Source organism: Cydia amplana, chromosome Z (assembly GCF_948474715.1).
Source record: "Cydia amplana chromosome Z, ilCydAmpl1.1, whole genome shotgun sequence".
In the NCBI taxonomy this organism is placed as follows: domain Eukaryota; kingdom Metazoa; phylum Arthropoda; class Insecta; order Lepidoptera; family Tortricidae; genus Cydia; species Cydia amplana.
In genome coordinates, this window is record NC_086096.1 from 33,498,884 (window position 1) to 33,643,062 (window position 144,179).

Genomic DNA, 144,179 nt, shown 5'->3' on the forward strand with positions numbered 1-144,179 from the left:
CAGTTAAATTAGATGTAAATACCTTTTTAGTTAATCGTTAATATGATATATTAGTAGCAGTAAAACACTTTATTGTACAAAAAGACACATAAAACATGAAAAAACACACATCCTTCGTATATGGTAGAATATATTTTTCACACTTATAAGTAAAAACCAAAACCGATACGCGATTGGGATACGCTCTTTTTGTATGGGATAAAAAAAATTCTCCTGGGTCACCAAGAAAAATCGACATATTAAAATAATTCAGTTCGTTTTTAAGTTCTAGTCAGATTGACTTTTTGGTTATTTGAGATAAATTACAATAACGCTTAGATTTGAAAAACATGATTTTCTATTTTGTTGCGATCGACCCGGGTAATAAAAATACGGCGAATTTGTACTTTTGTTTGTTGTCGTTGTAAAATGTATTAAAAAATAATGTAGGCTCCCCTGACAATTGAAATTCAAAATTATCCAGAAAAAGCGGCCAAGTGCGAGTCGGACTCGCCCATGAAGGGTTCCGTATTTAGGGGATTTATGACGTATTAAAAAAAAAACTACTTACTAGATCTTGTTCAAACCAATTTTCGGTGGAAGTTTGCATGGTAATGTACATCATATATTTTTTTTAGTTTTATCATTCTCTTATTTTAGAAGTTACAGGGGGGGGGGGACACACATTTTACCACTTTGGAAGTGTCTCTCGCGCAAACTATTCAGTTTAGAAAAAAAATATGTTAGAAACCTCAATATCATTTTTGAAGACCTATCCATAGATACCCCACACGTATGGGTTTGATGAAAAAAAATTTTTTGAGTTTCAGTTGTTCTAAGTATGGGGAACCGCAAAAAAAATTTTTTTTTTCTATTTTTGTGTGAAAATATAATGCGGTTCACAGAATACATCTACTTACCAACTTTCAACAGTATAGTTCTTATAGTTTCGGAAAAAAGTGGCTGTGACATACGGACGGACAGACGGACAGACAGACAGACAGACATGACGAATCTATAAGGGTTCCGTATTTTGCCATTTGGCTACGGAACCCTAAAAATGAGTGTTTCAAAAAGGCACCCTGTATTCCTTACATAACTAAATAATCTCTTATTCAATAAAACATATAATTACTAAACACTGTGATTTATTTCAAATAAATGCAAATCGATCGGATAAAAGATATTAATACCTACCTATACAACAATGAATACGAGTACAGTCAGCTGCAATAATATGTTACACACCGAAGGCCGTTTTGCGGTAGATCATGTTAGATCTTATTTGTAGAGCCATAAGAGCGTGTCACATATTTTTGCGGCCGTCGAAGAGTAACATATTATTGCAGGTGACTGTACCTATGAAAAATTCGAGGGTTAAAAAGTATTTCAACCAAAGCATTTATAATAATAACGACTATGGACGCCTGCAACCCCAGGGGTATTGTAACCCCATAACAATAAGGTTGAAATTTGCATTTAGTGACCGCAAAGTCAGGTGAGCGTAATCAAGTAAATCTGTTTTCATCATATTTTATCAAAAATAATCTCTTTTCTGTTCTTGTGCTATTTTCTTATTATCAATACTCTTAACTTATATGCTATATACGCTGCTGCTTCTATGCTGTTAACGTCTTCCAAAACAACAATAAATATGCAGGTTTATGAATTAATTATTTTATTGTTTGCTATTATGAACAAGTAACAACGCCATCTGTTTCAATTTTTTCCGAATTTAAGTTTCTGGCCGACCGCAGCGACCGCGTATAATGGTAGTTAACTTCTGTAACGTTAGATGGTGCTAAAAGGTCACACAAACTTCACGTGGGGCGCGAAGCGTTTCCATGTGTGCGTGTTAGCGGGGAGGGAAGAACTAGCGGGCGTGGTTTACGAAGCGCCAGACGCGGCTGCAGTAGGCCCTTAATATTATGTATAAATTATTAAATTGTGTAAACATATTTTCTGTAATGTCAATATCCAGGGTGTAAAATGGGAACTACGTTTTTATGGGGAAGCGGTCGCGTTCACTACTATGTTAACCTTTTGGACGCCAATGACCGATATATCCGCACCGTAGGTTCAACGCCAAATACCAATTAATCGGTCACAGAGCAACATAGACCTACGTTCATATGCATGAAGTTCAATTTCAGTTTTGACACTTCGGTGACGTGGCGTCTGCGTGACAGCTTTTGTGTTTGACTCGGCGTCGAAAAGGTTAACTACGTACCACATCTCTACGTCCGCCGGATCAGACCACAGCAGGTCGCAGAAGGCCCCCTTGTGCGGGATCTGCTGGTTCCTGTCTATGCAGCGGATCTCGTCGATCATCGATATCTCCGGGGACAGTCCGCCGTGCACGCAGAGCACTGTCTCGTCTATTAGCTGTAACATAGTCATATCTAACGTAAGTAATGGCCTCCTAGCCTAGTCGTTAGTGACCCTGCCTTATATTGTCGTCTAGTATGTACCCAAAACGCATGTCTTATTGAGTTTACTGTGGGGTGGGTCGATTTGTGTAAGTTTTCCCATTTTTTTTATAAGGCGGAGCGGGAATAATGCTGCGGGCCTTAGTATCCTTAGAGCCGAGTAGCCGGGAACACCTAACATTCTTTTAATGACCCTGTTTCGGTACTTTCGGCTGGCGGGTAAAAAAAAATAGGGACAGTTTATGCCACGGGTTCAGTTGGTATACTTTTGTATGTAGTTCGGCGTTCTCCAAACTTTTTGAGTTCTCAAAAAGGTGCTCACAAATATCTGAACACGCCTCTATTGTCAAGAGGTTAGTGCGTGTTAGATATTTTTGAGCATTTCGGCCGCTCCAATATACTTGATGGCGAATGTACATTAAACTTACCGCTGCCACCGTCAGTAGATCAAACACCCTACAACAGTCCTTCCAAGCATTCACATTGCCATATTTATTCAAACATTCATCGTAAAATCCGTACACTTTAGTTATTTGTGAGGTTTCATGGTTGCCCCTTAGCAACACGATTCTGAAATTAGATAAAGACGTAATGGTTCAACATATTCATCATCATTCGCCACCGCATCTTTGCATACTATGATAGTTGCAGATGTATTTAGAGGAGGTAGTATACAGCCTACATCAACTACGTATCTGTATAGACACATGGCCGATCGGCATTTCTTGCCACATCGATCATAGATGTGTCTTGACTCTTGGGGTGGTCCAGCAGCTCTGCGAATTCGTTCTGCTTAAGTTGGTCCAACCAGAGCTTGTCATTAGAATTATAAAGTTCATTCAATATTTTAAGCACCCCATTTTTAGTGTACTGCACAAACTTTGTTCGCGGTACACTTGTGATGAAATCTAATGTAGGCTTCGGTCAAGTTCAGTCACACGGACGCGGATCCGCTGTGTGAGCGAGACAGCGCTATACACCTGATTTTACAGTACATTATTTCGGGATGATTTTATATTTATTCCACCCAGAATGAGGAGCTCCGCAAACCAGCCAAATTTTATCCAAATATAATGAAATCAATAATCAACAAAAAAAATTGGCTCTAATGTGCAAAGACACCAAAGTACAACTCACCTATCTGGATACCTGGCTTTCAGAGCCATGAGCAAGGTCAGTGTTTCAAGACTATAATATCCGCGGTCCACATAGTCCCCCATGAATATGTACTTCGTCTGCGGCACTTGACCACCTATGTTGAATAGTTCTTCCAAGTCATAAAACTGAAATGCAGGAAAAATAATGTCAGATAATGAGGATATACAATGAGATGCTCGTTTGTTTAGTGTCACTATTTCACTTTTCTAAATAATAATCACTGAAATTATCTTTCTTCTAGATTACAAAAAAAAATTAAAATCCATGCGTGTGAAGTTGTGGGCAACAGGTAGTAGTGAAATAAGTTTACGTAATTTTTAGATACAACTTACAGGAGATTATATGAAAGACAAAAACTATCTGGTTTAATGTAAATAAAATAAACTCTGTCTAAGCTGTCTACCAACTTGAACAGAACAAAGTGAGGGAATGTCATTATAAATATATTTTTTCATATAAATTTGACATTAATGATGATATAACCACCATTTGTCATTGCAAAAGGCATGCAGAGTCCGACTCTAACCACATTCTGCGCTTATTCTTAATTTCTTGAATATTTTTAATCAATACTTTTCATTTTCATAATATAGTGCAGAAGCACACAAAAGTTTTGTATAATTATCATTCTTTACATGTTGAGATATTCTAATTTAGTTAGAATAAGCAGTTTGGGCACACCTGATCTATGATCATCTTTAAATAAAGTTGCTGGTACTCAACTTTTAAGTTTAAGTTTTTATACTTTACTGTGACTGCAGTTGTGAACCTATATTATAACTGTTTTATGTTTACCTGTCCATGTATGTCCCCACACACCGTAACAGGCGTCTGCACCGGCTGAACATTAGGCTCTTCAAGTAACAAATCACACACAATATTGCACAACTCCCGTAGGTCGTCTTCAGGCAGGTATTTACACCGCTTTGCGATCTCGATCCACTTATCCACGTCAGTCATCTTAGATATATTGTAAAGATACAATTGCGAGTTTAGTCCGTTCCCAGGATCTTGCTTACAGACCAGAACAAAGCTCGATGGCAAACTTGAACAAAAAAAGTAAACTTCTCAAGACTTCGAGATTAGGTAGAGGAGGATTGTTATTGTCGGCTATGAAGAAATGCAGCAGATTTAATCGTTTTTGTATGTGCAGTGGTTCGTATATTAGTAGAATGACTACAACAAGCCAAAGTGTCTTAACGCGAAACTAGGGTAGGGTGTAACAATGACAGTTCATATGCCATGCAGCCGTCAAAAGGACGTCACCTTCCTGCACAGATATAGAAAATATATACAAATGGGCGATTTCAATGTACCGCACCTATACTTGGTCAACCAGATCTTGACAGTAGAAAAAGGCGGCAAATTTGAAAAATGTAGGCGCGAAGGGATATAGTCTCATAGAAAATTTGAATTTCGCGCCTTTTTTTACTGACAAGATTTGGTTGACCAGCTATATATGTAAAGGCCCCAGTACACAATGGGCCATCGCCGGCCACTATCTATCTATCTATCTCATTCTACCGCATGGCTGCGTCCCTTGGAATGGCCGGCGATGGCCCATTGTGTACTGGGGCCTTAAGAGTGAGAAAGATATATAGCTGGTCAACCAAATCTTGTCAGTAAAAAAAGGCGCGAAATTCAAATTTTCTGACATGATTTGCTTGACTAGCTATACATTTCCTTTTAAAGCCTCAACAGACTACCGCACCACACCGCAACCATTGAGCAGCGGTCTAGGAATACCGCGTAGAGTCTGTGCGGTAAGAGAAGAGTCGTGGAATGTATGGCGTCCAATACATTTCACGACTCTTCTCTTTCCGAGTTCGACTCGCAGATTATTCCCACTAGTTACCACCAAAATTTTGTTAGAGTTAAATACTAATACTAGTGGCTGTGAGCTGTAGACCTCGCGAGCATAGCTTATTGGGACCGTGCACGATGACAGCGCCACACAGCGGTTTGATCAATCAACAATACAAAGATTTTAATTTATTAAAATAAAATGCAAAAAGGTATGTCTTACTGGGGATCGAACCCAGACTTTTTGTGTGCAATCAAAAAAAGCGATTGTTTACAAAACGCGCCATGATAGTTCTTAGCTAAGCTGACGAAATTCGGCTACTCATTCTCGAGTACAAACTAAATATCTAAATACCGCCTAAACCAGCAATACAATTTTTCTGCATTTTTTGCCATTTACTATGTAAATATGTCTCAAAAAGAAAATACTCTTATGATATCGAGAACATCCGGACATACAAAAGCAAAATGCCCGAGTCAAAACGTAGACCTTCGCTACGCTTCGGTCAAAAAAACAGAAATTATACTATTTATACTGTTTTTGAAGTGAAAACTTCTTTAGCGGCGCTGTGCACTTTTTGTGATGGGGTAAAAATGTTAAACTCGTAACAGGTGTCACGTAACCGTAAGGCGTAAGACGTAACCCTCTCATTCTACCGCGCGGCGAAAATGTATGCCTGAGCCTACTGTTTTGTTTTTATTCACCAAAGAACTTTAGTCATAACGTATCATAATCAGGTCAATTATTTAAAACTGGACTTTTATATTAAGCAATAAAGTTCAATGTTCTAATCTTGTATGGGCTCAAATACGAGGATCTCACAGTCTAGTGCTGCAGACATTTTGGACTAGTCATTGAGTTTTCACTTCTGTCGGCACTCCCGGAGTGCAACCCGTTGTTTTTTAGGGTTCCGTACCCAAAGGGTTAAAACGGGACCCTATTACTAAGACTCCGCTGTCCGTCCGTCCGTCCGTCTGTCACCAGGCTGTATCTCACGAACCGTGATAGCTAGACAGTTGAAATTTTCACAGATGATGTATTTCTGTTGCCGCTATCAAACACTAAAAACAGAATAAAATAAAGATTTAAGTGGGGCTCCCATACAACAAACGTGATTTTTGACAGAAGTTAAGCAACGTCGGGCGGGGTCTTGGAGGATATAATCAAACGGAGACGCCATGTCTGTAATTTTCTGTACAAATCAGTCTGCCGATTTTTGCGGGGGAGGGGAACGTCAAATGTATGCGTAACGTAAAAATAGCCATGTCAGATAAACGTCAGTCCATACATTGTGTATGACTGTTGGCCGCCTATTTTCGACAGAGGGGAAAGCCTGTCAATGGCTACTCCGTTTAGTTGTATCCTCCAAGGGCGGGGTCAGTACTTGGATCGGTGACCGTTTTTTTTGCTTGTTTTGCTCTATTTTTTGTTGATGGTGCGGAACCCTCCGTGCGCGAGTCCGACTCGCACTTGTTTATTAGTATTTAACTCTAACAAAATTTTGGTGGTAACTACTGGGAATAAAAATTTCCAGTAGTTACCAGTGGTAAAAGGTGGGAAAAAAAATTCCCAGTAGTTACCACTAGTAACAACTTGGTGGTAACTAGTGGGAATAACCGACTCGCACATGGCCGGTTTTTTAATCCTTCGGTCACATGAACCTAGTATTAAACTGGATTGGGCATGAGTGGTGGGGATAACTGACAGAACGGGATAGTCTTATGTATCTTTCAGTAGGAGTAGCAGCGAAAGCGCTATTATTGTTTGTCCTTGTCAGTCTCACATTTTTTTATCCCCCACCATAAATTAGTATGGATTATGGTGGGCAGCAAATAAATTCGACCAATCATAGTCTATGTTTTGTCCCTCACGGAGGCACGCCTAGACCACTTCTATAGGATGCTAATACCTTCTATGTTCGGTCATGTTGATATACAGCCCGCTCCACACTCGTGCGCGAAGCCGAGTGTGGAGCCCGCGATTTCACGCACATCGTCTGCAGGCGGCTTAATACTCGAACGAGCGAGATTCCAAAATTAAATTAAAACAGACCACAAGCGTAACGAGCGACACATCAAAATTAAATTTTTCTTTGCAAGGTGAATTTTGTTCCTTTCCTTATATTTTTGAAAACAATGTTATACAGTGTGTAAGTCAAATACGGGCAATAAATTAAACCAGATATAGAATTTACCCGTCTTATCATTAATTAAGATGTTTTTTTAAGTTACACTTAATTATGACCCCGTGATTAATTTTTTCCACATGTACCGAGCAGCAATGTACTGTAAACATTAAGAAACAAGATGATAATGACATTACGAGATACGAGCTTTTCATAGTAACTGCCAACAAGCGTTGACAGTTACTTTAAAAAGCTCGTATCCCGTAACGTGTGTGGTGTATTACATTGCGGGCCGAATTATTTTGTATGGTTATAATTTTCAATGCATTTCTAAGTAAAATCTATCTCAATATACTTTTTAGGTCCTATGCTAACCACCGTTTAAATATTCGCCCGTATTGGATTTACACACTGTATAATAGGCACGGGTAGCTCACACTGGTGCATTCTTGACTCTTTTGTCGAACCAAGCTAACTCTGCATGGCATTTGCAATGATCAAGGGTGGAAAGTAGCAAACCAAAAATTTAATTAAAATTACTATGGAAATGAATTGACGTTTATGACACTCCCTCACTTTGTTCTATTCAAACACGGACTCCAATGCTTGCGGAAGTTTTACAACATGTGCAATTGTACAAGCTGCTTACTCCACGTGCAAGCACAATTATACGAAGCATTTGTGGCTTTCCATAGAAAAGGTTTTCATCGGTTTTTTTAATACGAGTGCAACGACCACAGCCGTCTCTTCGCAATCCATGTTGATGACTGCGTAGAAAAAAGTCGTGTTGCTGTCGCTCTCGTGCGCGCATCACGGCGAGGAGGCGATTAATTTGTTGTAAGAGACAAATAAGTCGCCTAGCGACTAAGTTGCCCGTGCACGCATACCCTTACCCCCAGGTTAATAAATAAAATATGCCTGTTTTACACAAGAGTTTAATTATCATGAAATGAAAAAACATGCAAGTACATTTTTTAAATGTTACATTTTGTTATCTTTAATGGTGCCATTGGTATGCTGCTGTGGATGGGTTATACATAATAATAATTATCATTGTAACTATGTACTAAAACACTTAAAACTAAAAGCTGTTTAGGTGCCTGAATATGTTCCGATTCAAAATAGGACGGATCAATTAGTTCTCTCCAGTATTTTAAATAAAAAAATGCACTAGCAAGCTCTTGTTTACAAATGTGTCTGAAAAGAAAATAAACGTGAAATAAAACTTCATAACACTAATTAAAAAAAAATGAAACAACAACAGGATGTGTTTTACATTACATGCGTAATACTATATATATTAGATTATCCCTAATGCGGCTGCATCCTTATAATATATGCCTTAGGTATCTTGTATAGGATCCGGCCCCGTGGTGTTTCAAACAAATAAAAAAGATTTAGTAATGACAGTCTAGCGATGCTTTCTCGAACTGTTTGTATTACCGCATGACAGTGTTTGCCGAAACGTTAATGCAATTGAAAATGTTGGCCATTAACCATTATAAACTGAACCGTAAACTGTAATCGTCCGTTACGGTTAAAAGGTTCAATTTATAATGGTTAATGGCCAACATTTTCAATTGCATTAACGTTTCGGTCAACACTGCCGCATAATACGTATTTTTCCAAGTCAACTATAGAGTAATGTTTTTTTATTCGATTATAACGAGATAATAATCTTGTACCTATTTTGGTATATTCTATGACGATTTTAACAAATAATATTAAAATCTAGAGTCAGTTCTCTTCGTGCCTCCACAGGACCGAATACTATAGGTAGTCCTAAAAAGTCTGAAATTGCCAAGGTATCATTAAATCACAGAATGCTATTTTTGAGATATAGTGACTAGCCATAAATTTATTTAACGATAATAAGTATCTATTGTCGATGGCTCCGAGAGTTTTTCATATGTATCGTAAATAAGTAGTCACTACCAACAGCTTTATATGACACCAATCGCAATTTATAACAATTGTTTCGTCGACCAACAAAGATAATACTTAAAACTTACAGGATTACTCTATCTAAAATATTTTCTAACAAAACGATTTGTTGTTTATTATGTAGAATAAACAAAGCGTAAATTAACAATACGATGTTCATGAAGCTTCCGAATTTTTTAAATACATATTTTAGATATAAAAAACACTTAAACCGTCAGAGAGTACCAAAGTCATCACAGATTTGGAGAATTTCGTTCGCATCAGCACGTCTCGAGAAATCAATGATTTAAAATCTCGTAAGGCCTGTTTTACCATAGAATTCATATTCATTCATATTAAATTAAGTAATAGAGTAGCATTTGTTTTGTTACGGTGTGTTAGCAGTGACCGGTTATTATAGAACAGTAACCCAGGGCAGGGACGAACGGTGAAACACTAAATTTTGCAGGCCAAAGGAAATGAAACACCAAACTTTTGAACTTAATGTCCATTGAGACATTGTCTGTCGCGTATGGTAGGCTGGGCCTTGGGGAGAATAGCTGAAAAAGTCAAGAAAGAGGATCCGCATTTAAGTGCTCAAACAGATATTTAATATTTGATTGTCAACCTTTTTAACAACAATTAAAGTAGGTACCTCACGCTGTCAAGCTTCTTTCTTAACATTGCACCTTTATGCATTATGAATATACCTTTCAAAAATTGTCCTAAATTTTAAAATCATATAAATATGTACAATCGTTATGTAAAGAAGGTCAAATGGTCGCATGTTACGTATTCCAATACGGTCATACATATAATTACAAAATCCTGTATGTACCATTTAAAATACAACTTGAAAAGCTGCCAGTACTTTGTGGCTAAATTACAAATGCAACATTACTTTGGCAAATATAATATTAAATATTAACGACTTACTATTCATACGAGGCACTTAGTTACACATAAAATAATATTTTTCAACATGTTATATGGATACCATCATCAAAGTACTGGCAAGTCTATATGATCGGAGGGTGCAAACAATCATAGTAAGGTGTAATAAATATAATCTTTTATATACTTTAAATAAAAGAAATATTCCCTACCCCTTATCACCCCGATTATTAGTGTGAAACAAGAGAGACAGGCGCGTATTTTGATATCCAAAAAGACCCTGTACTATGCTTAAACTACGTCTCAACAAAACTTGCTTATAGGTATAATTGCTAACTAAGGACATGCAGTACAAAAACTAACAATACGTGGAGTTGATCTACAACATCAAATTTATAAACATTCAGGATATTTGGAGTTCAAACAATTCAATGTTATTAGGAAGATGTGTTATACAGAATCATAGGTTGCGTATTTCTACATGAATATGTATTTTGTGTAAAGCGATGTATGCATAATATTTATCATTTGGCTGGGTGCTATCATTAGACTTATGCTTCCGTTACAGTAGTAAGCCACATACAGTAGGTACCGGCCAATAATATATATCACCTTTGTGTTTTTTTGTATGAGGATGTCTAGAGTAAACAATATAGGTTGGTTTATAGATTGAATATATGATGAATACTGCAATGAAATACTGTGAATTACAATAGTAGACTCAGCATATTACTAAAAAAAGCTTTAATTAAAAAATAATTTGGCTATATATGTATTTATAAAAAAAAACACCTCTATGAAAAAACCATTACACGAGACCATTTTTTTTCATCTATCGCACAAAGGAGTACCTACTACTACATACGTACGCGGGTCATACTGAAAGTTTCCGGATTCTGATATATGAAAAAACTTATTTTTTCTAAGTGGCCAGCCCAGGAATTTTCAGTATGACATAAGTATACAAATATAAAAAAAGTTCTACCGTAGATGGAGGTGATATTATTGGCCGGTTTGTACCATTATTTTCTTAACAAAACATTACTAAAAATTTAAAATAATGCCATTATAAAGTGTGATTTTGTGTTTTAAATTTATTTACTCCTGTACAAAATTTATTGTCTCTATTAGCCATTTTATCGATCATATACTTATACGGCATGAAAAAACATGTATTCCATATATTTCGAATAAGAATATCATTCCATTGTCGCCATGAAGCTAACAACTGAAATGAGAATACAATGCAATAAGATGGCAGTAGCCTAATACTATCGTGTATTAGCGATATGTGTAAGGTCGAACCTAACCAATTTCCTTGTCTTATAAAAATGTACCTATTGATAGGAGGAGATCTTGACACCTCAGTAATTTTCAATATCTAGAGTGAGAACAAGAAAACTTATCAATAAATCGTTTTCCTTAACTAATTTCAGAAGCAAAACAAGCATATCTTAACAAACAAAAGCTAGACGATAAGCGGCCGAAGCCATGACGGCCATCCGGCTACGTCAAAACAAGTTCGATAAAAAAAAAAACAATCTTTTTAGACGCACAATCACACGATTTTCGGAACACTTTGTGGTAAAATAACTCGCACAGATCAATTGATTAGTATAATGAGGTACACCGGTAGTTTTCTTACGATTTAAGGACCAAATGTTGAGAATTGACGCGTTCATGTGTGTTCAACGAATAGAAGCGACGCTGGAACAAGGATCACACCTGAGCTTAAAATTTAGCAGTACATATTTATAATTTAAAAAAAATGCATCATGCATGGGACGCTTTTTCAGATTTGTGTATAACGTTAAACCTCCGTTTTACTGCTTATTTCCTTAAATCGAAATATAAATCGCATATCAAAAGCTTCTTGATTCTATGTTAGGTAAATTAATTGTGATCCTTTTACTGGGTTTTATTGAATGTAACTTTGTCTATTATTTTTATGTTTCAAGTGTTATTGCAGTTATTTACCGTTTTAGACAAATAAAACAGAAGTACAATGTGTTAATTAATTAATTATGAATGGTATTTGAAACCTGATCCATAAAATGTACGATTGACAATTAAACCTATCATTTCAGTCACTGGAAATTATGAGTACTGCTCAGATCATTTTAAAAACAGGATAAATAACCGATCAGTCCACGTTGCCAGCGCCGCTTCTAAAGAGTTTATTCTCGTATTATACCGCATAAAAGAGTCCGATTTAAGCGTTACACTTACTGTATTACGTTTACGCTTGCTAAGGATTTACTGCATTATGAAATTTTTTTCCAAAATGCTCTAAATTGTTGGTATCGCTGCGTAAAGGTGCGTCCAGACCTGGCGAATGCGCCGCTAATCCGCCATTCGCAGTTCACTTGCTGCACAAATTGCGCACTACATATCACAGCATCATTCGCGGAGCGTTCGGCGGACCTGGACCCACATTTAGGCCCCTTCTATACGGAAAGTCATTTGTTTTGGAGTTTTACTTGAAGTGTCCGAGTGTGAATGCGTCCATGACTTTGGGCGTGTGCTCGTCGACCCCGATCATGTCGAGGACTCCCTCGTGGCTCCCGTCGGTTGTCGCGACGCGGTGCGACGCTAGCGACATCACGATTAGCCTAGAAACCAAAGTTAGCTTGCTTAGCTTACGTCACAGACAAGACATCCTCTAGACTGAGCATAGTAACGCTACCCCCTCTGCCACTTATACGGTAGTTTTACTCCATCTTCGAGTCAATCCCGTGCCGTGATTGGTCCGTGCCTTTGAACGGACCAATCACGGCACGGGACTCGCTCACCTCGTCCCCCCGCACCCCCGTATTTTTGGCAGCATCGGTTTCATGAAATAATTGCTCTAAACTCCGTCTAGAGGATTCCTAGACTATGGCTTACGTATAAAGAAGATTGTTAGGTTTATGGTAAAGTAATATGTACTATTAAAATCCACGTACGCAAAAGTCAATAATAATAATTGGGCGTTTTTTTTTGTTGTCCCCTACACTTTTTTTTCAAATTTGGGATTTTTTTATGATATTTCTACTCAGAATCACGAGCTCTTAATATCCTAATAGGAGAAAAAGTGTCCTAAGGTTTTTATTTCCATTACGTCACCATTTTTCATAGACTTTGTATGGCGGTCGCGGAATGGAAAGATCGAAAAATGTATGATAATTTTGGGACACTTTTTTTCTCTTATTAGGATAGAAAGAGCACGTGATTCTGAGTAGAAATAACATAAAAAATCCCAAATTTGAAAAAAAAAAGTGTAGGGGACAACAAAAACGCCCAATTATACCACTGTATAATAATTACAATTACACCACCGTTCACACTTAACTGACAATTCTTGAACCTTATTGCAAAGACGTAAGGTCCATTAAAGGTGAGTTGAGTGTTGCTTTTAATATCCTCAAACCATACTGAGGACCGGGGTCGTAGAACTTCTCATTCACACTGGCCCCGTAGCCAACATGCCAATCGCTAACGCTCCGTAGCGAACGATACGCATCTGTCACTGTCACACTAATATGGAAGAGTGATAGAGAGTCACAAAGCGATTCGATGGCGAAGCGATAGCGATATTGTCACCTTGGCTAGGCCGCCAGGATTGGTCGTAGGTAGAGCGAGAGATAGTGATATAACCCCGGTCAGATTGGTTTGCGGCTAGGCTTACTTGGCTTTCGCCTCGATCGTCGCCCTATAACGCATCAGCGCCCTCACGGGGCAGTGGTCGGGAACCTCCTTGCTAGCGGCCGGCGGCGGCCCGAACCTGCCCCCCGCGCCCCGCCCGCCCCGCTGCTCCTGATCCAGCTCCATGTACCGCGTGGTCCGGTCCACCATGTTGATGAACACGTCATACTTGTTCTTCTTTTTGACGGCCCACTCTATGGGCGCGTCTAGTTGAACACGGCCGAGGTTGGCTTTCTGTTGGCGGTAAGTTTGAAATTATAGTTTGTAGCTTTCTAGTAGAGCCCGAAGGCTTATCCTATTGTCTATTGTTCAGTAAAACCGCACGTGCTACTTACCTGCAAAAAAGGGTCCCAATTATTCTATTTGGCACCTGAGCGCGGGCTAGTCCAACGCTCAAAAAACCAGTGTAGGTGCGCTCTCCGATAACGCGCCTTTGTTACGCATCTCGATGACACATTTTAGACTGGTTCTGTAGCGTTCGACTCGCCGGCACTCAATAACCGAAGTACCGATTTTTTATGCAGGTGGTTGTGGCACGTGGCACGAGCGGTTTTTCTTAACAATAGACAATAGGATTAGCCTTCGGGGTCTATTAGAAAGCTACAAACTATACGCACAGATCTTTTATAGAGCCAATGTTACGCAAGACAAAAGTCCTAATATAAAAAGGATAGAGACAGTTAGATTTATAGGGAAAAGAAGTTTAGTTAATAAGATCTTGTTTGTACAAGTGTGCGGCCTCGGTGTATCCTGCCGTTTAATTACGTCAGAACATGGCTTTATCCCTTTCGCAGGGAATTAAATCATAAACTATAATAATTTACCCTGAGATTGTACTCCGCCTGGTCGATAGATGCCGATTTCTTGTCGATATTCACGATTTGCACGCCCTCGTCTGTGAACACAGCGAGCTTCACGATGTCCTCGCGCTTCAGGATTTGAAGAGCCAGTATGATAGCTGTAAAACATAAACGATATTATCTGCATTGTACATAGTTGTTTAGAAATGTAGATGTGCCCCAGCACTGAGGGCTACCTGATTCTGAACTGCTATGGGAAAACGGTCTTAAGAGAATAATGACGATAGGCATTTACAGATTTTGGAATAAATGTACAGTCGACGTCAAAGAGATCTTTACGACTAACGTTACAAAAAATTATTTACACGACTTTATTGTCATAGCATTTAGGTCGTGTAAACATTTTTTTGTTACTTTGGCTGTAAATTTCTCTTTGACGTCGACTGTACAATCACCGACAAGATCGTCAATTACCAATGACGCGTGTAAGTGACTCGGTGAATAAACTCCATCGCTTAGGGCACTAGAATAACCAAACATTAAAGAAAATGTTTTTCATTCTGTGCTATTTTTTTTTTTTCAATTTACCACCAACCGCTGTTTATTTAATAAAGTTCGAAACGACACGTTGCCAACTTGCCCCAAACATTCTGCCAAGAGTAAATACTAAACAACTAAAATAGTACATTATTGTCGAGGTTCGGAAGTAGCTACTTGCAGGCTGAGGATTCGTTTTAAACGGACGACCTTGGGAGTCCGTTTAATTGAATCCGAAGCCAGCAAGTAGCCTTCCAGCCGAGTCATATATAGTGCTTTTCTCAAAAATGGTGCAAGAAATAGAAATATTTTACAGAATTTACAGAAGCAACGTTCTAATTTTCCATTAATTTTCACAGAAAAAAATACAACCATTAAAAAAATTAGCTTGCCGCCTTTAAAAAAAAGTGTATTTTTCTGCTGAAACTACGCCAACCTATTTGAGACACTAAATAGTCGCGGTACCAACATTAAGCCTGTAACAGACTATCGCACCGCACCGCGACCTTGGAGCGTCGCACCCATAAGTGAGAGCGAGAAAGAGATATCTGTTTCTCGCTCTCACTTATGGGTGCGACGCTCCAAGGTCGCGGTGCGGTGCGATAGTCTGTTATAGGCTTTATAATAATAAGTGCTGATCATCTGTTTGGCTGTTTAAGGGACCTATGCCTTCATTTGATATGGCCATTTGAAGTTTTAAAAAGTTTGGAACTCGTTAAATAATGGAATTTGTATGCGACATTGCAGTCCCGAAATCGAGACTGCAATGTTTTTAACCTTTTAATTTTTTGAATGACCATAAACTACGCACTTCGCGACCAATTTTTTAACCGGCAACGTCGAGTTTGCCGTCCATTTTTGAGAAAAGAATGTTACCGGCGTGTCCCGGCGTGACGTGTTTATTATAGAAGCACTCGGCGAGCAGGTGTTTCTTGCACTTGTTCTCGGCGTCGCCGTCGCCGGCGGCGGTGACGGGCGCCGGCGCCGGCGCGGCCTTGGTCGGGGTGGCGGTGGCGGTCGTCTTGCGACCCTTCTTGGGCAGCACGAAGTTCTTACAAAAGTGGCGGCCTGGGGGTAAACATTGAGGATTATAGGTGAACCAGGATCTATTTAGGGTGCGCCATGTTGCGGAATTTCACTGGAACTATTTTTTTCATACTACACTGAATTGTCACTCTATACATGAGAATAACAGCGCCCTCTTGACAATTATCATATATTACTGGTCAGGCTATACATACATATACATACATAGTAATAATAAGAGGAACCATTTCATGGTTACACTTTCATGTACACATGTCACATTTGATTTCGTATTTTGACGCATTTCATTGATATGATTTAAAATTTGCCTTTCCAGAAGTTTCAGAAGTAGAAAAAATACGAGCATTCCTAATGGATGGACTCTATATGGAGTGCTCCACTTAATAACCTAGTTATGCCCGATATTGGGAAAAAAAAGTTGCAATCACACACCTTTGGTAGGAATCATTAATAAGAGACGTACAACAGTGAATATAATTTTAAATATCTGGGAGACCGAGCTTTGCTCGGAAAACATATAAAATCTCAAAAATAAGCGTTTTCCCAGAGATAAGACCTAGCTAGATCGATTTTTCGCCCCCGAAAACCCCCATATACCAAATTTCATCGAAATCGTTAGAGCCGTTTCCGAGATGCCCGAAATATATATAAATAAATAAATATGCAAGAATTGCTAACTTCTAGAAAGTTCATCTGTTTACTGTCAGACACATGTTATACATTTTCTTGCTAATTTATAGCGTTACCGAGTTTAGCGAAGTGTTGCTTACCTTTAAACATGTGCGGTCTCATGTCCATAGTGATAAGGTAGCGCGCTCCAGTCTTGGGCGTGAGCGACCAGGTCATATCCACCAGATTCGTTAGCGCGTTCAGCACGGCTTGGTTCGGAGGCTGGTCGATGCCTGCAAAGTTATTAGGTATTACAAAACTGTAGTTTAAAGATGAACAATACTCCCGTCCGTCCGTCCTAGTAGCGTAGCTAGACAGTTGAAATTTTCACAGATGAAAGTTTTCACAGTTGATTTCTGTTGCCGCTATAACAACAAATACTAAAAACAGAATAAAATAAAGATTTAAGTGGGGCTCCCATACAACAAACGTGATTTTTGACCGAAGTTAAGCAACGTCGGGCGGGGTCAGTACTTGGATGGGTGACCGTTTTTTTGCTTGTTTTGCTCTATTTTTTGTTGATGGTGCGGAACCCTCCGTGCGCGAGTCCGACTCGCACTTGGCCGGTTTTTTTTTTACAATTAACGCCTATTTCTAGGCAAAGTATTATTATATATCAATTAACTTAACGATGTTTCGATATTTCATGCTCTAAAAACAAATCTCACCCCGGCCATCGGAAATCCATGGCACTGGCACCCTTTCAATAGTGGCTTGAAAAAGATTCGACGTAATAGGGATGATGACACATGTTGAATTTTATAACAAAATCTAGTAAAATAGATAGCAAACGAGCAATTTATCACAATAATGTGGATATTAAAATAAAATATCAAAAATTTACATAAATACAGGACCTGAAAGTTTAAAAATTTAAGTTTTTTTTTTTAACTTCCAAAAACGATAAAAGTAAGGGTACCATTCGATTCCTTACATTTCATCCAAAAAAATATTGTATAGCAACTATATACATAAACGCAATATTTCACCGACAAAAACGCAATTTTCTTGTTTTGTCCATACTACAAGATGGGCTCCCAGAGACCTTGACGTCACGTTTCCTTGTCATTTTGTATAGGGCGTTTCGCGAGTGAAGTGCGACTGTCGGCCTTTGACTACAATTTCTGACTTTTGTGTTACTTTAATGCAATGGGTCCCATATAGACATTTGATCCTAAAAACAAACCCGATCGATTGATACCATAAAGGAAAATTAGTCATGTAGCCTATTCTTGCAAGTGGTACAGACTGTCCATGCTGACTTCGAAGAAACAGTAAGAATTGGCATGAAAACTTGCGTGTTCCGACTCTATAATAAAATCCGGTCAAGTGTGTGTTGGACCACGCCTATTCTAATTAGAATTCACTTTTAAGTTTAGAAAATTAGCCGAACGTGATTCGAAAGTGATATTTTGTACAATTCGGCGCGGCTGAAAGGTTAGGCAGTTTTTTTTAAATCATAATTTGTTTTTATGCCAAATACTTTCGAAACCATAACTTCAGTTGGACACTACAGACAACACAAACCTTTCTTGTGGCATTATATAGTCCAATTAAAAAGCAAGAATGTTTATGTTACTTACCCCAATGCTTGACCTCCTTCGGGTGACGGCGGGTGACTGACCACTCCCAGAGCCCGGTTTTACTGTCGAATATCTGTCGGGCCCGGCGGCGCCTCTCTTTCTCCACGGACACTTTGGCTTTCTCGTGTTTCAGCGGTCTGTAATAAGCATGTACTAAATTATCTGGACACTTACCCTCTTATTCATTAAACTTAGCCACCTCTGTTAAATTTTGTACCTTTTTAACATACACAAATCTTAAAACGACAGATATGGACAAACGATTATCAAGGGCTTGTTATACTTGACAAGCGTTTTGATAGACGTCATTAGTCCATGAAAATTAACTTGTAGCTGTATTCTGTCTATAATATCTTAGGAAAATCGCATTTTAACTTATTTAAATAAAGTTATTACATGCATACATTAAAATTCCATTGAATTATTATTATGAACTTGAAATTAAAATTGAGGGGCCATCTAATCAAACCAAGTTCAGATATTGGCGCCAAATAAATAGAAACAACTATTTGGCTGATAACTGTCAAGTGGAACCCATTAAAGACTAAATTATTTTTCTCAAAAATGGACGGCAAAGTCGACGTTGCCGATTAAAAAATAGGTCGCGAAGTGCGTAGTTTATGGTCATTCAAAAAATCAAAAAGTTAAAAACATTGCATTCGATTTCGGGACTGCAATGTTGCAAAAGTAATGCCCATATCAAATGAAGGCATAGGTCCATTAAACAGCCAAACAGATGATCAGCACTTATTATTATAATGTTAGTACCGCGACTATTTAGGTGTCTCAAATACGTTGGCGTATTTTCAGCAGAAAAATACACTTCCTTTTTTTTAAAAGGCGGCAAGTAAATTTTTTTAATTAATGGTTTTACTTTTTTCTGTGAAAATTAGAACATTGCTTCTGTAAAATATTTCTATTTCTTGCACCATTTTTGAGAAAAGCACTATATATAACTCGGCTGGAAGGCTACTTGCTGGCTTCGGATTCAATTAAACGGACTCCCAAGGTCGTCCGTTTAAAACGAATCCTCAGCCTGCAAGTAGCTACTTCCGAACCTCGACAATAATGTACTATTACGTCTTAGAATTGGGACGGCTTTATTAGACTATCAAACCAACCTGCTCTTTCTTTTATAATTATTGAGCGTGATGTACACCTCGATGGGCGTGACTTTGGACTTCTTGATGACGTCACTGTTGCTGAGCAACGACACCAGGATCGCGGTGGTGGGCGAGTCGCCCGTGAGGAAGCCCATGTTGTGCACGCGCTGCACGTTGTATAGCAGATCGCTGAGCTCCATGTGGGGAAGCACTACGTCCCACACCTGAGGAGATATATGTACAGACGTAGAGCATAATTGTTTTCCATCGTATTTTCTCGGAAACGTTCGTATTTGTCAGAGCGGTTTCGCACTACGTCCGATCCGAATCCGTGAAAATATGGTCCGAAGTAGCCGTAGAACTATTTCTATGGTAATTTACGCACTAGATACGTCTGATTTCTTTCCGAAATCGGATGACAGAGTGCGTAGATTACCATAGAAATAGTTCTACGGCTACTTCGGACCATATTTTCACGGATTCGGATCGGACGTAGTGCGAACCCGCTCTCATGCTACTTCAGCCAACCTCAGTACTTTTTGTACCGAGACACGTTCGTACGTTTCCGTGAAAAAACGATGGAAAATAATTATGCAGTACATCTGTAATATGGTTATGGACAGGGGGAGTTCATAAACTCAATTTTCGATACTTTTTCCATTACTAGTGATTGCTCCAATGTTTGTTTGTAAGTGTATATGTTACCGTAAAAACCCGTAGTTAATACGAGTTTTACCTATTTTCCTTTCCGTATCGTCTCAGTGAAAACGCGTTTTTGTAAGTATTATGTTGGAGACAATGACAAAGTTTACAGAAAGCATCTTATATAGATAATTATTATATTATTTTAGATATTTATCTAAAAAATATTGGAAAACAATTTTCATTGTAAAGTTGCGTAGTAGACAGTTTTGTCCATAGACCAAATGTTAATGTGTGCGTGGCCTATTTTTAAGTAAGCATACCATTACTGTGCTGTTGTACTGCATAATAGGAGACATAGAGCCATTGAAATAAAAATAAATGCTACAAGCATTACTGACATACCATGGAGACAAGCTTTTATTGCCGTCTCTATTTTTATTTACAAATATCAAGGGGATTCTAAAAACTTAAGGTTACATGGTTCTATCTTCGCATTGTCATTTTCAGGATCCACTATCAGAGTCTAATATACATTGCAATATTTGTTTGTTGCTACACACAGCCCGCAAAACAAGTGAAGCTAAAGAAAAATATAATCTATTCAATAAAATTTGATTTCGTTAAGTAGAAAAAAAGAACGTACATCCTGTGAAGTCAGCAAGTGTCCGGGTATGTGGTCAAGCGTGAACCGATGTTGTTCGACCATCGCGGCCGCCGCGACCGGATCCTCACAGTGCCTCAAGTCCTCCACCTATTACAAGACAATATTATTTTTTAGCAAAATATGTATAGTGTTGTGAATAACGTTCATTTCGAAGCTTAAAGACTCGAACCCTTAACACTCTCGAGGCTTAACGCCTCAAAGGCGGCAAAGACGATTTCTTACATCCATACGCGTAAAATAAATAAATACAATTATATTCTATTCTAAAGTCTTGAATAACCCGAGGCATTGTGGCGACATGTGCCTCGTTCTATGTGGACCCGTATACGCATTAATTATATTAAATCCTTATTTAATAACATTTGAGAATGTTTACCTTTTGTATGTACTCGAGCACAGTCTTTGTCTGTTCGTCGTCGGCGGCCAGTTGCTTCGCTTTTTTCAAACCATAGATCGCATATTTGATGACAGCGTCGCGGGCTGAAATATGATTTTTCATAAAAAAAACATATTTCACAAAATAAGGCCACATTAAAATATAGGCACAATTTCACAATATTACCAAGCAACACTGTCCTGTCCCATCTGAAGTATCAAATAAACATTCGTGCGCTTTGACTAGATCACCTTAATCAGAGGTTGAAACGTATTAAACTTTGCGATATCCAACTGTTTCTGTCATAGACCATTGAAAAGAGTTACGTATCAACAGAAAGTTCAAGGTATTATTTAAATCACAAATAAAATAAAAACTCGATTTACCGATAACATCGATTAACAGTGTGTTCTCTCCCCAACTTGTCAAAAGCCGCACCCAAAATTCCGGGTCCTAAATCACAATAGAGAAATCTACTCGCCTTTATCGTTTTCGTCGACCTTAACATGGCTTTTCCTGAGGAGGGTGTTGTGAGAGCGGCCGTGGCGAGCCTTCACTCTGGTGAGCTCGTTTGCTAGTTCCATGGTGTCTTTGGAAGTGTACCACGACCTGACGATCTTGCACCAGCCTTGGCCATTTCCTGTGTAAATTTTTTTTTATAATACAGACGTTACGACGACGATGAGATGTTATGTAAATAATTTATGTTAATATGTACTTATTATAATTTGACATGCATGCTCTCAAAATGTTCATGCATGAACTGTAACACCCTATAACCTATGATGGACAAATAAATAATTTTGTATTTTGTTATATGGGTGGATCAACTATTTCTTGTTGTTATTCTGTCTGGTCAGCCAAGAGACAACAGTAGTATAGTTTGTTAGAAGACATTGTACACCACCTTCTTCTGACACGTTTGGTAGACGAGCCTCAATGGAAAGGGTTTATAAGTACCTATCACAAAAAAGTGGGTTTGGTGGTTTTAAAGAGTGACCCAGGAGAACGTAACCATGGCAACGAGTGACAAGAAAAAGTTGATTTACCCATATATTGATAGCGTGTTACTTGATAATTTCAGGGTATTGGGGATAAATTAACCAAAACTAGCTAAAATAACGTAGTAAGTTTCCGGTCATTATGTTTAAGACAGCTACATGATCCTTTAGGATAAAGATACAAATATGCAGTCATTTTCCAAAGACAATTTATAAGTGGGTAGGATCCATAGAACTCAATTCTTAACACACTATCTTGATCACCTTATTTTGACTCTAAAAGGAAAAGTATAATTTTTGACTCTACGTTGCTTACAATTGCCCTGCCAATGTAATTTTAATAAACTATTTACCTGTTTTCTGGAAGACTGGCTAAACGAAGCGGAAGACAGGCAAAGATGGAGAAAGTTGGAGGAGGCCTACACTCTTAAAGGGGTCCAAATTAAATAAATAAATAGTAAATACACACATAAACTTAACAGTATCTACTAGCTATAAGAAACTTACTAACCAATACGCAGAAACTTCTAATGTAAAAATGGGAAATTTGGAAATAAAGGCTTTTTTATTATTTACCTGTTTTTAATAGCCTTGTGTATTTGCAGAAAAGCATCATCTGTTCAGGAGTGTTGCAAATTTGTCCGACAGCTTTGTAAGTAGCGGCTTTGACATCTGCGCTTCCAAGCAATAGGCACTTTGTGAGAGCAAAAGCAATGGTTTCAAATCTTGTGTACCACCCATCTTTGTAAGCCTGTGTAGAGAATGTAATTATGAGAAAAGTCTGACAGTCACATGGTATTAATACTAATCAATTGTCAACGTAATATCTTCATGCACTAACAGACGGGCGTACATAACCGCGACCTTGGTACAGTCCGAGGTCTGTTCCATGGAGTGGAAGATGGTTCACCGTACGTCCATCAAAGACGCAGCTACGAGTGAAAGAGGAGCTGACCGGACCAAGGTCGTGGTCTGGTAAGCCACACGGGTTAAATTACTTTGATTCCGTGAAACCCTATCCTAAAATTTATTCTAAAACACCTAATTATGTACCTACTAACAATAAAACACTCATTGACAACTGTCCTAGGCCTTATTGAGTTGCAATAAGGCTTAGGATTGGTCAGTGTCCAAACCAGTATTGAACATTTATAAATTATAACACCACGTTGCACTTTAATTCTGACCAGCTGGGACAAACTGTAACAGAGGGCCTACCGCAAACGTCAGAAAATTTAAAATTGACTGCCTCTCTATTGCTCTTGCATATTCAAGCAACAGAGAGGCAGATAACGTTTTTCGATTTTATGACATTGGCAGTAGACACTCAGTCTCTAGAAAAATTGTTGTGTGCAGTTTCAGAATAAATAGTAATTTTAAGTAATGTGTCATAGTCATCAAATGTATTTGGCCATTAGCTCAAATTAAAATATAAAATGTATAAGTTTGACAAGTTACCTTTAAAATTACATCCACAACTTCGAGATTATTGACTCCATTAGCAAGTGCCTCATCAATTGTTTTCAAGTTGTCAGCCTGAAAGTATTTTTGTGATGTCCAGCAACCCGGATAGTACTTGGGGATTTCATTTCCCGTATGAAGGAACCTTGTCAGCTGATTGCGGAGTTTCGAATCAAGTGTAGGTGTCGGTGTTGTCATTGTAGCCTGTAATTTTAAAACCTTTTAGTGTATAAAACATAAAAATATACAAACACACAATATATAACGCTCATTTGTTTCTTGCATAGATAATGTAAGTTTTCATTAGCATTTTTAATCCTTTAACCGCCAGAGTCTGATATATAAGACATTACATATCCAGCTCATTTTGCCAGTCTAGTCTGATAAATAAGACAAAGATCTGAATTGGTTTTTACAGCACATTTATAACTCCTGTAACTATGCCAACCTTACTCTGCATGGTACAATTACTGTCGGTGGCAACACGAGCGCGCTCGATCAAACATTGCTGGCAGTTAAAAGGTTACTACATTTAAACATAACATAAATTTGCATAATCACATATTGTTCTATATTGGACATACTTATATCATAAATAAGTGTTATAATTGTCAGTTATAAGGTAAAAGTAATACAAAAAACTGACCAAAATATTATTACTAAGTTTTAAAAAATACCATGTGTGTTCAGCTGCATTCACTATTGTTGTAAATATTGATAATGAACACTCGTCTAGACACAATAGAACTTGTATCCTAGTTTAATTATTATTCCAGTACAGCTTATTCTTTACAGGCGTACTAATTAATGCAAGTAATTTTATCAACCTAATAATCACATCTAATAAAAGACCGTCACAAAACATTAGCCACTGGAACGTCGAAAGTGGGTATTTTATAGAACGATATGAAATACGGGTTATCTATCACAGCAGTCTGGTGCGCTGTAGCGCGGCAGAGCTAAGCTAACACTAGAGGTTAACGCACGAGAAAACTATTAATTTTTTTGCCCGAATTCAAGCGAAACATGTGCCACAATAAGATTGAGGATGTGGCTACAAAAAACTGACAATGGACGCTGCTTTCCATAACCATCAAAGTGACGATTTTGGACATCGTATTACCTTTAATAAAATAAACCTGATTAGCTTAATAATATAAATTGTCAACTTACCTAAATTCGTCTGGCAAAGTTCTTGTAAATCAATTTATCTCGAGAACTCAGCTCAGCGGTGAATAGGGTCTTAGTTCTCTTTCGTTCAGTTCGTGTTCGTGATACTTTCTTTTTTTTAATTTTTAATATTTTTTCCCTTTATATTGCCATTACAAAAAAATGTTTTACACGGTAGCGTTTTTTTTAGTTTGTATAGAAAACATTCAATTAATTTATTATATATTATATTATAATTCCCACTTATGTCTAGAGGGAGCAAGTGATATTGCTATCTCATTCTACCGCATGGCTGCGTCCCTAGAGTGGCCGGCGATGGCCCAATGTGTACTGGGGCCTTAATAATCGAAATTACTTGCAATGAATTTATCATTTGGAGAGGACACAATAAAGCGTTAAGGTCCCTGTACACAATGGGCCAGCGCCGGCCACTCCAAGGGACGTACATTTTTGCGTTAGAGGGAGCAAGTGATATTGCTATCTCATTCTACCGCATGGCTGCGTCCCTTGGAGTGGCCGGCGCTAGCCCATTGTGTACCGGGGCCTTTTTATTTATGATTAAATAAACCATGCATTTATGTAATCAGCAGTTTTAATAATGACTTAAACAGGCCAAGAGCTTCGACTGACATTGACATTCGATTGGCTTGACCATAGAGTATAGAATAGATAGACACAAACCATCACAAGACCAAAATTCAAAACATCAACAAAAACATATGAACATCAACATGTCAGTGCAATAGTTTTGGCAGAAATTCTTGCAATATAATTTATAATAATACTTTAATTCCATTACAAATCCCAAAATCTTATAATGCTGCATAATGATCATAGCATTGCAGATGCTGATTATTTTCCGTGAATCCATTTTGGCCCTTTTGAATGGATGGCTGCCTCCGTTTTTCAATCAACTGGTTAGGAAGTTGAGTGATAACGGGCTGCATGTGAAAGAAGAAATCGATGACCAGGTTTATGCAGACCACGATGACGAATGTGGAGTGGTGTTCTTCCCGCCGGTGTACGCTCAACGGTATGCAGCAGTCTGCGATTGCCTTATGGATGAACAGTGGTTTGGCAGGTTAGAAAAGGCAAGTTCTGTTTTATTTTATTTTTTTATCGACCGTAATTTACTATTAAAAATAATTGTTCATTGTTTTTTTTTCTTATGAATTTCCATGGACATTATTGAGTGGGCAGAAAAGTTACCTCCGTGTCCCAACCACCTACGTCATCAACACAATATCGAATCATTTGATGGAATACGGATAATATAATATTTCTAAAGATCAAAAATGTCTGGCAGTTGCTTATTGAAACTTTGAAGTGCAATATGACAATCAGTTATATTCCTTAAGTACTTTTCTGTCCAATAAACGCTTGTACTGTCTAATAACACTTAAATTTTAACCTTGACTTTATATTTCAGGTCTTAAATATAGGGAAGCACTATGACATACATTTCTTGAGATATCTAACTGAAGTGGCGGGAGTAACACAAATACTTGGTCTAGATACAGTACACTCTCTGAACTGTACCTGTGATTTTCGTGATTTATCATTAAATTATTTAGAAAGATGGGAAAAATCATTGCAAATTACTGTAAGTCTCTTTGAGTTCTTCTTTGGTTATTTAGAAAACCAGATATGAATTAACTCTATTTTTAATTTTAACCATTCACAGTTGACATTGATAAATGCCCAAAATACCACTTTTCTGAATCAGACTTCTATAAAAAAATACTTATATTCTTAAATTAAGCCCTATATATCAGTCATTAAAAAACCAGGAAAACTATACTCATCCTTCTCTTTTGGGCGCTAGTGTAAGACAAAAATAGTATGATTCTCTCTGTCTATGTTTGAAATGAGACAATCCTTTGACAAACTATAAATCCTGGGTTTTTTTACCTGCTAGCCACTATCTTTGCTGGATCAAGTCTAGCAGTTGATTGCCAAATGTAAAATATGAGATTGCTAGTGCTAGGCAACCAACATTTGTGTGTGGTGAAATAGAACACAACTAAAACCCAGCAACTCTTTATAATAATTTCAGCTACTCCAAGGAAATGCGGCTGACCCAGACTACCGGCTTATTGGCTGTGATGCAGTCATTGCTATTGAGATGATACAAAAACTGTTGCCGCATGATCTAGACAGGCTCATTCACAATGTGTTTGGGTTTGTCAAGCCTTGGGTTGTCCTGTTTACTACGCCTAACGCGGATTTTAATAGTCTTATGAAGAATTTGGACAAGAATGGACTGAGACAGTCGGATCATTACTTTGAATGGACCAGAGACCAGCTGCATGATTGGTAATTGGTTTTTCTTGATCCTAACTATTTGGTAGAATCTGCAACCAAAAGAAGTATAGGACATCCTTACACAAATTTACTCAGCCTCACTGTAAGCTCAAGATTGCTTGTGTTGTCACAAATACACGGACAAAAAAATATATAATATACAAATACTTATGCACATATAGAATACACACTTGATTCAGGAACAAATATCTGGGCTCATCACACAAATAAATATTATTGAGGTTCAAAGTTCAAACCCAGGACTGTCAGTTTCTGGCAGGGTTACTACTGTCTAGGCCAGACCAGCTGTCGAAAAGTATGCTCATCAGTTTCAAGATTTATGAAGATTGTTCAACCTTTTATCTATCTATCTAATAACTTTAAACGAGCAATTCTTGTTTATTTATTTATTTATTTATATATATATTTCGGGGATCTCGGAATCGGCTCTAACGATTTCGATGAAGTTTACTATATGGGGGTTTTCGGGGCGAAAAATCGATCTAGCTATTGTAGCTAGGTCTTATCTCTGGGAAAATGCGCATTTTTGAGTTTTTATATGTTTTCCGAAGATTATTAAATGTCACTGAACATTTCAGGTGCAGCAACATTGTAATGAGATACCCAGAATACATGGTCATGTCAAGAGGCATTGGCCCTGGGCCTCCTGGCACCTCTCACTATGGCTGCTTTAGTCAACTTGTGCTCTTCATATCAAAACATTATTATAAGAAGAAGGAACTCAATGTTAACAGCTTGGTGATGGTTTCAAGTGAGTATTAATATTTAGTAAAATCTGATACTATAAACAATGTGTACAAAAAATATGTTACTCTTCGAAGACCGCAAAAACATGTGACACGCTCTTATGGCTCTACAATTAAGATCGTGTCAGATATTTTTACGGCCTGCGTTGTGTATCATATTATTGCAGGTGACTGTATATCTGAATAAAAAACTCTGTGTTCATGATCTCTATCTAATTGTTTGATCATGAGCTGGCTTAGCAAGAGGTTAATGCAACTGCGAATGAATATTGGTGGCAAGCAATAATGTTCAGTACCTAGGTAGTAATTTATGTGATGGAAACATTTCAAAGACCTGCTTTTTGCATCCGTAATACCCAATTTTCCCTGGCTCCCAAGGGAGCCAGCTTCTGGAGAGTGGTAGTACATTGGATTTTATCAAAGAGAATTTAGTATAGAGGCAGATAGTCAAAGTAAATTTTGTACCCACAGTAAATTTACTGCCATCTTTCGACATGTGATTAAAACTTTTAGTACCTACGCCATTTGACTTTGATCCTTGTTCTTTCACTGATATGACTGTGTTAAGTTTGTTAAATGTCAAAAAGTGTCGCCATCTACACGAGCATAGGCCAAAGGTATGGCGCCATCGCTCGGAAAGAAGTATGCATTAAATGCATTAATTAGCCTTTGCGATTGCTCGGAATTAAATGAATTAGCCTTTGCGATTCCACACATCCTTTAACTAGCTGTTGCCCGCGACTTCGTACCCGTGGATTAGTATATTTTCCCCATACAAACTTTGGACCCCCATTTCACCCCTTTAGGGGATGAATTTTGAAAAATCCTTTCTTAATGGACTCCTAGACCTTATAAGGAACCTACTTGCTAAATTTGGACTTTCTAGTCCCAGCGGTTTGGGCTGTGTGTTGATTTAAGTCCGTCAGTCAGGTCTTTCACGTTTATATATATAGATAAAACGCAATATTTAGTTTAATGAACATCTTTAGATCTCCCAGAGCCTGAACAAGTAAGCAAGATTGGCTGGATATCACCCAAAAATGCGAATAGTTCGTGTAGCACGTTCCATGGACTACTCGAGTTAGTATGAACACAAACAACTGAACTAATAGTCGTCTAAAGCATAAGAAACTATATACCAGCTTCATTGACGCGTGGTATATGATGTGTAACACCAGAATCTAGTAAATAAAGAACACTGACAGCCCCATACAACGCCGCGAGCAGTGGCGGATTTGCCCTAAGGCTTAGCGGCAAGATATTAGGGGCGGCAGTCTATATGATGGGTGCTGAGAAAGCGGCGGCTAGTAGTTAATATAGGGCCTGGGGCCTAGGGCGGCCAAGGCTGCAAATCCGCCACTAGCTGCACAATCATCAGTGACGTAGATGACATTAAATATAATGTATTACATTTTAGTTACTTGCGTACGTAAAGTGCCACTCTGCTGCCGTTTATAATTTCAACACGTAAAATTGGACTTTTTGTCACAAAAGTAGATTTCAAGCATAAGGCTGCGTTTTGACCAGAGATGTGTAAGGATGCGTTGCGAGGGATGTGTTTTTAAGAACATTTTAAGCTCTTAGGAAATGTTTACATTTTTATATTGTTTGTCCTCATATGATTAGTTGATTTATCTTTACGATATGCGAAAGCCCGATGTTTAGTAAACATTAAATTACGCCTTTCTGAATATCTTTGTAGAAGTCTTTCTCTAAAGAAAGGACGCTTTGCACGGGGAATTTCGTACATTGACCCGCTGTTCACATCTCTATCGCATGCGCATAATTTGTATTGCTGTCCCGCTCGCACATTGTTATCGACTGCCAGCATCATGGGCTCCCGCCCAGCAATATAATTATGCGCGTGCAATAGAGAATATAGAGATAGGAATTTAAAGGGATGAAGATTTCACTTGCGAATGCGAAATTTTAAACTACACTTGGTCAACCAGATCTTGACAGTAGAAAAATGCGGCAAATTTGAAAAATGTAGGCGCGAAGGGATATCGTCCCATAGAAAATTTGAATTTCGCGCCTCTTTTTACTGACAAGATTTGGTTGACCAGCTATATATGATCATAAGCAAAATTCTGGGCCCATTTATAATGGAGAGTCCATTTTTCTACTTCTCGTAGGTTATTTTTAACCCCTCGTTTCCCAGGACCTCTCAAATCCATACAATTCCGACTCATATTGGAGCCACTGGGAACTGAGAGGTTAATTGTCCTAATCACATTGGCAATAGCGATATCTTAGTTGTTAGAGTAGTTCTTATGCATTCCTGCTTGTATATTACTTGTACTTATGCATTACTTCCTACAATATTGTTTTATCTACCGTTTAACAACACACATTGCATATTACTTACTTGCAACTGTATAATTGAAAATCAGAGGCTCATTGTAAAATAAACCTTATGTACTTCTCGACAGAGCTGAAACTTCAGAGTTTAGCTCCAGCCAATACTCGTCTGATACTGAGCCATCAAGTTTCACATCTTTGACTATTCAGACTATAGACAGGAGTGTCCAATGCAACGTTGAAGTAGAATTTGGCAAGAAATTTGTTATGTTCGACGATAACGAAATGTATCAGATTAAGATGCCTCGTAAGAGATCGGACGGAGAAGTTTATGAGATTGGAGATGTTACGAGCAGGTACATATTGCTTTTTTAATATTTTCTATGCCAAGGGTATCAGAATATAAGAGATACGGTTTTTGTGTGGACGCGTCTGTATTTCAGCCACAGACAATCCATCCTCCAGATTGAGCATAGTAGCGCTACCCCCTCTGCCACAAATATACGGTAGTTTTACTCCATTTCCGAGTCAAAGTGTCATTTTGTGACGTCCGTGTCTTTGAACGGACCAATCACGGCACGGGACTCGTTCACCTCGTTTCCCGCACCCCAGTATTTTTCGCAGCATCGGTTTCATGAAATAATTGCTCTAAACTCCGTCTAGAGGATTCCTAGTCTATGATTTCAGCACTAGGTTAAGGAAGATTAACTAAGAACTATTTGAAACCATATAATGTATTTTCTGTATTGTATATAAATATACGCTTGTTGTAAGCCTAGCCTCCAAAATATGTTGCCGGCGATAGCATATTTCATTTATCCCGCTATCTTTGCACCAGTCTGTCAAGGAGTTACAAATAGTAGACGAAAGGATGTAAAATCAAATATTCATAAAACTTAGCAAATCTACGTTAAATTTTGTCCCTTTCTAACGAAAACAAATGTCAAAATGACGTATGAAGAATTGAATACTATTATAACGTTACTTATCCTGCAAATAAAGTTCTCGTTTATTTCGTATCGCACATAAAACCATCTTCAACCTAGCGTTTTCCCGGCATAGCGCCAGGGTCCGCTTTCCTACTGTCTTTTTCACTTTGCTTCCATGTCCGTTATCACGACGTCCAGCCAGCGCTTCTTAGGCCTAACACCATTGATATAGAATGCCTAACACATAAAACCATAACATAACATAAAGAAAAATACAATCACTAAAAGAACTAAGGAATACAAGCCTATGCTATGACTTTGTAAAATTAAAACTAAACTAACCTACAATAACTACCTACTCGAACAACCCACCCCGCATCGCTCCCAGCGAAAAGGTCATCACGATACCACAGAATAAATAATAGTACTAAGTACAGAAGACGCACTCTCTAACACAGTGGTTCCTAATCTTTTCAGTCCGGTCACCCCTATGACTAACTAGGGAACCTGATTTTACCCCTCCTCCCAATGGTAATAAAAAAATATAACGTCTACGTTTGTTGTATTGTTATATTAGGTTAGCTTATTACCCCCGTAAAATACCAGTTTTACCCCCATGGGGGTAATTTCCCCCACTGCTTTAACAAAACAACGCGTCTGTTACGATCAGCACAGATATGGCCGCTAGGTGGCGACAGCGCCACGCGCGGCTTATGGCTTTCCCCAAAATTGGGGCCGAACGGATGTACTTTTAGCTACCTGTAGCAAAGCGACGGAATCGCGGAGTGAGACACGCCTGACGATACTTATTCTTACCTATTATTCTATTTTATATTTCGTATTAAGTGATTGTACTGTAATATTTCAGGTTAAATAACACCATGCATTACGTAAAGCAGTTCTCGAAAACAACACAGTATTTAATAGAAAAAAACGAATACAACAATATGGATTGGATGGACGAAATCCTACAGCTGACGGATCAATTGTCATGCAAAATAAATCAACGTTTTGGGGATGAATGTCACGTGTGGAACAACGTAAATTGGGGCGATAATGTTCCATATTGGAACCAGTATTATAAGGTTGTGGGAGTGTATAACTTTCCGTATGAGGTAATCGTCAGTTCAACTTAAGTTTAGAAATAAATGAAAAGTGGAAAAATTCACTGTCTTAGGCGGGACTTGAACCCACGACCACTGGATCACTCACTAGTACACTGCACTGCCATCTGAGCTACCAAGACAGCCCAATACAGCGAATATTTACATCATATATGAGGCAAAGGGAGAATCGTCCGTAGACGTTTCTGCTTGATACAATAGTATTTTATGCAACCGTTGTTTAAGAGGGGTCAAAAAAGGCGAGTGGCGTGAGTAACAATTTGAGGCGAAGCCGAAAATTGTTAATAAAGACGCCACGAGTATTTTTTGACTCAGTTAAACAACGTTGCATACAATACTTTTTCTACGACCAAGCACATACTTTGAAATGCAATGAAATAATAATAAAAATGGATGATGATGATTGTTTAATTTCCTAATATGATAGGTTGTTCAGTGCGTGGGAACGAAAATTTTATTATTTTTGCGCTACGATGCACGGTTTAGGAGATACAGCCCTATAAATATATTTTATTGTTTTTTTTTTTTCATTTTTTTATTATTATTATTTTTTTAATATTGATTAGGGGTTTCTTACAGAGGAATGAACATTTTATTATTTTTGCGCTACGACGCACGGTTTAGGAGATACAACCCATAAACATTTTTTTTTCTTTTTTTTAATTCTTTTTTAGTTTTTTGTGTTTTTTAAATATTACTTACGGGTTTCAAAGGGGAACGAAAATTAGATTATTTTTGCGCTACGACGCACGGTTTAGGAGATACAGCATTATAAAGTTTTTTTTTGTTTTTCTTTTTATTTCTTTTTTGTTTTTTTTTTTTAATATTAATTAGGGGTTTCTTACAGAGGAATGAACATTTTATTATTTTTGCGCTACGACGCACGGTTTAGGAGATACAACCCATAAACATTTTTCTTTTTTTTTTTTTTTAGTTTTTTGTGTTTTTTAAATATTACTTACGAGCTTCAAAGGGGAACGAAAATTTGATTATTTTTGCGCTACGACGCACGGTTTAGGAGATACAGCATTATAAAGTTTTTTTTTGTTTTTTTTTATTTCTTTTTTGTTATTTTTTTTTAAATATTAATTAGGGGTTTCTTACAGAGGAATGAACATTTTATTATTTTTGCGCTACGACGCACGGTTTAGGAGATACAGCATTATAAAGTTTTTTTTTTATTTCTCTTTTGTGTTCTTTTTTTAATATTAATTAGGGGCTTCTTACAGAGGAATGAACATTTTAATATTTTTGCGCTACGACGCACGGTTTAGGAGATACAAGCCATAAACATTTTTCTTTCTTTTTTTTTTAATTTTTTTTTAGTTTTTTGTGTTTTTTAAATATTACGTATGAGTTTCAAAGGGGAACGAAAATTTGATTATTTTTGCGCTACGACGCACGGTTTAGGAGATACAGCCCTATAAAGATGAAAACTGATGATGATGATGATGATTAACCAAAACATGTCTATGGTTCACTCATCTGTCAGAAATGACAATTAAAATTAGGTTGGCAACAATGTATTCCATACAATATTTTTTAAGTGGTGATTACACGAAGTATCGTAAAAGTGCCAAAAAGATACTGCGTGTATGCACAAATACTTTTTTGGGGAATAGACTAAAGACTTGTCTTGACAACTATAAGAGAGGGGTTTAAAGGTGTGTGCACGAACCTTTAAATGACAAATAAAAGTACGGGAGTAGAAAAAATTGATTTAACTTATATTGTCTAGCTAGCCTATAGGCCGGGAACATAGATGGACAAAAGAATGGCTCCGAGCTCCGCCGTTTTGCGAAAAAGTTTTAAAGTTAGCTTATGAGCCCATCAACGTGCACACTAGCGCCACTGCTAAATAATCGTTTTTATTTAAATTTAACGAAACATATTTAAAAAAAAATGGGGCCGCTACGTACTGTATCTTGTATTAAAGTACCTTTTAAATACATTAAACTATTAGTTTCTATGTTGCTGGATTCGTCAATCCATGCGTCCAAAGTTAAAACGGCCGTTTTTGTTTTGAGTTTATAGATTGACGAATCCAGCAACATAGAAACTAGTTTGATGTATTCAAAAGGTACTTTAATACAAGATACAGTACGTAGCGGCCTCCTTTTTTTTAAAAATATGTTTTGTTAAATTGAAATAATCACGATTATTTAGCAGTGGCGCTAGTGTGCACGTTGATGGGCTCTTAAACTACCTGCTTACTACTTTAGACTACCTACCCTATTTCTCGGGCCGTATTTTCCGCTTACCCTGCCTCTCCCTTCTATTTATCCAATCCTAGAAATAGTGTAGTATGAAAAGGTAATGTACCCATTTGCATTTAATGCATATTCCAGGGGAGACCCGAGGAAGATGTGATCCTCGAGGTGTTATCTGAAGAGATCAACAAGTGTTTTGATAAGCACGTTCGGGGCAGCAAACTAGGGATACCCGTGGAGGCGTTGATGAACGCTGTCAAACATATCACGGATGACGTTGAAAAAGTTATGTAAGTATTCGTTTCCTATTTAACATGTCACAAAAACAGTTTTTGTAAAGAGTCACCGTTTTTTAAGCCATATGTTAAGCAACTTTACGGTATTTAGATTGTATTTGTGTTATTTTTAGTATGCTCATGGAGGACAGCGGATACGAGTTGGAAGGTAAATCCGTGGTGTACACTGGCGACTATGTCTCGGAGGCCAACTATGAGGCGGATTTCGACTCCAGCTTTGATGTAAAATACGATTTTATTTTTTAAATGCAGCCCACAGACGACATCCTCTAGACTGAGCATAGTAACGCTACCCCCTCTGCCACTTATACGGTAATTTTACTCCATCTTCTAGTCAATCCCGTGCCGTGATTGGTCCGTGTCTTTGAACGGACCAATCACGGCACGGGATTCGCTCACCTCGTCGCCCCGCACCCCCGTATTTTTGGCAGCATCGGTTTCATGAAATAATTGCTCTAAACTCAGTCTAGAGGATTCCTAGTCTATGATGCAGCCTATATGGCACAGATCAACTTATTAGACGGAGTGTGCGCGAGGTCACCATACATAAGCGCTCCGTCAGTATCGGCCCTATGACAGTTTAGTTTTATATGGAGTAGCTGTCACGTAAAATGATTGTAGACATTCAACGATATTAAACTTTCGTGAGACATATTTGAAACTGTTTATACGACAACGGTTTCACTCACTTGAATTTTTAGTCGCTATTGGCGACATGTTATTGGCGAGCACTCGATCCTGAGGATGGACCCCCGTAGGGCCCGAAACATGTCGCCAATAGCGACTAAAAATTCAAGTGAGTGAAACCGTTGTCGTATAAACAATTGTAGACATTGTTTGGAAGTTTAGCACATTGGTTAATTTAGGAATGTAACATTCAAGTAATAAAAATACTATGTTTTTTTTTAAATTATTTTTTAAAACCAACAAAAAGAGACCCAAGGAACTGTCATAGGGACTATCATTCGTCGCGGTAGGTATAAGATAACACTTGCTTGTGTAAAATTTTCTGGTCACTCGTTACCATGATTTACGGGACATCTCTTAAAACCCTGATTTAAATTAACTAAAAAAAAATCTTTTGCAATTAGTGAGTTTTGGTTTACACCTGAATATATGAGATGACTCATTGTGGAAAGAGCTTATAACTGCTATAAAAATATATGTTTAGTTACTTTAAATACCATAAGACCAGTGTTAAGTGACCCAGGTGACAGTAACAGTGGCAACGAGTGACAAGAAACAGTTAGTTCACCCACTTAATGATAATATTTTAACTCAATCAATGGTGCGTAAAAGAATAGTTTGTTTTACCAACTGTTGTTTATTAAATAAGCATTTTGATTAAAACGCCGTAGGATATTGTAATGTGATTTTATATTCATCAGAACCCTTCTGTTTTTTTTTGTTTTGCATTAATTTATATGTAGGCAACATTTTTTTCAGTCCGATTCCGTATCCAATGGAAGCTCTAGCGGACTCGATTATAATGGTTCGTAATTTTTTTTATTGGCACGTCACATTTGACTCTGTGTTTTATGCTGTATAGCAGATCCGTTAACAGTTAACACATTCACTGCCAACGACCCGCTAGGCGGGTTCTACGTTCGTAGGCGTGATTCGCTCCAAACTGGAAAAATGAGTTGTCAGCCACAAGCGGAGCGAAGTGTAGCCCAATATCCAGGGAGGATAATGGGGACTACGTTTGTATGGAGAACCGGTCTTTCACTATCTTAAGCCTAGTATTTCGTATCGTCTATCTCTCTCTTCCGTATATCTCTCTTCCGCTGAGTCATGTGTAGGCATTTATGTTAGTGTAGATTTTAGTAACATGGCCGCAAAGTCCAAATTCCTTTGACCACGCAGGCCGCTTGCTCAACCCGACCATTGGCCGCAAAATCAAGATGCTGCGTCTGATGTTGCCCCAAGAAGATGACTATAAGCGGGCTTTAGGCAAAGTCATATGTAGGCTGAAGAAGATCGCGTTGAGTTCTGTGCCATACATGCAGGGCCCGGCTCGATCCAAATGGCTTCGATCGAAACTTCTCGAACTGTTCACGATGACGGAGAAATCGATTTTGAGAAGGAAACTGCGGAAAAACGAGATCGTTCCGTTAAAAGGTTTGCATTATGGTGGTAAGTCTTACGTTATGCGGTATAAGTATTGTAAGCGTTACGCACCGCTGAACAGTTATTGATTACCTAGAACTTTTTCTAGCATCGACGAGGGATTGACAAAATGAACTCTTACTCAGGTAACGATCAGTGATGTTCCTTAATTGACCGAAGCGTAGCGAAGGTCTACGTTTTGACTCGGGCATTTTGCTTTTGTATGTCCGGATGTTCTCCTCTACAGGTCGCAATTCTTAACCGATTTTCGTGAAATTTTGTGACCGAATTCTATGACTAAATAATTTTTTTTTGTCGATCCGGTTTTTGGAAATTTTTCATAAAGGCGGAGTCGTGATAGCTCCCGCCTAAACAAATAGTCGTATCGGTATCATAAGAGTTTTTTTTTTTGAGATATGTTTATAGATTAAATGGCCAAAAATTCAGAAAATTTGTATCGCTGGTTTTGGCGGTATTTAGATATTTAGTTTTTACTTGAGAATGAGTAGCTAAATTTCGTCAGCTTTAGTAAGAACTATAATGGCGTATTTTGCAAACGTTCGCTTTTTTTGTTTGCATCGGGAGGTCCCTGGTTCAATCCCCAGTAATTGTATAACTGCTACATAACTTTTTGTATTTTTTTTAATACTTAAATTTCGTATAGTTTTTTTTTTTTGAAAAAATGAAAAATTTCGTATTTTTTATTTATCAAGCGCGGGTTAAGCGTATTCGTTTAATTTTTGTTTGTAGCTTTATGTAGTTTTTAATTTTTTGTTTATATTACATGTACTATACCTATATTTTAATAAATATTTTTGCCATACATTTATTCAGTTTTAAGCTCTGCTCGCGAGGTCTACAGCTCACAGAGCCACTAGTATGTATATGTATACAATAAGTATACCTACTAACTAGTTCCGTTACATATAAACTGACAGACAACGTGGATTAAACTGTTTAACCCTTTATCAGGCTGACGGCATTTCAAACATTCGATTGTCATTTTTGAACTGGCAGCCTGGTACCAGAGAATTGGAAGGAAATATGGTTCAACATCTATTGTATTCATAATTTCATATATTTCAGACACGGGGGATGAAATAAACAGCCAATTGTCTAGAATTAAAGCAGAAGATGATACAGCGTAAGAAACTATAATTTTCGTGTTATTTGTAGGGGGTATTTTTTTTGTATTATTACCGTAGAATAAATAGGCCCACTGATTATCAGTCTGCCGGACAATATCAGTCTGTCAGTTGTTCGGAACTGTCAACTTTTGGTTCTTACTGATAGGCTGATATCGTCCGGCGGGCATATAATCAGTGGGCCGTCAGTGAAGAGGGGTAAACTGCCTCTTCAATGAATGAATGTTTATTCAGTCAATAAACCTATTACAATTAAAAAATACCAATACATATTACAATTAATATAAAAGATAAATAAGAAACAGATAAAATAAAATAAAAAGGAATAAATAACCACTAAAAACGACTATAATTTAGAAACGTGTTTTATGTAATTTTGTGTAAATTCAATACCGCCCGTAAATTCAACCAGATATAAAATTTCTTCGTGTAATCATTAATTAAGTTTTTTTAAGTACCTAAATCAGTACCTAAATACACTGAATTATTACTACATGACACATGACATTACGACTTACGAGACGATGAGATACGGCCTTTTTATAGTAACTGCAAACAAGCGTTGAGAGTTACTACTTTAAAAATCTCGTATTTCGTAACTTGTGGGTTGCTTTACATTGCGGGCTGAATTATTTTGTATGGTTATTATTTATTAATATTTTAATTGTAATTCTAAGCATAATTTAGCTCAATAGGTCCTTTGCTAACCACCGTTTAAATATTCGCCCGTATTGAATTTACACACTGTATTCATTAAACTCTCATATTTGTACGACGGTAAATAATTAAAAAAAAAGCGGCCAAGTGCGAGTCGGACTCGCCCATGAAGGGTTCCGTATTTAGGCGATTTATGACGTATAAAAAAAAACTACTTACTAGATCTCGTTCAAACCAATTTTTGGTGGAAGTTTACATGGTAATGTACATCATATATTTTTTTTAGTTTTATCATTCTCTTATTTTAGAAGTTACAGGGGGGGGGACACACATTTTACCACTTTGGAAGCGTCTCTCGCGCAAACTATTCAGTTTAGAAAAAATTGATATTAGAAACCTCAATATCATTTTTGAAGACCTATCCATAGATACCCCACACGTATGGGTTTGATGAAAAAAAATTTTTTGAGTTTCAGTTCGAAGTATGGGGAACCCCAAAAATTTATTGTTTTTTTTCTATTTTTGTGTGAAAATCTTAATGCGGTTCACAGAATACATCTACTTACCAAGTTTCAACAGTATAGTTCTTATAGTTTCGGAGAAAAGTGGCTGTGACATACGGACGGACAGACAGACGGACAGACGGACAGACGGACAGACGGACAGACAGACAGACAGACAGACAGACAGACAGACATGACGAATCTATAAGGGTTCCGTTTTTTGCCATTTGGCTACGGAACCCTAAAAATTGTTGTCAACTATTGTTTTTTCCAGGATAAGATTAGTGGAAAAGTATGAGGCTATATTGCGGATGTCAGCAGGTATTTTATTTCTCTATGTTATAAAACTTTGTAGGTATAGTTGGTCAAACCAAATTTGTCAGTAAATAAGAACAAAAAAAAAAACTATACTCATCCTTTTCTTTTGGGTGCTAGTAGAGTCTGTGCGGAAAGAGAAGAGTCGTGGAATGTATGGGGCCCAATATATTTCACGACTCTTCTCTTTCCGCACAGACTCTACCAGTGTTAGAGAAAGATAGTATGATTCTCTCTATGTTGAAAATGAAACAGTCCTTTGACAAACTACATATGTTATTTACTGATGTTCCGTTATTTTTGTCGCGTCACGTCCTAATGGCACCATTGGTACCATCTAAGTGTAAGGCGTGAGTGGACGCTCGAAGCGGAGCGTTCGGCGGGGCGTGCAGCGTGGCGTCGGGCTCACAAGGGATTTGAGCAGCGTGCACTAAGGCCGCTCCTATACGTTTGCATTTGTTTGACATGCACGCCGCACGCCCCGCCCCGCTGCACGCTCAACATGAGCGTCCCCTCAGGCCTTACACTAACACGATTGCTAGGGGCTTATGAAGGAACGTATGTTTTAGATAACTCTGACAAAGTGATTTACGAACACGGCAGTAACAAGTCTTCTCCTTCTAAGGTTACCGACGGTTCAAGTGAGTCAATGTCGATGATTATAATATTTTTTAACCCCTGACGCACAAAGAGGGGTGTTTGACGCCAATGTTTGTCTGTCTGTGGGATCGTAGCTCTCCAACAAATGGACCGATTTCGATATAGTTTTAACGTGTAAGCGAGTTTCCTTGTGGTGATTCTTAGCTTTGATAAAAATTGATCCAGCAGTTTGAATAGTATCAGCTGTTTTCCCAAATGTTGTACAGATGTAGCGCATAATTGTTTTCCATCGTATTTTCTCGGAAACTTTCGTATTTTTCATGATAGTTTAGTCAATGTCAGTACTTTGTGTACCGAGACTGGCTGAAATAGCAAGACACGTTCGTAAAAGGGAGAAAAGGAAAATAATTATGCTATACATCTGTATGGCATTTTAGACATAAAATTGATTTTAAGGCGTAGTGCGTAGGGGGTTTCACTTTTAAATTTATTAGTGATGTTTACATCCGTCACTAGTGTTTGTAGGTATGTCCTAGAGTATTTTGAGATTTTTTTTTAATTCTACGAAAACGACTCGAGTGCACGAAAGAATCGGGGCCTTGAACAAGTTTAAAAGAACTCGAGTTTCGAGTTAATTATAAAAGTCTGAATATCTGAGTCGAGTCCTAAAGCAAAATACTTCAAGGACTAGTCTAACTTAACCAATAATAGCCGCCACATACGTCGACTTTTCAGTGATAGACATTATTTTTATTTACGATTTGTTTTTTTTTTAGAAAATAGTAGCAGTGTTGACTTACATGACAAATTTCCTGCTGCCGAGACTAATGATTTAAGTTTGTTACCTAACGAAGAATTGACACGTTACACGTTAGATGACCAACACATTGATGGTCTACAAGATCGGGAAGAAAAAGATACGAGTCTGTATGAAGATGAAACAAAAGAAATAAAAATTAGAAAATACGGTAATAAAATTTCGCCAAAACAATCTAAGGACAAGAAATCGCGCAAAGATAATAAAGGGAAAAGCAAAACCAAATCTAAGAAAAGGAAACAAACTAGCTCAAACAGCAGTATTTGTAAAAAGAAAACGAAACACAGTGCGACTCGAATAGAAGTGAATCGAAGTCTGGTACATACATCTTGTAACAAAGTTCTGGACAGGAGAAATGATAGTGCCAGACATAAACCTGGGAAAGTTATGAACAAAATGACATACAATAATACATTAGTTTGTATCGATACGATGAAGAGGAAAATGGGGCCTACTTTGGTTCTCACGGTTCCGCCCAAACCTGTAAGCTTTAAACCTATACGTTTCATAGTGATTTTTTTAGATTATTTAAAGTATTTTGTCCATATTCGAAATTCAGTATGTTAGCTAAGATTTTCTTTCTCCCAGCATATTGATGTGGCTTATGATTTGTGATATCTACATTTCACTATCAAATATAATACTGATTATTATTTTAGATTCCAGGCAGCATACTTGAATTATGTCACCCTCATTTACATGACAAAAGAGCTGAGCCCTTTCAAAAAACCATCAACTCCTGGGATGACACAGCCGATTCACCTGTGGCCCCTGTGGCGGCCACTGAACACAGTCAAACGGTAGACATTTTGAGCCAAAGCGAAACGGTAATGGTGGCTTTGCAAAGAATGATTGGTACTGACCCAGATGTGTATACAGAAATACACGAGCATGAATTAGAGCTGGCAGAGTTGAACAGTTTGTTGAATGATACCACATACTTTGCTCATACCGAGAAGAATCCGTCTAAAGTTGCGGTGTATGGTATGGTATAGATACGTATGGCTCCACACCATAGACTAGGAATCCTCTAGACTGAGTTTAGAGCAATTATTTCATGAAACCGATGCTGCCAAAAATACGGGGGTGCGGGGGGACGAGGTGAGCGAATCCCGTGCCGTGATTGGTCCGTTCAAAGACACGGACCAATCACGGCACGGGATTGACTCGAAGATGGAGTAAAACTACCGTATGAGTGGCAGAGGGGGTAGCGTTACTATGCTCAGTCTAGAGGATGTGTTGTCTGTGCTCCACACCAATCGGTACATACGTAACTGTATGTCAATGGAACTCAATTATATAAACATATGGATCGATTGGTGGGGTAGCGCGAGTTTGTTATTATTAAGCAACACACTTTAACTATTTGAGAAGTGTGTTTTGAAAAGGGCTTATTCCAACTTTCTTATGAATAGTCACTAATAATAAAGGTACTTTAAACGTTTAGATCCACCTGGAATAGGCGCATTCACTCAAAAGTCTACCAGCGCACAGCAAGAAATTACCCCTTTTCCTTGCATATTGAAGACTCCGGTTGTAGAAATCGTGACGCAAGACGGCCAGGAATTGATCGCTTTACAACGTACCATTGGTACCGACCCAGAAGTTGATACCGAAGAGAACGAGCAAGAATTAGGGAATTCGAAATTAACAACTTCTCTTACTAATATGGCATCGTTCGAGAAGTTTCCTGTCGGAGTAGGGAACGCGACATCACAGGAATTCTTTTTATATGGTATAGTTATTTTATAGTTTTCAAGAAGATGGTATAAAAAGTGAAAAATTCCTTGCTTTTACCTTTTTTATGGTCTTTTAGTTTCTATAGAACATATATTTTTTTAGATTTAAACGAACCAACAACATCGAAAGGGATTCGTCATGTAAGCATGGACGTGCAATGTGGCACAGGGCGTCAGATATCTGCGACGACTTCATTCACGTGTCCCTTGAACTTTAAAAATGACTGCGTAACCTCAACGCACGACATATTAAAAGCTTGTGAACCAATGGCGCCTCCTTGGATGAAATCTGTTGGTATCAAAATAAAAGACTCAAATCATGAAATCAATGATACATCCAAAGAAACAGAAACTGATTGTAGTTCTTTCACAATAGTTGGTGATGAGTTCATAAATACACTACCCAAAAACTCTGCGCTAATTGAAACTCGGCACCCTAACTTACTAATGGAAAAAACTCTTGACTATACCAAGAAAACGATACCTAATATGCTATCTAGAAACATCAAGAGCCCTAGGCCATATGGCCGGCCGAAATGGAATGAAATTAAAAAGAAAGATTCTAATCACGTAGTGTCTCGGATTTTACATGTACCAAAAGGGGTACGGTCCAAACTGAGCTGTGGGGGTGTCCACGTCCATAGTTACAAAAGTTTGGAGGTATCTGAAGACGTAGTTTACCAAGGCGAGTGGCAAAGACACAGGCCATATCGTAATCCTAAAAAACTTAACCAACCTTCTACGGATAAATTAAAGTTTCCCCGTAAAGCGAGTGTCCCGCCAATACTCCAGAAGCCGATAGTTCAAAAAACCGTCGTTACGCCTATAATAATCCGAAATACTAAAGCGAGCAAGATGAAGGAAGTTGTGACTAAGATGCACATACAAGCTAAATTAGTTCCTGCAAAGCAGCAAGTACCTAAAAACAGGACCGTAATTCGGCGGGTGCCAAAGGTATCTTAGTTTTACTTTTTAGCAGGTTTTTGGTACTTTTTACGTAACGGATAGATTTATTGTTGTTTTTGTTTTATTCAGCAGAGCGACAAGTCAGTTAGGTGCTCGTATTTATTAATTTATTTTATTACAGGTTACATCCAAATCGAATGTTAGGTAAGTTAAATTTAGGTATATAATATTGCTCATTCATATTCTGCTGAAAGTACTACCGATTAAAAATGTTATCTCCCTTGTGTTCTCCAGTTATTCAAAACCAATAAAGGTAAAATCAAATAAGATAATCGAGCCTCCGCGGAATACTAGATATGCATCAAAGCCTACTATAATAAAAGAAAATACCATTGCGATCACACAGAAGAGAAAAGTGTACATTCCTCCCTATTTGGAGAAAATGGCAAAAAAGCAGCAGGTCCAAAAAAAACCCAGCAAGATAGAGGCTAAATCAGATAGTCTGTCAAATCAGTTAAATGTGAAGAACGAACAGATTACGTCGATATCATCGGAATCGAAAGTTGAAGATCTATTATCGCCGTTGTTAAAAGTCTCCATTAAACCTGCAAAGGATGTAAATTACGTTGTGTATCGGAATGAAATGGAGAACTCTAATTGCAGAACTGCAATAGAAAATATGCCTGTTACGGCCAGACCTAGTAGTCAGGAAGATGTTTTAAGGCGCAAACTCAGCAATCTCAGCAACAACGACTCTGCATACTCATCTACCAACAGCGCCCCCATCGCGTTAAAGCCAGTAATTGCAAATATCCATCTTTTTCAATCAAGTAGGAAAACTACGGCGGTAAAATCAACAATAAAGTCTAGCATAAAACGCGAAGGGACAGATAGCAAAATGGTTTCCAGAATGAAGAAACTAGCCAAATTAATGTTTTTGAAAAAATCACACACTAATGTTGCAAACCACTTGCCAAAAGTCTCTACCATATCACAAAACTCATCGAAAATGTCTCTAAAAGTTGATTTATTGTTAGACGAGACGGGCAATAATACTGCATCTAGTGAAGAGTCAAAGTCCAGTGTCACAGAAACGACATTTTTTGAAAGTTCTAATAGCAAAATTGAGTCATGTCAGAATGACAAACCGGGCTCAAAAACTACTTTAGTACTTGATTGTAGTGAATCAAATACACGAGACTTGAAGGCGGAATCGGGTTTCGACTTTAGTGAAGCAAAATTTGATACTCAAGAATCTTCCAATAAAAGCTCTCCCAGAATTTTAGACAACGATGTGCGGTCGAAAGCGATGGACAATACTAGTGAAACCGAAACCGATAGCTCTAATGATATTTTAGTTGAAATGAGGAAATTGTTAGAAGAATGCTTGAACTTTAAAGATACATCGGGAGTGACTATAAATACAGTTTCTGAGGATGCCGATCTAAACTCTTGTGATTTTTACAATGTTACTCCTATTGGATCTGAGACGAATGAGACTAGCAGTAGTTTTCACCGAACTTATGGCGTTGGGTCGACAGTAAGCCTGACGCAGAGTTTTACAGATTTCTCGTATAAGTCGCTGCCGTCAGAGTCGAGAGCGCGTTATACGTTTTCTGAGAGCGTTATAGACGAAAGTTGGTACAACATCGCTGATTCCAGGCCAGGAAGCGAAGTTCAATCTGAAAATAAGGATGCTATTAGCATAACCCAGGTAATTTGACCGTTTAAAATTGTTTTCTCAAATTTGCAGTGCAATGTTGACATGACTTACTTCAAATTAGGTCCGGAAATACCACGTATCCGGTGCAATGAGTGAAGATGGTATGTAAAGGAATTTCATACAGCCTTACACACCTATGCCTGTAAAGCAACCTTCTTTTGTTTTTAACAACAGCCGCGGCCCGCGATACCTTCATACTCGTACCCGGGGCCCGGCGGGCTAGTCAACACTCTGCTTTCTCGTAGCAGCGCTAAATTACATTTTTAGACTCGAAAGTACGAACATAGTTATGCGACCTGGCTCTAAATCTAGTTGTATATTTTCAGAAACCGAAAACTGATCTTGCGTTGAGCTCTTTCTCCGTGAACGCTCAACCGAGTCCTTTAGCGTTGGGGCAACAGCCAGACTACGTTAACCTCGTCGACTCCGAGACTGGGAGTTGTGCGCAGGCGGCTAGGCGAGCTGTGAGTACTTTTTTAGTTGGCAAAGGCCTTATCGTCGAGAGGCACCGAGACACGCTACATACTGCTCCCTTCACGTCTCGCGCTTCTCAGATTGGATTGGAGCGGTGTCGATCGAGACTCGGCGAGAGGCTCTCGACGAGTGTGTACAGCCGGCATTAAATGTTTGCAGCTTGTAGTACAATTGGAAGCCACTATATAACAGTTTTCCTTGAAACAGTCCTTTGGCGGCCAAATCTTACCATTTACTTACAAACACAAATTAGCGTTAAAATTTTGAAAAAATATACTACGTGCGCTATGTGTATGTGCTTGTATTGTTTCTCCTGTTCGTTAAGGAACCAACTTGATGCCAGACTCATACATGAGCGTTTTCCAAAAAAGTGTACATTTCATTCATGTCTTCAAAATATTGACTTCTTGGGCTAATTTACTCAGAATCATTTGTACATTCACGCCTCATACATAAAAAAATGTGTCCAAAAATTTCCTTTCCTGATCGTCACATTCTTGAATGATTTTTTTTTATTTGTATGAACGTGACGCACTGGAAAACATTTTTTTCATACAAAATTTCGGGACACATTTTTTCATGTATGAGGCGTGAATGTACAAATGATTCTGAGTAAAATGAGCCCAAGAAGTCAATATTTTGAAGACATGAATGAAATGTACACTTTTTTGGAAAACGCTCACATATCTTTTAGTTAGCTGTATAATGCTTCGAGTGGCAGGTTTATATTAGGTACTTAGACCCATTATGTTATAAGTGTTGTCATACATCCGGAGTGTGCAATATATATTATAGGTATAATAATAAGGTTTTAGAAGTCAGTTCCATACACTACAGTGCAAAAGTTTTTAATTTTTCTAATTGCATTTCATTTGCAACACTTTTATAGAATAAGGAACAGATCATAAGTAGATGTTAGTAAAATATGTAACACGGCAATGTTCTATTCACACGTGTTAACTGCAACTACAATTTTGTGACAGACCTCTGAAGAAGTGTTTGTGTCCGGCCGTTCGTCCGAGAGTTACGTGTCTTGCGCGGTGGAGGAAGACGCTTCAATTCCGAGCTGGTTGTATGACATCAGTCGGCAGGCATCGGGTAGCTTCTCGGTTAGTTACTGTAGTAAATCAAACACCGAGCTCAGATGACAACTGGTTTATTAAAATAATAACGGGTAGATATACTTCTTATTGAACTACCTACAACATCTTTCCCTTAAAAATAATAAGCATGCAAACTAAACTTATGTATATATATAACTAAAGTAAACTTAAGAAGAATAACACACCTACTCATTCCTCTCCTGTGTTTCAAAAGAGAAAAGAAAAAAAAGAAACAAAGAGAAGAGATAATAAATGAAAGAAGCGTACATAATACATACCTATGCACTATATACTTATTTAAGTTATTTAAATGAGTACAAGTAAATTGGCATACCTAAAACAAACTATTGATATCAATACCCATTTTACGAGCTCTGTTACGAGTCAGTGTAGGCTCGTTTGGCTGAGTAGCCTGGGTAGTAGCGCTGGTACACGGGTTCGGAGCCTGCTCGACCGCAGGTGCACACTTTACATCGAGCGGACTCGAACCCTGTCCCGGCGGCTGCGTGGTCGGCGGTGGCGGTGGCCCAACCGGCTCGCACTTAATTAAATGTCTGCGATTACGACGGTATTCCATACCTCTCCGATTTTTTATTATGTATGACCGAGGAGTACTACATGTTTTTACAATTTTCCCTCTCATTTTATTAGTCACACTAGTGTGGTCCATTATTATTACGTCATCGCCTACATTCAATTTTGCAAGATGCCTACAACTTTTGTCATAGTTTGTTTTTGTTTTATTTTGTTGATTAACTAGTGCCTTATGACACCGCAAGTTCATATTTACCGGTTCTAACAAACTATGATGAACGGGCAGCCTGCAATTTAACCTTCGACCCATTAACAATTGCGCGGGAGAACCTATGTTTCCACGCGGCGTATTTCTGTAACTTAACAAATCTAGATAAAAGTCTGTACCACTATTTATTGATTTTGTTAGAATCTTTTTTATACTTTGAACGGCTCTTTCGCTCTTCCCGTTGGATTGAGCGTAGTGGGGTGAAGATGTTATATGCTCAAATCCCCATTGACCTTTGAAACGATTAAAATCACGACTTGTAAATGTAGTAGCGTTATCTGTGATTACTGTTTGCGGTATCCCATATCTAGCAAAATTCTCTTTCATAACAGTAATTACAGATAACGATGTCATGTTTTTCAACTGAGCCACCTCAATGTAGCCCGAGAAATAATCAACCATAATTAGAAAGTATTGCTTTCTATACTCAAATATATCCATTCCTACTTTACACCACGGCAATTCTGGAATAGGTACTGGTAACATAGGTTCCCTAGCGGGAGCATTCTGACACTCCTGGCAGGCCTCACAGCGCCGCACATACAACTCAATGTCGCGCGTGATGCCCGGCCAGAACAATACCTCTCGCGCGCGGCTCTTGCAGCGGTCAATGCCCTGATGACCGTCATGAATGATTTTTAGCATTTGTTCTCTTAACGCGGCAGGGATGAGAACAAGCTTGTTTTTAAAAATAATATCTGTAATTATTTGTAACTCGTCTTTATATGACCAATAGCATTTTAATTTTTCAATAACATCACGTTTGTTCTGTGGCCAACCCTTATTTATATACTCTTTTAACTGACACAAGGTCTCATGTTTTTCAGTTTCATCCCTTATGAGTTTAAGTTTAGATTGTGACATCTGTATGCTGTCCAGTAATTGATTCACTTGGTAGACAACACATCTACTTATTGAGTCATCATATAAATCTGGAAGAGGCGCGCGCGATAAGGTATCGGGTATATACATATATTTACCAGGTTTATAGCTAACCTTTAAGTCGTAGCCTTGCAAACGTAACAACATTCGCTGTAAGCGTACTGGGATAGTGTCTAATGTTTTCTTAAAAATACTTTCTAGTGGTTTATGGTCTGTTTCTACAACAACATTCTTTTGACCATAAATGTACTGATGGTACTTCTCACACGCGAACACAATAGCAAGCATCTCTTTTTCTATTTGCGCATACCTCCTTTGTGTGTCGGTGAGCGTGCGCGACGCATACTCGACCGGCCGCCCGCCCTGGAGGACCGTGGCGCCCAGCGCCACCGAGCTCGCGTCTACAGACACCACCACGGGCTGCGACGCGTCGAACAGCGTCAACACCGGTGCATTACACACTAAATCTTTTAATTTAACAAACGCCGCGTCGTGCACGGAGTCCCAACACCATACGGATTCCTTTTTAAGCAATCTGGTTAATGGAAAAGTATGTTCCGAATAATTGGGGATAAATTTAGACAAAAAATTAATTGCACCTAAAAATCGCTCAAGTGATTTTTTATCCTCAGGTGCAGGCATATCTTTTATGGCCCTAATCTTCTCGGGATCGGGCCTCATACCGTTTTTATTGAATACGTGGCCTAAGTACGTTACTTCCTCTACACATAACTTACACTTATCCTTATTAAATTTTAAATTTATTTCCGTTGCCCTTTTTAATAGTTTATTTAACCTTTCGTCATGTTCTTCCTTCGTGCGGCCCCAACAAATAATATCGTCAATAAACGAGTCAACCCCATCTAAATTTTCTAACAGCTGTTTAATCTTAGCATGAAATACTTCCGAAGCACAATTTATCCCATATGGCAAACGAAGGTACTGGTATCTGCCAAATGGCGTGCCAAACGTGCATAAGTCCGCGCTCTCTTCATCCAACTGTACAGCCCAAAACCCCGAACTGGCATCTAAAACTGAAAAGTACCGGGCCCCGTGAAGTTTAGCAGCTATTTCGTTAATAGTCGGCAATTGGAAGTGAGCGCGTTGCACGGCGCAGTTGAGCGGGCGGGGATCAAGGCAGATACGAAGTGACCCATTTTTCTTAGCCACGATAACTAACGCATTTACCCATCGCGTAGGATGACTCACTTTACGTATAACTCCTAACTGTACCATTCTATCCAGCTCTTGCCGCAATTTATCATGTAAACCTATCGGTACTTTCCGTGTCGCACTAATAACCGGCTGAACAGTCTCATCCACCACTATGTGGTATCGCCCTGGAAGACATCCTAGCCCTTCAAATAAATTACTGTATTTAGATACGTCTACAGAATGGACACGTCTAATTAACCCTAGCTCGGTACAACTGTCACGCCCCTGTACGCTTTCAGCATGCTCGTCATCAGCTAATGCAAATTTTAATTTATACACTCGGTTTTTGTAATATCAATCCATCATAGCAACACCTTTAATAGGAATAACATGGCGGGAATAAGAAAACAATCTCGTGCTCGGCTCATATTCAATATTTTTTGGGTCACAGCCTAATTGCAAATACCTTTGATAAGATATCATATTTATATCGGCACCACTATCAAGTTTAAAATTTTCCTCGCCATACTCACTTCTTAGTGTCTCATACCAGTCCTTCGCCGACGAGCTCACCGACGAAACATTAGCAATCACCGGCACAAAAAACGACTCGCACTCATCACCCGATTCGTCGTCACAAACCGCAATGTCGTACACCTTTTTATTATTTATCGATTTACTCACACACATTCGCGCAAAATGCCCATAGCCCTGACACATGAAACACTGCACTCCATTAGCCGGACACTTGCCGGGGTCACAGGTCTGGCCGCACCCCGGACACGGCGCGCGCTGGTGGGCCGGCGACGCCGCGCCGCCGCCCCCGGGCCGGGCGCCCCGGGCGCCGCGACTCGGCCTCCAGCGCCCGCCGGCGCCGCCGCGGGCCCCGCGGCCGGCCCTGCCGCCACGGAGCTGCACGGCGTCCACTTGCGAGGGACCCGCGCTTATTTTGAGCGCGTCCAGACTCCGGGAACCGTCACTCGACACCTCATCCGCTTGGCAAATTTTTATCGCCTTATCGAGTGTCAAATCGTCCGTACGAAGCAGCCGGTCTCTCACGATAGTGCTCCTTATGCCGCAGACGATACGGTCGCGAATCAAATCCTGTTCTAATGTGGAAAATGTACAGTTTTTTGCTAATAACCTAAGTGCCGTTACGTATTGGCTTATAGTTTCTCCATCTTCTTGGCTGCGAGTAAAAAACTTGTATCTCGCTAAAGTTATGTTCGGTTTCAGACCAAAATATCCATCGAACTTTGTTTGAAGGATTTTTATATCATCGCGATCCGTCTCTTTGTCGAACTCGAATGTTTGATATGCATTGAACCCCTCGGGTCCAATTAAGTTGATAAGTAAACTGGCCTGAGTCGCGGAGTCTTCTTTAACCACTCCGGACGCCTTAAGAAATAAATTGAATTGTATCTTCCAACTTTGCCACGCGTCAGCCCGGCTGACGGGGCTCCCGTCGGTGTTGAGCTCGGGAGGCGGTCTCGCGTGTTCCATTTTAATAACACTTTAACACCAACACAATAACTTCTAATATTTTCACTAATAGCCACCAATAACTGTACAAAAACTATTTATTTTTTCACCGCTGCCACCATGTAGTAAATCAAACACCGAGCTCAGATGACAACTGGTTTATTAAAATAATAACGGGTAGATATACTTCTTATTGAACTACCTACAACAAATAATTATCCCAGAGCCGGGGGTCTACCACGAACATCGAAAATCGTAAGTTGGTTGGTTGGTTGGTCGTTCGTATATGCAAGAGCATTAGAGATACATATTACGAAATTTGGTTTTCGATGTTAGCGGTAGGCCCCCGGGTTTTTTCGTCTACATGTCAATTCACTAGTTGTCGAGGCAGCAACTTTCGTCATAGGAAATAGGTACTCAAGTATCAGTAAACACTAACGAATAACTAGTAAAAAATATAGATATTCTATTAGGCTTGATATTTTATGGCTATGACATGGCCATTATCTGGCAGGCCATCGCTTATACTTGGCAGTAGTGCAACGTACAACAATAATTGACCGAAGCGTAGCGAAGGTCTACGTTTTGACTCAGGCATTTTGCTTTTGTATGTCCGGATGTTCTCCTCTACAGGTCGCAATTCTTAACCGATTCTTGTGAAATTTTGTGACCAGATTCTATGAGTAATTAATTTTTTTTTATCGATCCTGTTTTTGAAATTTTTCAAAAATGGAGGAGTTGTGATACCTCGCGCTTAAACAAATAGTCGTATCGATATCATAAGAGTATTTTCTTTTTGAGACATATTTACATAGTAATGGCAAAAAATGCAGAAAAATTGTATTGCTGGTTTAAGCGGTATTTAGATATTTAGTTTGTACTCGAGAATGAGTAGCCGAATTTCGTCAGCTTAGCTAAGAATTATCATGGCGCGTTTTGTAAACAATCGCTTTTTTTGTTTGCACACAGAAAGTCTAGGTTCGATCCCCAGTAAAACATAATTTTTTGTATTTTTTTTTCACTTAAACTTCGTATTTTTTTTTATAAATTAAAATCTTTGAATTGTTGATTGATCAAGCCGCTGTGTGGCGCTGTCATCGTGCACGGTCCCAATAAGCTATGCTCGCGAGGTCTACAGCTCACAGAGCCACTAGTATTTACGTTGGATTCGAATGCCTGGAAGTGCCATGTTGACCGGCTATGCAATAGATTGAGTAGTGGAGTTTTTGCGTTACGAAAGTTGAAACCCCTTGTTTCGTACGTTTTATTAAAATCGGTTTACTATGCTCACTTCCACTCGCTAATGACGTATGGTATACTCACTTCGAGTGTTTATTACCTATGCAAAAACAGGCAATACGAACACCTTTTTGTGACGCACAAAATAATGACACTACATATCTTTGTTTAAACGCGTTGCGGTACCTACCTATCTGGTATAAACATTAGAACTACGGGTCGATTACGGACAGTTTCACGTCGCATGGCACTTGCAGCCAAAAAGCCGCGAGTCATCAGTCCGACCTATTATGAGCGATTACCTGCAGAAATAAGAACGTAAACATCCGATGCAACATTCATTGGTAAACGATAAACGATTCGATTGATAAACTTTTTACTGGACAACCTATTATATTCAAATATCTGGGAGACCGAGCTTTGCTCGAAAAAGATAGAAAAACTCAAAAATGCGTCTTTTCTCAGAGATAAGACCTAGCTACATCGATTTTTCGTTTTAGAAAAACCCGTTCCGTTCCGTTCCCGAGATATAGGTACTAGATTGCTCTTTTAAAGGTAATAGATAAGTGAATTTTATGACATAACTGTATAATTTATAATAGCACCTATTTTTGACATTGTGTTTATTATTGTTTGTTATTATTTGACGATACTTTTCAGGTGATTTTTTTTCATATTATGAATTTATTTGCATTATTTTGCTATTATTTAAAGAAATGTATTTCTGTCGATCACAATATAGATTCTTATAAATTGACATCAATGTAATTTGTACTGTAATCATATGTTGTGAAATAAATAAATCTAATGTACCTAATCTAATATAGGTACCGTCAAACGGGGTGAATAGGGTCAACTTTATACTATCAGTAGAGTACAGGTTTTTTTAAATGTATGAATGCAGTTTTTCTTCTTATTAAAATCGATGACATGGTTCCTACGAACAGATCTTCGTATGTCTTATAGTTTCAGACTTTCCCATACTGACCGATTTAAATGAGACACCCTGTATAGATTTTTTTTAATTATTCCGTATTCTCCCCGCCGTCCCTATTCACCCCGTTTAACGGTATTCTATATTTAACACTAGTCGGACCGGCCCGCCGTCCTACCCGAAGTTGTCTCCGAACTGGACTTGGACGTGAATGGCAACGAGCTGACGATACACGGCGCGGGCGCGGGTGACGGCTGCGGAATCCACAGCGACCAATCGCAGGACAGCTCGGGTCAGGGGACCTCGTTCAGCTCTACTGCAAGCTCGACAGTTCATAGCGAGGTAAGACTAAACCGCTCTAAAGAACTGTTCAATTAATTGAAAGGTGCATCTAGCCGGCAATGAGATGACGATTAACGACGCGAGGGCGGGTGACGGCTGGGGTATCCAAATTATTTAAAAAAGACTAAAGGAGTTTTTTTTATTAACGCTTAAATGAACGCCTTTAAAAGACAGCTAATGAAATTGGTTCGCGGGACTGGTTGAGTGTCAACTGTCAACCAATAAATGACTGGAATGTAAATGAGCCTATAGTACAACTAAAACATTGTTGGACTGTTGGTTAAGGTGTACAACAAAGCGCTACTTTATAATCAAGATTTCGACTATCCATTGTCATAATTGTGATGTGAAAAAAAACATTAAAGCAGTCGGTCGGTCGCGAGATTTGAACTCGGCTATGCATACATTTTTAGTGACTATTAAATTATACTTTTCTTTCCAGTCCATCGTGGTTGACCCGGCATCGTTCCTGGCAGACTATTCACCACCGGGTGAACGATCACATTCCCCGGCCATAGCTCCACTAGAGGAATCGATTGAAACTTTAGACATCGCAGCGTCCGGTGAGTTTTTATTTATTTCTTGGCATCTGTCTAATCGGCGTAGCGGCGAGAATACAATTGGCGAGCGATTATCTTAACGCACACGAAACGTATGTCGATTGCCGTTCACACTACCGGTTAGAATTAAAAAAAAAATCACACGCCTGCAAAAAAACCTTGCTTGTTGCTCCTGCTTCTCCTTAATCGTCTGCGGTACTGCGTTTGACTACTCTTACTACTTTTACTAATTTTACTCGTACTACATGTCTGTAGTGTGTAGTGTGTGTGTGTGTCTACACGTGTGTCGTCGTGTGTGTAGTGTTTGGTTGGCTATTTAATTCCAATATTTGGTATGACAGGACTTTTTAGGCTTTGGCTGGTTTTCCAGCAATATTGTTCTTTACAGACTGATCCCAAAAGTAAAATGTGGTGAATATCCGTACTAGCTTACGTTTTTACAAATTTATTAGAATGAAACAGGATTTGAACCTACTATCTTGGATTTTAAAATCGCACGTCTTAGTTATTATTACTCCACCACAGGTAATTACAAAACCGAACCTTCTTACAAATAGATACATCAATCATTAATATCCATCAAGTAGTTAAGTTACTCTTGAACTTTAGGGGCAAATCCATACTTACCACCCAGATAAATCAGATAAATACGCGTCTAAAACCTAACTTCGTGTTTTTCATAACTTTTTCTACTCCCGTACTTTATTTGTCATTTAAAGGGTCGGGCACACACCTTTAAAACCCTACCTTATAGTTGTCAAGACAAGTCTTTAGTCTATTCCCCAAAAAAGCATTTGTGCATACACGCATTATCTTTTTGGCACTTTTTCGATACTTCGTGTAATGACCACTTCAAAAATATTGAATGAAATACAGTGTTGCCAACCTTATTTTAAATGTCATCTCTGACAAATAAGTGAACCATAGACATGTTTTAATTTCATTCATTCTTTTTTCTACTCCCATACTTTTATTTGTCATTTAAAGAGTCGTGCACACACCTTTAAAACCCTACCTTATAGTTGTCAAGACAAGTCTTTAGTCTATTCCCCAAAAAAGAATTTGTGCATACACGCAGTATCTTTTGGCGATTTTACGATACTTCGTGTAATGACCACTTCAAAAATATTGAATGAAATACAGTGTTGCCAACCTTATTTTAAATGTCATCTCTGACAAATAAGTGAACCATAGACATGTTTTTTTTTTAATTTCATTCATTCATTCATTCTTTTCCCGCCCGTACCCTCCATTTTTGCTACTTCTTGAATTAAAAATTATTAATTACATTTACAATTTTATTTCAAAGTAAGTGCTTGGTCGTAGAAAAAGTATTGTATGCAACGTTGTTTAACTGAGTCAAAAAATACTAGTGGCGTCTTTATTAACAATTTTCGGCTTCGCCTCAAATTGTTACTCACGCCACTCGCCTTTTTTGACCTCTCTTAAACAACGGTTGCATAAAATACTATATAACAACTGTATAATACACGCCGTCGCCTCTTTTCAATCTATTTTATCAGGAAAGAGGCTTTCACTTTAAATGTAAATAAATAAACAAATTCAGTATAAATAATAATTGTTCTCTTTCCGCACCCAGAAAACCAAAACCGGCCTCTAAACAGAAATCGTATCCCACGGACCATACACAGGGCGAGCTTGCCGGCCAGCGACGCCGACATCAGCTCGATTGACACGGACGCCCCCTCCGATTAGAACGACATTATCGTTTACTTTTCAAGCATCGGATTATTCCAACTTTGTAACCCTGCAATACGTATTTTATCTTAAAAATACAGCGATTCACCAAAGCGGACGAATGAAATGAAAAATACGAATAACACCCAATTATTTTTTTCGTGCCTTTCCGATATATTAACGTTTAAGTTCATTAGGGCCACCGCACACTAGCGGTTTTTGAGCGTCGGCGTCTAGTCAGCGTTATGGAAAATGGCATCGCTGCGCAGTTGCGTCGAGTAGCAGCCATAGAGGTGACTTGACCACGACGCTCAGGAGACGCTATTTAGTGAGGGCGGCCCTTAATGTCTCACCGCAAACCTGGTGTGGGACATTGTTCATTTGGCTAGTTTATTAATACATACTCTACTTTCATGCACACAGTTAACACACAAATACTTCTGATATTTATTCTATTAATTTACGCCCATTTGGGAAATCGACGTGTATTTTTGTATTTTAATTCGTACTTGTCTGTCAGATAACTATACATATACAGATTGTGATGTTTACTACAATATATTTGAAGTTCCAAATAAATTTAAGTACTTATTACATTACTTTTTATTTTACATATTTAATCCTAAACTCAATAGCATGGTACGAGGGTTGGTCCTAAACTAGCTAGCAGCGCGGCCTCTACTCATGCGATTAGAATAATATTTATACCATTATGAGGGATCTCTCAATATTGAGGTGGTGTAAAATCATTTTAAGAAAACGTTTTTTTTGCTTAGAAGTGTAGTAATGGAGATCAGGGCCCTGTTTATCAAAAGCTTGTAACTTGTAATACAAGTGGAAGTCCCTTTCTAACAAAAGCTGTAAAAAAGTGATATCCGCTTGTATTACAAGTTACAAGCTTTTGATAAACAGGGCACAGTTCTTGGTAAATGGTAAATAAATAGTATTGAGGGATAATCTGTGGAAAATTAAATAGCAAGTTAAATAAAAGCTTGTAAAATGAACACACATGATCGAGGAAATTGTCTTTTTTTTGCATTTATTCATATTGTACAATCTTATAATATGATTCATTCTGCAAAATTTTACAGGCGAGCAAGAATTCATATATAAAACAGTAGCTCTTTCATATTGTACATAACCATTTTTACCAGTATAGTGAAAACATGCGTATAGTTTAGTTTTAGGATAATAAATTACTTAAATACTAATTTTAAGTTTGGTTCTTTATTAATACAATATCAATAGGATTGCACTATCCTGTAAAGTTATTGGAATGTACCAAAAAACATACTATGGTGCTCTCTTTGCCGATGAACTTTCTATGCTAAATACGTAATAAATGTATCATTTCAATATAAAACATGATCATCGTGAAGCGATACATAGATACAAGGCAGGCATGATAATACTGGGCTAACACTTATCTCAGTTCGCTGAGTACAACGCGGAGTCTAGCGGGTGCGCATGCGCAAGGACCGAGTCGGGAACGGAGCGCGCGAATCTATTCCACATAGAAATCGTCTGGAGTCGGCCAAAAGAGCAATTATTAAACGAATTTCGAACGAGTCTATCTATTATTATCGATTAGGTATAATTACTGCTGTTGACCTATTATGTAGAAAAGTATTAAGTTCTTTAACATTAATTTTATAGTTCGTTTTATTCTTCTATGGATGGGTTATAAAAATGAATGACAATAAACATCTTAAGTGAAGCATATCTTTAGGTAAGTATTGCATTTTTTCACAGTGTTAACTTACATGTGCAATACTGTCATAGATTCGCGGGCATAATATTTGGCGAAGATTTATCTAATAAAAATATTATTATATCGTTTGTTTCCTTTGAGTCGACAGTATAGTACAAACCATGGGATCGTATAGTTTTGCACAATCACAGATAAGTATATAAACGTCTCAGTTTGCGCGTCCTCAGTTCGAAGTCCCGCATATTTCGTATTTACCGAATGATATAAAAAACGTATAAGAAAAATTTAAACGCCACTTATCTGTAGTAGTTTTAAGGTAACTATTACATCGAACATTTCCATTATTTTAAGGCAGTGAAACACCCAACTCAAATCCAAGAACCGTTGGGGACGAGATTACCTAGCTAACATTAAGATTAACTAGTAACGTATCACTAGACATTTTCACAGGCGACCTCTACATAACGGTCGCTTTTTTACAATATTTACATGTCTTATAACACTAAGTCGGTGGCCGACGCGACGCCGCAGCGAGGGGTGCGCGGCACCAAGATGCGCCTCTAACTATCACTATACTAGAGACCGCTATCAAACTGGCGAAAACGATTTAATTTTGTTAAAGGAACTTACAGATTCGATTGTAATATTATTTATTGATTAATAAAACCTATCCGAGGTAATTTGTTATGAAAGAGGATGTTGTTAGAGGTCCCCAGTGGGTGAGGGGAGTCGCGGCGCGGTAAGGCAGCGGTAAGGCGGCGCGGGGCGCGGCGCTGCGCTCGCGCCGCTCGCTGCGCGTCGGCGCGGACTAAGCGGCGCGCCAACGTACGACCAATGTCACGCTAGACCACTGGATCATCGAAAGTCCATCGGCCCTATAAACTTAATAATGGCTTCAAATTAATTTACATCTATACAATAACAATGTAAATATATTAGTGAATGTAGGTATCACGATAAATAATAAATCTACATAGAAGAAATCTAACATTTCGAGATCAGAAATTTACAACATTTATGAAACACGAATTTTTTCTATCGCTTCGTTGAGGTCAACGATTTGTCTTAATTTAAATACAAACACGTTTTGAAAAGGCGTACATTTCTTATATTATATAAGGGCATCTTGTACTACTCTCATGTTTAACAATAATCACAATTATATGTTCGTTTACGTTTTCTTACATTATCCTGTGGACAAACATGTCTCGCAATAGGTACTGATGATCTATCAATTATTATTAAAAGCTCACAGAAAAAATCCGCATCACATTACAGAGTAGATACTTTGTACTAATAATCAATTATAACTGACGTAAAATATATAAAAAAGAAACACACTTAAAAGCTAAACACCCGCTTACCCCCTCGACTCATACAACAACCGTCAAACATTATGAGACGAGTAATATCTGCCCGGCCGGGATACCGCCACGTCTGCTAGAGTGTGTCGGGCCGCTATATCCCCACTATGTGCCACAACACAACATAACTTGACACTAAATAAATATGAATGTATACTATTTACCTTATTTGCACTTGCCACATTTAATAAAAAACGCATATAATATTACGATCATTCAAACTTAAATTTATTCGATCACATCATTTTATAACACGAATTTGAATCTCACTTTATGTAGGTTTATGCATATGCATATGCACCTAGGTCTATGTTGCTCTGTGGTCTATGATCGATTAATACGTCTTTGGCGTTGGACCTGCGGTGCGTATATATCGATCATTGGCGTCCAAAAGGTTAAATATTCTGGTATACAAATAAGAACGAATAGAACCTATTAATTCCCGCTGTTTGGTATCGAATGATCCAAGGGCCCGTCGCGCTCTCGAGCAGACGCCGCCGCTATAAATTAACAACTTCTCTACGCAGTCACACAGGTCTAATAATATTATGTTTTTCCTCTTTATCACAGAAAACCATTTATATACAATTTTGTCGTACTAAAATGTCGTAACCTACAGCGAGTCGCGAGAAATGCTTCATAATTAATCGTCCACGGATATGAGATATTGTGAGATGCTATGTATAATTTTATACTAGTTCCATAATTGTAATATATTACTGTATGTGTACGACATTTTTATTGCTTTACGAAATATTACTGTTTAGTGTTGAAGTCGTATAAGTAATCATTTGAGGAGCTACAGCGCTCACACGTTAGTGCCAAGATAATGGAGTATTTTTAACAAGGGAAGGGATTCTTGGACCTAACGCGTGAAGTGACATGAGTTGATACCTTATCACAATTAGTGCTACATGAACACAGGTGAAAGCTTCCCTTTTGTCAGTATTTTGTCGAGGTCACTTGTATACGCATTACTAAACATCGCGAAACACATTGAACTTGGGATAACCGTTTGGATCAATTTAATACATATACACTTTAATTAGGTACAATGAAGTAGGATTTAAGCATATGGTTATCACTTGTGTGACTCGACAAAAGACCCGTACAGTACAGGGGGTGGTTACATTACACGCTCCAACCATTGCTGACAGATGTAAAAAATTGTATGGTGTTGAATATTGATTAGTTATTATTCCGTTCATACGTTTATATTAATACCTCTCTCTAATTTATATCTTCTAGGTATCTCTATGTTAGAGCGTCTGCATCGCGGGGGCATGATTCATATGAAATATTTATATGACTGATATCATATTTGTAATATTATCAGCAAATTTTGGATTTTTATATATTATATACACGCTGAACTACCAATATCACTTTTAGTATGGGAGTATGCTCAATTGTTATCAGTCCAAGAGCTTGAAATATTTAAGTAGATATTTTAAAGACTCCAATTTGTGTAACAAAGTACCTACATTAATCCTCCATGTCCAATTGTTTACGTCGATATAAATCATTTCTGATTAAATAAGTAAAACCAAATATATTTCCATATATGAATATCTAGTTTCAAATTTTTTATTCTAACAGTGGTTGGATAAAAAATTTCGTTGCGTTTTTTTAATCTGTCATTTAGCGCGAAGTAAAATATAGCTGGTCAAGCAAATCTTGTCAGTAAAAAAAGTCGCGAAATTCAAATTTTCTATGAGACGATATCCCTTCGCGCCTACATTTTTCAAATATTCCGCCTTTTTCTACTGACAAGATCTGCTTGACCAAGTATAATTTCGCGGTTGGGCACGTTTATGACCACGTCATCGTCGCCCTTGACGATGCCTAATAAGCGGACTGTTTACGGTTATCACACTTATCACCCCTCCGAGCTAATTCCTAAGTACTAATAGTTATTGACGATACAAGTGCGGAAAAGAGGAAATTCGAAACGAGTGGCCATAAATTGAAACACGACCGAAGGGAGTGTTTTAAATCGACACGAGTTGCGAATTACCTATTCGCACGTGTATCGTACAACGTTTACAGTACAGTCACCAGCATAAATATATGAACAGTCATATATTTATGCCCACAGGGGCAGCCGTGCAAAAATATCTGATGCTCCATTGGAGCCATAAGTATATGACGACACTACCTCTGTAAAAATATGTGATGCTTTGTGGCCGGCAAAAATATCGTTAGTCTGTATCCGCATAAATATCGGATCGGGTCGCTTTAAAAATATTTGATTACTCATATAAATCAAAATTATGTGATTACTCTCATCTGGCATAAATATCTCTCCACTGTGAAAGCAAATACATCGGATGGACGACGGACCGCCTATTATACAGGGTGACATTTGAGTCGTGATCAGTAATATGTTTTTCTAACTCCATAAACAACGAGCAATTTAATGCCCCTACTCTTACTAAAAACAGACAAGATATTTTTTATTTTTTGTTTATTTTTTGTCAGCAGCAGCGAAAGCGCTATTATTGTTTGTCCTTGTCACAGTCTCACAAGTTGACTTCTTCGTCATTCTTTTTTATGTAAGAAGGAGGTTTATTACACATCTTCTATTAAAAGTATACCTGATTTTTTATTGTCACAATTTAAAATTGCAAATGGAATACGTGAGACAGACATATGCAATGACAAGTCTGCACTCTTTTCGTGAATTGTCAAATCACTTCATACAATTTAAGGCTCTATGCTATCCAGCTATGGTTCGTTTTTGCCGATTGATGACATATTTCATAATTTCGTGTCATATATATAGGCGGTCCGTCTGCCATCCCATGTATTTGCATTCCCAGTGGAGAGATATTTATACCAGATGAGAGTAATCACATAATTTTGATTTTTATGAGTCGTCAAATATTTTTTCACCTCAGCAGCTCGAACAAGGGTACTTTGCTACTTAAAAACAGTGAGCAAAATCGCATTTTGCTCACTGAGTGAGACAAGATGAGCAAAATGCAATTGTTTTTAAGTAGCAAAGTACCCTTGTTCGAGCTGCTGAGGTGAAAACTTAATTGTTGGTATATCTTAAGAAAACATGAGTGAATAGGTAAGTGATGAAGAAGGAATACATTTTTCGGGTTCTCTAATATGTTCTCACTGCTGAGGTGAAAAGTTTTGTGAACTACACGAGATCAAAGTTATTTACATCTCGTGCGCTTTTGAGTCCCTTACTACGCTTAAGATTCTAAATTAGATTCACTCGCTACGCTCGTGAATCTATTATAGAATCTTTCGCTTGCACGGGACTCAAAATAAGCACTGGAAGAAATATCAAACTTTGATCTCTTGTTGTACAAATAACTATTAAGCCACCCGATCCGATATTTATGCGGATACAGACTAACGATGTTTTTGCCGGCCACAAAGCATCACATATTTTTACCGAGGTAGTGTCGTCATATACTTATGCCTCCAATGGAGCATCAGATGTTTTTACACGGCTGCCCACAGTCATATATTTATGCTGGTGACTGTACATATGGCACTTTATCAGTATAAATGACAATATGGCGGACGAATGTTTGAAATGTCACCGTATTTAAGAATTATTTCGCTTAAAATTTAGTTTTTTCCTCACAAGTGTGATGAAAAACATCGTGTGTGCCACGGGCGGTACCTACAAAAATTACGAACTCGTGTTAATTAATTGGGCTCCACAAGGACCTCGATTAAAGGAGGCAACAGGAGATCCTCGCACCGGCAGCTTTCTCGCGTAAAGGCTCGCTATCGCGATACAGCGCGGGAATGCTGCCTGCGTGATGGGCACCTTGCCGAGAGGCCAAATGTTGGAGGGTAGTTTTTAGTTAGGTTTAGTTATATTAGTTTTATTTTATAAGTAGTTATAATCATTTATTGTAATTAACACTTGTTTGTAAATTCTTGTTTACCGCCCTTAAACACAATATATTTACTACTCGTAGGTATATCTAAATGCTATACTAGCAATGTCACTATTTATTCTAGGTATTTCTGGCATTCCTAAGAAAATAATATTTCTTTCATTATAACGACCGGTAGCCATATCTCGAGTACCCTATTGTAACGCACTAGAACAAGCCGGTACGTAAGTACCTATATTATATGAAACGGATTATTTAGTCACTTAGTTTTGTGGCCTGTTTACACATTGATTAATGTTTAGTGTGAGTTCATACATTTGCCACTAAGCGCAAGTAGCAAATGTATGAACTCGCACTAAACAAATCAATGTGTAAACAAGCCTTTATCCATAATTCATTTTGATCTGTCATCAATGGCAGGGACGTACTTAGCTTCCAAATATATTCTATGATTAATATTAGTCGTGTTATATGCGACGATAAGGCAATAGCATAATATTATACGGAACGCGTACTTTCTATGTTTATTGCTTATGACATGTTCTTTCGAGGTGAAAGGATCGGCTTGGAGGTATTTAATTCTCACTAATAAATATCTCACACAGACTTTTGCCATTATTTGTCCGCTCATCCATGTTTGTATGGCGTACGATTATTACAAACATTTGAGATGTTTACTTATTAAAATCTTAACTAATTAAATTATTTGCTAGCCAATAGACTAATTATACACTCAATGAGTTTGCACTTTTTGCAAGAAAGTATAACAATTTTGATGAACAGCCACTAGTAAAGTAACAATGCCTACACGGCGTAGACTAGGTGTCACTTCTGCGAATCGTCGGTAGATATTAGTATTATATTCTCACTTTTATTTCGCTATATCCGCAATTCACGTTGTTTTATAGATGTACAAAGAGGAAATGGTATTATAATGGTATGTTTCTAAAATGTTGGTATTTAATAGCGTCTGAACTTTAAAGCATTCGAGATTAACTGTCAACTTTACTGCACTTGCCGGTTTGCTCATTGTCCGATTGCTGTTCATGGCATTATTTACATTTCGTAGTCGCCATGTTTTACACGGAGGGTTCAGGCTTCAGGATAACAATTAATGGATATTATTATTAAGACAGCGTAAGGTATAAATTTTTTTTTACTAAACGTTTATCCCCTGGACTCTTCCTACACTTAGGTGGAATAAAAACCTTAAATGCTAAAGTAATTTAAAATCCTAGTAAAAACAGTCAAGCCGGCATCAATACTAGACGTCACGCACGGCACGGGTCTCAACAACCGGCAGAATTGGCTAAACGATTGTAAATACTCATTCATTTAAATTGTAGATCATTAACGAATGATTACAACATGCAATAAAGTGATTAGTTTACAATTAAATAGTTCTATATCGTAAATTGTTAGTGAGCCAATCTGACCCAGATTGTAAAGAAATGGTGACGCAGATTTCCTTCAGTAGCTGGTGTTATCGCTGCTAATTAAAAATACGCCACGGGTTCCCCTCATCTGGCATAATATTGTTTGTCAGAAATACATTTCGCATAACATGTATCGCAGAAACACTTTTAGTCGAATGATAATTTTGCATAACTATTACTTGGCATTACTATTTACTACGCATACAATACATTTTGCAGCATATCATTAAGCAGAAAATTACTGTTGCCGACTTTCATTTAGAATAATTTTATGTACCATAACCATCCTGCAGCATACTCTTATTATGGCATAATGATTTTTTCTGCTAGCAGAAAAGCGGGTTAAGTAAGAACTGCGACCCCAACAAAATTTGACGTGTGCCAGAAAATAAGGTTAGGTTATGTTAGAATTGCGACCTCCTACAAAAACGAATGGCTGTCAGAAAAATAGGTTAGGTTAGGTTAGAGCTGCGACCTCCTACAAAAACGAATGGCTGTCAGAAAAATAGGTTAGGTTAGGTTAGAGCTGTGACCTACTACAAAAACGAACGGCTACGGCGGCGGCGAACGGCGGGCCGAGGCCGACCCAATACGCCGCCGCCGCACAGGCCGCAGACGTGCCGCTCATGAGCGTAATCTGCCGCGCTGATGAGAGCCAGCGGGCGGCGGACATGGGTGCGTCCCCTCCCATGACGCTGGCTCCCGAGATGATAAGCGCGACCTCGTGTCCGGAAGCGCTACTACTGGGACGGTCATTAAAAAAAAATAGGGTATGGATCCTAGGCAGGATAGCCGCTGCGGGGTCGCGGACTCATTGCGCAAGCTTCCCCGTAACCCCGCAACCATAGCGGCGAGAGGACACCATGGGGTTTAGTGGGTAGTGGGGCCTCTTTGCAGCCCTGAGTCCCACATAACCGTCCGGGTTTCTCCCCGGCCCGGCGGTATGCAGAAAAGCATTCCCCATGTAATAAAAAAAAAGGTTAGAGCTGCGACCTCCTACAAAAACGAATGGCTGTCAACGAATAGCTGTCAGAAAAATAGGTTAGGTTAGAGCTGCGACCTCCTACAAAAACGAACGGCTACCAGAAAAGTAAGATCAACTGCCATAAACATCACCTTTAATTAAACTTGATAGCTTTATGCCACCAAAATAGTATGCAATCACATACAATACATTTATCGGCGAAATCAATATTCGATTAAAATACTATTATGATTATCAACAGTATGCCAAAATATGGTTCTGGATTATAAAACTCTGCGAAGTGATTGTATGGTAAATGATACTATGCGAAAGGTAATTCTGCCAAACGACATTTCTGCCAAGTAACATTATGCAATACAAATTTATGTCAAAAAACTTTCTGCAACACATTAGTAACTCATACGCCACACCTGATCTCGATCAGGGAACTTTATATTATGCGAATAGCTTTTAAACAGACAAACATAAGGACAATTAAGTATAAATTGTCCTTAGATAAGTAGGCGTCATTGTATTAAATGTAATATGAAAGTTATAATTTAAAATTCCAAAATCGAGAAGCAAACGTGCGACCCTCGAGTTATTCTAGTGGCGTTCATTTTCAGCATTTGGTTGGTGTGTAGGTAATGTTCGAGTGTGTGAGGTTGGAATGCAGTGGACCGGCGGGCGCGCCGCCCACAGCGGGCGGGGCGCCCGCGACTATGGCGACGGCTCGAAGCTTACAACGGTTACGAATCTCCTAGTGTGTGATGGTTAAACAATCTCAACACTAAATATAATTAACTTCACAACATTACATATAATATAAATAATCATTCAGAGTAATCTTGTTTAAATGATAACAGTACATAATTTTCATAATTTTACCCAATTTAATTTAAAAATGACATCTTTAATGAACAATACATATACAATTCATATTTATAGCTTTAATCGTATTTATTAAATTTAAATAACGTATAAAGCACTTGGGGGAGGACAGCAAATTCAATAAAAAATGTTATTATTAGGTATAATATTAACTAAGTAAAAATTATTTGCTATTTAAATATTTTATACAATACTAGTATTAATTTGTCTGACGATGAATTGCTAGTGTTTCCCAACGACTAAGTTGTAGATGTAGACGCGCGGCGCGGAAGGCGCGCGGCGCCGGCGCCGAGTGCCTGGCGCGCCGCCGCGCTAGGCGATATAACGTGGACTTTATCGAGTGCAAATTTAATGATATAGAAAGTTACTTTTATAATACAGACTAATAATTTCATTTATGTAAAAATCCTAGCGCAAACGAGCTGTCTGGCACTGTTTCATACTTCGATTACCTTAATCGTAATATAAATTAAAGAGTAAAATTTTAGCGAATTAAAAATTAAATTTTCCAAAACTTTGTAAATACTAGAATTTGGATATAGCTCATGGAGGCCCGCCGGGAGGGGGCGCAGCGGAGATCCGCCGTGTCCAGGAGGGACGTCCAAAATCCTGAGCAACGTAAGTCGTCTATATACACACGGTCGCCGAATAAAAAACGAGATCGTTCGAGGCGTGTTGTCGCGGGTCAGGCCGGGCGCGACGCTTCAGAAGGTGTGCGCGTGAGTCGCGGGGGCCGCGGCGGCGCGCACGTCTCTCTGGGAGCGCGCGCGTCGGCGCCGCTAGCACCAGTCGTCCTCGTCGGAGTCGGAGTGGCGCGCGCGCGGCTTGTACCCGTTGGGCAGGCGCGAGGGCGGCGCGGGCGAGGGAAGCGCGCGCGCGCCGCCGCCGCCTCGACCTAGCGCCAGCGCGGCCTCGTACGACAGCGGCGCTACCGGCTCGTACGACCGCCCTCCCCGCTCGCTCTCGTAGCCCCGCCCGCGTCTGTTGCAAATACTATGTGAACAAACGTACAACATGTAATTCAACATAATCACGTCGATTTCTAAACGTTTTCGGTTTTGAGGCTATACTCATAACATTATGTCTAAAACCCCACGACAGGAATAAGAGGGGGATTCTAAGTTTTTAAATCTCAAATACTTGCGACTTTGACACGACTCGTAACCATCTCGTTATGACTCGCAATGCATTTCGTGCGCACCAATAAAGTACTTTAAAATTTAAACACCGCTCTATATATGTCAAATTAAAACGCTTGCTGGTGGGCCCAAAGAACAGAAGATGCACGTGGGTGTGATGAGATTGATGAGAACTAGTAATAACTTTTTAAAACCCTCGGTTTATTTAGAGACATACCTTTTTCTTCACTGACTCGATCCATTTGCGTTATTAGATTATTTTAGAATTGTACCTTACCTATCTCTAGATCTATAGTCTCGGTGTATCAGTCTTTCTACTTCTCGGCCATACTCGTACTCATCGTGCAAAGGCTCCACCGGGTCCCGCACCGTTTGCCTCAATGATAACTGAAACAAACCAACAAAATATTATTGTCGATAAAATTCGTAGTTACCCGTTTTGTACGTTGACATGTATGGCCACTCCGACAGTGAAACAGGCTACAGAAAGTACAGAACCCGTGAACGTACTGTTATAAAAAAGTAATTTATACTAACATGTTTCATCTTGACAAGTCTAATTCTTTTAGGGGGTTTAGTAGAGTCGGCTGAAGTTTTTGGGAGAAAGAGTCTGTGCAGAAAGAGAAGAGTCGTAGAATGTATTGGATCCCATACATTTCACGACTCTTCTCTTTCCGCACAGACTCTATTTTTACAGTGTATTAAATAATATTATTAAAATTTTAATCTGAAGACGCGTGCATGACATTCGTGCATACAATTAAGTCAAATACGAGTATACTTACATGAGAGGGGCTATGGGTGATTCGAGTGAACGGTGGCTGCTGCTTGACCTGCAGCGTGGACGGCTTGGTAGGCGTGGGCGGGAGCTGCCGACCGCGGCCTCGCCGCGCTCCGTCCCTCTCCCAAGATCGGTCCCGCCAGGCTCGCCACTCGCGGTCCCTCTCCCGCTCTCGTTCACCTATTGGAGCCCAAACTGTTCTTTGAATAATTTGGACGTTCTACTTAAGGCCCATTTTCATTGTTCGATAGAGCCCGCGTCCTGCATGTGGAAACAGCGTTTTTTCTTTTTGCGTTTTATAGACAAATGAGTACATATAAGGTTCCCGAATCTCCATGCGGACCCATCGACTAATGCAAATGCGCCTTATATACTCGCAACGCAACCAACATTAAAATACATTAACGTTTCGCCGAAATAAACAAGAAAAATCAGGGTCGTAATGAAAATATACAGTCTGGACAATAAACAGATGTGCAAACAATTTTCCTAGAAATATCACGTATCACGTCATCTAGACACACGGCTCTGTCACTCGTCTCCATGCGTGCGAAACCAAAATATTGACACTGGAAATCTAATTTGGTTTAGACACAATGCTGATCTTAGCAAAGGGTCTTAGAGGTTTAGTTCAATATCGACTGTATATATTTAAATATATATTTTTAATTCAGACCCTTTGCTTTACAAATTTTTGGCAAGATATGCTCGACAGGCGTTTAAAATAATTCAGTTTGATGATATAGACAAACGTAAGTGACTTAATGCGGAAATCGTCCGGGGCAGTAAAGGAATATGTGTAGGTAAAACTTTGTGTTAAAGCTTAAGTTGGCTTGCGTGACTTTTGACAAGAATAAAGTCGTAAGATGCAAGGAAAGAAACTGAAATATTGGTGTATCGCTTGTGCGTTGAAATCAGTTTTGTGTGTTTTAGCTGTTACCACAAAGACTACCTGTATGTAGTTAAATGTTAGCAGAGGAACGGAAATTTGAAGGTGTGTTATCATGTTCGAGATTGGATTAATGGACAGTGTCTATGGGTGAGTGTGTGTGTGTGTATGTGGTGTGTGTGGCGAGTGGATCTCACCGTAGGTGTGGTGTGGCGGGCTGGGCGACCGCGAGGGCTGGCTCAGGCTGGTCGTTGGGTGCGGCGCTCTCCACTCCTTCCCTGCTGTCAGGAATACCTTCATGTACCTTCCACCACGGTTTACCCTATGCCCGTCGGACTACCGACCTCATTTCCTTGCTCACAAAGGTGACTCTAAAAGTTTTGGGGTGTCTGTTCAAGGTGGTACCAAATGTACGGGTAGTGATGGACACGGATTTGGATAAGGGACATTTCTGGGGCTTTTTTAGCACAACCGTCACTAAATCGCATAATGCTCAAATCGGTTCCACTTTCGTTTGCAACACTATTGTAATCACTAAGCGACCAAGTGAAGAAGAGTCCTTTAAGCGTTTGCATGCTGCATGGTTCAGGTAAACTGGCCAAGTGCATGCGCTTCAGGCACCAGAAGTTTTAGTGTAGTTATAAAAAAAGCAAGTTTTGTGCAAACAAGGGTGGGTAAGAGTTAGTTCTGTAAGTCGGCGCCATATCATGCAGCAGGCAAAACAATAATAATCTGCTTAGAAAATTGTTTTTACAAGCTTTTTATTAATAGTTGTATAAAGTCAGCAGATTTTGCATAATCTGCTTAGAAAATTGTTTTTACAAGCTTTTTATTAATAGTTGTATAAAGTCAGCAGATTTTGCATCTGCTGGCGGCGGTGCCGACCCTATGCGAAGTGAACTTAAATCTAGAAATGTCAACTATTTCCTGATAAAAAAACTTACGATAGGAATCGCTAGTAACAATCAAGTTATGAGCATGTATGGGATGAGCTGTTATTTAATCATATCTAATTTGAACTACTAGTCGGTATGTAGATTACAAAACTAGCTTTGTGATGATATTAAGTATGGCTAAAGTTTACAGACTATGTATCTATTCAACATATTTATTTTAGCATGACCGGTTCGGCCATAAACTGTCTTATAACTACATCTACAAAACATGTCTACATCTACTTTAAGCTAGACTTCCCATCTTCTCACAAAACTTTCAGAGTACCTTCATGAGAAGAAAAATGTTTGCAAAACTGTTTAAATTGATTAATTGAAGCTAAGAAAAGGTTAAATATGTCATCATTAAATGAAAATAATATACACTACGGGAACAAAATAATATAACAATTGAGGCAACCAGCTCAATAAAAAGCTAAAAGACTAGAAAATTTCTGAATAAAATCACAATTTCCAATTTGCTAGCATGAAGCCACTGTCCACGTTTTAGAAAGGGAGAGATGCATGCGCTGTTCGAGCACAGCTTCTGCACTTTCGCAAAAATAGCGATCGGTAAATTTGCTGATATCCATGTTGATCTAGTAGGTGTGTGGTGAGACGTCTGTAAGATTACCAGCAAATCCACATATACTGGAAGCTAAATGGGTATCTCAAACGTGTACTTAGCATTGTTAGCTTGTAGGGAAAAGTGCGTACCATGTGGATGGTAGTGGTGTGGCGGGCGATGTGAGCGGCCGTGCCGCTGATGTTCGTGCTTCACTATCTCGACAACGTTGCTGACCGTGTCCGAGAACCCGATGTCGTGGTGGTAGCCCCCGTAGTGGCCACGCCGCCTCGGACTGGGCGTCCGTCTGAAAACGCGCTTCGTTAGCTCTGGCTTACAACCCGTTTCCCCTCATGCGACATCCCATGCAGTTACATGTCACGTACAATTACACGAAACAGCATTTCCTTCAGAATAACAAACGGGTTAGTTCAGAAATTTGTCAGTAGACGTTATTACGTGCAACGCTAACATACCGCTTTTCACAACGATTACTTTGAGATCAATTTCTTCTTCGATGACACTACAAAATAAAATGAAAACAGAAATAACTCAAAATAAACGGTAACACAATAATGTGAATTATTTATGTGGTATCTCACCTCAAACTGGAAGACCTGCCGTGGTGACCGTTTTGGTAGGTGTGCGGCGCCGTTAGTCGCGCCTCGTCCAGAGACTCTATGGACGCGTGATGTGAAGCTACGTCTTGCAACTCCAGCACCTATAAATTCACTTTAGGTCATACACAGTCTAAAAATAAATATTCTATGGTATACAACTTCACCTCTTCGTGTCATATCTAAGCATATAACTGTCCCATATTTACAAAATTTGTACATTATAGGAAATCATGCATTGAGTAGATCGGTGAAAAACATTTGCGTCATGCTACAAATCGTGCAGTAAGGTGCTGTTCTTTAATTAATAACATACTTTACTTACCAAGTAAAAAGTTTCAACTAATACATATCATGCGATGCATGCTTTTATATAGATCCAGTACTCATGCGATAAACGTAGAATATTATGTAGTGGTGTAATGTTATATATTACGATTGTAATGTTTGTATATATGTATCGGTAGTGAAAAATCTATGTCTAATTATATCAACATGTGTTATCAACGTCTAGCTAGTCCACAGAAAAATTACTCCTTTCATATAGTTACAAACGAGACATTCACTATTATAATATCGAGATATTGTCACGAATAATTCAATACACTACATTTTTACTCATTAGTAAAACAATCCTATATTACTGAAAATGTTTACCTAATTATAAAAAACCATCTGTAAACTTTGAAACGTACACCATTATCCTTTTAGTAAGTACAACATATACAAGTCATTAAACATATAGTGGGCCTAAGCCCCTAGGTTATCCTTTACCACAAATTCAAATACCTAAAAAACAACAAATATTTCATTAATTTTCTAATGATCAACAACAAACATAGGACAGTGGGACCAACCTACGGCTTAGCTGTCCTTTACATTAACAAAACACTGTTCTAACTTTAAAATAAAATGACAACATATACAAACTATCTATGACAGATGGTGATGCATCGACATATTTATTTAGCATTAAATAATTCTGATACAGTACGTTTGTGGACCACATTCTAATTAATAGTTTTGATATTTCTCAGTTCTCATGTGCAATTCTCCTTGAATGAGATGAGAAATAATTTTGGTGGAAACATCAATTTGCACTTGACAATAGCTAATTGTATGATATTATAGGGCTTCACAACAAAAATATAGCTTAACGTTGGGCCCATTTTAAAACGGAATTCACCTTTTTATTGTTCCTGTAACAAAAGATAAAGCCATGTCAGTTTACGTTGGTCTACCATCTTACACAACAAGCAAAATGATTGAAAAGCTTTAGCCCGACGGCGGTTCCTTCATACAAAGGACCTCCTCCTCTTTCAATGTCGGCTAAAAATGTAGCATACATGTCACTAAAAGCAAATTGATTGACACCACGCCAAAATCGGCCAAAAAGCATGGAAGCATACGTAGTATGTACTTAGTTGGGTAAAAAACAAAAGTTATTTCTTCTACTCTTTATCTGACTTGTATCTGGCACAGTTTTGGTCTGTACAAAAACTGTTAATATTTGGAGTGCTCCCAACTTTCAGAAAAAATAAGGTAAATCAGACCGTAAATCGTAGTATGAGACATTAATAGACATTCTTCTATAGTCAAGTACAGAAGTTAAAAATATATTTGCGAGGTTTAAATCTCAATAACAGTTAATAGTAGCTTTAGATAATGAGTACTCACTTGAGTGACTTTCTGGTGTTGCGGCGGGCGAGGTCGGCGAGGGTGTGAGAGTCGTGGTCCTCGGGATGGGCAGCGACCGGCAGGGCGACGGGCGGCTCGTGGCTCAGTGAGCCGGCGCGCGAGCCAGGGCCCAGCCCCGCCGCCACGTCCAACAGGCAGTTAAAGAAGGACGCCTTCTGCACCACGCACCCCACTTCACACATCCACCCCACACACGCATATGCGCAAGCTCATGTCACACGCCGCCAACAAACGCAATGGCAACTAACTAAAGCAGTGGTTCCCAACCGGTGGTCCGTGGAACAGAGGTCAGCGAGAACCTCAGAAGTGGTCTCTAAACCATGATAACTATCTATGCAAGCTATTTGGTTATTAGTTTCTTTGTTGGGAACCCCGAACTAAAGCCTACATGAGTCTGCGCAATCCCACACCACATGTCCATGCTGGAGTTCTTTAGTTTGTGTTATAGTGTAGGTATGTTTGTTGAGTGTAAGAATTCCAACGAATGGACATTGTAAAATTAATGCATACTGCATTGTATAGATATCTGCATGTGTGTATTGTGAAGATGAATGCAGCTGTATAGATCTGAGAAAACAACTATAACACGGTATGTTAGTAGGTATTGTACGATGTCAGAGTTTCTGTTCAGTGAATACGTTGGATGACTGATTAATAGTACGATACATATATGATAGAGCTGTAAATTACAAAGCTTTAATAATATATTCATATACATGGTGCTAGTTGAAGGTTAGTGCGAAAATATTGAAGCCAGATGCAGTTTGGTATGCAGCTAGATTATGACTGCTGCATCGTTCATTATCAGAAGAAAGATTGAGTATTTCTTTCCAACATGCGCTTATATGAAAATTGCCTTATTTAGAACAAAGTATATATCATAACTACTTTCAAAAAGGACACGTATCTCATGATATCGTAAGTGTGAAATCGGAAGGATAGTGCTTAGGATAGTATGAGTACGAACTTTTTCGAAATAGTGTTGATATTAAATTTTCATTCTATTAGGTATACAGAAAAATACATTCTTAGGCAAAAAGAGCGTAGCAGAAAAGCATATTATTTCGTTCATCAATAATCTTCAGGCTTCTACAATGAATAAATTAATTGAGCCAAAATGTAGATAATCAGATAAAGTAAAATCAAACATTCATTCGGTATAACACAAACTACTGGAGGAAGAAACACTTTCAGAATATCAAATGGTTGTCATGCAAATTTTCCTAAAACGGTCAAACAATACATCTGATTTCGCCAATTGATAGTCAACACAATTAGAAGAAGGTGTAGGAGTAGCGAGCGATACAACTTGGTAGAAGACGACACAAATGGGGCACTACGTCGGACATTCAACAGCTACTAGACACTGCCAAACAACTCTCCAACAATGAGACTGTTCTACGTTTATTTTGCAACTATAGGACAGGTCACTATGTCGTGGTTTACGAAGCCCTGACGGACACTTGACAGACAAAAATATACTTGACGCGCACAAGTTTATTTGAGCCAGTACATCAAGTGCGTCACTGGTGCCAAACTCAACTGTATCTATTCTATGCTACTCTCATGGTATGATTTCTCTCATGGACTATTGCGATGACTTTAGAAGTCATAATTTGCCATTTGGAATTTTCTTTTCTTGTATGATTTTCCAAATACGATGCGAGATAAAATATGATAAAATAAAAATGTCTAGAACAGTGCAAGAAAAAAGTAGTCAAAGTCTCGTTCCGTAAAATATTTAATACTACCGGCTGATTGGCCGTAGGGCTATTCTCGCCGAATGCCTGAAAAGTAAACCACCAATGTAGTCGACTCATACTCGTACGAGTCGATTCCACTAACGTGACTCTGTATTGTTGTACTCTGCTAGCGCTCGTAATATAAAGAAGCCAATCGACATTTTCAATGTCATTCTCGATTTAACTTCAATTCCATTTTAGCGTCATTTAACAACAATACATCCACATAAATAACACAATCAACTATACTTAACTAACTATAATGTTAGAAACTTTACACTAATGTGGGGAATTATAAGGGTCCATCAACAAACACTACTTTAACGTGTAGTATTACCTATTCTTTAATATTTACATTTGGCTCAAAGGAACAGAAGATGCTGTACATTAATTACACTTTAGCCACACGTATTTACTCTGGCTTCATATGAACTACGCACCTACGACATATACTTAACAACAGTTCATTTTTGTTGAAATACCGAACAAAAACATCAGTGCAGAATACAATATTCACACAATAACTTACCGTAACGCCCTGAGGATTCCGGCCAAACCTAGTCGATCTCCAGCTTTCGAGGATGAGGAGGCCCGCGTAGATCTTGCCCACGGTCATTTTCCCTGTATTGAGTACATCGTTTCGAGGCACCAGCAAATCTAACATTTTCTTCGCTTGCAATGGCCATATGTGAGTAATCGTTTCCCTCAGCTCTTCATCCGCTTGGTCCATCTCGTCCGCTAGAAAAACACATATCTCGTGAAAAAAACTTTCATTTTGTATTCATGCACTTTTTGTCCATTTATAATTACCTGATCTCATCTTGATGTTTAAATTTTCCCGTATCAACGCGAAGAGAGTTGTAGTAAAATTAACCTTTCCTTCGTCGTCTAACGGCATATTCATTCTAATTAATTTCTTATAGGCCAACCTATTCGGACACTTGTTGCCAAACCCCAGCGGAGGATCCATATTTTTTAACATATCATACATTTCCGTAAAGTGGATCTTTCCGCTGAAAAAAAAACAGATACATAAATAAACATAAAAAATATATGGAAGTCCTGACATATTAGAAGTAAAAACTTACGTGGCATTTGGGTCATATTCGGCCCATATTCTAACAAACTCATCAAGGTGATGTGCGCCGAGGATGGACGAATCCCTCGTTAGGTAATCAAAGTTATCCATAATGACGGCAACGAATAAATTTAACATCTGTGGATATTCGTAATACATGAATATAATTATGACTCTAAAGCTATTTATTGGGGCTACGTTATAAAATAAATATTTTCTTTTGCTAAAAACATGTAGTAATTACAATACAATTTTCTGCAAGTATAAACAAATAATTTATTTATTACTTCTTGTCTGTTTTACAATTAAGTCTGAATAGCAAGGTTCACTTAGCATTAACAAAGTGATATACAAAAAAAGTCTCGATTTCTTATAAGTGACCAATGGACTCAGAAGTAAAAATACAGCCAATTTTAAGCGATCCATAGTTCAGTTTTACGTAGTTAAACAATTTATAGTGAGATTGGCTTCAGGTCTTTTTGTATCATATTTTAGTCTTAAATTATAATATATTTTAGTAATATTTACGGTACTTACAAGAAATGAACAGAAGAATATGAACGATACGAAGTAGGCGTAAGCGAGCGTGCTTCCGCAAGGTTCGCTTGGACTCTTCCCGGCCTTCTCGTCGCACTTCGCCGGCTTGAGGCACGCCAGCATGATGTTAGGCCAGGACTCGCCCGTTGCGCATCTGAATACCAAGTGACTAACAAATACCCGCATTTGCAACAATTACCCAAAATACCCTTGACCTACGGATAGTCACCCAATTAGATTCGAGAAAGTGATTTACGGCCGTACGGATATTTTGTCTGTATAAACTTGATATGAATCGAAGATATCTTATTAACTTTTTAAATTATTAGGGTCAGCCAGTAGTTCAAAGGTCTTTTGGCCGTGGAGTAAACCGAAACACTGTATCTCTACTCCCTGAAATGAATTCCGAATGTTTATAGAGTAATGAATTATTGTTGGCATTTCATTCAATAGTCATAAGAACCAGTAATTCGGTTTTGAAAAAAGAAAAAACAATTAAAAGTATTGGGTATCATCGGGTAGACCAATTATTTTTAACATGTCGTAAAATCAAACTAAACATTTAAGTTTTCGAATGCATGTGATTCTAATAAGTGTAAACTAATTTTGCCACAAAACCTATATGGAGGTACAAATCGACTTCGAATTTAACGTCATGCAGTGAGGGCATTCATGCATTTGCCAAAAACATACCTATCAATATTACTTGTTTAAATTTTATTAACAAAAGGTAATCCAATTTTTGTTGATCAGTGATAATGCTGACACAACAGTTGTCATATATGGCAAAGCAACATTGATTATCTGTCTATAATTTTGTAATACCCAGATATATAATGTAACGCGATATTATCCTTATGGTATTGTCCCTTACCTGAATAGTAGCATGAGTGCTTGAATGAAGCTTTGAAAGTTGTTGTGTCTGTTCATATCTGAGTCGGGTGCTAAGTCTATATTGCCAAACACCTGTGTCCAAGCAGATACAACACAGAAAATCAGCATTGTGTGCAAAAATACGTGTACCCTACACATCCTATGCTCACCCCGCTCTATAACAGTTACTAAGTTGGTTCTACCTAAATGATCTATTGCTACCACTAATAAAATGTTTTAGGGGTACAATGCGAAAACAATAGTATACAAGGGTTTACTAGTTACAAAAATGAGATGCAATATTAAGGACAATTTGAAGACAACACTATCGGCTAAATCTACTCTTGAATGTGACCAAACACTATGTTTACGACATGTTGATGCGAGATCGATGATCATGATTGGTATGTACATGTAACATAGACAGTAGTGTCGGAGTCTTAGGCACAACTGCGCAAGAGTTGAGTCAAGATGCCACACCGCACTCCATGTGCCATGCTCTGTAAGGACGAATCTCGGCCGTGTGGGCGCCCTGCCGCTCAGTGGACAAGTGAACAGAAAAGATCGGTTGGCACCACTACGCTGTACTGTACTCTCACCGAAATAGCAGCAAAAGTGCTCCCACGAAAGATCGGAAGTTGTTATGCCTGTTGATGGCAGTGTCTGGATCGTATTGCATGTTTCCGAAAACCTGCCATTAGAAAATGATCAGTGCCTACTACAGTGTAATGCTCCTGCGCTTCCATGTCGTGTTAGCCTATGGAATAGGAATGACTCTTGGGAATGAAACTACTGAGTTTAGATGGAATGGAACAAAATAACGCATCTGGCAGGAATGTCTGCGCTAGTAAAATTTAGCAAACAGTATAAACGCCTTAATCACTATTTGATATTTTTATCAGAATGGCAACTAGATTTCACAGGAAAAGTATAATTACGGCACTAGATTAAATTTTAGACCTAAAATAGCTTGCACCCCGAACACTACTAACCTACTTGTAAGCTAAACTAGGTCAACTAGTAAGTAATACTTGAGCTATTTTTATTTCTAATATAGTAGGTAACTTGTAAAAAATGCTAATGAGCATTGCAATACCCAAAACCATACAGATAAATGATAATACAATGAACAAGTTAAATCTAATACTGTGTCTATTATGAATAGGTACCAACTGTAAAAGCTATACAAACTATTAATTTTCCCCGGACTAAAATATTGAGAAAGAAAATGTTGTCATCATCATTATTACGTCCGTAAAGGCACATTTGCAACATAAAAACACATATGAGAGAAATGATGAACAGACCTGCATCCCAATGATGGCGTAGATAAAGAAGAGCATCGCGATGAGAAGGCACACATAGGGTAAGGCTTTGAAGCTCTGCACGAACGTCCACAACAGTATTCGAATGGTGTAACCCTGCCTGAGCAGCTTGATCAGTCGCGCGGCTCGAAACAGGCGGAGGAAACCGACGTTGAAAGTGTTTTCCTGCAAACCGACAACAGCGTTCTACTATCTAGTCTCTGAAGTTCCATCAACACCTTCCAATAAAATTAAAAGTAACGAAATTAACTCTTGTTGATATTAAATCAAATATTTTTAAAGTGTTGCAAAGTCTTTGTAGGCCAATCAAATTAGATTTTTTCGGTTAATTAATTCCCAAAAGCTGCAAATATTTTTATTACCATTTCCAGCTTATTCATTTGGTCCTAAATGTGTGTACCTAATGCGATCGAGTTTGCTCAATCCCAAGAGGTGTGTATAATTTTTTTCTCTACTTATTCATTTCAAATTTATTCAAATCATGGTGAAAATTGGTATCTGAGGATTCGAAAGGTACATTCATATGAATTCGTAGTTTAAGTTGTAAAAAAATAGCCGCCATTTTGAATTTTATTTTTGGTGAAATCATGTTATAAATCCCAAAACGCCTTTTTACTAGTGTCTGATCCACCAAACCTGGGTGGTGGTGCCATTGTAATTGATGGTGGGTTCCCTCTACATCGAGTGGTTTGGCAATACAAGGAAAAAAATATCTGCTTAAGCTCGCAAAATTTATGCACATCTCCTGGGATTGCGTAGACATGGATTACACGCATTTAGGACCAAATGAAAGTATTACTTCCATAAAACGTTTTTTTTATCTAATTTGACTGGCCTATTGATGATATGATATATTTTTTGCCTTTAGAGGCACTAAACTTATACTTGGACTGATGTATGTGTTAATTGGTACGTGACATTATTGAGAGCGAGAGCAACAAAGTTCTCGTAGAACTTTACCAGTATCCGTACCATGAGTTACTGACAGAGTTAAAACTGGCATATACACTAACGTCTACGTACGTAATTTACTTTCTATACATCTCCCTCGGACTAATATGAAAGGACGAGGGAGATGCATAGAAAGTAAGTTACGTTCTCGAACTTCTCGATAGCGTTTATGTCAGTGACATACTGGTGGTAGCCACACAGGAACTCTAGCAACACGCAATCACAATCAATTGGTATGGTTCAAAACTAAAACCCTCACAAAAAAATAAAACTGTAATGAAATATAAGTATGTACTTACTAAAAGGCAAACTTACAATGCCTTGTTTTAACTCTCGAAAAAATAATGTGTTGATGGAACCTTGAAATTCGTTAATTACCTATTTTTGTTCGGAAAAGTTACAAAGTAAGTAATAAAATGTGTTATTCTCACCAATGCACAGTTATATTTTTTTAAATATACGCTTTGTTGAAAATAACTAATAAAATTGCAAAACGGAAATGGCGCAAGACATAATTTGTACTTCTCCTAATACCTCTCGCGTCGAATGACAGTCCCAGGACAGTCCCTATTGAAGTCGAATGGCAGTTCATTTTTATATGGAGTAGCTGTCACGTAAAATATTTGTAGACATTTTTTATGATTTAGAAATGTATCATACGTAATGAGATACAAAAACAGAATTAAGAACAACAGCAGTAATCTTTCATTAAACAAAAACATTAAATTTTAATGAAATTTTGTTGATTTTAGTATATATTCTATTTTTTAATTTACCGTTCAAAAGCCACATATATAACGAGGTGATTACTTTTTTGCGCTTTTTCCGCTTGTCAATAAAATATTCACATTTTTTTAAATGGGTTTTTAAACTACATTTAATTTCCTATAGATTATAATACAAAGTAATTAGTACATATGATTGCATTACTTATAAATATGTTTGCCTAATCTTATACTATTCGTATAAATTCTAATACTAATCAAATTTATTAAGAGAAAAATTCACACTGACTCGGCCTGTGAATTGACACACTAAAGTAAATTAAATAAATCAAGTACCATAATCAATTGGTCACACAATCCTAAACAGATCTCATTTAAAATCTAAAAATCTATCAAAGTAAAAGATTCCAAACACTTCCAATGTAACAAAACCAATTAAATAATAGCCAACACAACTATGAATACTATCCACATTACGTATAAACACCAAACGTCTAAAATACTTTCTTTGTTAGCAAAATTTACTGTAACAAACTTGTAACTAAATAAATTTAATTTAAGAAAACACTCTTTGAGTGTAACTACATAATCTAGCCTAAAACTAGCACTACCATAAATTATCGATCAGTTTAAATTTAATTGAGAGTTCTACTAGAATCCCTTGTAAACATAACATTATATTTAAAAGTACTATGTTTCCTAGCAAAACAATTAACTCAGTTGGTTACCTGCTGACAGGATATGTCAGAGGCACAGTGTTCTGGTAGATCGCTCTGTAATCAGGACAAATCGTTTACCTTCCGTTCTCAAACATACCGACTTTTCAAAACATTACCCTCATCTGCGGCAGCCGAGTTAAAAAGTATAAACTACTAATAGTGAATTATATGTATAATTCCTACACCCTGGGTTAAAAGGTACCAGAGTTGTGTGCAATAAATATGCGATTAATCAACAAACATTTGGAAATAACACTGATTGAGAATGAAAAATCTGTTTCTGGCATGAACGATCTTTCAATGATTTTCTTACGATCGGCAATTAGAATTAGGTACCTACATTTACTTTCCAATGTATAGCTCTAAGTAAAATAATAAACATTGGCTAAAATTTAAAATTTATTATTATATTATAAGGAATGGTGAATGTAAGATATTCATGTACACTCAAAATGAGTGAAAACATTTCTTTCGAGTGTACGTTCTTCTGTTGAGTGTAAACTGGCTGATTCATATATTACTGCGATCGTATGGTTATGTTTACGCGTTTTAATTTTTCTTGTGAATCTCAAGTTTTTAAAGATAGCAGATTAGGCATCGTTACAGTTAGTTACTGGGTACTTCGTTTGTGCCAGAAAACTATGCAGATTTAATAAAGAGAATGCAAGTAGAATCCTTGAGGTTTTCAAAAGTCCTTAGGTTTCAGTTTGTTTCTGTTATAAATAATGAATAATGATCAACGGCAACTGCAAGATTTAGAAGTATTTTGGAGCCAGAAGGACATTTTAATAGCTCAAGGAATGAAATCACTTCATGATATTAATACTCACGCCCAATTCCATGATGAGAGCGTCAATAATACTTCCAATGACCGTTATGAAATCGAACGTATTCCATGGATCTTTGAAAAAATTCTGAAAACATAAATTACATGATACTTTTTAAGGTCTCTGCCCACTACACCGTATCATACCATGACCGTGCTATGAACGTGTCAGGCAAAAAAAAAATCTTTGTATTAAAAAGTATGAGACTATGCCCACTAGCCCATTCCGTCACCGACCATACCCGTAGCGTGCCATGCACGGACCGTCAAAAATTGTCGGCGGGGATATTTTGCCGGTGCCGAAACGCTCCGTGCATGGCACGCAACGTTGCCAGAACGGTGCGTGCAAGCGGCGAAACGGTGAGCATACGGGTTATAACCGCGTATGGTGACCGTTCTGTTGCTCGCTCTTGCCAGTATGAGAAGCATTCGCTCGCTCTTTCTGACGAGCCTGGCTCTCGCGAATAAAACGCGGGTACTAATGGGATGAAACGCGGATGCTACGGGGATTATAGGCGGATGCTATGGGGATGATACGCAGTTACTACGGGCACTATACCCGTTATGCACGGATATGAAACGATGTAGACACGGTGTAGTGGGCATAGTAGTCCGTGTCGGGTTACATTCCGTGCCTGATACGTTCATAGCACGGTCATGGTATGATACGGTCTAGTGGGCAGAGACCTTTAGAGTTAATGCTCAGTGTAAATAATCACAGAATGGATAAATGTATCAATATTAAGTCGAAAAGTAATAAAAAAACAAGGGGTACAAATGTACACTTTCTATTTAGAACAAATAGGATGTGGAGTGGGATAAGGAATCTCTCTCTTAGATATTATTCAAAATAAAATTAATTTTGCATAACTAGAAAACTTTTAATTGAGTGACATGAAAACTATATCATATAAAAATTAAGCGGCGTTTTATAATCTATAAATTCTAATTTATAATATTCAAGTCAGTACTGAATATTGAATGCTAAAAAATCATTCTAAGATATATTAAAGAAAATAATGTGTGTTGTCTTATATACACGGCATTATTGGACAGGATTATAAAAAAATGTAATCAATGTTACGCCGTGTGTACAAGAATTATGTTATAACTTAAATCTGTTGTACTATTTAAAGGGCAGCTTACCTGACATCCGAAGGCAATCAACTTCAAAATGGTCTCGACAAGGAAGAAGATCGTAAAGATGAGGTTCATTAATGATAACGAGTCCATGAGTTGTGTTGGAGCCTCGTGAAACTACCACAAAATCAATACCAATATTTTAAACCTCAAACTTTATAAGTAAATACCAAGCCAGATTTACTTTTAACAGCATCCATAAAAATGACAGTAGAACCACCGATCTACTGAGTTCTTAAAAATAAATCTGGCTCATTGGTTTAATACTCTAACATTATTAACTTTTACTACTATCTGCTATAACTTTAGAAAACAAACTCGTTTTGTGTATATCATGTTCAGGTGAATGTACTGGTGTGTGCTGTTAGGTTCCCCTTTTTCATTACCCTGTTGTAAGTATATGTGTGTGAATGTGTAGGTATATGTGTTGTCATTTTGTTGCTTCTCAGTGCAGCACGTGCGTTCATGCAATCGGATTAAACAAACATGCACAATTGCGTCACCACAAATTTACTAGACACATCATGTTTTGCAAATCCCTTGTGAGCTACTTAGACGCTAACAAGAAACTTGCAATATAATGTACATATATAATTAATAGAAGAAAACAAATTTTACAAACCTTTGACTACAGCAGTACTTCGCCAAGTTTGATCCGACTGTTAACTTACCTGACTCATTTTCGGATGGCTAACTCTCTGAAGACAGCTTGAAACCACAAGTACAGTTAAAAGTAAAGGAACATTTATACTGACTGTGTGTGAAACAAACAGGTGCCGCATGCAGCAGGAAAGCCATGCTCAACAATGAAATGCCGAAAAATGGTTTCGTTTTCATTGGCATCTAAGCCATTAATGTAAGAGAGAAATCTTGTACAAGGTATCAAATTTGGGTGGTCATTGGGTAGGGATATTATTTACTCGGCTCGAATTATTCCCATACAGTCATGTAAATAGACAAAAAAACATATTAGTAAACAGAAAGAGTACATTTGTACCTATTTTTGCTGTTCCATAGTAACCAAATTATTTACCAGAACGATCCGTGTATTGGTTTACTTACTTTGACACCGTAAGCGATGATTTTCAACACCGTTTCCACAGAAAACATTCCAGTGAACCCCATATTCGAATACTTGAGGATATCCGCGTAGAGGTCATTTTGATTATAGTACTGCCATTTTGTGATGATGTGCCAGGCGTATTGGATAAACCCATGGCAATGAAAATAGATATTTGTTACTCAATATAATCGTATCAAGGCTTCAATAATTTAATGAGTACTGATAGATGTGATGTTTAGATAATTAAAGTTGGCAAGTAATGTTGTATCATAGCTTTATGCCTTACGATTTTGGACGACGGTAAGTTAGAAAAGGATAACAAAAGAGAGGGATAGCATGAGTGAGGTGAGGAAACGTGCCAACAAGTCATTAAGAGGAACAAAAATACACAGGGTCACAGTGAACGAGAGCATCAGCAAATGCTTTCTTGCCTACTAAACAGAACATTACTAAAATAATGTATCATAATGAGGGGAATCTTAATACACACATTCTGAACAGTTATGAACTTTTGTATTGTTACTGGATCAGGTATAATCTCCTATGTAAATTTTGATTTCACGGTGAAATTTAAGCAGCTGATAGCCACCACCAACAATTACGCCTGGCAGTAGGCCATTCCACGAAGCATGCAGATCGCTCACAAAAACAATTAGGAATAGGTCTTATACAAGATCATGCAACACGAACAACAATAATGGCCCATGCCCCGAGCTCACTGCTTTCAGAGTAGTTGTGCATCAACAAGCACGAATAGTCCAATTTATATTTTGTGTTTCATGTGCTGTAGATGTGCAGGAAGGATACGCTTATCGTGCAGTAGACATTGATACATACATAATGAATAGCAAGCAAGGAGTCACGAAAGGAACACATAACTGAACGTAGGATTAAAACAATAAAATTATTCGTGGCGTACACTTGACGGGATAGGCTTAGACAGATCCACGGCGCATTCCGATGCAGTGTACCTAGTCTCGCGACGAGTTTATATTCCATAAATGTCATTGTAAGTGTTGCATGTGTTGTGTAATTTTGAAAATCTTATGCTAGGCAGTACTTGTTTTTATAGCCAATTTGTATTTGTTTCCTTTGTATCTAAGGCGGGAATTACAAAGTGAGGTGTACACAATTTTGCAAGAACGGGGTTGTTTGGTGCCGATAAGTATTGGACGCACGCAAGTATAACATATAGTGGGGATTATTGTTAGGGACATTATGCTCTTTACCAAATTAGACAGTTGTACACGAAGCGGGCTCAATCGTAGATAGAGCTAAACGATACTAGCCAGTTCCGACACGTACCCTTTACCCAAAGGCCATGAAGAAGTGTCCCGACAAAATTCACTTGACGCTGACGCTGGTAACGTGTGTAAACTGCCATTGGTAACACCCAATTATGAATTGTGGTTGGCGCTGGCAGCGTCAGCGTTGAGTAAATTCGTTTGGAGAATTTTTTTGTGGTCTTCAGGTACGCCATAGTGAGCCCGGTCACAAGCACCTGTCTAGCTTTGGTCGAGCGCTAAGTGATTACCGAATTTGTTCTGCTAAACTAACTCGTCTTCAACTGTGCCTTGTGGTTGGACTAACTTTTCCAGCAACTAATTCATTAGTGACCGCTTCTACATTTTACATTCAAAGTGCTTACTCATGTTTGTATGTAGTTTGTTTAGACGATATCTTGCGATAAGTAGGGTACAAACAATTATACAATAGTTATACCTACTATCATCGACACGATTATTATTCTCATTAAATATTACAATACTTAAATAGAAAGATTGTGATACATACCTTCATCATGAGTAACAATGTGTTGAGTACGATGAGAGTCATGATGAAGTACTCAAAAGGCGTAGAGACTACTATTCTCCACACTTTGTACTTAAAACTCGCCCTTTTGCTTGGCATATACCTCTCAAGAGGCCGCGCTTCTATAGTAAAGTCTATACACGATTTCTGTAAAGAATAATGTTAGTGTAAGATGATAGAAAATAAAATAAAACAATACACTGCTTACTACTACTGTACACAATTACATACTAAACTAACCTGATTCTTATCAATTTCACCGTCTTGTAACTCGGCTTCACCTTGCTCTTGAAATGTGATAATTATCAGAGCTACGAATATGTTAACAAAGAAAAACGGAAACACCACAAAATAAACTATATAAAATATGGACATTTCTATTCGAAAGTTTTGTATGGGTCCCCTATCTTCATACGTAGCAGCCATGGAGTTTTGTAACACCCTGAAAAAAAAAATGATATGTTATTTGGTGAGGTACAACACTCATAATTATGGATCATCAAGAAGATAAACTACTCCGTAGGCTTTGATTAGCAAAAACTGGCAGCGAGTTGCTTATCCTTCGCACCATTGTAACTCCCGCAGAAGACCACGCTTAGACGCTTTATGTAAAGTATTATGATGCGACTCATGACTCAGTTGTACCGTACTGGCAATTGTGATCGCACTCCAAATTATGGCACGGATAATGCGTTATCACTGCGAGTTGCCTTGTATGCTGCATTTATTAAGTCTCGGTTTCCCGCGCAAACGATGCGAATGCAATGATCAGGACTTACTGTGGCCACCCTTCTCCCGTCTGTACCGCAAAAAGCGTGAGCATGGCAGTGGCGACGTTGTCGTAATGGAAGAATTGCGTCGTCCACTGCCGTTTGCTTACTTTCGGCAGCAGGCTATTCGCCTCGTAGACGAAATACGACCCTCTGCAATAACACAAACCCCATTTGAATAGTTAGATCCCACTTAGAGTAGAGTAGAAAGTTGGTATAGTATCCGTTATCCCATGAGCATACGATACGTGTGCTAACTCGGGGCACGAATACTAAACTGATGTTTAATATTAAAGTTTGTTAAATTATATTTATGTATTTTCTCATTGAATATCATATATTACTGTCAAGAGGTTCTATATCATGTCTAATATCGAGCCCCTTATGATACACTTCAATAATTAACATCACTTTAGTGTTCGTGCCCCGAGCTAGCACACGTATGCCCATGAGTGTTAGTTAAAATCATTTACTTATGGTGTGTACTAACTAACTAGGATTAAATAAAACAATTAAAAATCATCCATACTTGAACAGACATTTGATATACCATATACCATGACGACCATATGCAGTCTTCATTTAAAAATGTATACACGGAATTAGAAATATGAAAAACAAGGGATTTCTCGGAACTTCGGTTGTTTTAGTCACTTGAATTACACGACTGTCTATGTTACAGGTACAGGTAGTGACACAAATACCACAGAAATTATAGCAAAAACAAAGTAGGTATACTCACTGGCAGTCTTCAAATGTATTCTTACTGATATCGTTGCAGTGAAAAAATTTACCATTAAAAAGTTGTACTGCAATTACAGCAAATATGAATTGAAACAATATGTACACTATGAGAATGTTAATGACGTTTTTCAAAGAGTTCACCACACAGTCAAACACTGCTTTTAATTTAGGGATTCGTTTTATAGTTTTCAACGGCCTGAGCACGCGCAACACTCTTAGCGACTTTATCGTCGATAGATTCTGAGCGCCTTTTTTCACACCTCTGTAACAATAAAAAAATATATATTGGTATATTAGGTTATTTTTAGTAGGCAGTACCTAGGGCAAAATGTTTCAAACGCGTTTTCGCGAAAGTGAAGTGAAAGTATTTAGGTATTCTGCAATGTACGTATATTACAATGCACTTATGAATGTCAAAAACTGCCACCGATTCTAACTCTAAACCACAGCCCTAGAGAACATGCGGCGTCGTGAATAAGCCAAACAACATAATTTATATTTCGTCACTTCATTTTTCAGATATAATAAATTCACCACAGTTATCTATCCGTCGTGTAGCAGTCGCACATATTTAAAGACACATGTTTTCGAGCGATTTTTCTCTGAGTGTTTTATAATTAGTATTGTGAAATATTTTTTACGTACCCGATTTCAAAACCGAAGCTCACTAGGGCACATATTACGACAGCAGCATCCATGATGTTCCATAAGTCGCGAAGATAAGCACCCGGGTGAAATAGTATTCCCAGATCAACAATCTTGAGTAACATTTCAACGGTGAATACACCGGTGAACGCGTAATCGAATAAATTTAATATTTTATTCCTGTGAAAGAAATTGTTCGGTTAGTTTTAAAATACAACCCTATAGCTGAATATTTTTACTTGCTTATATTTTGTTTGCTTGGACTGTACAATCTAAAGCTATAACTATAGCTTATAAGGATATGTTTGCCTTTGTACCTTTATTTCTGTAAATTTTATGTAAATCTGTGTTCTGTAGGTACAATAAAGTGATTACTACTACTACCACTATTATAAGAGAAGGCTTATTCCTTAAGGGCGGGAAATGAGTATATGATACCTCTGAAGAGTCTGGAGTTACAAGGATCCATACGAGTATGGTTATCGCTTATAAGTTAATGAATGATAAGTAATAGGGAATTATTTAGCTTGTTTATACGTACCAGGCGCTTTCTTCAACAACAGGATCTTCAGCTGCTAAAGCCGCAGAACTCATACATATAACAATCATGATAAAAAAATCAAAGTATTTTAAATTTACAACCCAATGTGCGCCTCTCCTAATTCTGCAATGAAAGAAAATACACAATGACAATATTTAAAGTAGAATAATGAACTAAAGTGAAAATATGTACAACATATTAAGAAACTCGGCGACATATATACAGTTAGAATCGAGTGGGAGTGGGACAGCAATATGAGCAGACTACTATTAATACTTTGGATTTCTATTTAATTTAAGTATATTTCTTACATCGTTTCCATAATTGTGGTTGTGGTTGAATATAATTAAAAGAATTTTTTATTACATTTAATATCTACGGACAATATAGAACGAGAGGTAACGGAATCTGCGACTATAAGGTAAATGCACCATAATTAGAAATACCAGTAGACGGAAAGGGTAGACAATCCTCGACCAATCTGCACTTATATCTCACTGTCGAACATGAACTGTGGGTAAAACTGTCTGTTTCGTTATCACATCACGTAGACATCACCCGGGGCGGAATACTCGTAGAGTCAGACAATGCTAAGTGCTACGTCAAAGATCCATGGACGCAATTGCCCCGATTGATCATACCTAGATAGTTAACTTACGGATTAGTGGGTGACAAAATGAACATGGACGAATATGGCAGCATTGGTTTTGGTCCATCTGGCACCTCGTCATCATCCTCCTTTTTGGCCTCTTCTTTCTTTTTGTTCTGGAATGGTTTGAGACACAGTATTAACGAGTTGAAATATAAACTTAAATAGAATCTACGTCATGACGTTCATATAAGTTAACTAGCAAGGCTCGTAACGAATTTAGTTACAAATTAATCTATTACTTAACATAACTTCGAATTTGCAAATTAAAGAATGTTTATTGGTTTCTAATTGAAATAATTTTGATATTTAATGATTAAGCACTAGAAAATCATTATTGACATAACACATTTTATATAACATAAATAACATAAACAAAATATCGAAGCCAGTAGTAATTGACAGCAGATTCTACACACACATGCAATATTATAGCTTGTATACGTGTGACGTCACCATTTCGTTGTCACACACATGAACCAGCCAGAAGATAGGAAGTACAATGATGATGTAAATTTAAACAACAATACGTACTGTTTACGCCTGGGTAATACAAACGATATAACATTATACAAGATAGCAATCTATACAACAACGATAACAATGTAAAGAACACCTATAAGTAACAACCATCAGGCCCACAAAAGCGACACATACTCGCATGAGACCATTTTAGAACATTGCTGATTGTATTTATTGTCAATATTAAAATAACAATGACTATGGAGAGAGATGATATAGATGGATCAACTTTTTTGTTGTTATTCTATCCCGCCAGGCGACAATAGTAGAAAAGGATGTTAGAAGAAATGTTATACGTACTACGTTCTACTATATGCTAAGTAGATGGATGACCCAATGACCCATTATGAAAACGACTTATAACTGTTATATCATAATGAATATACTTGGCCATGTTAAAAACCATAGAACAACGGGTTTAAAACTGACCCAGGCGACCGTGACCATGGCAACGAGTAGCAAGAAAAAATTGATTCACCCATATAAAAGATGACACACATTACACCGAGCGGAGCCCGTCATCCGGTGCTCAGGCACATCATTATTTAAATATGAGCCCGTGTGGGTTAGAGTTGAGACTTTTTCACTGTGTAGAGGAGAGACGTTGTCAAAAATTAATCTACATGTGACTGTCAGTTTTAGAAGTATATTCTACGTAAGCGAGTCAGGCACGTTTCGGGCTCGGTACGGACCAGCGTGAGTCATCCTTCTGACCAACAATGTTCCAAATCTATTGCGCATGATCAAGCCTAGCTTACACCACCATCGAGCTGCTATTACCTTCCTGGTAGTAGGCGACGGGGAATCTACTTCGGGTGGTATCCCGTCCACCGCGTGTAACGCTCCCATCTCTTTCTTCAATTCCTAATCAGCCGAAACAGAGGTTGTCGTATGAAACAAATTTTGTTCAGCACATCCGATCTTCCATACAACAACCGCTCGAAAGTGTTGTGTTTATGCTCGTGGAAGAGTGGTTGAACATGCTATGACTTTGAAAATAGTGATTCTATCAACTCAGGTCGGAAGCATCAGAGGATGAAATAGTAACATTCATGTGAAAAACAGCGTGACAAGGTAAAGAGAGTTGTGTACTTACTGCAAGTTGCTTTTCCTTGTCCTCCTCGACCTGTTCCTCTTCCGCAGCTGTCAATTCCTGGAATGAAAACACAAAACATTTACACAAAAAGCTTGAAATTTACAGGTGCGGCACAACAATGTAACACAGATGTTGTTATTGACAAAAAACGTTAAAATCTCTGGTGACCTCATACATATTATAACGAGGGAATGGAAGGTATTGAAAATGGTAACGCTAGTAGGAATTTCTCAATGTTTTTTTTCGATCGGGTATCATTTTTAGTGGATATGCCAATAATTTCACGAAATGCATATAATATAGGTAAGGTCACCGGAGCAATGCTCTCATTAGCAATGCACTTACCTGAGCGTTGGCTAAGTTATCGACAGCGATGGCAAGAAACACGTTGAGCAGAGTGTAGTTCCCGAAAAGCACCAGTATAACGAAATACAAAGAGTAGATCATGCCCTTCTGAATGCCACCCTGTGATTCGATGCCGTGATACATCACTTCGTTCCAATCTTCACCTGTTAAAATCTGAAAGAAATGAAAGTCCGTATTTTTTAAGACATTCTTTTAAAATGACGAGTGGTTAGATTTAGGTGGCCATTTTTTGCGATTCGACATAGGTATTGCCTTACACAATCAACAACACGTAAAATTTGTTTAGGTACAAATTCACATTAAAAGCTTTAATAAGACAAACATTTTACAACTCATAATACAAGCGGAAGTCTCTTTCTAATAAAAGGGAATGAAAAGAGGCGTCCGCTTGTATTATGAGTTGTAAAATGTTATGCAATAGGCCCCTGTTGTATGTAATCAATAAAGATTATTTCAAATTCAATGAAGTTAATTGGTACTTCATGTCATGAGACTCCTATCATTTATTTTTCCAAAAGTTAAGAACATTTTGATACACAGCAAAACTAAGTCGGGGAGGTTTCTGTGATAATTATTAGTCACAACAAGAAATAAGGTTGCAGTATCATCTACTTTTATGTGTTTATATGTATATTATCGAGGTAGGAACGTAGTCCTTTGGTCATGGTTTGTCATAACATGACCAGAACACAGTTAAAAAGTTGAGGTACGTACCTGGAAGACAGTAAGCAGCGCAATAGGGAAGGTATTGAAGTTAGTCGGCGGTGTTCCCTCCTCGAAGTTGAACTGGCCGCCGAACAACTGCATGCCGAGTAAAGCGAAGATGAGGATAAACAAGAACAATAGGAACAGCAGTGAGATGATAGATCTCATGGAGTTCAGGAGTGATATCACTAGGTTCCTGAGGGACGACCAGTACTTGGTGACCTGAAATAGACGAAACATGGAGGTTAACATCTATGGTTTATTGTCGCCAGTCCATATACTTCCTGTATAAGCCTCTATAAGCCATATTTTATTCCATCCAAAACGTATGTCATGGCTGTTTGTTGCAGCTCGAATTTTTCCTTTAGGGGCAATTTTTCCAAACGAAATGCTATTTTATTATTACGTTAGTGCAATTTATTATTACTCAGATAAAATGAAGAGGACGAACGTATTTTAGTTACCTTGAATATCCTCAGCAGTCTTAACGCTCTCAACACAGACAGGCCGAATGAGCCGCCCTTCACTTCGGACCACACCACTTCGAATATGGAGCCCGATATGACCACGCAGTCGAATCGGTTGAAAGAAGACTCGAAGTATATCCGCGGTCCCAAAGCATACATCTTCACCCACATCTCCATCATAAAAAGACCCAAGAACACAAATTCGGCATAATCTGGAAAAAAGAAATAATATGTATTAAGCAAAAAGTTTTTACAACACAAATTGAAAACATTGATAACCGCACTAGGTACGTTTGTATCGCGAGAACCAATGTTATGACCAAATATGCTATAGCCGGTTGGCAGATTAAAAGTAAAACTAGTACTTACACATAGTGTATAAATCAATTAGAATGATAAGTATAAAGGATAAATGCTGCCTCTTTGATTCTTGATGTACAACTGCCGTCATTATGCCGCGAGATTACTGATGTGTATATTCAAAATAGGTACTTACATAAAAATGAGGTCAGCCATTTTGGTTGTTTATAATGCTCGACGGCGACACATATCGTGTTGAACAACACCAGCACAATGACGAACCAGTAGAACCACTGCGTCTTGACCGTGTGCCGGATCCAAAAACGAAATCTCTTTTCCGCCCGCCAGAAGTCTGCACACTTGCCCACAGATCGCGTCTTGCTCTTCAAAAAACCTAAAAACCAATGAACCGTTAATAAAATATATTTCGTCTTCATGCGAGCCTAATGAATAAGCTTACAGTTCCGAACGACCAATTGGCTAGCATCAACATTAGCTATAGGAAGAACTGGGATTTTAGCGTCATTCAGTTAAATGTCGTTGATGTTTCTAGCGTTGGCGATGTTCTCAACGTGCCCGAATTAGGCTCTGTGGTAATTGGCACCGCCGGTGTCGAAATTCGATAACGGCTCGAATTCGACTCATTGCTCATAAATCTTTGACCCTCTGGGAATATTCGTCATGTTATTTCTAGCCTCTTTCAAGTCACGCTGTAAGGTAACCTTTTTGGTGGAAGGATCTAAAGCCCAAGTCTATCAAGCTTTAGTTAACATGGACAGTGGGAAATATACCAACAGATGAAAGAATAGCAAGGACGTCATAGAAGGTACTCAAACGACTTTACGCCACATTAAAAGTCTTTGTGCACGTAAAGGCGCTTTATCGGGATCTGAAAGGGGTCACTATTCTACGACTATGACTATACTATTTTGACTACATAGAAGTTGTAAAGGAATATTCTACCAGCATCACGCTTGATCCCATACCTTGCTTTTTCTTTGGAACTGTAAACAACCAACACAGAAATAGAGTACGAATACTTAAAGGTAGGGTGGCAATGAGTGTAAAAGAAAGTCAACACAGTCATGCAACATTCGCATAAAATTATGTAAGAAAATAAAAACGATTCAAAAATCGCTATTGTTAACGAAAGATTACTCATCAAATTTACTGTAATAATAAGGCACGAAACTTATTACCATCTATTATTCACAAGAAAGAAAAATTATCGAAATTATCGGAAAAGGTTAGTAAACAATATACTGTCGCTATCGACGCGTATGTGTTTCTAATGAACGAAAGTAAAACATTCATTTTGTACAGCTAGATGAAGTTACATATGTACTCGTACCTACTGGAAGTAAGAAATCAAAGATGAAAAACAGCAAAAAGAACTGGCTTTATGATTTTCTATTTCTTTACAATTACTAGTTAAACATGAAAGTTTCCCTTAGTTAAAACAATAAATAGAAAAACGTGTCTGCAAAGAAACAACGCAATCTTGTCGAGCTTGGGTGAATAGTAATAGCTGTCTGAAGAAAAATAGGCAAAGTTAACCAGTTCTTTGCTGCTGCCACTCGGCAATGATATACGCGTGAGAGCGAGACGGGTATACTGACCGTCGTCACCGCACTCCTCGTCCTGCTCCTCCTCTTCAGTGTCGGTGCTTTTACTTTTGCCGAGGTTTTTTAACTTCTTTTTGGCCGCTGCTTTCCTCCTCGCTATTAAACAAATTGGTTAGTTGAATTTTATTCGCAAATGTGATATGAAAAATAAATTTAGAACGACTGGATCTCAAAAATGCATACACACCTTCTATTATGTGCATTTTCTCCTCCTCGGTGGTTCTTTCTTCAGCTAAAATTACTTCCTCTGGAAATATATACACATTATTATGACTCTTATAATTGTGCTTCCCTGACTGCATGTTACATTATCGCGTCGCTTTTTGAGTCATGGTGTAATATTTATATTTAAGCAAGTGCATTGAGGCAAGTAACTTACCGGCTTTACATATCCACTCAACATAACCGTTGAGTTCTTTTTCTAGTTGCTGTTGTCTTCTTAACTTAAGAAATTCTTGCCTATTTTCTACTTTCTCTCTTTCTTTAGCGAACTCTCTGTAAAGATAGCGATACTTAAAAACTAGCAGAACTAGCGGTAGCATCTAAACTGTACAATGTGTAAATTGTCATTACACCCTTATTGTTGCAAATTAAATAGTTCATATCTGGCATTCTCGTGGTCTAATATAATGTCAAAATAAAATTGCGAGAGTGATGCATGACACAAGTGTAATTATCTAAATATGCTCCCGTTTCTACAAATGAGAACAAACCTAATAAAAGGCCCGAGCATGCCAGAACAAACTATTCATTTCTAAATAAAAACAAATGAAACTCTTATCAAAAAACAGGTTGTCCGTTTTTAGGGTAATTGAATTATGTACATGATGTAAATAATAATCATACTGCACCTAGGAATGGTTATTACTATCTTTTCTAGACTTTTTTAGCGTTTATAGATACCGACTAGCACTATACATGGATGAATTATAATTAGTTTTATTTGGCATATACAGGGTGCTTCCTGTAACAGGAGCAATAAATTAAACTAAAGGCTGTACTCCTCAAAATGACCAACATTTGTCCAGCAACTTTTAAAAATTATGAATCCTTTAGACTTCCTCTTTTTCATACAAAATAAATATTGCCTTCAATGTACGCTGACATCAGTGTGTTTGACGTAGCTTGTCACGCTTTAAACATAACAAAATTTGCAATACATTGCGTCTTAGAATAAACTTTAAAGTGTAATAAAAATCAAAACATGAGTTATTTTCAAAAGTTGCTGAACAAATGTTGGTCAGTTTGAGGAGTTACAGCCTTTAGTTTAATTTATTGCTCCTGTTACAGGAAGCACCCTGTATACCATATATGAATTGCTTAATACGCTTCAACATATTTGATATATTATAGACAGTTTCGAAGTTAGAAGCTGAAATATTATATGACTTCAACCAAGCAATCAACATAACAAAATCTAAGCAATAAGAATAAATATAGATACCTATATTCGGCGAGCTAAGCGGTCAAGATTTTATAGTATTTTGTAGCATACAAACAGTACCATAAAAGTCAAGAGACGTATTCAGATTTTAAAGAATTTCACCAACAGGCGCCTATTTCACCAACTAGACAATTTCCTGTACACGTAGTGTCACTCTTGGCGTACACTCTTGGCAACGGTCCGTCAAAAGTGACCTACGAGCGGTCGGGTTGAGCTGGAGCGAGGCCAGAAAGGTCGCTGAAGATAGAAAGGCGTGGCGCGACCTAGCTAAGGCCTTTTGCACCTTTGCATAGGACAACAACAAAATAGCGTCAAAGTTTATTTGTTGGACATTGTACGGTGAATTGTCAGTGTCAGACGACACTTGGCAGCGTGGTGAACCAGGGGCCTGCAGTGCGCGAAATGCAATTAGATTAAGAGGAAAGGGGATGACCGGTTTCCATACAAACGTAGTCCCCATTTTCCTCTCTGGATATTGACATTCTAGATTTCTTTTTTATAAAATTAGATGTTTATTAACTACAGCTACCTATGCCACTTCGTTTGATTTATTTTATTAATATATGAGTTAGGGACAAAACAAATTCCATTTTTAAGGCTCCTTATAATAATGATAAAAAATCTAATAAATCAAACGAAGGGGCAAAGTTATGGTCAATATACATTTAACTGTGTTAAAATATGTCCTATAATTTCAATAACCAGGCGTTTGTATGGAGAAGCGGTTGTCCATTATAGTGTTAATTTTATCATAATTCAAATTTGAATACGCCTCCAGGGTCCTAGCGTCACTGCACACATCGGACCTGCTTCCGTGATCCAGTTTAAATATGCGGTAAAATCCGTATTGAACATCTGCCTCGCTCTCTCCTTCTGGAACTGAGCCCGTCTCTCCACACGCCCTCTCTCGTTAGAGAACTCTCTAGATCCAGGAATTTATGATACATATAGTTTGGCAGGTTCATAAATTCATTTTTTTTCTTATGCTAGTGTTATAACTTCAAAAAGATTGATGAGTTTTTTTAAATTCTATTGTTACCGACAATACTTCATTGGTTTGCCAGGCTATATAATTTTTTCCTGTTTACTGACTGATACTGGTAAATCGTTAAACGTATGACGTAATACGTGCGTGGGTCGGCGCAAGTTGGAATATCAGAAACTTATTAGAGTGTTTTTTGTACTTTATAATAAATGAATAATTTAAAATGCTTCCAAATATCTAATAATGATGGTAACAAAATGAACGGTACAAAGAATGATACTTAATTTGAATTTTGATTAGCCTTTCCAGACCTTGCAACAAATCGCATAATAATATTTAATAAATTGCAGCTTTTGATCGATCAATTGAATTAGGTGGATCAACCTCCTTAGCTGGCAATGTATCACCTAAAATGTGAGTAAAAGCCTTTAAGCATACACCTGTGCGGTGTGAAATTACATTCCCATTGGTGCGCATGTTTCTGTTTGCGTTCTTATTGGTGAATATTTTTCTCCACACCTCTAGTTCAACTCCGATGCTCAACTCTTATGGATGCTTACAATAAAGAGGAATAAAGCGCAGTTAATAAATGTGCACGACGCACACGCCAGCCTAAGCTGCGGGTCGCCTTCCCTGCGGTCCCGAAACCTGGCCCGCTCAAACGGTATCACCAGGCTAGGGGTCGCGGGGTTGGATAACGGCCGGTAGCGATAAAGCTGGCCCACAATGGATACACAGTCGTCCTCAAAATGACGATGGAAGACCGGCCCACAAGGAGGGGGCGCGACCGGAGACAGTCTCCAAAGCAGAAATGCTGGAGAGACCTCTCACACCCTACCAGGGTGTCGAACGAAACTCACTACCTACTACTAATAAATGTCCAAGTTTCACAACTTACCCGCTAAGAACACCGAGAACTAAGTTGAGCATAAAGAATGAACCCAATACTATTAGAGGCACAAAATAAATCCAATTGAATGCACTGCCTAACGCGTCGTTCGTCTGAAACAATTGAAATATGGTTAGTCAGGTGTACAGAGGTAGTGCGGGGTCAATCAACTATTTTTTGTTGTTATTCTGTCCCATCAGCAAGGAGACAATAGTAGCTTAGATTGTTAGAAGAACTGCTGTACCATGTTCTACTAACATGCTCAGTAGATGTCCCATTATGGAAAGGTCTAATAACTACCATAAAATGCAAGTTTGTTTTTGCACCTGCACCATACGAAAAACCTAGAATTTTAAGAGTGACTCAGGAGACCGTAACCATAGCAACGTGTGACAAGAAAAAGTTGATTAACCCGCGTAATCCTTTACTATCGTATTTTTGCGGAAACGTTCCTATTTTTCATGCTACTTCAGTCAACCTCAGTACTTTTTGTAATGAGACTGACTGAAATAGCATAACTCGTTCGTGCGTTTCTGTAAAAATATGATGGTAAAGGTTTATGCAGTACATTTGTAATTTTGCTCCCGACGTGAAAAATTCACCGTAAGAAGAGGCCACGCATACGAGTACTCCTAAGACAGAAGTAGTTGTCTTGTTTGGAGCTTTTAGTTACTCTATGAAAGTGCAGATTAGGTTGTGGAATATGTACAAAAATTAATACGTGGCATATTAGGAGCATAGAAGTAAATATCGATATGACGGTGCCATTTAGAATTCATATCTTATTTTGTTTGCTTGTGTTTATGATTTAATTCGTTCTGTTAATCTTTTCTTATACACATTGGGCAATTTATATCATTTGGTCGACTGTTATTTCATTTACGATCTTTGGTTTTGTGTGAACTTACTTTTATTTTAAAGGTGCTACTGGCTATACAACTTCAGGTAGTTAAATGATTATGCCTCTCGCATCGAATGTTGGTCTCTACGATACATTTTTATATCGATATGGAGTAGCAGCCACATATTTTTTTGACATGTTTTGGAAGTTAATCACAATTAAATTATTTGGAATTGTTACAAACCAGTAAAAACATAGAGGTAACTATGTTAAATTATTATTTTTTAATTAAGCCTAACCAAGAGACTGTCATAGGGCCCATCATTCGACGCGATAAATTATTAGGACTATTATAGGGAATGACATTTGTTTTTTTTACAACATTTGCCAAATTATAAGGTGACCATTTGAGTGCACTTTATCTTCTTCTTCTTATATCCGCTATTTCTTTAACCGTCCGATTTAATAAGCATTTGTGTACTCATTTGATTTGCGTTTTAGGTTTCGCGTTGGCGTCGTATAGAAAAGAAATGCACCACGGATGTTTGGACAAACTCCGATAACAAATTACGATGTGAAATTTGTAGCATAAGCGATAATATTTACGCAAATCCATATGGAATTCATAATTATAGCTACCTACCATAGTTATCTCATCTTTGATGGCGAGATGCGTTATCTGACCGAACTGATATTAAAAGACAATAGACAATAAGAAAACCTATTCAATTGCAAATATGCCCCTTATCAGAAAAGTCAAGTACACGGCCAGCCATCTCGACTCCTGTTTTTCTCTAGACTTAAATTCGGCCACTAATCATTAATGTCATTCGAAAAGTAAATAATATTTCTAAATGACCACATGACTTTCAGTTTTGTTAAACTAGTACATTTTTTGTTAATCTGTTACGTGGTCAGGCGCCATAGTTGAACGATATTACGGTACCTGTGTAATTCCTTTCCCACAGATCGCAGAGAAACGAACGACCACTCTATACACTAACCAAATGTGTACACCAACCAGGCGTGGGTTAATAGTTACTCCGCATCTTACCCTGGTCTAAGGCAAGCGAACCTTTTGCACATTAACTAGTACTATTACTCATTCTGTGCTCCAACATTCTTAACATCCAATAACAGAGGTAAATAAACATTCGCGACGATTTTTGTAAATAAGAACAAATTATTATTGTATTTTTATGCCATTAGCACCTTACGACCAACCACATATCTTTTTTTTGGCACAATTGTTTTTTTTTGTCAGCCAGCGTGGGTACGGGTTAAGTATGTTATAAAGTAATGGCTACCCAATAGAGGATGGCAGTCCAGCCCTCCATCGTGATACACTGGAAGACTGTGAGCATAGCGAAGCCGATGTTATCGAACGACGTGATGCCCTTGTTCGGTCCCTCCCACTTTTCTAAACACGTGCTCTTATCGTATTCGCAAACGTTGGCCCCCAACGGCGCCAAACTCTTGTTGTCTGCGTTGCACGGCGTGGCACTGTCGCCATCATTCATTATTTCATCTGCGAAAATAGAAACGTCGTTATAGCTTACGCAGTATAAACAACATTCGCGTTTTAGCAAGCTAACCCTGGTTTCGATGCCCTAGGGCAGCGGTCGGCAACCTTTTAGCAGCCAAGCAAGCCATATAGTAGTTAAGGAAGTTGACGCGGGCCGTACTTTGTTAATATTTATGACTTTATCAGACATTGTTGTTTGTCAATATTGCGTACAAAATAGCCAGGGAGGCTCGCGGGCCGCGGGTTGCCGACCGCTGCCCTAAGGTGTCACCGCGTTTGTCGACGCCGAATAGGAAACGCCTCAGATAAATCTGTCAGTCATTAAGAAGAATAAATAAATCGTCATTTGTTTCGCTTCGGCTCGGACTCAGAAATCACCTGATAACGTATTAAATTATAAGGCTTAATTACAATCAGAACACGCCTCCAGTTTTCGAAAAGCACGCTAGTGGTGCATTAAACCCTGTACAGATATTTAAGTCATCTGTTCAAATCGATTCGGTGACGATAAATGCGCCGATGCCCTCAAAGTATGTAACTGCATTCTAATTAGCAAATGATAACATAATATTGACAAAAAATAATGGTAGTAATAGTCTAACTAAACAGTTTCTGCAATTATTAAAGCAATCTTTCTAAGGAGATTCTTATAAGATATTTTAGGTTAAAATGGCTTAATTAAATAAAAAAAAGCTTTACTTATAATTGTGACGATTCATTTTAAAAGTATAACTTCGCAACCCAGCTTTGCCTGCGCTTTGTGTCGGTCAACTGAGTAATACATTTTTATAGTTGCAATACAATGAATCCAATCACACATCCAATTTCACCTAAATTTGTTAAATCGACTAATTATATCACATTCCACAACGCAGGCACAGCTGCGATGCAAGTAAAAGCAATGCTTCCGTAGAACCTAAGTATTGATTAGTTTTTTACTCTCAGCGCACCGTGCTCGCACAAATATTATAGAGTCTGTGCGACAGAGAAGAGTCGTGGAATTTATGGGGCCCAATACATTTCACGACTCTTTTTTTTGTCGAACAGACTTTAATATGAGCGAGATGCACGGAGGAGAAATATTAAAATGAGAATTGGCATCCATTTGCAAGTTAGGATTGTCCTTCAGGTAACGGAAGCCTTACTACGTAGATGTCAACACATGCTAGATAATGCTATATCACGCCATTAATTTTCGCTCATAGCTTATCACACGTTTTTGTAAAAAAATGCGAAAGATAAAGCTTAGCATGAACTAAATACCTACATCGTTATATACTTAATATCGCACAGCACATATTTGTCTAACTAGATATTGGTACAGTGTACACTACATTGTACCAATATCTAGTTAGACAAAAATCTTCTACGAATTGATTCGTGAAACATTTTTGAATTCGTGAATTCAGACATAAGCTGCGGAAATTCAGGTTTCCGTAACTTCAGCGATACGAATTATGTCATTAGTGGTAATTTTTAATTGAAATCCGTTTAACAGTAAATCGTGTACATAAGTAAAGTCCAACTAAACCCCGAACATAACAAATTTACATCTTGGTAAACAGGCACATTAATAAATTTGAAAATTGATAAAACTAAGAGAATACCTATATAGTGCAACGAATATGACTAAAAAAGCGTCCCGTACATAACCTAACAACTGATTTGCATTACTAGGTAAACATCGCAGTCAGCTTGGTTTTATATTCTTAATTCGCATAGGTATTTTAATAAAATTCGCATGGCTGGCATAACAAAAAGCATCTTAACTAAGTATATCTCAATCCTACATAGAGAATAGATAGTGAAACTTAAAACTATGATAGAAAAATCGTCAGACTGATCTTCTTCAAAATGATTCAACACCTTTTAATGAAGTGTAAAAATTACAACAGCACGATCAGTTTGACAATTCGTATTAGCTATTAATGAAACGCGACAAGTTATTGTCGTTAATATAATGCTACGTTTACGTGCTACGTCAATTTCTTTATAATGCTAGCGTAAGAAAGAAATGAGTGAAGATTCTCATGTAACTTTAACAAGAAGATTAAAGTCAAAAATAGAACTTGCCACGTTTCAGGATAAGATGACTAAATTTTCCATTGCAACTTAGTTTAACAGCGTCTAGTGCGAACGTGCATTATGTGATGGAAGTTTCAGGCATTCATGCTATCTGCACATGAAACTACTACAAGATACTTACTAATATCTTCTAAATTATAACAAGTCTTATGAAGAGCCCCGGAATAGAACTCCAGGCCGATGATAGCGAATATAACGATCGCGAACAGCACCAGTAATCCGATCTGCAGCAGCGGCGCCATGGCCTTGATGATGGACTTCAACACCACTTGCAGACCTACATGGGAGAATAACCATTAAACATTGTAACTACTCGTTATATTAGATTTACTCAGCGACAAGGCTTCAGTATTCATGACTCTCATTTTGAGCATTTATTCATTCTGAATGGAGGTAGGAGTGCGTTTATAACAACGTTTTGACGTCCTGCAGACTTTGAAATTCATCATTTTAATCGCACTCTCAAACCTGTCGAGGAGGTGTATAAATAAAATTATCACGGAATGAATGATTGGAGAAAATAAGTTTGACTGACGCACACTTTGTTATGGGTTCGCTCGTAAATTAATGTAAAACATTTTCATTCATCACCTTCAAAATAAATTATAGGAAGAAATAACTGGATGTAACCGTCACTAAAATTTTATGAGAAATAATTGGGTTAGAACGAAAACAAACCGTGCACAATAACAATGGATATTTGCTGTTGCATAATTTAAATGATAACAAAAGAAGCGCGTTACTCATTCGAAGAGATTTAACATGTTTCTCCATTTATTATGCATGCTTAGTACATGCCAGTGTCATTTGTTTCAAGAAATGTTAAGGTTTGAATAGAAAATGACTGACATTACAATACTTTTAAATATCGCATACCATTTCCGCTGTGTTTAAAAGGTTAGTAACATTATTTTATGCATCAAATTAATTAGTTGACTTTTAATGCTTAGTTATTTTTTTATATTAAATTAACTACTATTTAGATTTATAAACAGTTCTATTAATTATTTTTTAGTTTTCACAACACAGTGTACATAATCATGTGGTAAAAAGTCACCTTTAAAACACAGCGACCAAAGAGACAATTCAATGAACAGTTAAACATAATCCAATATTATGCAACAGCCAGTGCATGTAACAACGTGAACTATGCTAAGAATGTGCTAAAACTCACTAGGGACGCCCGATACTAATTTAAGGGGCCTCAGCACCCTAATGGCACGCAAGGTTCTGAAGTCGACATCCGGCGCGATGTTCGGCTGCAGCGTGACGATACTGCCAAACACACACTTGATACTATAGCATGAACTAGCAACTAAATTAAGAACAAAATTACTACAGGGACCTCGCTCCACTGGCTGTATGTTTGCAAAGACCGAATTAAAAAATACTAGCCAAAAATATGGTGTAAACAGGGAACACGTCATACTCCCCATAATTGGATTTGAATGCGTAATCTAATGTAAAAAGTAGTGTTAAAACCACCATACCATACTAAAACAAATTTAGTTTCTAAAGTGCGATGCTAACTACTACACTAAATTTTACAGTCTGGTGGGGCGAATTTAGCACAAAGAAAAACCTCTAAGTAAATTTCATTCTCAACATTCGACTAATTAATATTTTAGTTATTTTTCCTTGTCTGGGGGTCGATTTCCATATTACTTAATGTTAAATATTAGCTTTCATAAAAACTCAATTTTAGTTTTCGGACACTGAACAAGATAGGCTCTGAATATAATTTTTCTTCAAGCCGTAAGTTATTTATACACAAGTATAAAGTTGATTTTAATAAGATCAATGCAGGTGGCAAGGTGGTGATTAGATTATTATGTACTAGTATTCATTTTAGACCTAGTAGTGTATGGCTGTAAAGCATGAAGGCCGGTGGAGAGAGGCCCGCAGGAATGTGCTTGTCGAGTGTTAGTTTGTACAAGCCGCTGGTGCGGCCGCCCAAGCACACTCCCTATCTGTACCAAATCACGAGGACTAGCTTCGGTTACTACGAGACTAAAGTATTGTCACTAATTAGTCTTGATTATTGATGATCTAATCACATGTTATAATTCACGCATTTTAATCTAAATACGTCATATATTTCAATTAATAACTAAAATATATAGTCTTTTATCTAAGTTTAATAAGTTTTAGTCTTTTTATACACATAACCAAAATCGTACTAAGTATTATATGCAACAGGTAGCCGAAATTCAAAGTATACATAAAACACTTTCTCATAATAATCAATAAATGACAAAAAAAAGATCACACATTTTCTAAAACTGTTACAAAACTTCTGTATAATAAATGCCGAGGAACCGACACTACTTTTTTTTACTAAAATGTTTGTAAAAAAGTTCTATTTTCAAAACTAGCGATATAAATTAGTTATCTACTGTTAAAAAAGTCGATAATCGAAAAGATCTAGCGAGAACGTTCTATACAATAATAAATTAGGTATTTAGTGAACTTTTCGCCAATTACTGTGAATTACTTGGAATCCGCGAGACGAGCTTCAGCGGGCGGAGGACTCGGAAGGAGCGCAACATGCGCAGGTCTACGTCCACGTTGTATTCGGCGAATATCGTCATCGACCTAGCCGTAGCAAGCTCAGTCAGTGGCGTCATACCGAACAGTGCTCGGCGCAAGTAAACAACAATCACAACCGAATGCCTACATTATAACAACTTCAATAGGTATCGTATTTCATATTTATATTTAACACGTTGCCTTTGCAATGAACACTGTGATTAATGATCAATTACGTTATTTCAAATCAGAATTAAACTTTATTACAATTTCATTGCAAAAGCAACCATATTTTCACTTAAAATGACAATAAATAAGTTAAAAAAGTTGATAACTCACCCGGTTACTACAACGAAAAAATCCATAATGTTCCAAACGTTTCTAAGATACGAGCCCCTGTGTAAAACAAAACCTAGAGCTAAAATTTTTAACGAGGCTTCTACACAAAATATTCCTAAAAAGTACGCCTCGGTCTTTTCCTGTAACAAAAACAAAGGTGTCAAGAACTTCTAATATTTAAATCAGTCAATACTATTTAACGAAACACCAAACACGCTTTGTTAATAATTATGTTATTATTAAATTTAAAGATTATAATAAAAACAGGCATCTCAAGTAACCATGCATGCGCTAAGTAATAGGTCCGTTAAATAGTATTGTTGAAATATACACTTTAAGATGTAAAAAATAAAGCACAATTTACCAGATTCTGTGCTAAGATGGTCTTATCGCCGTTGGGCAAATGCTCCTCCAGCGCCAGCACCACGCAGTTGGCTATGATGGTAAGCAGCACCGCGTACTCGAAGGGTGGCCACTCAATGATGAACTTTGTGTACCTGGAAATACAGGCCGATTTATTAGACCAATATTCTAATAGTTAGGGAGGCGAGGTAGCTAAATGGCGTAATTCAACGGCGCCGTCGAGACCTATCAAAATCGAAAGATAAAATAATTTCGAAAAGAAAAGCTCGTATGGCAAAAACCATTTTAGCGGTGGGTTTGGCGTGTACGGTTTTTCAAAAATGTTAAAAAAAAACAGTTACTTGGGCATTCTCGAGCGCGTCAGATATTCATACTACGTATGCCCCGAGTGCCTCTGATAACAACGGTATACTAATCTGCCGGTTTGCGTGGTGGGGGTAGGCATATAAAGTAGTCAAAAATGCAAAAAATAAAAATTTACTCGAGCGCGTCAGATTTTCGGAAGGGGTGTTAAGTAGGCCCCAAGGAAGCTTCTTTTAAAAAAACTGACGATTTCGGCGTGACGATAAGTTACGATGAATTTTTGAAAATGCAAAAAAAAAAGTATTTTTGAAATACTCGAGCGCGTCAGATTTTCATAGGGGAGGTTTATCTCGGTATCCTGAAAGCATATTTTTTTAATCTGACAAAAATGTTGGTGGGTTCTCTTAATCTGACCGAAAAAGGTTTTTTGGTTCAAAAAATTCCGTGGCCGCGCTTTTTATTTGGACAAAAATGTAAAGAGACCTTTTTTGTGTAAAATAAAATTACCTTTTTTGTTTATTTAAACTTTTTCTTTGTAAAATGTATCGTTCGCGACTTATATGCCGCAACGCGTTCTTAGGAAGACGAAATGGCTCCTCCACACTTCCGGTCATGCGGAAACCGGCAGATTTTGTATTTTTAGTAAGTTTTAGATTATATTCTTCAAAATAAAATAAAAAAAAATCGCGCTTGAGAATGCCGGATTAACGTTTTTTTTTTACAAGTTCGCGACCCTATAACTCGGCGGCGTCAAGGACTTATCGTCAGATTAGTTAAATTTAGTCTTTAAACACTAAAATCAACCCCCAATATCTTAATCTGACGCGCTCGAGTATTTCAGACTATCCATTTTTTTTTACTAATCTGATCGTCTATCCTAGGCGCGCGTCACTACATATAGAGCTAAATACTTTACAAGGTTGTTCTATTAGGTCTAAGGTATCTCTCATATCTTAAACTGCCACGCTCGAGTATTGCCGAAAATTCCCCTATTCGCCTCCCTAACTATAAAGGGGCCCACTGATTACCAGTCCGCCGGACGATATCGGCCTGTCAATTGTTCGGAACTGTCAACTTTTTGTTCTAACTGACAGGCCGATATCGTCCGGCGGACAGTTAATCAGTGGGCCCCTTAACTGAATGTGTACCTTAATTTTGGATTACGAGATTTTTTGTACGTTTGTTATGTCAACATAAATCATGGTCACAGGACAGCCAGCCAGGGAAACAGTCAATCTACGTAAAATACCTACCCGTAGAAGCACGAGTCTATATAATGTTCCTACTGCAACCATCCTAAATTTAATTTTTAGTTAACTTAATATTTAAGTATTCGTAATTGACTTTGATATGCGGAAGATTTTTGCATAAGTTACTTTTTAACTCTAGATAGACATTTAAATTTGCACCAATTAATAATAAAAAAACACAAAATATAACTGGCGATTCCTCTCGCGGAATGATCCTTTTTCGCCTTATCTGTACACATAGTTAGGTTAGACTACTTACTAACGCGGAGACACCTTCTTTTTTTTAACTATGACTATTTTAATCATGGATTCAATGGTAACCACCAGGTATCCACATATTATTATCTATAATTCTGTTTAATTTGTATTTCTCAAAAGCTCATGGGAAAATATTCCTTTCATATACACTGAATGATATATGTATGATAAAGTAAACCTTTTTTTAACCAATAGTCTTAAAGTTAGACCAAGATAAGTATGAAACGATTTTGATAGTACATGCAGTGCAAGTGTTATTTTAAACGTCAAACTTCTATGAAATTATGACGTAGGTATAAATAACACTTGCATTGCGAATGCTATCAAAATCGTTGCAGACTCATCTAGGTCTAACTCTAGACAAGCATTATACTTTTTAAATAGAATGTGCATGTGCAATTGTGCAGCTGACGGTAACGCAGAGTATATAACAGGACCAGGGTTATGATTTTAATTGCATCGCCTCTCTAATGCGTTAGATTACGATTTCAGCTTTTCATACGAGTCCCATTAAATTGGTGTTCGCTTGATAATGCACTTAACCCTCATAGCAGCAATTTAGTAGAACACCGTCGTAAGCTACTAGAGGCTTTATAACAACGATCGGTTCTTCCATTGCTATAACTACCTATGTATAATAAAGAATTGTTCCTACACTTACATTATGCGCGGTAAGTGCCCATTAATTGTGGAGTATCAGCCTGAGCAAATGACAAGACACTGATGAAGTAGAAAAGCTCTAACCTTTTACGTTATCAAGTTAAAGTATGTACATCTACGCTTCATATATCTAATAGTAATACTAAGTAGGTACTAACCTACTTAGTGGATACTAATTGTGTAAACAATAACTTAACACTTTTCCAGTAATACCAGGCGTGGCTCAATCCGCGATTTCGTCGCTTTGCTACAGGTAGCGAAAAGTACATCCATTCCACACCAATTTTGGTGGCTAGCCATAAACCGCGTGTGGCCCTGTCCCCACCTAGCGGCCATATCTGTCCTGATCGTAACAGACGCGTTTTGTTAGATAGTGAGTCTTCTGTACCTAGTACTATTATTTATTCTGTGGTAATACAGCGATAGTAAACAATTAGTTTAGTGGAGATTAAAATTGTACTAAGTAATTACACAAGTAATACTGGGTCTGATAATAGATACATACAGTATGAATCAAAACGAAAGGCTAAGAAAGAGACCCGTTAATGTTTATCATACTGAGCAACTTTTACTATGGGACCAACCCCGAAAACGCGGAAAAAATTTGGATGTTTCATACATTTTCTAATGGTCTAATGTTGAAATTTCCTATGGGAGAGTCAATTTTTTTTCCGCGATTTCGGGGTTGGTCCCATAGTAAAAGTTGCTCAGTATGACCTAAACATTAATGGGTCGCTTTCTTTGCCTTTCGTTCTGATACATACTGTATATAAGTACCTAGGTACTTATCAGCGCCCTCTAACAAAAAGCTATTTGTCATAGCGAAATACAAACTGTGGACTAAGGCAGCGACATCATCTGCTCGTCGTGCCCGTTTCGCTCGTTCACATTTAATTAAATTCCATTTTATGACACTATTGTCCCGTATACGTACGAGGGGCGTTCAAAATATTCTCGGTATTGATATCTTACGACCTCTTCTAAAATTTCTTTCGTTACTGGCCGCTAAGGTTTATTCATTGACATTAAAAAAAAGTATAATTCGAACCGAGATGGTCTTTTGTTTTTCTGCAATTGCTGAACAAACATGAACATCATGTGCGAATTGACAATGTTAACTAAATTAGAACATCGATGCGTGATAAAATTCTTGACAAAACAGGGTAAAAATCAAAAAACCATAAAAGAGGAAATGGATTGTGTTTACCGTGAGTCTGCTCCTTCTTTATCTACCATTCAAAAGTGGTCAAGCGAGTTTAAACGCGGAAGGGAGAGTATTGAAGATGACCCTAGACCTGGCCGGCCTGTAGTAGCTACTTCACAAGAAAATATTGATAAAGTGGAAAAACTTATATTGGAAGATGGTCGAGTGAAGGTAAAATCTATAGCACAAGTAACCAATCTCTCTATTGGTACCGTACATGATATTATACATGACCATCTTAATATGTCAAAAGTAAGTGCAAGATGGGTTCCGCGAATGCTGACTCGGCTTCAAAAAGACATGCGTGTAGCTTGTTGTTCCGATTTTATTGACCTGTGCGGTGAAAATCCTGATGAGGTGCTGCAAAGAATAGTTACTGGAGATGAAACCTGGGTTCATCATTATGACCCAGAGGGTAAACAAGAGTCCATGCAGTGGCACATTAAGGGTTCAGCTCATCCCAAGAAGTTCAAGGTCATCCCTTCAGCTGGAAAGGTCATGGCCACGATATTTTGGGATTGTGAAGGAGTATTACTAATCGATTATAAAGAAAAAGGTGTAAATATCACAGGACAGTACTACGCTAACATTCTACGTCAATTAAAGGATGTAATTAAAGAAAAGAGGCGAGGAAAGTTAACCAAAGGTATTCTGCTTCTGCATGACAACGCCCCCGTCCATACTGCTCATATTGCCAAGGCAGCTATTGTTGAATGTGGGTTTAAAACTGTTACTCACCCACCGTATAGTCCGGACTTAGCCCTCAGCGACTTCTTTTTGCTCCCCAATCTTAAAAAGGATCTGCGTGGAAATAAATTTTCTGACGATGAAGCATTGAAGGCGGCAATGGAGGAGCATTTTTACACGAAAGATAAAAAATATTTTTACGAGGGATTAAAAAAAATAATTGATCGATCTTTTAAGTGTATGAACATAGGGGGGGAGTATATTGAAAAATAAAAATATCAAACTTTTCGTACTTGTTTGTTTTCATTCTCATACCGAGAATATTTTGAATACCCCTCGTAGAACCAAATTGTAAATAATATTATTTTTCAATTACAAACTGAAAATCACTAACATTGCTCCGTAACTAAAAATGTACAAATCGAACAACAGTGAGAACTATCCGACTCGGTTTTCTACGAACTGTTAATTTTAAATTAATTTTCAACTGAGCCTGTACAGTTGGTTTCCTGCATCGGACAGCCAACCAGAATTATAACTATTCGGAGTATCTTCTAAAATGTACACGGTCATTTCTGGGGGTCAAAGCTTATTCATCGATTTGTACTAATGGTAACTGTACCAAATCATTGGTGGACTTTATGTCTAGGTAATAAGGTCGAATCGTCAGTTACCTAATAGTGTGGATAACAGTAGACTATGTAATTTGACTAGGAAGTAATGTATTTACGTAATTACAAGATTGTTTCGTAATCTTATGGCAGCCTCGATCGTCACGCATTGCCGTGGCTGTTAGATTAGTTAGTCAGAACAAACTTTATGTTAATGTGAAAAGCGAGCTAAATAAAAACTAAGTATGTATGTAGGTAGATACTACTCTGTTAATAATAAACTTGGGTTCAGTTTATTATGGAAACGCCGCCGCCGGCGCTTAGCTACTTCTGCTTAGCGAACTAAATGATATTCTTGTGACGGCAGTGCGGCACGTTCAGCTGTGAGCTCGTTGACACAGATATGCGATATCGATTTGCACTAGCCTACAAACTTGTTTACGGAAACATTTCTTAAGACATTGCGAACTTCTGCTGACCTGCACTGTTCCATAAAGGTAACAAAAGGCACATAATTACAAAAAAGATGTTCGTGGCAGGTTTTAGAGACTTACGTGACAGATTCCATGAGTCTTTAAAAAAAATTGATTAGGTTCTATTTATGACCCAAATACTTTAAACAAAAAAAATAGATGATACGTCTACCCTGACAGTTCAGCCCTCACACAATCTCAACCATCTATTGGTCACTTTTTAGCCTTTTTAACAATGTATCTAACTCGTTATATTTCACTTTTTACTGATTCAAATGTCGATAGTCAAAATATTTATTAATAAGATTTGAATTAAAAAAAATGGCTCTCATTTGTTCAAATTGGCCTATAAACTACCTTCCAGGTGAACATTTTGTATCCTACAATCTTGCATATATTATCTGAAAATATCGAATCTGAAGGAAGTAAATAATAAATAATAACTATAAGTTATAAATATGCAAGTTTAGAGGAACGCAGTAAACAGGTTTAATTACTGGATCACATCACCTAAAGTAATTTCAAAATTAGTAAGTAATTAAACTTTTTTTGTGGTTCTCTAAATTTGTCCATGAGTGTATAAAGGATGTCCCCCATTGGACAAAGTCGAAATGTACATATGCATTAGGGTATTTAGAACCAGTATACAAAGTATCATAACAACTAGTGTAGCGGTTACCAAAAAAATAATAAATTACGATTTTTTACTTTGGAGCAGCCTGTATGTGTTAGTACTTAGCTCCTGAGGTAATAAATAGTATTATGAAACGTTCTTCGATCTTTTGATAATCAATTTTATTTATGACCCTAATAACATTCTGATTTTTGACAAATGTCATCATTGCCGCACATTTTTGACCAAATTGTCAAAAGCACTGCCAATTAATGGGCTTTTTCTAAAATAAATATCGAAAACTCGATTCTTTCAAATCTGGACATTCTTGGGCTCATTCTACTCCACGGATTTAGAGTTAATAAACTGGATCGAGTACATTGACCAAAAAGTGTGTCCACATGAGAAGTCAAACTAGAGCCCTGCATCTCGTTCTAATTAGGGTGACCATAAGACATCTGTATGTGGGATATTAGGATAACATGAAATATATCAGTAGGGTGTGTCATTTTCTAAATAAAGTGAAATTTTAAGTAGTCGGGTTTTTTCTTTCATTTGTAGTCGGCCTCTTTAGGGAGCGTTCAAGTATTACGTAACGAATTTGGGGGGAGGGGGGGTCTTGTAAAACGTTACGAGGCGTTACAGGGGCGGGAGGGGGGGGGGGGTTTGAACTACGCGTTACGTAACATTGTTTTTTAACCTTTCAGAACTTTTCGCCACTTTACGGTAAGTACTTTACGCCACATAATTGTGGCCTTTAGGTAAAAAAAATGGTCACTTGGTGGTTACGTAACGTTTTACTAGGGGGGAGGGGGGGTACAGAAAAACGTTACGGCGCGTTACACGGGGGGGAGGTGTCCAAAAATTGCGTTACATAATACTTGAACACTCCCTTAGCACTCACTCATGGTATGTTCATAAAGGTAGGCTTCCCTTTTGTCCACTTCAGCTTTTTTTTAAGTGTAAGCGTCATTGAAGATCTGTTTAGCAAATATGACGTTTTTTTTAAAGTTGGTGCCTTTTTTCTATTGACGGAAATGTGTCCTACCTATAAAGAATCGATTGCATATATATAAACAGTTTGACACACCTTTTCCGTAACAAAATATTATGTATAAATGAGAGTCTGTAATGTTTAAGGAGTTAAGCACTTTGGTTTTTAATTTTGGCAATTGAAGGGATGTTTACAAAAACAACATAACTGACTACACTGGTTGACACCTGAAACGATTAACATGTTCATAAAAAAAATGACAACCGCTCTAAGCAGTTATGTTGTTTTTGTAAACATTCCTTCAATTAGGTATTCTATAACAAATCTTAAATTAAACATGCCGAAATAAAGACATACCTATTAAGTTAAACTTACTTTTACTTTACCTACGTTAATAATAAGAATTCTGTGAGACCGATTCACAACGTGCCGACATCATAGTCACCCTAATGAGTTTGACAATGTTGTCTTTTATTTTTATAGTAAAATGTAATCATTGTGGCTTTCTTGTGAAACAATATTCCACAATTAGCAATTATTTCACTCCAACAACCTTTAACACAACATTTCTTCACAATTTTTAAGAAATTTCGCATTCACGTGTTTTGAAGAAATGTCATCAAATTGGGGATACCAATTAATATTTAAAGTTACTACAAATCCTACCATACTAAAATTTAGGTTTTTTTTGCTGTGTATGCGCTTGGTTTAATCAGTTAATAATATTGGCATCATAATTATTTACAAATTACTTAAAATATATCAGAACTGTAATCTGAATATAGCACTAAAATTGTATAAGAAGGTAATTAAATTCAGTAGTTTAATGATATAATTTCTACCACAGTGGTATCTTTTTAACATTGGCAACATGTGCGAGTGAGACACAGGGCTCGGGTTTTTCTATCTCAAGTGGACCGTTTTCTCTAGTCTGGTACGAACAACTTTCTGTCTCGGTGATAAGGTTCAAATTAGTATGGCAAAAAAAGTGACAACTCGCTCCAGTTTAAAAAATATAACTTCATGTTCTACTCAGAACCGACAGCACTCTCCATTCTACATCCTACCATTAAAAAAAGATGTCCCAAAATGTCCATTCCATTACGTCACGTTTTTAGTATGAGAAATTTTTTCACTTGTATGTAACGTGACGTAGTGGAATGTACAATTTTCATACAAAATTTTGGGACAATTTTTTTTATCATCAGGATTGAATATGCTAGTGATTCTGAGTTGAAAGAACCCAAAAACACCAGGATCTGGGAGAATCGGGTTTTCAATATTTATTTTAGAAAACGCTTTTTTATTTATTGATCTTATGAAAAAAATATTAATGTTAGAGCATTACTGAGGAGTAACCCTACGTGGGATTTCAGGCTTTGTCCAATGGCTAAGGTGACCCTGTATATACAGTGTGTGGCCTACAACACGGGCGAAAAATTAAAACGTAGATTCTACTCCTCAAACAAGACAATGTTTGTTCAGCGACTTTTAAAAATAACTTGTGGTTTGTATTTTAAAACACTTTAAAATTTATTCGAACACGCAATGTATTACGAAATTGATTATGCCTGTACGGTGACAAGACTGACGGGCAATGTCAATTAGATAGAATTTAAAGTACATTGAAAATATTATTTAGTTTGTTTGAAAAAGGGACAATTTTAAGACTACATCATTTCAAAAAGTTGTTGAACAAAAGTTTTATTGTTTGAGGAGTATAATCTACGTTTTAATTATTCGGCCGTATTGTAGGCTACACACTGTATATCGGTATAGGTACCCTTTATACAAGAAACATAAAATATTTTTTTCAAATAAAAGTAAAATAAAAACTTGTAAAAGGAGAAAAATGTTTTCCATTAGCTAAATGCTCTAGTAAAGAAAATGCCGTTTATTAAAGTTATCAGCGCCTTTGACAGAAAACTAGAGAAAATAATTTTATTCCCGGGAAAAATATATACTTAGTTTTTCCTGGCATCAAAAATAAAGAAGTAATCGCCGCTGTAACAAACAGCAGTGCTTAGTCCTTTGGGAATTATACCATTTCTTATAATAACTTATTCACTGCTAGCTCGAGCTGCGCGGTACGCTTTTGTAGCCGATAATGTGTTCTTTCCGCTTTATAGCGAAAAACGCCTATGCACAGTATTGAACCCGCCGAGCAGGTCGCAGGCAGCCAAACACCAACCGACCAACTTTAACAACCTGTCATTTCATTAATATCATTTTTAATCCACTAGGCCACCAAACGAAGGAATTACAGCGGAAATAATACATGTGTAAGCCAATTTTAGCATGGGTGTAGGTGGTAGGTAGGTGTTCGTTTGGTGTACTACACTATACTCCATTCCAGATGGGATTATTTACACAAACGCGAAAATGGTTATTTATGGAGAAAATTATATGTTACATGTTTATTAATAAACAATATCAATAAGTAACCTTTCTAAATTATATGCTCCAAACCTATTTACTTCTAAATAAAATATCGAATTAATGGTTCTGAAAGTCCACGAAGGTGATACGATATGAAAAAAATATTATGAAATAAATAAATACCATGTACGTAATATATCTCATGACTACATTTTATTTTTATTTGACTAACTTTTAGGTAAAAAGATATTGGAATGAGCTTAAAGAGAGTATCTTAACAGAAAAAGAATATTACAACTTTACAGAAAAGCATAATAATCTAGTATATTGTTATCTGGAAAGGAGTGTATGGTATTTAAATGCAATCGTAGTGGATTAGAGAAGTTTTATATTTAGTTACTGGGAAAAAAAACCCACAGAATATCTAAAGAGTGAAGGCAATTGTTGAAACAAAAAACATACTTGAAAAATAAAACATATACCTAAAATTATAGGCGTTAGCGAATACGATTCAACATGCCTAGCCTTCCATAAATAAGTACTTATTTATATTAAAATTGAAACTTTGCTGATAGAAGTGTACATGTGATTCTAGAATATTGTCTTAAAAATCATCATCAAATCAAATATAAAATAAATCATTGTTATTCATATAAATCATTATTTATATGAATAACAATGTTGTGACATCCTTAAATTCAATTCTAGTCAATTTTATTTTATTATTTATTACAGTATACCTATTCATGATTTCAATTAATTTTAATTTTATTATAAATCTTGATCTCATTGTCAAAATGTTGTGTTATGTTAATGATTAATTTTATTGTACTTACTAACATGTAGGTAGCTGTAATGTATTTGTAACAATATTGTATGGAATTTTTAATATTCCGAAATAAAGATATTTTTATTTTTTTATTTAATAAACAAGTAATAATCCTTGTTACTTCTTTCACCATACCTACTTAAGTCAATATGAGACGGTAACAATAGTTGCATCCACTCATTTCAAATTGCCAACATCATGAATAGAGTTCAAGCCTGCATCGCCAACAACAAGAGCCGTCTGCGCTTTTTGCTCGTAATTTAATCTTTAAAGAGGGCTCTGAATATCTTTTTCGCTTTAAATTATTCTGACATCCCTATTGTTTTCACAGTGAGTAAACCGCCACTTGCAGTTAAGACACAATGAGATGAAGTCTATTATTACCTATGTTGTTGTTCATATAGCTGAATGAAAACTGACAGTATTTGAAACCTTTATAACTCTTTCGCCGCCGGTGATTTTACAAGTGGCGAAACGAGTTTTGTTTTTAAACAGTCCTTCTTTTAGGTATCTGTTAATGGTAACTTTTTATGAAATTATCTGTATCATGCATTTGTCTAGTGATGTGCTATCTATAAGCAATACGGTACGCTGAACCTGTCCTGACGCGGCAACTGCAATATCCATAATGGCTAGCTTTGCGTTTCCCTGGCACTTCACTCCAGAGGCGGATAATATCGTGAAGTTATCGCGTTTATATGCAAGTGAAATAGTAAAACTTTCGGATTGTGCATAAGTTATTGTTTTTCCTTTTTGTTATTTTTGGCTCCATGTTGAAAATTCTAGTTAACTCGTAAATACTAGTTACATAAATAAGTTTACGTCACCCTAGGCCCGTGAGTGGGATTTCATCCCCGCTATGCGAGGAGAAACTCTCACTTCCGGGCCAAGCAAAACGTAAAACTTTAGACAAACCACGGGCGGTAATTCGTAAAGCCCCAGGTCGCATATTTATGGCCACGAATTCACCTCCTGTAGGTATGTAATGTACTAAAACTTATTTATTTTAACTGGTAACGTTCTTGGATAACTTCGTTTTAATGTTTCTTGTCATTTATCGACAGATGGTGGCAGATACTTTTGAAACGTTATTCTTTCGGCTACTACAGATGAATTGTACGACTTGTATGTAGGTATAGTCAACATCAAATAAATAGTAAAAGCTAAAGTGGCCAAAATTTTTCGTCACAAACCTTTGTTACCATAGAACTAGGGGAATGTTCCGATATATATTTGGCCACTGGCTTTCATTATTTATTTGATACTAACTGTACGCGTACGTGTACCTTCGTATAAGTATTCAATGTATATATAAGGGTTGCTAGTAATATGGACGTACCTCCGTATAGGATTTTCGTCGGAGAGTATGAAGAGCGACGTGGGCCCCGGAGTAGCGGGCTGATGCGCGCCGCCCATGGTATCAGCTGGCGCCGCGCGCGCTTGCGCGCCCGCCGCCTCCTGCGCTGCCGCCAACCTGGAAACGCAGCACCGGCACGTCAACACAACTGCATTTATATACATATATATATAACATTGGGTAATTTTTTTTTCTTATATTATACCTCAAGGGTTCCAGTTTCTTGTGAGGATTATGTGCCTAGATAGGACCAATTGCATTAAGGCAATACAAAAGTCAGAACTAAGAGTCAAAGTCCGTGTTACAAAGTGACATTCGTATTGGAATACGAAACTATTAGTCTATTACTGTGCCGAGAGAAACACTAATACGAGTAAAAACTGTGTGACAAAAAACAAAATTGGAATCGGACAATAATTTATCTGAGTGTTGATGAAACGACGGATTCCGTGGTAAAAATGTAGCAAATGTTTTTGTTTGAGCTCTGGATGAAACTAGTACCCAGTGAAGTACATTTATTTTCTTCTAATTGCAGGTGGTAAACCATTCCAATAACGAAAATTTTCAACAAAACTTTTGAAGAACTGACTTCAGAACTCGTTGAAGATCTTTGGGGCAACCAATATAACAACCACTTGTATCAATTATGATTATTTTCAACTGATGCCGGATCCTGCATAGTTAAAGCAGCTACAAATCTTATTCGGCAATATGAAGGTTTGATTCAATCTGCCGTATTCGAACTTCAAGATATTCACAAGAGACGACACGTACTAGATCCATTCTAGATACGTTATAGTTTAGATTTCAACTAGTTCTCTTTTGCAGCGCAATTCAGGCAACAAATGTCACTTTTACGTTAGATAGAGTTAGATATCTATTAGATGTGAATTGGATCTCTAAGCCATATCTTGTGAAAATCGTTCACGAGTATCTCCAGAATCGCGCAAATGTCAAATTTGACAGATTAGATCGTAAACATATCGTTATCGTATCTTGGTGATGTCTAAAAGATATCTAACGGATGTCTATTTCAAAATCCGAATCGGGCCCAATGTAACGTGCATTGCACATGGATTTGATCGAGTAAACGCTCTTTCAAGGACAATATAATTTGGACAAATAGGTATGTGGAAACCATGTGGAAACATTCCTCTTCCGCCCCAACCGGTGTTAACAAGATGTGATAATGGGACGCATGGATAAATGCTGCCTCATATTCTCACAAACATTATGATCAAATCAAGCCTGTCATTGACGCTTTATAATCCGCGTGAAACGGGTGCACCTAAAGTGAAGATTTTTTTCCGCAACCGAAATTTAAAAGTTGAGTTACTACTCGTCGATACACGTGTATAATGTGTTTAAGAATAACCCTGGTTATAACACTATAGGCACAAATTATAAACCAACTGTCTATGAGGCTTAAATACAAGCAAATGTAAATAAATAAAAAAAATCAATAATTTTCAGTAGGTACTCGACACAGCATTCCATAACCTCAGTCAGTGTGTGCCTTTCCACGCTGAGTGAGGCCATTTAAAAGTTCTTTTAGTATTTAAAATTATAACAGACGTCAAATGATTACTGCAAAATCCATGAAACAAAGTTTAGTAATTCATTTAAAGTATTCAAAACTTTTAAAACACTTTTTTGTTATTGTTTATAAAAAATATAGGTTCAAAATACTTGATGTATTTGTTTTTTTATGCAAGCCGTACTCTGTCATGAAAGTTGATACTGATGTTTATTACTTAATCATCTTAAGCACTCATCACAATCACTAGTGCTTGCAACTTGTTTTTATACATTTAATCACAAGTTGCAAGCACCAGTGCAAATCGTATTACTTAAACGTGATCATATTCAAGCGAATTCTGGCAGTTCTGCTGCAGATAATAAAAATACTTTCTACTTAGAAAATTTTCCTACTTCCTTCCTTGGTTGAACCATAGAGGACTGAGGAAATATAGTGAAACACGAAACCTAATATCCTGTCAGATAGATATCCATTCCACCTCTGTCGCTCACTGCGATAGTCAATACAGTGCTCCAATATTGTAACTTTATTTTAAGTTAAATACTGTACAAAGTAATATCAACCTTATCTACGTGGCAATAGAGTATTCAATTAGTGTAACTAATTTGCGCACCACACCTGCTAAGCGAGGATTGCTTGCATAAGGATTGTAGTATATGCAAAAACAGCAGAACTAATGGGATCACCAATTGGCAATAAATCAACGTCGAATCCTGACCTGTCAGACAATACGGATACGTCCTATGTAAATGTTAGAAAAAGGAAAAACCGCTTGGACTTCGACGATATGACGTCACTTGAATCAGGTATACGTGAGATGCTTAATAGCTTCAAAGCCGACAGGGATGCTCAAAATACGAAGTTATATGAAGCAATTGATGACTTGAAGGCACAAAACAAAGAAATCATCAAGACTAACAGCAATATTGAGAAAATTATGGAAAACACGACATTGCTGTGCAACAAGTTGAATGAAAAATATGAGAAAATGTCAACTGAACACGATAATGCGATGATAAAAATAAACAGCCCTTGAAGAACAAGTGGAAGCCTTGCAATGGGCTCAAAGTGCTACAATGGTAGAAATAAGAAATATTCCTGATGCCGGAAATGAAGATTTGAGTGATTTAATTGCTGTAATGCATGGTTCATTAGGACTTCCATTCTCTCCGAATAACCTCAAACATGTTAGGCGTTTAAAGACTTCTCCCCAAAAGCAAATAATTGCAGAGTTCCAGACAGTGCAGCAAGGCACTGCTTTGCTCCAAGCCGTAAAAGAATATAACAAATTGCATCCAGATGACAAATTTAATACGCTGAATCTGAACATAGAAGGAGAAAAGCAGCCAGTTTATGTATCGGAATCTCTAACTCCGCGAGCCCGAAAGCTTCACTACTTCGCACGTGACCTTCGTAAAAACCATAACTATAAACACTGCTGGACCCGGAAAGGAAACGTGTTTGTCAAACAAACGGATGCCTCCCAGCCCATCTTGATCAAATCAGAGCAGCAGATTGAAGCACTTAAGGCAGCCTCTGTGTGCCAATGACTATTTATTGTGTTACCTTGTAAGTTTTTCTTGTTTCTTATTGACTCTTTCATTAACATTTCCCACACAACACAGCGACTTTCTCCTACATGCCATTTCACTTGTAATATTTTCCTAAGCAGCACTCTGGTAATTCCACCGGTGGTAGATCACGTAGCCACACCATGTCAACTTAAACATGACCGACTTAATATTGCTATCATCTGATATTGATCAGAGTATCAATATCGGTAATTCGGTAGCGGTGGATCAACCAGAGTGTTGCAAAAATGTTTTTACTAGTTCTGCTCACCAACTGAAAGTTATGACTAAAAATATAAGAAGTTTGAAGCATAATTTCGATAATCTACAGGTGCTACTTACGCGAATAGACATTAATGTTGACGTCTTATATTATCTGAATGTTGGCTAAGCGACGATACTTGTTTGCCATCGTTACCTAACTATAAAGCTTTTTCTACTAACCGTATACTCAATCAAAATGATGGTGTGGTGGTCTATGTAAGGACTGACATATCGTCTAAAACTACTGAACCCGAGTCAATCCAAGACGCAAACTGGCTAGGTACAACAATTGACAAAAAATTTGCTATTGTTTCTATTTATCGGCCTCCATCTTTTAGACAAACTGATAACTTTATTAATTCTCTTGATTCCTTATTGCAGTCGCTAAAACAATACCAGAACATCATTCTTATAGGTGATATTAACATAAATATAATTGAAAATACACAAGACAATAGATCTACCGACTATCTGGATATGCTGGCGACACACGGACTGTTGCCTTCTCATAAACTGCCTGGACCATTGTATGGTTAAAACAAAATTAAAAAATACTACAATAGTTTGTGATTCCTCCACTACTGATCACTCGTTAGTCATGATATCACTTTCCAAAGCATATGTACATAAATCGGATATACCAAAAACACACAAAAAAGTTGATTACGCCTCGGCTATAGCGGAATTGGATCAAGTTAACTGGACTACAATGTTGAGTGGAACGGACGTTAACATTGCTACTAATGTGTTTCTGCACCTCGTCAACAGTACTCTAATGAAACATGCAACATTAGTTAAAATGTCTCACAGGAAACGCAATGTTAAACCTTGGATAACACCAGGTGTTATCCGCTGTTTAAGAAATAGGGACAAACTCCACCAACGACTCAAAGGGGATCCAGAGAATTGTATTATTAGAATCACTTACAAAAGATACAGAAACACATGTAACCGTATGCTACAAAACCTAAAACGAGCGTATCATAGATCTTTGATTAAGGAACACAGTAGAAATGTAAAAAAACAGTGGGCTATAATAAAAGACATTTGCAATTTTAATAGGACTGATAGGAATGAGATGCGTCTTCTAGCTTTGAAATCCTCACCACAAGAATCTCTAAATCATGTGAATAGTTACTTTACCAACATTGGCAGAGAGTTAGCGACTAATATTAAACAGGCTCTCGGATACCTGAGTCTAATCGAGTCAAGACTTTGCCGGCATATACTACTCCGTTAAGTTCAATGGCGTTATTACCAACTGATGAGCCAGAAGTAAAGGCTACAATTTTATCACTAAAAAATACTCACTCTTCTGGATGGGACGGAATATCTTCTTACTTTCTAAAATTGTCACTTAATACTCTTGCCCTTCCTATAACAATTATATGCAACCTTTGCTTTAAGACAGGCAACTTTCCAAAGGCTATGAAAAAGTCAATAGTTGTACCTATTTTTAAGTCTGGAGACAGAGACAGCATCGAAAACTACAGGCCTATTTCACTATTACCCACAATAGCTAAAATTTTGGAAAAAATTATTAACAAAAGACTAAAAAATTACATTGAAAATAATGATCTATTAAGTTCTAACCAACATGGATTCAGAGAGCGTAAGTCGACTACTGATGCTGCACAACAACTAACATCATTTCTTGTAGACAAGCTTGATAGAAATAAAAAGGCAACAGGCATATTTTTAGACTTGAAAAAAGCCTTCGACACTGTCTCTGTCCCACTACTTATTAAAAAGCTAGAAAATAAAGGTATACGTGGTTTACCACTGCAACTTTTCCAGGACTACTTGACCGATCGGACTCAGGCAGTAAGAGTGGGAGACCGATATAGCACAGAAGAACCTATTAATTATGGTGTGCCTCAGGGCAGTGTCCTTGGGCCAACGCTCTTTCTCGTATACATAGACGATCTCTGTAGACTTAAACTCACCAATGCACAAATAATAACTTTTGCTGACGATACTGTTATATTGTTTTACGGAGAATCGTGGCCAGAAGTTTCGATTTAGTCACACACTGGCTAAATCAAAACTTACTCACGCTTAACCTAAGTAAAACTAAGCTCATCAATTTCAGTATAAGAGACAAATATCGACCTGCAGAGGATACGATATCCATCAAGGCTCATGTAGACTGTGATAGGAATAGGATCTGTGACTGCCATGTGATTACTGAGACTACATCAATAAGGTATCTAGGCTTACAGGTAGATAAAAACCTACGCTGGCAAGAACATATTAACAGTCTTACTAACAGAGTACGAAAAATGATCTACATTTTTAAAACATTAAGACATGTGTGTGACCAGAGACTTTTAATCTCAATCTATTATGCACTGTGCCAGTCCGTCATATGTTATTGCATCAATATTTGGGGAGGTGCAACTAAAACAACCATGCTTAAGCTAGAGAGATCGCAAAGGGCGGTATTAAAAGTCATGTTATTTAAAAAAATTCTTTACCCAACTACATCTATTTACAATGACTCCTGTGTTCTAACAGTAAGACAATTGTTTATTAAACATTTACTTCTGACGCAACACAAAAATCAACCAGACTTTTCAACATCGCGAAGAAGAAATGACATTGTATACGCGGTTCCTAAATGCAAAACCATGTTTGCTAGGAGATTCATAACTGTTCTAGGTCCAACTATTTACAACAAAGTAAATAAAAAGATAAATTTACGACAACTTACAACATATTCCTGTAAATTGATGTTGGAAAAATACATGAAATCATTGAACTATGAAAACACGGAACAATTAAATTAATTATTAAGTAAATGGCCAGACAGACACACATACACACACCCAAACACGCACACAAAAACACACGCACACACACACTAAAACACACCCACATGTCCGGTTACGCACTCATGCACACATAAAACAGACAGACATACTCACACTAACAAACCTACACATACTCATTTAGTTAAATAATTGGAAGAGTCAATAGCAAATAAATAAATAAATAGCATAATTATTATTAAGTTGTTATTAAAATAATAAGTTAATACTATAATTTATCTTATAAGTTTAATCGGCTAACTTTGCATATACTACTTGTTTACTAGTTATCCGCACTGCTGCGTTGCGGCGGAGAGTCGAATGTTAGTGCTAGTCCTTAGTGACATGTGTCCTTCTGCCTCGTTGCGACTGTTGCGAGCGAATTAACTGTTCGTTACTTCCAACAGATTCTTTTCTATTGTGTTTAACTTTAACTTACCTACATATCTAACTATAAGAAAAATCATGTTATAATAGTTACCTACTCATAATAATTAAACATTAATGTAAACAACGACAAGGGGAATCCTGTTCCACCGTGATACAGTTTTTACTAGTACGGGGATCAGATGACGCTTACTCAATGTTTCATTGCATTTACCTTAAAAACTTATGTGCACAAGTTATTTACGTACAATGATAAGATCATCTTGTATCACTTATTATTTGTAAGCAGTTATGAGCTAAATGATGCTAAATAAAGTTATTTTATTTATTTATTTTTTATTTTATTTTTAATATCCTGTCAGATAGGTAACCTACATTAAATATTATGTTCTTGTGGCAGACTATGGCTGAAATCACTCACCGATGTATTTACTTGATAGGCGACCGCGAACTCAAATCGATACTTGAAAATTTAGGTAATTGCGCAAAGTCCCATTGCGAGAAGCACTGCATTTAGTCACTTATACACCCACGAATGGTCTCTTAGCCGAATCAACTGGGGTGGGCACAAGCACAGACCAATAAAGAGCGAAGCGGCACGACACGAACACAGCGCCCAAGAGCCAGGGCGGGAATGCGCTTGCAGCCTCCGCTCGCCCGGCTCCCACTTTGATGCTCAGAACCAAACGGTCGTATGTAACCATGAGACTTGAACAAGTAAAGGCTTTTTCATACGGCGTGAGAGGACTGCAACTCGTCGGCCGACTGAGTCTACGCTACGCGTGTTCTCAAACAATAATAGAGCAATCGGCGACCTAGTCGGCTGACCTACCTTCTGATTGCGACGACGCATGTGATACCAGGCTTGTCTAATAGGTGTTTTGAAGTGTGAACTGGATTAGGATTCTGTTTATTTATCGGGAAATGGGGTTGCATTTATGACGCAAACTTTGGTGAAGACTAAACATGTGTTAAATTAACTGGCGACGTCAAAAGGTTTTATACTTAGGTACATATAAGAATATTTAACGCAGCATTTGTTTACCCGATTTTCACTAAATTTGCTACTTAGCAGTTATATAAAATGGTCTCTTTGTGAATTTTCCTTAATTTTAACTCAACTACGATACGATATTAAAGGCTTGATCAGTGTAGTATGAGTTGGAATTCTGCATTCTAAAATACTAAGCTACCAATAATTTCAAACTAATGTAATTTACCGAGCGATAGCGAAAGTCTCCATTTCTGCTTGGGCAAAAATGCTTTCGTATGTCCGGATGTTATCCACTGCAGGTCATATTTCTCAACCGATTCTCGTGAAATTTTGTGAGCACGTTTGGTAGTCAAACAGAACTTTTCAGTTGTTTCATTTGAAATTGAACTTAAGTACCATTGTGGTCTATGGTACTTAATACCATTGTAAGTTCGGTTTGATAATGACACAACGAAGTATTTTCTTTTTCAAGTTTATGAAGTTTCGAGGGTCCGGATACCGGTATTTCCTTCAAACAATTAGATAACCGGTAAATGATTTCAGTTAATCGAAAACCGTGACGTTTTTTTGTTCTTTAAATCATAAATTTAATAGAGGCTAATAAAAAAAAATTGAAACTATTTCAGAAATATTTTCTAAAAATTGTAAATACCGGTTACGACCCCTGTCACGAGGTCTACAGCTCACAGAGCCACTAGTATATTGCTACTTTTGTCCGTAGACAAAAGGCAGGCAAATACATCGATCGGATGTACGCTACGCGACTCGGGAAACCTGGGATAGCATTCCAAATCGTTGCCGAGCACTAGTGAGCTGACTGTTCAGGGGAAAAAGTTTAAGAGCGCACTACATTTACAGATAATTGTTAAGTATCTGGAGGTCCCGTTACACTGGTTACACCGTAAACTCGTGAAAGGGAATACACGACCTGCAGCTAAAGGCTAAATTACAGACTCCGGATTGTCTGTTTGATCGTAAACAACCGTATGAACTATGCAGCGGATGCGACTGTTTACACCGATAGTTGCTAGTCAATTAACAACTGTAACAGTGTTGAAATAGGGTTTTGAAAATGATCTAATGATGCAGTCAAAGAATCTATTTAACACAGATTTGACTAACCTATTCCCGTAAGCTCGCAATAAATTTACAAACCGTTACTCAGGTGGAATGTTCGTGTGCTTGGCCTTTGTATACATAGGTAATATCGGAAATCGCAATGTAGCCAATATAAAAATAGTTCTATTCCCGGAATTTGTTCATCGTCGATCTTTTGGATTGGACAACCTAATGTGAATACGTCGACGAAATACTTTGCGCAGATTCGGCATACTTTATACATTTTAGATTATACATACTTACATATAATGTCAAAGGCAAAAAACACCTACTTAAATATAAAAGAACAAACATCGCAACCACTCACTGTAATTAATAAGTTAGGAATCACTCAGTGTAACGTATAATTGACATTGTACTCACGATGCATCCATAGAAAAGCGACTGCATTTGTAATGTAGCCAACTCACTTACAACAAAAAAATCACTCGTTAATCTATATATATCACATTACATTCAATATTATATTCGATATCACATTGTATGTGCTAAATGATAAAACGTAAACTATCGTAAACGTAAAATATGATAAAACGCGACTTAAGTCTTGTTCAACCGAGCCTCTTATTATTAAATTATGATAATAGTTGAGAAGGTAGGCAGATTTTTAATGTCACCCTCATGTTGCACCTGATAAGATTACATATTATGTGTTGTCAATACATAAGTTCATTCAGTAGTTCCTACATTAAATTTACGTCTTTAGCTACTAAATAACTTGCATTAAATGTTTCGTAACAGTACCTACCGTAGGTACCGAAAAAAAGTATCCCGCCGGTGCGGCGTAAAAATTAGTTACTGTTTCTTTTTACTTTGCGATGTCTACAGAAAAAAACGCGAACGAGTTAAGTACCTATAGAGGTACAATAAAATGTGTATGAACAAATTAGGATGTTTGTTTTCACCCATTACAGATGTTTGAAAAATGAATGAAAGGCATAGTCATACGAATTATTGTAATTTTAACATCATATTGTGATTCATATTCATCATATTGTAATTTTTTTAACATAGGTAATTAAAATAAAATATGTGGAATGTACAAAGGCAAACTTATCCCTTTAAGTCTTTCAGTTAACCTTCAAGCAATTGAGAGAAAAATTCAAAACAAGAAGCCGACAAGTTTGTCGATAAACATGCAAGCATTTGCTGGATAGACTGCATTGATTGCATAATAACTTAGCATGAATAGCATTTTACATCTTCGAGTTTTTTTCTCATATTTGTAAGAGATGCTTTCACGGATGCGAACGGCGAGCCACGAGTTTCAAAGGTGTGCTTTGCGAGAATATTTATCGAAAAGCGCGCTGTGAAGCATCTCGCTGTAATGCTGGTATGCTTGCATACCACAGACAAGACATCCTCTAGACTGATCATAGTAACGCTACCCCCTCTGCCACTTATACGGTAGTTTTACTCCATCTTCGAGTCAATCCCGTGCCGCTATTGGTCCGTGTCTTTGAACGGACCAATCACGGCACGGGATTCGCTCATCTCGTCCCCTTCACCCGCCCCCCCCGTATTTATGGCAGCATCGGTTTCATGAAATAATTGCTCTAAACTCCGTCTAGAGGATTCCTAGTCTATGCTGCATACACGTGTAGTGTAGGTATACTATGTTCAATGTCGAATACTTGTGTAAGTAGGTATGTGCTATTGAACAAAAACTTTATGTTAATATTTAAAGTGTAAATAAATAAAGTTTATTATTTGACCTACGGTAGGTCAATAAAAAGTTAGGGACATCGAACCCCTCAATTGAATCGCAAGGTGGTAACTAGTGTGAGATAGTGCTCTTCTCAAGGACAAACTAAAAATATGCGATATCCCTTTTAACAATACCAGATGTAGACCAGACCAGATTACTCCTACACGTACTGTAAACGCTATACTTGTTCCTAGGCATATACTGATAAAATTCCTTTTTTGTCCGTGTGGTCGGACTGCGAGGAATTAAAATTGTCCTTGTCGTCCGACATGTCGGACAAGGCTGTCAGACACCTGTCAGACCACGCGACCGGAGGGGATCATTTTGCGATTCAAATAAATCGTTATAGAAGTAAGTCACTAAGGTATAAACGTAAAAAAGTGATAAGTGCCAGTATAAGATTTTTAAAGTTAAAAACTACTCAACATACCGAGGAACTTTAGCCGTTCAGATTAACGAATATTTTGATAATTTCAATATATTCCACCTATTTAAGCACCATTAAGTTACTACTACTACATCAACTAGGTACTAGGTAAACACCAGTTATAAATAATTTAATAGTCTGAATATCAGGGGACTTTTATATTGAAAAAACATATGCTTAAGGACCTACTTATTATATTATGAATTTATGAATATTTCTGTGACGGCACATCCTACATACAAAACAGGAAAACGCGTAGGTAAGTACCTACATATTTTAATAAAGATCCCGGATTATTCATACTGCATTTTCCAAATACTTCCAATATGAATTCCGCTAGGGTTTAATGTGTTCGACGAAAACCTAGAGGCAGCTGGAATACCGGCACTGGGATTAAAATCCAATCGTGTTTCGATTTGACGAAGCGTTAAGTTATAATAAAGCGAATTTCAATCTCGTAATGTAGTTCTGGAAGGACTCCCTAAAATTGGTAGGTAAAATTATGCTTTTTACACGTTCGTGTCTTGACAACTTTTGAAGTTAACTTTAATTGAATTGAATTTTCTCTGGATTTAACCCTTAACAGATTTAAAATCAAAATACCGTTCAAGCTTGAGCAATCTTGGAAAGATTTGCCACGGTGGTAGTTAACTAACTATTCAAAACAAAATTGAAATTTGTCTAATAAAACGATGATAGTCTACGACTATGATTTTATAGAACGAAAAATGATTATATTCTGTAGTCATTTGTCGCACAGAGGATATTGTATCGAGTTATACTGTATCATTTAATGTCTTTAGGAAAAAGCGCCAGACGCCATAACGTGGGTGGGTTGGCGCCGGAGGGTTAGTCTCACCCACGCGACGGTTGCAACCGCTGCGACAAAGGTGGAACTACGAAGCAAACAGGTAAAGGTGGATTTTTTCTATGTCAGCACTTTACCTGTTGCAGTTTAAAAGAGCCCGGCTCCCTTGGTAATCGTCCTTGGTTGGCTTCCTTGATAATCTCAATCTCAAGAATTAGCGAAGGTACTCGTTCTTGCAAAAGCAATTGCTTCCTACCTACTAACCCAGAGGCGAAACTAGGCGTTATGGTGTTTATTTATGTTGAAGAGGTAGAAGTAAAAAGCAAATTTCGTGCTTAACGCATTCACAGCCAGTGCGCGGTAACGCTACGAGCGTAGCCGATTACGTGGTTTATCCGCTTTGTAGCGAATAACGCTTAAAAACAGATAACCCTCCTAGCAGGTCACTGGCAGTGACTGAACCGGGTACTAACCGGGCTTGAAACCGGCACACCTTACCGTTCGATTACAAGTGTTCTTCACGTAGACATCTAAAGTTTTGACTGTTTTCGATTGCTTTTATTATGACCAAAAGCCTAAATTAAATACTTAAACCAAATTAAGGTTCTTCTTACTGAGGCGTCGATAAGGAACTACTTAACTGTCTCAGATAAGTGGCCGAGCAATAAAGTTAAACTCTTATATAAAGTGTCATTCAATAGAACTTGCTAACTATGTAAACAAACCGCCATACTAAAATTGACACTGAATGTCAATTTACTAGTAACATTTGTTTACATAGTTAGCAAGTTCTATTGAATGACACTTTAGGACCACACAGCAGCATTAATCGAAACAATTGGCCGTCTACGTTAAAACTAAATTGAAATTGTATACATATTGATTGTCTATACGTTTTATGTATGGCATTTTGATGTATGGCCAATAGGTACTTAATATTTTACCTTTTTCTTTTTGTGTTGTTATTTAAAACTGACAATACAGCTGCTAGTTTAATTTCCACCTTCACACTTTAAAGTAGGTATACGATCGTCCAGTTATCTTGCTGTTTAGAAAATTATTATTTAATTTTAAAAATTTAGTGACAAGTGCTTTTTGAGCTTTAAAATATTGCTTGATGTTATTTTGCCACACAACAACTTCCATTAAGTTTGTCAACTATACATGTAGAAATTTTAATATATGTAGATACAAAGTACAGGCTTTCTCTAAGTTTTTCTATAAACAAATATGAAATGAACAGCTTGGCGTTGCTCCAGTTTGGCTTATGCCCCCAGCTGGTATGCGATTTTTACATATTAGGTAGGTACTCTGTTCAAGTAAATATTTCGAAGTCCGACTTTTACCTAATTTTTTTTAGTGTGCGCTGCGAAAGAGCTTAAATAGCGGTATGTTTATTTATTTATTTAACCTTTATTTTCTCGCGTTTCCCTCTGTGTGAAACCAAGCCTAAGCTCTTGCCGGAGTATGGAGCTAATGATGTTTATTAAAATAAATACAACAAGCGGATTGTAAATAATAAATACAGAGTGTCGGGTCGGTTGGCGCGATTAGCCGCTGAGGGAACGATCTCCAGTGCCTTATTGATTATCTCTCGAAAGCCCACGCCCTCTTCAATGCTCGCGACCAGTTAAACCTATTTTCACCCGCTGGTTTTGAGCGAAAAGCGACTTTATGAGTTATTCCATACAGTTTTGGGTAAAGAGCAATAATAAATTTATGTTCTAATATTTTAATAGTTAATTGGTAGGTATAACAGCTGTGTACCTATGCTTCATGCCGTATCGAATGCACTGATGTTTTCATTGAATCTGTGTTCAATGTTATTCACTATAACTTGCTCAAATATGACAAATAAACCGTTAAAAAAGTTACCCCACAAAGTTACATCCCACAACGACATTGACAAATTATATTCGTACCTACAATGTAGGGTTAGTCCCATTAACATAACATTTCGGCTGACCTCGAGGCCTACATCAATAGGCAAAAAATGTTCCCTGGGTTCGTTCCAAAGAGGTTATCTGGGTTTGAGGAGCGTGGCAGACGAGACGGCGCCGCGCGCCCCCGACGTCGCGGCGCCCAACATGGAGGGTCCCCCAGTCTGAAGAGACTAACGGAGACAAAGTATAACTTCTTAGTCCGTTTCTTAAACGGAAACTCAGAAGTAAGGAAGTAATTAAAATTGATGAGTACTTGTTATAACAATGAGGCTAAATGTGGACATAGTCATGCACTCTTGTACCTATACCATATTATTATAATCTAATACCTAATTATATATGAATCTACGGCAGGAAAAATGACATGAATGTTTTGTTGATAAGTGACTGTCGCATGATATAATAGTATGTATGTATACAAACACTTTATGGTACCTACATAAGACAGGTTAAAATACAATGAAACAAAATATATAAAATGTACAAAGGCGAACTTATCCCTATAGATGTATTTCAATAAAATTGCTTATTCGTGATTCTTTATGGATGAGTCACGTTATACCGCACAGCGCAGCATGTCCCGGCTACTGTAAGTTTACACGTTTGGGCTGCGCTCGGGCACGAAGCGGCAAACGAAATAATTCCGTAGGTGTCACACCAACATAAATTCAAATTAAGCTACGAAATAAGTGACTGTCACTAACACTAAAAGAGTATTTAGTCAGGTTATATTTTACGTAAGGTCGGACACGGGTCGGGCACGGCACGAACTAGCGTGAGTGCCACGGGCCCCAGGCAGAGGCCGCATATGCCAAACTAAAAATAAATAAAACACAGTGAATACGTCTGGCACTATTGCATTGAAATGTATTTTGTACAGTTTTGTTCTCGAAACTGAAACTTTATTGTAAAGAACTTGTAACAAAAGTGCGACACCAGTGAGCACGCTACAGAAATGTTGCATCGTGTATGAAATATTTGCCGCGGAAAATTATGTATTAAAACTTTGTCAACAAAACTAGTTACATGAATTTATACAAATGTGAAACGCCCACGAAATTAGTATAGCATTTGAATTCAGTTTACGAACCTGCTCGAATTAACAACCATAATACTTAATTGGTTATGTATAAGTGAACAAAAATCGTCTCCATTTCCCGATTTAAATATCACACCGTTTATATATCTATGATAAGAATGCGTGCTATTCAAAATTAAGGAAGGACTTGTGCCTAAAAATGCAATCACAAAGAACTAGATACCTCTGCATACTATTTAGAACCAAGGGACAAAAAGGTAACGGACTATGCCACCAAAAGTATCACATATGCTACTTTTGTGATGTCACGGCAATTTTTTGCACTCACTTATAATTCAAGTGAATGCTTTTGGTTCAGGGTGCGTAGCCAACGTGCAATCGTTAACGCTCCGTAGCGAATGAAACGCAACTGTCACTGTCGCACTAGTCGGGAAGAGTGATAGAGAGAGATGACTACGATACGCTACGTAGTGTTAACGATTGGCACGTTGGCTACGCGCCCTGAGGGCCTACCGCGAACCACGTTCGACGTGTTACCTAGCTCCCTGTCACACTTACCTACGAATTTACAAGTGCAACAGAGAGGAAACACGTCGAACGTGGTTCGCGGTAGGCCCGCTGTCTTGCCATTAATATCGCGCAGTGTCTGTGGCACGTGCCCGTTGAAACCCATATCGTGTGGGAGTACACGTGTTGCCGTTTGCATTTGTGGCACAAGCTAGGTAAGTAGGAAATTAAATGCTGTTTACTATGCAGGAGGCGTAGAATATTGCTATGAGTTCTCATTCACATATCTAATTAAGTACATACGGGTACCTACTTTTTCATTCAACGGGATGTACCTACTGTAGAAAAAAAAATGTTTATAATGTATGCCTATGCCTGATTGCAAGGTTGACGAGTAGGTATGTAATAAATAAAATAGCCAGCCGTCTCTGGCACTATTCTCACAACATTGGTTCATAAACAAAAATATGTAGGGTGACCGCTGTAGTTATTGGCCACTCCATAGTCATTGGCCACTCTATAATAATTAGCCACTATATAATAATTAGCCACTCTTAACAATAATCTTATTGTCTTGACTTATATTGCCTTGTTCTTTCTGATTTGTTAAGAGTAGCCAATTACTATGGAGTGGCCAATAACTATAGCGGTCACCCTACATATTTTTGTTTATGAACCAATGTTGTGAGAATAGTGCCAGAGACGGCTGGCTATTTTATTTATTACCTACACGTCAACCTTGCAATCAAATTGAGGGAGGCAGAAGAATATATTTACTATTTAAGGTAAATATTCCGTGACTATTGCCAGTGATTTAATAAAATAATTTGATATATTCCCTAAGCGTCCCCGAATACTAAAAACACTAACATATACCACTGTAAGCACGTTTGATGATTTTATCTAGTCGCGTTTTGCCTATTTCTAGATTGCGTAAGTTCTATCATGCTGGATATCCGCCAGGACCTATGGCCTTGCTACCGCCGCCGCGGCGCCGCAAGAGTTATGGAGAAAGGGCGATATAACATATGTAAGCTATGCTTAATACCTAGCCATATAAAAGAGAAGTGGCTAAGATATTGGTCGGTTATTAATATCGGCACAGCAGTCAAATGAAAATATACGAGTATGTACGAGGGGGGGGGGGGCTTAAATATTCGCGGCCTAAGCTAGAAAGAAAAGAAAAATTGATAAATAACTATGCTACTGTTTCCTCCACCTCTTTGGCAGTTTAAATATTGCCGCCATTACTAACGATTATTAACGATTAATTATTAACATTTACTTTAATAATCTCTAACTATAACTATAGTGCTAATTTATGTACAATATTAGCACTATAGTTATATATGATCAAGATGTCTACTATTTCTAGTATATTTTAGTTTTTATATAATATTGTAAGTATTAGTTTAATTTTTAAGTAGGTTTATTTTAATTTTAGTTTAGTTTTTAAATATTTAATTCATAGTTAGTTTTAATGTTTTTTTTTATTATTACCTTTTAAGTTAAATATTGAATAAAAAAATGAGTATAATCATGAAATATAAGTTTTCCAGATGTCTACTTAGCTCTAGACTCACTTTTTGTATTTTAGAGTAGGTACCTAGTTGCATTTTCCCTATAGTGGCACTTGCGCTGGTTGATTATAAGTATTCATGAAATAGAAAAACGATAAATGTTAAAATACACGATTTAAATACTGCTTGCTCAACGATAAATTAATAACAAACTAAATAAGCCTGAAGTTAAACAAGCTAAACAATAGTTTTGTCATTTGCGCGTACTGTTGGTTTTAAACTAAGTACCAAACAGTAGCCGGGCAAGTTTGAGAGCGGCTTTACAATTGCCGGTCTATTTAACGATCGAATGAAGCGATGATAACATTAATCAATTAGTAGCGAGACTAGCGAGGTCAATTACATTCGAGCTTGCGATTAGTTTGACTCAGTTACAGTTCTCCGGCTCGTCTCAATATTATGCTAATATTATAATTACATATGACTGTTGGCCTTATAAGATAAGCATTGGCTGGACGTCGTGATAGCGGGCATGGAAGAGAACAATCTCATACCTGAGGATGCCGAAGACCGGTCAAAGTGGAGAAGATTGAGCAGGAAAGCGGACCCTGATGGCGCTAGGATGGGAAAACGTTAGGTTGAAGAAGAAGAAGATGACAACTGTAAAGCTTTTTTTCTACTCGTCAACTACAATGCTTGAATTAAGACTTAGTATACCAAAGTGAAATCGCATACTTTTTTCACTATGGGACCCCAACTCAACTATAATATTTATTTCGATACAGTTTAGTCAACTATAATATTCATAGTAATACGCCGTAGCCTGATGCCTGTTAAGTCAGCAACTAGCATAAATTCTTGCAAAAAATCTGTTGTATTGAAAATTGGATTAAGCCAATTAGGAAATCTCGTCGTAGAAGAAGTGCAAGCCGTGACTCAGCTAGTGTGCAAACGGTCGGCCTTGTGACTCAGGGTCGATACCTACTTAATTCGATTTTACATTTTAGTATTACGATGAGCTTCGGCTATGTCCGTCATCGGACAATAGTTACATGAAACTAATAATGTAAATTGGACAGTGTTATGGAATAGCGAACTAAGCGCTAGCGAACTAACTGTCGCTTAATCGCTTATTTCATAACACTGTCCAATTTTAAGTGTTGTCGCTAGTTTAGAACGTGTGTAATAGATCGCCAAACAGAATTAAACATTTCTTAACATGCACTAACAGCCTACTGTAATTAAAGGATATCTTCATTAAAATATTTAAAGTTTAAACAAATACGGTTTAACTGTCGTCTTCATTGGTCAAATATAGTCACGAAGCATTAAACTACTTACTTTAAACATTAAACTACCTACTATTTAATTCGATTCAAGCTGTTATTTCTTGAAGGTATCCTTTATAAAGTTGTATACCTTTGTATTTCCTGAGAAAAATAATATTTATACAGATTTTGCCTTGATTTTCATGCAATTATAAACTGTAGGTAGTAATAAAATAAAAACAACTACAGCTTAGAGTTTCAATCAGGATGTCTCTCCAACTTTTACTGAAGATTCACGATAGTAGAATTGAAAGTAAGGAGAAATTGTTATTTACGAAGAAAATTCCTAGATGCTATAAATAAAATATTGAAATTGATTTTAAATACCTATACACATTGATGTAAAAATTACTGAGTATTTAAAGACTTCTTTCATAAACAGCGGTAGCATATGTACCTATACACCTAAAGTTATTATTGTCGAAGATAAACCTTCTTTAAAGATTGTAATAAAATTAGTAGTGTTATGTTGCTTTTGATGTGTTACCTTTCTTCAAAATCTCAAAAGTATCAATTCAAATATTTAAAAGGCTAATGCGTTGCGCGTGGTAGCTGCTATCTCTTTAATCCAGTAGTTGACATTCATAACACCATCTGCCGTATTCGAACTTCAAGATATTCACAAGAAACGATACGTACTAGATCCATTCTAGATACGTTATGTTATAGTTTAGATTTCAACTAGTTCTCTTTTGCAGCGTAATTCGGGCAACCAATGTCACTTTTACGATAGATCGTGTTAGATATCTATTAGATATGAATTAGATCTCTAAGTAATATCTTGTGGAAATCGTTCAAGAGTATCTCCAAAATCGCGGAAATGTCAAATTTGACAGGTTAGATCTTAAACATATCGTTATCGTATCTTGGCGATGTCTAAAAGATATCTAATAGATGTCTATTACAAAATCCGAATCGGGCCCCAAGTCACTGACAGAACTGAACTGACAGTCTTATAGACTTGACACTAGAATCTATGAGGGATGTCCCACTTTGGGGGGGCTCCCCGAATGACACAAAAACATGGACCAGAGACCCCATCTTTTGTTATTTAGCTTTTTGGCAGTTTTAGCTACCTTATTTCATTACATTCTGCCGTATTCGAACTTCAAGATTTTCACAAGAGACGACACGTACTAGACCCATTCTAAATACGTTATAGTTTAGATATCAAATAGTTCTCTTTTGCAGCGCAATTCGGGCAACCAATGTCACTTTTATGTTAGACAGAGTTAGATATCTATTAGATGTGAATTGGATCTGTAACAGGCGTGTCTCACTCCGCGATTTCGTCGCTTTGCTACAGGTAGCTAAAAGTACATCCGTTCCGCCCCAATTTTGGGGAAAGCCATAAGCCGCGCGTGGTGCTGTCGCCACCTAGCGGCCATATCTGTGCTGATCGTAACAGACGCGTTTTGTTAGAGAGTGAGTCTTCTGTACTTAGTACTATTATTTATTCTGTGTCTCTAAGTCATGTCTTATGGAAATCGTTCAAGTATCTCCAGAATCACGGAAATGTCAAATTTGACAGGTTAGATCTTAAACATATCGTTATCGTATCTTGGTGATGTCTAAAAGATATCTAATAGATGTCTATTTCAAAATCCAAATCGGGCCCATAGTCATTAAAAAAATTACACTAAGTAGCACGGGGTAAAATGACCTTTTCTTCGAACGCAAACGTAGCGAAGTACTGCAGTCATTAAAGCATAAGTAAACGAATTATCTGCTAAGCGGGTTCGGCCGAGTATTTATAGAAGAGGGAGGAATGGGGCTACCCGTTTATAACGACCCTTTTTATAGGTCGAATCGTAACAGCCGTTGTTAAACTGTGTTGGTTTTACTGAATGATTGCTGGATTGTTGGTTTATGCGGGTTGTTGGTGTTTCGTGACCTAAAAACCTTTGGCGCAGACACCAACAGTTAGTCAAATAAATCCACGTGGCTTCTGCATGTTACATATGTACTTGTCAGATAGGTTAAGTAATATTATTTGGTTTAGGGCTTTGCAAATATAATTAATATACAAATTACTCGTAAATGTATCCTAATCCTACTACAAAAAAGCTCTTTAAGCTTTGTAGCATGAAAAAAAAAATAGAAAATAAAGCAAGCGACGTAAGTCTACAAAGTGCTACGAGCTACGAGCGTAGCATGCTCTACGCCAGCGGTCGGAAACCCGCGGCCCGCGGACCGCATGCGGCCCGTGAACCTGTCACTTGCGGCCCCCGAGCCTCCCTGGCTCTTTTGTATGTAATATTGACAAACGACAATGTCTAGTCTAGTCATAAATATTAACAAAGTGCGGCCCGCATCAACTTTGTTAACTACTATGTGGCCCTTGGCTGCTAAAAGGTTGCCGACCGCTGCTCTACGCTGAAGCAGTGACAACTTCAGGAGTATTTTGATTATAATAACAGGTTACGAATTAGATCAGAAGGCGAATTCGAACGTAAATTTTAAGTTCAAATAGATATTTAAAGTTCGCCCGTCTGTTTTACTCGTACAAACTCCTAACTGTACGTCGGTAGACCTTATTACAAAAGGCATAAGGTTCACTGGTGAACACTTAATAGTGTGGGCCATGTTCATCTTCATTCATACCCACTGGTGAATAATAACAAATAGGCCACCAAACAAAGGAATTACAGCGGAAATAATACATGTGTAAGCCAATTTTAGCATGGGTGTACGTAATGGTGTATTAAACAAGATACTAAAAGTACCGGGGGGTAGGGGTGAAGATAATGGGTAGGGGGGGGGGGAGTTTAAAGGTCTCTTTTTTATAGTTTTTCGTAAATAACTCTTAAACGGTGGCCCGTAGCAAAAAATGTTCTATTACATAAGTAATCTGACATGAAATGTTCTACGAAAAAGATTCAGTACACTTTTTCACTAGGATCAATATTTTAAAATATTTTATATTAAGGTGGGAAAGTCACGCATAATTTGTTCTAATGTCGTTTTTTTTAGTTTTTCGTAAATAACTCGTAAACGGTAGCCCACAGCAAAAATTTATCTTATTTGAGATTCCTTATAAAATAAATGCTACTTTTTTTCGCCAGGATCAATATAAAAAAATATATTTTGGTTAGTTTTAGTCATTAGTTTGAATTGACCTAGATTTATTATGGTTATGATGAGAAGCTGAAATGCGACAGTGGTTATCGGTTTTTGAATAAAGCCCCCATGATATCAATTAATACAATGTTTTCATAACTGGACTTCCATATTTATCGCATTATTATCGTGGCGATAAGATATATGTTATTAAAATCACTTTTATTGCTTTTGCCGGCTCTGGGTTGGAGTGCTAAATAAATGAACCACTGTTAGGGACTATTTGGAACTTCCTTAATAGTTTTATTCCAGCCATTCGTTTAAATGTTATATAATTACAGAAAAAAACATATTTTTATGCTTTCCAGTACAAGTATCACATTTATTTTCTGTAGGATTTTTGTAGTTAGTTTCTTAGTTTCGCAACATTATTATTTTGGAATACAAAAGGACCTTCATACAAGGAAAAAATCGTATTTTATTTTTCCTCAGGTAATATTAATCTCACCAATGATAAATTTATTAAATTTTTTCTTTCATAAATTGGTTCATGATGCGTAATTGATGAAGAAATTAGACCAGTACGGCTAGTCAGTTGGCACAATCAGTTTGGCACTTACTTAAACGCCGTCGAGAACGTAATTTACTTTCTAAACATCTCGCTCGTACTCGCATATTAGTGCAAACGAGATGTATAGAAAGTAAATTACGTTCTCGATAGTGTAAAATTAAATGTCAGTTTTGACACTGTCAGTGACCCATGGTACAGGCTCAGCACTAACAGAAAAAGAACTATAAACGCATACAATCACTAGGTAATAACTAGAGGACGTACCGTCTATTGAAAACTTTTCTCCCAGTTTTGCAAGGATCAAAGCTGCCCTAAGAAATAGTGACTTGTGAGAATTCCGAAGGCGCTGTTTGCCGTCTAAAGGTGAAGGTTGCCGCAGCAAAGGTTGCCTTATTACAGGACACCTGTGGCGCAAACGCCAAGTCAAAGACAAACTTTAACTTTGAAGTCGGCGTTTATGCACTAACCGAGAAGCAGAATTATATTTCCCGACTTCCTTCTTCGCAATTAGGTTTACTATTTGTAGCTGGTATCCCACGCTATAGCCTTACACGGATCTTAAGAGGGTAATTTAAAACGTTGAAATGGCAACACTACCCTCACCACCATCGGGTCCCGACGGCCCGCAGCCCTCATTCTGTTTTTTCCGTGCATAGCCTTAACACGTTGTATCGAATATTCAAGCGGTTCTCAAGATGGCGCATAGGAAGAGGAAAAGTGATTTGGATTCAGAACAAGAAATACGAGAAAAAATCAGAAGACTAGAACAACAGCTTTCGCGTAAAAAAGATCGTCGTCGAGTTATTTTTACATCGTCATCGGATGACGAAGATGAACAAGGTTAGTACCTATATACGTGGGTTGATCTACCCTCATTGTATATTTTTTTCTTTGCGATTCGATGTAAACTGAGTTTTACGTAAATTAAATATGTATAGATAATGAGTATTACGTTCGTCCCGTATGGGGTCGATACTTTTACTCAGAATGTTCTTTTATGATGCGAGACATCTGAATGGGGTGTCTTCTTCATACAATATAAGAACGTTTCATACCTACACGCATGGTGGTTTAATTGGCCACTAAATATGAAGAAATGTGATGCGTTCGTCCTGTATGGGGTCGATACTTTCACGACTATACTTCTTCGTTAAGGAATGCCGTTTTTTATGTTGCGAGACATCTGTATGGGATGTCTTCTTCATACAATCATAAGCACGCTTTGTCCAACTGGGACTAAGCAATATAAGATTTACCTAAAGGAGCATTCGCCTGTCGTTGCAGAACAAGTCTGTACTCATTCGGCTGGAGCGGCGCGCACCGACGCGGCGCCGTCGACGGGATCACGGATTTCGCGGGACGAGGTCGCGGCAGGAACGAGCGGCGTGTCGGCGGAGCCCGTGGCCGGCCCGAGCGGCGTGTCGATGCATCGCGCGCGCGCGCACCCCAGCCCCTCGCCGGCACCAGCGACGGAGGCAGCGCCTGAGGTTCCTTGCACGTCAGAGGTCGCCGACCTTACGCTTAACGAAGACGTTCTTTTATTACTGGGTGACGCGCCTGAACCGGAAATTGATTTCGGTAAACCCATACATAAGGATATAGCGTCCAGGTGGCAGGAAATCCTTATCAAGGGTCTACCGAAAGAAGTAATGGACAAATTGCTAAAGGAATATTTAATTCCAAAAAATTGCGAATATTTGGTCTCTCCTATTCTTAACCCGGAGGCTAAAGTAGCTTTATCAGACTTTATGGTAAAAAGAGATGCTGCATTATCGGCAAAACAAAAACAAATAGGTATTGCTTTAGCTGCCTTGTCCCAAGCGGTTGAATTGGTAATAAACAAGGAAACTTCGACACAAAAAATCCTTAAGCCATTGGGCGACGCTTGTCGCATTCTTTGCGATAGTCATTTTTGTGAAACAAAAACTCGTCGTGGGTTCGTGACTGCGGCCATTAACGCTGATCTTAAAGATGTTATTACCGAAAGTCCACGCGACAAATTTTTGTTCGGTAGCAACATAACTGAGCAATTAAAATCTGCTAAAACTATTAAAGAATCAGGATCTGTTTTAAAGCAAGCTAAAAATGAAAAATCTCAGAAGTTCAATATTAATAACTTCACTAAACGTAAAAACCATAATAGCAACCAGTATAGCAGCCGTTTAAACTGGAAAGCAACGCCTCGAAGAGCCCCCAACAAACAGGAGTACCGGAGACATTCGACGCGGCGTCCAGCGGCGAGAGGGAGCTTTCAACAGCGGGAGAAGTCGGAGCGGTCACCGGCCCGGAGGTCCAGGAGGCGCTAGAGTCTGAGGTAAAATACTGCGGACGACTTAAGCATTTCGTTACGAACTGGCTCCAAGTAACCGATGATCCTACAATCTTATCTTGGTTAAAAGGTTATAAAATACCTCTTACCACCACACCTGTTGACAACTGTAAGCCAGTAGTGTATCCTAAATCGTCCCAGGAACATTCGGATTTTATGAAAGCCATTAGTTCTTTAATAAAAATAAATGCCATCGAAAAATGCTCACATCTTTCTGATGAATTTCTGTCAAGTATATTTTTGGTTCCAAAACCTAACGGCGACAAACGGTTTATTTTAAACTTAAAACGCTTAAATAAATATGTCACTACAAGTCATTTCAAAATGGAAGATTATAGGACGGCTGCTAAACTAATTACAAAAAATTGTTATATGGCAAATATAGATATGAAAGATGCTTATTTTTTGGTACCAGTTCATCCTAGTGATAAAAAATATCTGAGATTTAAATATGACGGTACATTGTATCAATTTAATGTACTTCCTTTTGGGCTTTCAGTGGCACCTTTTGTGTTTACAAAATTACTAAAACCTGTTATTGAATACCTACGATCTCGTAATATGGTTTCAGTAATTTATTTGGACGACATTTTTTGCATTGGACGAACTTATAATGAATGTTATGAAAATATCTCAAAAACAATATCGCTATTACAAAATCTGGGTTTTTTAATAAATTACGAAAAAAGTTGCCTTGTGCCTCGTAGAGAATGCAAGTTTCTAGGTTTTATGTTCAATTCAAGGGACATGATTATGACCCTACCTAAAGATAAAGTTATAAAAATAAACAAGGCTCTATTAAACTTCTCGCACCTTAAAAAATGTAGGCTCAGAGAATTAGCAAAATTTATAGGACTTCTCACTTCTACCTGTCCTGCCATTCAATATGGATGGCTTCATACAAAAAATTTAGAGCGTTACAAATATCTTTGTTTGCTAGATAATCCTAACTATGATCAAAAAATATCGTTACCTCAATATTTAAATTCAGATATATCTTGGTGGTTACATAACATTCAACATGGTAACAATCCATTGCGTCTCAATGAATTCAAAATGGAAATTTTTTCCGATGCTTCTGGAACTGGCTGGGGTGCTTTTTGCAGTGGCCAGGAAGCATCAGGTTTTTGGAAAACAGAAGAAATCAATTTACATATAAACGTACTTGAGTTAAAGGCAGCTTTTTTCGCATTGAAGGTCTTCGCTGATAATATGTCAGACTGCGAGATTTTGTTGCGAATAGATAATGTCACTGCAATATCGTGTATTAACAGAATGGGTAGTATACAATACCCACATCTCAACAAAATATCCAGGGACATATGGAAATGGTGTGAAAGGCGTAGAATAATGATTTATGCGTCTTATATAAATACTAGACATAACCATGAAGCAGATTTTTTGTCGCGAAGAAAATTTACAGATACTGAATGGGAATTGTGTAGTTCGGCGTATGAAAATATTGTGAATCATTTTGGAAAACCAGATGTTGATCTTTTCGCCAGTCGGTCTAATGCGAAGTGTCACAAGTACATTTCATGGAAAAATGACCCTGATGCTTGGGTGGTCGACGCTTTTACGGTTTCCTGGTCGAATTTGTCCTTTTACGCCTTTCCACCGTTTTCAATGATTTTAAGGATGTTGCAAAAAATTATATCGGATAAAGCTGAAGGTATTGTCGTTGTACCATTTTGGCCTACCCAACCCTGGTTTCCGTTACTGCAAAAATTAATAATTTCTGAAACATTACATTTTGGACCAAATATAAACCTTCTGACGTCTCCTTTCAGATCTGCTCACAGTCTACACGAGACTCTTATCCTGGTTGCCGTCAAATTATCCGGCAAGCGTTACTAAAGCAACAAATGTCTCCTAATGCTGTAGACATTATGATTGCGTCCTTAGCAGATAATACTTATAGACAATATGATTGCTGTATACGTGCTTGGGTAGATTATTGTAATTTGAAAAAATACGATTATTTTGATTGCTCTGTTATAACTATATTAGATTTTTTGACCCTTAGCTTTGAAAAGGGTGCAAAATATGGCACTATTAATTCATATAAATCAGCTTTAGGACTTATTCTAGGCCCTGTTGTTAATGATGAAAAAATCAAACGATTTATGCGAGGTGTGTTTAGATTAAGACCTACTGCTCCAAAGTATTCTTTAACGTGGAATCCAAATATTGTTTTGTCTCATTTAGCCGATAAATGGCCAAACGATAGTCTTGATTTGCAAAATCTGGCAATGAAAACTTCTACTTTGTTAGCATTAGTGACCGCCCACCGCGTCCAAACTTTATCTTTAATTAAACTAGATAACATACAAGTCTACCAGGATTCGGAAATTATCATAAAAATCCCTGACATCATAAAAACATCGAAAGCTAATGCTTTACAACCTGTGCTCAAACTCCCTTTCTTTAACGAAAGGCCTGAGATTTGTCCAGGTCGAGCTCTTGTATGTTATATAGAAAAGACAAAGTTATTGCGTCAATGCAACCAAAATTTTTTGTTTATCAGTCATAAGAGACCACATGGAAAAATTTCGTCTCAAAGACTTAGTCATTGGATAAAAGACACTTTGCATAACAGTGGTATAGATACTGCTTTATTCAGCGCCCACAGTACCCGGCACGCGGCCACTTCTGCGGCAAAGAAACTCGGTGTTAATGTAGAAACAATTAGAAAAACTGCCGGCTGGACTGATTCGTCGTCAGTTTTTGCAAAATTCTATAATAAAGAAATCATTGATGATCCTAATCAATTTGCAAGGTTCATATTGTCCGGTAATGATAATGATGATACATTAGAATAAATTGTTCGTTCGTTAGTTTCGTTACTCACACCAAATTTGATGTTAATTAAGATTGAATTCCTCATATTTGAGAAATAAGAAATATATGTTTTGTCTCAATATACATTCATTTTTTTTTGTTTGTTATATCCTCTCAACATCCTACAAATAGTAAACCTAATTGCGAAGAAGGAAGTCGGGAAATATAATTAGTGATTAAACGAACTTACCTGTAAGTGAAGTTCGATCACAATTATATGACCGACTTCCTTCGAAGCAATTAGTAATAACCCTCCTCATTCTAGTATATATTATATATGCCCAACCCTAAACAAAAAAAAAAAAAAAAAACAGAATGAGGGCTGCGGGCCGTCGGGACCCGATGGTGGTGAGGGTAGTGTTGCCATTTCAACGTTTTAAATTACCCTCTTAAGATCCGTGTAAGGCTATAGCGTGGGATACCAGCTACAAATAGTAAACCTAATTGCTTCGAAGGAAGTCGGTCATATAATTGTGATCGAACTTCACTTACAGGTAAGTTCGTTTAATCACTAAATATTCAACTAGAAATTTTTTAAACTTATGACGGG

General features: G+C 37.6%; 4 protein-coding genes across 6 annotated transcripts in view; 1 reads left to right on the forward strand and 3 right to left on the reverse strand.

Annotated features, from left to right (window-relative positions):
* LOC134661595 (serine/threonine-protein phosphatase 6 catalytic subunit) overlaps window positions 1–4,751 on the reverse strand; it is a 10,106-nt gene extending 5,355 nt beyond the window's left edge. Inside the window, exons 1-4 of the mRNA XM_063517731.1 lie at window positions 4,362–4,751; window positions 3,546–3,691; window positions 2,837–2,978; window positions 2,210–2,364 (exon numbers count right to left, since the gene is read on the reverse strand). Of these exons, the coding sequence (XP_063373801.1) occupies window positions 2,210–2,364; window positions 2,837–2,978; window positions 3,546–3,691; window positions 4,362–4,526 (608 nt within the window). The 5' untranslated portion in view covers window positions 4,527–4,751. The remainder of the gene's footprint in view (window positions 1–2,209; window positions 2,365–2,836; window positions 2,979–3,545; window positions 3,692–4,361) is intronic.
* A 7,980-nt stretch (window positions 4,752–12,731) lies between these two features.
* LOC134660607 (RNA-binding protein RO60-like) lies at window positions 12,732–25,179 on the reverse strand. Its single transcript, XM_063516373.1, has 13 exons — window positions 25,056–25,179; window positions 23,880–24,086; window positions 22,998–23,172; window positions 21,902–22,060; window positions 21,421–21,524; window positions 21,024–21,131; window positions 19,754–19,959; window positions 18,633–18,769; window positions 17,151–17,282; window positions 16,210–16,401; window positions 14,821–14,954; window positions 13,980–14,230; window positions 12,732–12,924 (listed from the first exon to the last, which is right to left on the reverse strand). Exons 2-13 carry the CDS (start codon window positions 24,078–24,080, stop codon window positions 12,789–12,791), a joined length of 1,935 nt encoding a protein of 644 aa, XP_063372443.1. The 5' UTR covers window positions 24,081–24,086; window positions 25,056–25,179; the 3' UTR covers window positions 12,732–12,788.
* A 574-nt stretch (window positions 25,180–25,753) lies between these two features.
* LOC134661657 (uncharacterized) lies at window positions 25,754–56,303 on the forward strand. The gene is made up of 25 exons (XM_063517803.1): window positions 25,754–26,143; window positions 26,482–26,655; window positions 27,109–27,368; window positions 27,956–28,128; window positions 29,113–29,203; window positions 30,556–30,780; window positions 32,222–32,468; window positions 34,826–34,977; window positions 35,097–35,205; window positions 36,430–36,475; window positions 36,850–37,116; window positions 38,179–38,236; window positions 39,672–39,718; window positions 40,282–40,353; window positions 41,089–41,612; window positions 41,789–42,113; window positions 42,577–42,864; window positions 42,972–43,822; window positions 43,956–43,978; window positions 44,069–45,488; window positions 45,824–45,961; window positions 46,955–47,080; window positions 53,725–53,910; window positions 54,353–54,473; window positions 56,071–56,303. Exons 1-25 carry the CDS (start codon window positions 25,880–25,882, stop codon window positions 56,184–56,186), a joined length of 6,303 nt encoding a protein of 2,100 aa, XP_063373873.1. The 5' UTR covers window positions 25,754–25,879; the 3' UTR covers window positions 56,187–56,303.
* A 9,719-nt stretch (window positions 56,304–66,022) lies between these two features.
* On the reverse strand, window positions 66,023–116,980 carry LOC134661591 (voltage-dependent calcium channel type A subunit alpha-1). Of its 3 annotated transcripts, XM_063517721.1 has the most exons (43): window positions 116,846–116,980; window positions 105,247–105,379; window positions 104,883–105,022; window positions 103,189–103,289; window positions 102,136–102,291; window positions 99,712–99,932; window positions 97,573–97,676; window positions 94,625–94,740; window positions 94,433–94,492; window positions 94,240–94,341; window positions 93,607–93,624; window positions 92,817–93,014; window positions 92,318–92,532; window positions 91,863–92,075; window positions 91,128–91,301; window positions 90,783–90,839; window positions 90,467–90,550; window positions 89,174–89,280; window positions 88,516–88,638; window positions 87,975–88,154; window positions 87,328–87,591; window positions 86,595–86,738; window positions 86,056–86,257; window positions 85,798–85,962; window positions 84,003–84,113; window positions 82,947–83,057; window positions 81,805–81,888; window positions 80,984–81,028; window positions 78,562–78,744; window positions 77,256–77,347; window positions 76,382–76,535; window positions 75,855–75,982; window positions 75,577–75,779; window positions 75,296–75,504; window positions 74,776–74,811; window positions 73,004–73,179; window positions 72,513–72,525; window positions 71,312–71,430; window positions 70,862–71,016; window positions 69,410–69,493; window positions 68,328–68,518; window positions 67,820–67,929; window positions 66,044–67,396 (listed from the first exon to the last, which is right to left on the reverse strand). In XM_063517721.1, the coding sequence occupies exons 1-43, from the start codon at window positions 116,920–116,922 to the stop codon at window positions 67,183–67,185; spliced, it is 5,772 nt and encodes a 1,923-aa protein (XP_063373791.1). In that variant the 5' UTR covers window positions 116,923–116,980; the 3' UTR covers window positions 66,044–67,182. The 3 variants fall into 3 exon arrangements, with proteins under 3 accessions (XP_063373792.1, XP_063373793.1, XP_063373791.1); XM_063517722.1 differs by lacking the exons at window positions 74,776–74,811; window positions 84,003–84,113; window positions 90,467–90,550; window positions 93,607–93,624 and having other exon boundaries at window positions 66,023–67,396; window positions 69,410–69,490; window positions 116,846–116,979; XM_063517723.1 differs by lacking the exons at window positions 72,513–72,525; window positions 73,004–73,179; window positions 80,984–81,028; window positions 84,003–84,113; window positions 93,607–93,624 and having other exon boundaries at window positions 66,023–67,384; window positions 69,410–69,490; window positions 116,846–116,975.
* Between the last annotated feature and the right edge of the window lie 27,199 nt (window positions 116,981–144,179).

Excerpts from the sequence above, each read along its gene's own strand:
- LOC134660607 (XM_063516373.1), bottom strand. The coding sequence starts at position 24,080 with ATGACAACACCGACACCTACACTTGATTCGAAACTCCGCAATCAGCTG. Across the intron at positions 21,525-21,901 it reads GGTCGACGAAAACGATAAAG|CCCGCGACGCTGTCATCAAA; the intron begins GCGAGTAGATTT and ends ATCATATTTCAG. Across the intron at positions 14,231-14,820 it reads AGGCGGAGTACAATCTCAGG|AAAGCCAACCTCGGCCGTGT; the intron begins GTAAATTATTAT and ends TACCGCCAACAG.
- LOC134661657 (XM_063517803.1), top strand. The coding sequence starts at position 25,880 with ATGATCATAGCATTGCAGATGCTGATTATTTTCCGTGAATCCATTTTG. Across the intron at positions 39,719-40,281 it reads TATATTGCGGATGTCAGCAG|ATAACTCTGACAAAGTGATT; the intron begins GTATTTTATTTC and ends CGTATGTTTTAG. Across the intron at positions 40,354-41,088 it reads TAAGGTTACCGACGGTTCAA|AAAATAGTAGCAGTGTTGAC; the intron begins GTGAGTCAATGT and ends TTTTTTTTTTAG.
- LOC134661591 (XM_063517721.1), bottom strand. The coding sequence starts at position 116,922 with ATGGGCGGCGCGCATCAGCCCGCTACTCCGGGGCCCACGTCGCTCTTC. Across the intron at positions 92,076-92,317 it reads GACTGCTGAGGATATTCAAG|GTCACCAAGTACTGGTCGTC; the intron begins GTAACTAAAATA and ends CGTCTATTTCAG. Across the intron at positions 81,029-81,804 it reads CTCTCATCATGGAATTGGGC|AGCGATCTACCAGAACACTG; the intron begins GTGAGTATTAAT and ends TCCTGATTACAG.